Below are 135,577 nucleotides of genomic sequence, written 5' to 3' on the forward strand. Positions count from 1 at the left end.
AGAAAGTGATCTTCATGGCTGAGATTACTCCATCTTTTTAGACTATCAACAGTCATCTTCTTTTTAATATAAATAAAAAAATATCTTTTCTTCTGTAGAATTTTTTTCTTTCTTTCTTCTACTGTGGTATTATTTTAATAAAATTATTACTATTGTTCCTGATTCCTACATTTGTTAGAAGACCTATCTAATTATGGGGGATACAAAAATAATCCTTAAGGATAGTGCAATTTTGCATAACTAAGGTTTTTTTTCTTATTTTTCAGGTCAGCTTCAACAGTTTGAATATGTCCTCTGATCGTTGGAAGCTCAACGGTACGAGCCGGAAAAGCAAAAAATTCGAAATGTCTTCACTTCGCCAGAACTCTCCCCTCCAGTCACCATTGCAGATGTTGCTGCCCCCCCTTGAAAGCCCTCAAGTCACCGGCCATTTTAAGACCAAAACCGCCACTATTGGAAGCCGAAAATGCCAGGAATACGTCGGAGAGCGGGTGACTTTTTTGCCATTCTTCGCCGCTCCTCGCCACCCGCAGCTGCTGCCGCCACTGCCGTTGCACTCGCCAGCGCCTCCTCTGCCTCAACTTGTCGCCACCACGCTCGGACGGGCCTCCTTCGCCGTCTGCCATTTAAGCTGACAAAGCTTCTTCTTCCCCGATCTCTTCTTTTCCTCCTTTTCTTTATTGCCATTTGGTCCCTCGACTTTTGCTTAATAACCATTTAGTTCCTTATTTTTTTTAATTACTAATTATTACCCCTGCAAAATTTCTATTTAACCCTCCGGCTTTTCTTCAGTATTTCAATTAAGCCTCTAACTACTTAATTGGGCCAAATTAAAATTATTAAAAATAGAGAGTTACTTAATTACCCTTGCTTTTAATGGTGAAATTACTAAAATGCCCTTACCAATATATTTAATTATAAAAATACCAACTATGAAAATTCTCATTTAAATCCCATATTAAAAAAAAAACTTTTAGCCCTTATTTAACAACTAATTATCAAATTAATCATAACATTAATTAACTTAAATAATCAATTTGTTAACTCGACATCGAGTATGCTCGCAGTTCGCTTATACCCATTATACAAACGAATTTTGAGGAGTAGAGTGGAACCTGGATGATTTCTATCCTTCAATACCACTAAGATTAAGCTTTGTCACCTTTTTGAGCTAGAGATGGATGCTTTCACTCAATGGGCAAGGAGCTTTGCCCTTCCCAATCACCTCAATATCTATAATCGGCATTCGATCGACGACCCACCTATCCATGACGGTAATTCTTTCCCCGGGGGTTTTTCTATTGATGAAGTGATCGCCCAACCATTTTCTGTGGTTTCTTTTAGAAAGAGAGAAATGTGCAATAGCTGTCTATTCTCGCCTATTGATAGATAACAGGTTGCTTCCAAGCTCAAACCATTTGAAACTTAATTGCTAAATGCTAAAATTTATCCCACTTCCAACACCCATTCTCATAAAAAGAATAAGCCATGCATATTGACAAGTTCTCTTGAGGAATTGATTACCTTCCTTTAAAGAGATAGAGTCTCCTTTCCATATGGATGGAGTCTCGCTCAGTAAAGAGAGTTGTAGATTCGTCGGAAGAGTCATAATACTAAGAAACGAGGTCCAAGAATGAAGAAGGGGTAGAATTATTGAATGAATACGAGCGAGGAAACAACCATAAATGAATATTAAAGCATATTTTTGGCAATAAAAGAAGTAAAGTAAAAGTCTCTTGTTATATACGCAAATAGAGGCTCCCAAATCACATTGCGGCATCTCCTTCTAGACTCTTATGGAATAGAAAGATTTTGTTGTCCTTATTATCTCGAACTGGGAGAGTATCATTGAGGAAGAGCCTCCTAGATTAAAGGTAATAAGCAAAAAACCTTAGAAGAATTTCACTTTTTAAATTCCCTATTCCAACTCAAGCACGAAATCAATGTTGAGTCAACAATCATCGAGGAGAGAAATTTTGCCATGTTTCCTGAGAGAGGCTGCTTTCTCTCAGGCCATCAGTCAGTCTTCTACTTCTAGTCGACTGCTCTACATTTTCCTAAAGAACATTCATTAATTTCTTTCTTTCCCATCGACCACGACGACTGAAACGACGCGAAAAAACCCGTTGGAAGCTTCACCACATTTGAAGAGTTGGCACCCTTTCAATTGGTCTACGGTGTCATTGTAGAGAATCCCTGTCCTGTTTTTCACATGGTTATTTTTTTTCCAATCTGATCCAACACCATTTGCTAATTAAAATTTTATCATTCCCCAATAAATTCTTTTATAAAAATATTATTTACAATTTATTTTATAACTTTCAAATATAACACTTAATTCATATGCTCATACTGAGAAAAATTTGAGTGTGACCTATATATATATATGAAAACATAATTTATCCTCTAAGAAATTCACTTAATTTATTGAAAATCAAACTAATTAGATATAGTCAAATAAATCCCTTTATTTTTATCTAATATTGAAATTCTATTTTAAATCATCCCAATTCAATTAAATAAAATAAAAATATTATTTTTTTATTATTAAAAGAAAATTTCAGGTATATTACAATTCTTGTAAGTATTTTTAAATAAAATAAAAAAAGACACTATAACAAATTAAAATACGTTTTATTATTGACTTTTTACAAATATATATTTTATATTAAACAACTAATTTCACAATTAATAATACTATATGAATATATATAATGAAATATGTATTCGTTATCAATTTTATTAAATTGTTATACATAATCGTTATACATTTGTGTAACATAAATAGTTTAAATTTTAATTAGATCCGGCATAATTAGGATTGATGAATTTGAATCTATGGATATAAAATCAAGAATCCACATATCAATAGAAATATTTTTAAAATAAAAAAAATACTAAAAAATCCACAGTTTGATAGGAATAATTTTGAAATTAGACAATATTAAAGGTGATTTTATTTTTCCTAAAATATTAAAATTTAAACTATTTTATCCTCTAGATTGGAAATTACAACTTTTAAAAGTAAAACTGAAGAATGAGAGATTTGTTAGAATTCATAAACTTCGACTCCATTTTAGCCTGCCAATTATAGGTGTAGCTAAAAGATATAAATTCTATATTTCATAATTCAAAATGATGCTAAATTATTGTAAAGTCATCTGAAAGTTTTAACAAATTGTCTCAAAAAATTGAAACAATTTGAGAATAAAGATTTTTAATATGTAGTTTAAACCCGGTTTTAGTATTTTTAAATTTCAAAAACTTGATTTAGTTTTGAAAATTTATCAATTCCATATTGTTCCAAAGTCATACTAAAGCTATTTTATAAATTTTAGTATTCTGTTCTCTTAAAATATTTTCAATAGTGTTTTTTATTTTAAAAAAATATAATTTTTATAATAATAGTATTTTCAAGAATGTTTTATAATAATAGTATTTTCAAAAATATTTTAATATAAAAGGAAAAATATTTTTTTAAGTGCAATGAACTTTTCATATTTTATTCTTTATTTTATTTTTATTTCTATAAGTCTTAATTTTTTTTTAAATTTATCAATAAAAAAAATTATAAATATTAATTAATTAAGCGCATGAAAGATTATAGTGTATTTTATTAAATATAAAGTAGAAAGTAAATTTTGGCTCTCTATCTATAGAGAGTCACTATTTTATATTTTATATTTAAAGAATAAAAAGTATATGAAAGTATTATTTTATAATATTATTTTTTAAAATAATAAATTTGACACGTATAAATATTATTAGAGATAATCTTATACTATTATCTTTTTCTTTTGCGAAATACATTTTTGAGGCTCTCAACTTTTCAATTTCATTCTGTTGAGCCTTTTAATTTTAATTATATTTCATTGGTTTTTTTCTAATTTTTTTTTAATTTTTAAATTTTTATTTATATTTTTATTTTTATTAAGTATCTAATAGTCTGGATAGAAATAAATATAAAAATTCAATAGAGCAAATAAAAATTTAATAATATATATATATAAAATATATAAAAAATGCTTAATAAAATTAAAAATAAAAATCTAAAAGCTGAATAAGACAAATTCAAAATTTAAAAGCTCATTGGATTATGCCTTTTCTATTTCTATATATGCATAAACGTTAAGCTGAGCCCGGCCCGGATTTGAATAGGTCCGGCCTATTCTGCACGTTTAAAACAGGCTCCGGAAAAAGTAACAGGTGAGCGAGTTTCCAGATTGAAGTAGATGACTCGGTTGTTACTGCCGCTACGCCTCTCTCTCTATAGGCCTAAGGTGCGCTGCCATCTCTCTCTCGCTCGCTTTATATTAGACTAACTATTAACTTTCTCTTCATAACAAAATATTTCAGGCGCCGTTGGCTTCTCGATTTCAGACCCTGTTAACACCAAATGGACAGTAATTTTCTGATTTACCATATTCGTTTTCTTGCCTTTTGATTCAGTTATCTCTATGTTTTCCAATAAGCTTCTTTTTCTTTCTGGTACTTCCTGTTAATTTGTGTCTGTGTATGTGTTTTTGTGCTGTTGCATGTTTATATTGAGATTCACTGAATCCAATTCTGTGTTTATACTTGGCTTAGGCTGTTGCTAATACTATCAATATGTCGGATTTCACCGCAAATAATCCATTTAGATTTTAAATACTTTAATATTTTAATCAGGGAACTACATGATACAAAAAAAAATTTTAGAAGCTGAATAAAATCTAGTATGATTCTCGCCTAGTACGATTGAAAATTGAGCATTTGCACTTTACATACAGCTCCAGTACCCGACCAATACTTGGGGATCGTTTGGGATTGTCATCAAATAGGAACACCTTTTATGGATTTAGAAATTTTTGCACTGGCGGAGGTGCGTCACGGCCTTTCACTAACTTATTCTAAGAATTAAGTGTGAACCTGTAGACTCTGTATAAATTACAAAATTTGTTCTTAGCTTTCTGGATTAACCCCATGTGGTTATCGTATTGGCAAGACAATTCATTTCAAGATTGTTCTTAGTCAGGGATAACTAGTGGATTGGATAATAAGCTCTCGATGTACGACCAACACAAAAATAAGAAAGCAATTCAGGCAGTAACTAGTCCATTTTTTTATTAAATGTTAGCTGGTTATTCTTGTTGTCTGATTCAATTTTCTTACCATTTTAGATTTAGCTGCTAAGAAGTGTGTACCATGCAATATGGAGGATTTGCGACCCATGACAGAAAAAAGTGCTACTGGATTGATGTCAAAGGTTTACATTCTGTACATATGTATACATATCTATTTTCACTTGATTTTGCATAACATATTAATTTTATTAGGTTGAAGGATGGGATTTGGTGAAGGAAGATGGTGTACTGAAGCTGAACCTATCATTGAAAGTAAGGAGTTTCACCAAAGGGTTGGAATTATTCCAGATTGTAGGGAACCTTGCTGAAAAAGAAGGTATAATCCCTTTGTTTATGGTTCATTTTATCATCAGACTGTAGAGGCAGTATTGTTTCTTTATAGAAGGAAAGTTTTGTTCCTTTATAGATGAGTGAGAAAATTGTGGTCAATGCAGGTCATCATCCAGATCTTCATCTCGTTGGATGGAATAATGTAAAAATTGAGATATGGACTCATGCAGTTGGTAAGAGTTTCATGCTAATCCAATTGTTGTTCTAAAGTAATTTTTTTTTTTGTTGGAGGTGGTCAATGCAATTTGTTTTATTAGCGCGGTTTATACCTTTCCTTCTAAGCTTGAAAGGCAAGGCAAGTCTTCAGGTCTTCTTTTATTCGGATCATAACGGTAGGAATATTGAAAGGCAAGGCAAGGCTTCAGGTTTTCTTTTATTCGGGTCATAACGGTAGGAATATCGATGTCTAGGACCGAAAGTTGTATTGAAGGCAGTCCCCTTCCTCTCATTATTTAAATAATGAGACCTAGCATTCGCACCTGGCCTGGTGGCTTGAATGTGATACAAACCCTTGGGATAGTCGCAGCAACAAAGTTATAATTGCATTACTTCTACATGCCCTGTTCTTTTTACTTTAATCTTTTCTTTTGTTTGCTGTGTTGAGAACAGAATCACTAGCATGCTCTTTACTTGCACAGGTGGACTAACGGAAAATGACTTCATACTTGCTGCTAAGATCAATGGGCTTAATCTGCATCAGCTACTGAGAAAGAAGGTTGGCACTTGAAAAATCAATATAAATTTTGCAAGGTCCTGGAAAAACAATGATGGTTCCATCTGTGGAATGATGGATTATCTTCGATCTTTTCTTTTCTACTTCAGCATAGAGATTTTTAGTTTATTTACTTCAGTAAATAGGCCTGGATGCCTGTATGGATGTTTTTTTTTTTTTAAACTACTTTTGCTAATTTTCAGTATGAGTTCCTTGCATAAAGAGTGGCATAGCTGTTCACAAGTTTAGGGTGGTTACTAGTTGCAACATGATCTGATCTTTAAAACTGAAACCACATAACTTAGTTAGAATCTATCTTCCAAAGCTAAGGAATGAATGATCATAAGATCAATTATATATCGAGTTCTGCAGAGTGTTGGTATCATTTTCATATGTTATGTATGTCAATCTCAAAACTTCTCAAATGGCGGCAGTAGCAGCCTTCGATTCTTCCTTGGGCTCTCATATCCATTTGCTGATTACTTTATGGCCGGCAGACAAGGTTACTTTGTCTCCCAATGTGCAAGCTTATAACAAAGCAGCACTTACTTTGTCCGCCACCTCACGTATTAAGATATTCACTTCTTAGGCCAAGGCGTTGCAGTGGGCGGACTAGTTATAATTGTTTATGCAGCCCCTCTTCATCATAAATATAATTATCTTCTATCACAGGACAGTAACCGCAGAGGCTTGACCAAAACAGAATCTGATCGCACACTGCCCATACCCATATATGATATTTGAATCATATATTGAAAAAGGCGACCCGGTTTCAGGTCCCCTCACTTTCCAGCATGCAAAGATTCGCGCTTTTTTTAGCTCATGTCCGCATGCACAACGTCGAAAAGACTGCCTTTTTGGGTGATTTTACTTTCATTGATTTCTAAGCCAAACAGGAAAAGGCATATCCTTGTTCTGCTGATTTATTTCTAAAATAGCTTTATCAAATAACACAAGTGTGAATACAAAAAACAATTAAAATCAATCAACTTAATCAGTTCTATTAATTCGCTTGCCAATTTTGCACCCTCGCCGCGGCTATGATTATTTCCCCCCATCCCAATTCCACAATCTTTACAACAACGACACCTGCCGCTTTATATACTTTCCCAGCAATGAGTAGGTTGCTTCATTGCTAAGTTTAAGGACCGCATCTTTCTATCTGAGGGGCATCTAGTTCTGAACTGGGTACTCTGCAGTGTTGCTCGGCCAAGCTAGAGATGTCAGATATGTGCCTGTTAAAAGCAGGAAAAAAAAAAAAAAAGAATTTGATCTGCCTGCTTAAATAGGGAGTCACCAAAGCAAAATCCACTCAGAAAAAATGGCTAAACTGTTCAAACTTCAATGTTCCCACTACTGAGCTTTATTAACACCACTGCCAAGCTAAAGTACTAGAGTAGATAAACTAGACACATTAACAAGCAACCAAACACATCTTTGTTGTTTGGATCAGTTTGCAACTAGCTCTGAACAACCTGAAATCAGTGCACTTTAACGAAATCCAAATCAAACAGAGAAAACTAGCCAGCTTTCTATTTCAATTATCATATCTTGCAGGGAAATTTAATTTCAAAAAGAGATAACATGAATCGCAAGACACACAGACATGCGGATGCAACTCTCCTTGATCACAGCACATTGTGCTAATTTTATATTAGCAACACTCCCTAGAGCATAGATAATGGGATTTCACTATTTCAAGAAATCAGGGTTTTAATTTTCTTCAAGTAGAAGGAAAGAGAAAGTGAAATGAACAAAAAAGAAAAACAATATATACTTTCATTTATTACAAATTAAGGTTCACAAACCCGCAATTTGGCAACAAACTACTGAAATCAATATGATGAATTGTATAAGAAGTTTGTCATTACGAATGTCAGCATATCCGAATGTAAATAGGTTTTAATTAAGATCAGTCATTAAAGATGTTAAAGAATAAAGAGAGTATGGTATCAGGGTGGATGGAAAATCAAGGGTTTGGTGAAGTGTGATAAGTACCTAAAATGCTACAACTTTGATTGTAATAGTCAATTAGATAAGATTTCAAAAGAATTCCTAAGTCAGTGTTTCAGATTTAAATCTGTATAACATGTGCTTGACCTTGGTTTTTAAGACATGTCAATGCTCTTTACTTAAGGATGCACAGGTTCAAGATATTCCTTAGCCAAATTCGAAGGAAAACTTCCATTCACTTCCAATTGGAATAGCATAATAAATGAACTAGGTGAAGAAAGACTTCCATTCAGAAATGGAAACTGGAAGTATAGACAACACTTTCAACTAATATTGCCATGACACTAGCATCATCACAATAATTTCCAGCTCAGATCATAAACGCATTAGCCAAGCATAAAGGTCATCAAATTGCAACACAAAGACTAAGCTCACATACGTTTAAGAAAAATTCAAGTTACCTTAAGTCCAACAGATGAATTCTCATCTTGATACAGGTTTCTGCAGAAGAGCAGTCAAATAAACCTCTCCATTCTTGATCCCACTAGAATCAGTCTTATTCCCAACTGCCCATTTCACCTTCTTATAACCCAATTTACCAATCAAAGGACCATAAATCTTATCAAGATCCGCTCTTTTACTGAAAAAATGATCCAACCACAAATACCCACCACCTCTCAACACTCTATCCACATCAAACAACAAAAACTCCATCATTTTCAGAGGTATCCACCTATTCACAGCACGTCCACACCTAACCAGATCCACAACCCCATCAAACATGGGCAACCTTTGCTGCAATGGCACATGAAGTGGCACTAAACCTCTCATTGCGACAACTTCATTATTAGGGACATTAAAATTCATAGTAGTAGTAACGACGGTTACATTATACATCTTCATTCTTGCTGCAAAAGTACCAGTACCACCACCGATATCAACACCAAGTCTGATAACAGAACTAGCTGATTTAGCAACTTGTAAAAGTTGTGGAATTGGGAGATCTAATTCAGTTTTATAAGTCATAAATTTAGAGATCTCAGTATTAATATCAAAACCAAGATTGGAATTTTCTTTAACAAGACAAGAAAAAGATCTGCAAGAAGGGTACTTTTCCCACAGTACATTAGAATCGAGAAATGAAGAAGGAAAAGGGTTGTGCGGTAAAGAAGAAGGAGGTTTTGATGGGGTTTTAGAGAAGCATCTCCGGCGAGGAAGAGGGTGGCAGCCACGGAGGATTAAAGATTCAGCGAGATTATCAGAATCAAGAGGACAAAGAGAGAAAGGAGTGTAAGTCATGTATTTATGTAAAAGGTCAGGGTGGTTATGACAAGAAGATGCTATAGGTGAGAGTTTTGAATAAAGGAGGAGATCTGGAGGGATTGTGGTGGCGGTTGTGGGATCGGAGGTGGTGGGTGGTTGGTGGCGCGTGAGGTGGTTGATGGTGGCGCGTATGGTTTGTAATTGGTGAAGTAGATGATCAGGGACTTGTAATAGAGGAGGCTGTGGAGGTTTTGGAGATTGAAGAGTAGGAGAAGTGAGGTGGTAAAGAGAGAGAATGTTAGTAGCTACCATGGCTAAGAGAAGAAGGAGGTTTAGACCCATGGTGAAACCCATTCGCTGATAATTCCTTTTTCTTGGTTCTTGGGTTATAGAGCAGCGTTAGGATTGTTAGATTCTTGGTTTTGGAGCCTTTCTTTCTTTCTGCTTTTTCCTAAGCTCAGTGTTTAGTGTTGACTACAGAGTAGAAGAGACTAGCTTGTGATTAGTGACATGGTCTTTTCTCATTAGTAGTATTATTTTTTTCTGAGTTCTGATTTGTTGTATGTGTTTACAAGTTTTGAGATTTATACTGCAGCCTTTATAGCCGTTGAATTCAGGATCATGTGGCTCACTCAAGGATATCCAGACAAATTTGAGACTCCATGTCCTGTGTTTACACAAGACTAGATTTTGTTGGGATCCGTTTGCCATTGATGCTGGTATTTATGGGTAACCACTATTAACCTATTGTGCCAGTACATCCCTCATATTTGAAAAATATGTTAAATTCCCCTGCTAAGTTTGCTTCCATCATACAGGAGCACCCTTCTTGTAAATTTTTATATCGTTTGAGGTAAGTCAAAAGTTCTTTTTTAGAAAATTTATATCCTTAACTTTAATATGTAAATAATATAAAGAGTACCTCATTTCTTGTGATGCCTTTTTGCTGACAATTAAAAGGTTTTATTATGAATTTCGTGGAATTATTCATGGAAATGGAAATGAATTCATATAATCACGCATTGCTTAAATAAAGTGGCACAATTCATAAAAATGGAGCAATAATTATTGAATTGCTTTAGCAATTTTCCAGCACTAGAAAAGAGAAAAAGGAAGAAAGAAAGGCAAAACGTTCACATAGTGATGGATAGCCGGTAACAAGCATGACTAGAGTTAACCATCACTTGGTTTTTAACAAAATGACCTTATCCCAAAGCTACGATTATGAATCAATTGCAATCCATAAATTAAGCTTTATTCTGTTTTGGAAGACCGAAAAGTGAAGGAAAATGGGGAGAAAATATATAGACATATATATGAAGCGAATGTTCTTTTCTCAAGACGAGGCCTAAAAAGATTACAACAATATAGAATTTATTCTGGTGCCCATATACAGAGGCTATTCCTATAAAGAGAGTTTCCACTTGAGAAAAATAAAAAATATTTCACTACAAAATGGAGTGCTGAAATGATGACAATGTGTTTTATTGGATAAGGACATAATCCACATCATCTGTAAGCCCGTCTCCAGAAGTTGGAGTCAAGTTTGTACGATGCACATTTTTACGAACCTGGGCATGAGTCTCTGCTTCATGCTGAAACATCTTCACTAGCTCTTGCAACTCCAACTTTCTCACTTCAACCCTCTTTTCAGTGATGGGCTGCTTCAATCCAAGGTAAAGCAACCCAACTGCAATTAGTACCACACCAATGAATAAGAGGATAGCTGTAAACACACCAAACGCGTATGGTGTATTCTCTGCTCCAGGGATCCCATCCACATTGATTCCAAACAGCCCGGTGATGATAGAAAGAACAAGGCCACAGCCTCCAAAAACAGCCAGATTATGAGTTACACGAAGGCTTCTATCCTGAAATCGTAAAAGAGAGATATTAATCTAAGAAAGGCATTTCTAATGATAGACTTAGTACTTGGAGGATACTCTGTTACATCCCTTTCTTGTCTTTACAAACCTGTAACCATGCTCGAACAGTGCTTTGCATTACATCTTGAATGGTAAACAAGCGACCGCGAACTGCTTCTTGCTCCTCCATCATTTCTCTTGTACTCTTCCTTATTTCCTCCAACAAAATTCTTGCTGCATTTCCTCTCAAATGATGAAGCAGCTCAAAAACTATCTCCTCTCTTGCATGGAGTGACCATTTCACCCTAATAACCTGCAATGCAATAACCCAGGTTTTGATGTTCCTGTGAAATATACACCCATAATATGCCAGCTTAAGAAAAATATTTCATCAAGATTTCTGGTTACCGACCCTTGCATGCCAAGTAACAAAATTTAAAATTAGCATATCCCACGTGAACGTGTAGGCAACTTCTACATCAATTAGCTCTAAATGGCTGCATGTCATCAGATCAAGCGGATGCAGTCACAGTAGTGATCATCGGAAATAATCAATTATTAAAGAATAAAATATGCACAAGTCATATTCAAACAGATGTGAGAGATCAAGCCTAATAAAACCAGAAGTCATAGCATATCAAGTGAGCACTTCATTTATGAGAGATTATATTCTTTCCCCAACCAATAAAAGCCTTCGCAATAAAAAAGTAACAAACAGGTTACTCGGCATACAGTTCAACTGAAATGGAATAACAAAGCAAGGGTTCAAATTGATCCAGTGTCAACTCAAAAAGTAAGAGTAAGCAGGCAACTAGCCATCATGAACTTAAACTGATGGCAATCCTTCTATACAAAAGCAGAATTCAATAATAATGAGATGGAAAAATATACCTGTCTTGATAACCTTCTGATTTCTTGGTTTAGAATAACACTAAAAAGATTCATATCTTCATGGTTTCTCCTGTTTCAATGATTTATTCGTAACCAACACTATATGAACTGAAAGTAATTTATTTGCTTTGAGATATGTCATGTGTCTATTAAAGAAACCTGTTCATAAATTTCAGCTCGATCTCATCTGCTGCCCCAAATATGGACTTGCGAAATAACCTAAGATAAATATAAATAAATAAAGCAACAGCATAAGTAAGAGGAGGGTGGGGGTTGGGGTGTCCGGTTAACTTACAGAGACATGGGATAATGCATAGAACAAAATTGTGATGATATGTTGGATGACATGGATACTTGAAGCATAGAATTAATTTTTGAATGCAACAAATTCTTCCTAGTACATTGCACCAACGAAACATTAAGATACATTGAATTTAAACATAATAACTAACAAGTATGTCTATTGGAAATCAAAGACAATAAAACAGAATGAAATTACATACAGCTGTGCTATCAATTACTCGGTTATTTTGCTGTATTAAGTGTATAACAAGCACTTGCTAATGATTGGTCATCCTTTCAAACACATCTTGAATGCTCTAAAAATGGTGCTTGAAGCAGCACATTAATGCATTTGTTACAAGGATGTGGTAAGAGATGATTGTTAACTGTTAGTCACCATCAGAAACAGTAAGGAAGTTCCAAATCTTCCTTTACAATTATATAATAAAAGGAAGGTTATATTCTATAAACATTGAAAGAGACATGAGAATCGGAAAAAGGAAGGCACAGAACATTGTAGAGATGTGTATTAAATTGCAGCCAGTACATCTGTCACAATGCAGTGCCCAAAAACAGAGAAAAAGAATACTGCATGCATTTGTGCCAATCGAATCTAGATATCATATAAAACAAACCAGGAATATGCAACTGAGTTGAATTACAAACTTCTATGGCTTCCATTACCTATCATCCCAACGAGTTAGGCGGCAAGCTAGTAAAGCTATGACTTCATGCACTGTTCTTGGTGTATTATAACCTCCACCAGAAAGAAGCTCCTGTTGGAAGCAGAGAACCAAAAGGAAGGAATATATGATCAAATGAAAATTGATTCATAACTACTTCAGATCTTCGGCAGTGAAAAGAACTATGTAGCACAACCAACCAGAACTTCAGTGATGCCCAAAACATTTACTCTTGACACATTCCCTTTGATGTGCAGTGAAGTAATTAGAAAATTTTGTGCTTGCCAAGAGCGCAGCACAATGGGAATGTCATCCTCTTCAACAAAAGGATCACCAGCTGATTGTCCCAAGAGTTCGAACAACAGCCCTCCAGCAACCCTTACCGGGACCTTGATAGAAACAGAAAGTGTAAACAATATTACAAATTTTTGGGCGGACACTTCAGCATCAATTGGACTGACGACATGTGTGAATTAAATTTCAAACTCAGGATGGATGCTCAAGTATATAAATTCACCCTAGGCCATACACATGTCCCAATTCAATCTTTTCGTGACCATAAATGAAAATGATTAATCAAATAGCGCATCTACATAACTAAAACAGCAAACACCAACAATTTTACACTATAAAAGTGGTTTCCAGCCTTTTGATTCAATCTAGATGTTAACATAGAATAACATAATAAATAAACTAGAGAAAAAACTAAGATGCAGTAAAGGGAGAAACGATTTTGTTGAAGAAACAAAGAGTTCTAAAGCACTAAGAACGCATAGAGTGAAGGTGTAGCGAGAGGGAGAATGAGAAGGCTTACTTATCCCAGAAATTTAATGTAAAGTGCCAACATCACAGTCAAAAGAATTAAAAATAAATAAAATTTCAATGAGGTTATCAGGATACAGAATTATTCAAGTCCCTAACTCGGCCCACAAAAGTTTTGACTTGAGAGCAATACAAGAAGTATCCTCTTGGCTAAGGACCAGAAATCCGTCTAAGATAATTTAAGCTTAACATTAAAGTAGCCCTCCAATGAGATAAGTTCAAATACACAGTCAACCTACCTCATACAAAAGGTGTTTCATCCGCTCGCTTATTAATCGACTTTCATCTCTCAAAGCTACACTGATGGCAGGATGTAACCACTGGGCATTGTTGAGCCAGGATTGGACAGAGGGGTGATTTGCAGAGACGTGGCACCACCATATGGGCCCAGCTGGCCGCTCCCAGTAAGGAGCTGCTAATTCTGCAACAGTAAGATCGTCTTCTTCATCCATCAAGTCTAGCAACTGTGTTGTCCAGCTAAAATCAGTTTGCACCGTTTGGACAAGGTCTGAAATTCTAGCCCACCCGATGGGTACCCAATGACTATCATCAAATCTTTCTATGGCACGATATTGTCCTGATTGATCAATCCGGCTGTCGCCTGAAGAAACATTCTGATTGCCTCTAAATTCAGAAAGGGATGAGGGCTCCAATAATTTGTTCCTATCATGTCTTGGAGACTCACTTAGTCCGGTGGCTTGCACTTGATACTTTGTCTGCTCGCCATCTAATTGTTTGCTCGGGGTCTTTGAAACAGATTTCGAGTTGATGGATCTCCTACTACCACGGACTCGAACAAATTCAAAGGCACAAATAAGCCCATCTGTCCAAAGTTCATTCCCAGATATAACATCTCTACTATTGTGATTTTTATGGGTTTCTGGCTTCTTTGTTTTATTGTTTTGCAAAAAGGAATTATCTTCACCCATTTTACTCCTGCTGTGTTCCATTTATGCCATTGTAAGCTTCCTGAAATAGTTGAAATTCATAAGCACACTGCATATAACTAAAACTCTTCAAAGATGTTCGAGTCCCATTTGGTCCAACGGGGGGGAAGCTAACTTCATCATCACATCAGAGGATAGAAAGAAGGATAAATTACATCATGAACATATTATATAAGAGCTTTTTGATATCATTCTGAACTATTTTATCCTTAAAAATTATCCAAATTGAACAACAAAGACGAGAACTTTGAATCCTTATAAACCCAAAACATGAACTCAGTTCAGAAATGAACCAAATATATCGTGAAGGAAATTATGAAACTAACCGTTGCCGTAGCTCACTGCTTTGCTTTAAACGATGAATAATTATACTCAATTTTACTCGTATAAATTATCAAGCGTGGAAGCTTCATAGTTAAAACGAGAAATTACCAGAGAAAATAAATGCGGAAAGGGAGCGAATCACAAAGCATTCGGTTCTGTATAATTAATAGAATTACGCACAAAATGCAGAATCTTATTATCATACAGTTGATAGAGAGAGAAAGGAAAAAGAAAAAAAGAAAAGCAAATGGCGTGTAAAGTATTGTGACTAAACACAACGCGTTATTTGATTGTGTACTTACACAGAGTAGTAAACACAGTGAGTGAGTGAGTGAGTGAGCGAGCGAGCGAGTTAACAGTAAAAAAAGATCGGGGAGGAGGAGTGTGCAGTGCAAGAAGGGAAGGTGTATCGGCTGGGCTGGGCTAGCTACAGCTCCAGGATGGCCACCAAAACAAAACACGTGGTGGATGATTTCATTTAAGATTACAACGACCGAAAGCATGTCGTTTTGTTTCGAAGTACCGCTCTTGCAGCAGGAACAATGAAATTAACACTTTTTTTTTTAAATCAGTATACACATTGAAGTGAATATCACTTCTATAAGCAATTCGATACTGGATTCAAAACAGAAAAAGAAAAGTTTCAAAAAGAATAATCGCTTTTTAAGACATTAGTAAAAACAGTGGAGTGCAATATACAATCAATGTAACTCAACTCGTGATGATTCTTCAGCTCAAAGCTGTTTTATGGAATAAAGAGACAAACCACATCAAGCACAAGAGAAAGACCAACAGCAGTTCAGCTTGTTTGTACACAGTTGAATCAGAGTGAACGAGAAAGGGCAAATTTCACTATATTGAGAAACAAGAAAGAAGAAGAAAAAAAGTAGTCAACTAGCTCAAATTAGCACACTTTGTTCCTAAGTTAAACAGATGATATGAGATGATAAAATATCTAAAGTACAACCTCATGGCACAGGGCAGTAGCCATTCATGGGGGGGTCTCTTCAGACCCAACCCACCCACTAAATCATTACATAAAATTATTCAATCACAGGAATGCCTATGATTGGCCGCTTTTCCAAACTCACTACATATACCCTGAAAAACCAGGAGGTGATTGAGATCTAGTAGCTGTTTTGCCATAACTGTTGAGTCTGCTTTGAGGGTTGACCCTGAGAACCACCAAGGGATCCCTCCCTTGAGTTTTGCTGCTGGAGTTCCAGTGATATCCCTGTTTGAGAATGATAATAATTTGGGTAACCAAGTGCCCCGAAATGCTGTTGTGACAGTTGTTGACCTTGTCGATATCCAGCAGGCTGCTGATTCTGTCCCTGGAAGCTGTAATATGTGCTAGCAGGGACAGCAGACATTGTTCGCGAACCAGGCCCATGAACCCACATGGCAGAATTATCATTCTGTCGATAAAACCAAGAGAAAAGGTTATACTCCCTATGGTCTTCATATAAGCAAAGTACTAGAGAATATTTCACTAGCACTGGAAAACAACAGAGAGCCAGAATTCGGGAGTTCAAAATTGAATCATTAAATCTATACTTTTCTTGGAGATATTTCATCATTACTTCACAATTGTTCAATGATTTAAATTTTAAATTTCCATAAACAACGCAGACTAGCAATTTCATGGTCATGAGAAGTTTTTTCAACTCTCAGTCAGAATACTACCTGTTGAAGTGAGATCAAGTGATTGCCATCCTTGTATTGAGAACTTAAACCATCATCGTATCCAATGGTTGTGCCTCCTGCAGGAACGCTTGTTGAACTCCCAAATCCATATGCAGAAGCAACAGCAGCAGACTGAGGCAAGCTGGTTACGGAAACACTGTTCTTATACTGTGGGAGCACTGCTGCCAGAGATTGATGATATGTGCTATTGCCAGCAAAGGTCTGTTGAAAAGCTGATGGCATATATGTATAGCTCTGCGGCAAGAAAGGATAGCCAATCATGTTGGCAAAAGGTCCCAATGGAAGGGTAGGTTGTGAGTAAGGATGCACAGCAAGGTGTTGTTGAAGAGCAGGTCCTGTGGCAACACTGCCACCAGGAAGTGTCTGTGGAGTTGGCTGCGGTGTAGAAATACTAGGTGCTCTCAGGGCCTGGAACATGCGGAATACAAATCAGTAAAAAAGGGCACAGCAATTGAATCATAACAACCAGGGTATCTGAATTGTGTTATTTTTATCTTGTCCATATATTGTCTTATAAAAGCTCAAGTAATAAAGTCAAAGGATCCATAAATAAATGCAATCTGTTCCAATAATGTGATCTGATGTCCTATTGCTTCACTTAATACATTTTGCTTATTTATTCACTTTGTTTCATACAATTAAAGCAAGTAGTTTGCTAGTGACATGAGAGAGAACTACAGAGATTCCTCGATATTGACATGTTTCAAAAACAAAAAGATGCGGGGCTGCAACGTTTACAAATTGAAATGCAAATGGACATGCTGTAATTAATAAGAAAAGAACTTGTGCATGCACATGTACAGTCATGCAGTAGAAAACTAGGCAAGTGAAATGACCAAATCCAATCTAAGATTCTTTGTCCATAAGCAGCAAAGACCAAAAACTGCAGAACCATTAACAAGTGTGCTTATGACACAAGGTAAAACATTAATGATTTATGGGATGTAAATCGGAGAGCTTAAATTAAAAAGAGCCGTAATTTAGGCCAGAAGATAAATAGGATTGACTTCTTATGTAAATTGAAGTAAGACATTGCAGATGTGGGAAAGCAGATAATTGCTCTAAAAGAATCCGAGTCAAGTAACCTTATGAATTAACCTTACTGTGATTCTGATTTGGCAATGGTGCTTGCGTTCTATAAAAAATAATTTACTCATTTATTGAAGAAGTAAAGATGAACACATTGACTTCCTCTCAATTGCCCATTTAAATGTCTCAGGAATAAAAAACTTCAAAAATTATTACAATGGCAGCATTTACCTCTGGCATAGAAATGCTTGGTCCACTGATGGAAGAAGCTGTATTGCTGTATTTGGTAGGCATTGATTGTGTCACAGGAAAGGGAGAATATGGAAGGTCAGGCTCCCTCCCTTGTTGAACAGTTGAAGTCAGCAAAGTGCTTGGCAATGAATTTGTATATGCCTGCTGTAATGGCAACATATTAAGAGGAGAGATTTAATTGAATCATTATTGTAGTTCTGTCTCCTAGTTCTATACAAACACCCTATGCATGTGCAAGTTAATAGATCATAAAACCTCAGTATAGTAACAATAAGAACTTCAAATTATGTACTCTTCCGTATCCATCTTTTGATTCCAACAAGGTCTTCTCAAAGAAATGGGACACCTTTTTCTTCTTTTATTTTAGGGACAGAAAATCTCTTTACATCAATTGCCAAGATACATTACTCTCATGCATAACATAAGAAGTTACAAATTTCTTGGAATAAAACTCATTTAACAAAATGAAATGATCATGTAGAACTCATTTATCTTTGTTTTTTATACTTAAAAAAAAAACAGAAGGAAAGAAAAACCCAATTCAGCTCTCACAATATAAAAATACGCTAAGCCAAACTTTAATCACATAGAATAATACTCAGCAACATTAAATTTATCAATCAAGTAATGTTTTCAGCTTATATTACCATAACATTTGAGAAAGGAGTCATATTCTGCATCTGAGAGCTTGTCTGTGGGTTACTAAATGCAGCGTTCAACTGTTGAGAGTTCTCAAAAGTATATCCAGATGCAGATGAAGGAAATGCATATTGATTCCCCTGTGCAGCTTCAGGGGTTTCCTCCTTCAATACTTCTGGCTGTGGACCTGCAGGCGAATCATAATTACCAGGACTCACACCAGCTCTATGTATTAAATTGTCATCCGCAGCATTTCTAAGATGCTCATCCCCATAATATTCAGTATTTCTGCAAGAAAACATTTTGAACGTTAATTGTAGCAAAGAATTAGGCAAGATTATTTACAGACTGTCATTAAGGAAACATAAACTTAGAACAAGACCTAGCATCTGAGTGCACAGCTGATGAGGCATCCACCACTTCAGATGTCTCTTCCAGGTTATTTTTCAGGGGTCTTGATGCAAATGCCCCAGGAAAAGCAGAACCAATGCCAGATCCAAAACTACCAAAGCTCAAGTGTGAGCAGTCTTGCGCATGAACTTGCAAGTGATTTGGAATAATTACAGAAGGATTATCCTCGTCAGGTGATGCTGCTTGATCCTCACCCTGTAAACTTAGATGCTGTAAGTTAGCAGCCACTGATGAAGCACCATCTTCAGCTGAAATAGAATAAAGGACAGGAAAAGACAGTATTTTCAGTATCTCCTTAACAAAAATGATAAGCCATATGGGTAAACAATTAAAATGTATAATCAAGTGAAAGTTAAAATGATACGAGGGAAAATAATTAAAGTAAACTCAATAGTTCATTCAATAAATCATGGCAGAAAAAAAGTGGTAACAGTTTTTGCAGAAGCCAAAGATACTAAAAACGTGGAGCAATCTCTCATCAATCTCCCTAGACTAAAACAATATACTTCATATTGCATTTGGAAGTTTACTAGGTTGAAGAAGTTTGAGCACCAATGGGCAAAATTAGAAACCATGAAAAAATAATAATTTGTCTCCACCGTATCACATCTTATTTGAATCAAGCTGAAGGATGGAAAGAAGCTACTATAAGATAAAACTTCCCAGAGCAGTCTTGCTGCCTCTCATCGAAGATTATGAAAATCATAATATAGTTCATGACCAACTAGATATTTGTACAGACTAAAGAAATTATCCAAGTTGAATCATTCATTTAACATTTAAAAAAACCATACAGCCTTTATGATTGAAATTAAATTGCAAAACCCATGAGAAAAATAATGTCCTGTAAAAAAAGTAAAGTGAAGATGGAAAACAGAGACCAAAGAAAACTAAATGCATCAAACTTACCTTCATGCTCAAAGGCATGTCTGTGAGTCTGATAGGAACCCATATTCCCATATAAATTACTTTCAAACATAGAGGAGCCTACAGCATCATCTTCCTTTATAGTTCTACTAGATACAGAAGCGGGTCCAACATGGTTTACATTAAAAGTTTCAATGTGGTCATCTTCGGTTGACTGAGTATCATCTAACTCAGACTGCATATGCTGGTTAACTCTATCCAAGGGTAAGTTAGATGGATCAGTACACAGCTCAGAATCTGAAGGTGCCTCTAAAACAGGAGGCATACTAACAGCTGATGGTTCAATAGATGGCCATTCATCATTGGCATGAACAAGCTGGCTTGCAGTAACTTCTGGCTCTGCGTTTACTTCTGATACCTTGGCAGAATAATTTTCTGACAAATGCAAATCATGGTTCAATGCTGTCAAAGGAGGTGCTGCAGGATGGCGATGATTAACACTGTGGTGAGGTGGCATTGCCTTATTATGTGGCCTACCCATCTTCACAATGTCAGCCATGGATACTTGACCTGGGACCCCCACCCAGGGAGATTGAAATCCAGCAGTAGGCTGTGATGAAAGAGAAACTCCATCACTTGCACCTACAGTCAACAATTTATTTTCTGCAGCCACAAGATCGCTGCAAGAAATGCGTAAATACATGAGAAACAATAATTCCCACAATCACATATAGATCAACATTGTTCGACATACTGCTAATATACCAGTAAATCATCCAAAGATGGGATAAGAACTGTATGAAAATACACATCCCAATTAATTTAACAGGCTTCTACATTACCAGAACAAGTTCAAAACCTATTCTCTATTGATGGAACAAAGTAGAACAACTGAGCATATAATCACTTGCACACGGTAATGTAATAGAAAGAAGTCTCTATTGCGGGAAAATCCAAGTGAAGAACTTTTACCATGACAATAAAAAGCATATCTAAATTAACAGCTTCAAGATATTACCTATTTCCTATTCTCCTTCCTACTGCTGGTCCCAAGGGTCAGAATAATAAAGCCTAACCACTAAGCAAATAACAGACTGTTAATTTCCTTGTTTAGGACTTCTTCACAGCACGGGAAAACTTGTATGCCTTACATTCACTTTCATGGATTACTAAACACTCTTCAAATCGTCCAAAAGATGAAACTATATTTACAATGCCAGAATGATAGAAAACTAAATTCACAACCCATGTTTCCTAGAAAGATACTAAAAGATCTGGCCCCACCTAACCAAAAGATGCAGACTGGTAATTGGTACACTTTCCAAAGCCCAACCATAGGGGAGTAAATTTCAGGAAGGCATTCTGTCATAGCACCAGGCTACCAATAGCATGTTTAAGAGAATCAAACTGAAGTGGGGCCTTAAATATTAACAATTGTATTGCATGCATGATCAAAGATAAATATGATCCATTATGACAGTACAAATAAATGTATACACATTATATGATTCTATTTCTGAAACAATACAAATACTGAGAATTAGTACCATATCAACAGGAGATTTATCGCTATAAAAGCTATAAGAAAAAATAACCTGTTCAAAATGGGTCGCCGATTAATATTAGTTCCTGCCATACTGGGTGCAGAAGAAGAACCAGCAGAAGCATTCGTTCCATTTTCCTTCTTGTATGCAGGTTTACCATGTGAAACACCAGGATCTGCAGAAATGCAGAAAAGAAATATTGGGAAAGAAACAAGGGCATGATGTGTAGTTATGTTCATCAAGGTTCAAATGATTTGATGATTAAATCAAAAGTAAACACTAAAATCTAGTCCAGAATTGGTTTGCAGCATGCTCATACCATTAGAGCTGAATTGGCTAGAACCACCACGTCCATAACGATCTGCACCAACTCTGCCAGCACGATGTGTGGCATTATTGGCAACACGGGACCTTGGTTCTGTTGTATCCTTAGTCTGAAGCAATAGCAGAAAAATAAGAAAAAAGTAGCAAGAAAAGCCTCAACTACCACTGAGACAATTAAGAGATATGTTAGAAATGATTTAACAAGCTAGCTTTCCTATATAAATAGCTTGACAGAACATAAACCAGTTTCAAAGCAGCATCTAAGTTATAACAGGTCATAAGCAATGTGAAATCAATTTACCAAGTCTAACTAAAGAGATCCAACCAATAGAAAAGCATATTGTTTTATAGATAGACTCACCTCTTTTTTCTTTTCTCTTTTGCTCTTAACCTCGTGGAAAGGATCTATAAGAAAATAAGTAAAATATTTCAGTTGAAACAAGACTGGTATGGAGGCAATAGATGCATTAGAACTTACAGGAGAAGTACTTGAACTTGTATCAAACAAAATATAGACAACATGTTTTTGAGCTTTACAACATAAAGTAACAAGAATAACAGAGACGATCGCACAGAACTAAACCGCTAATGCAATCATAAAACAACTGAAGCTCAAAAGAACAGTTGAAGCGAAAAAAGAAAACTGTCAGCAATGAAAGATATAAAAAAGATGTTATTGCAGCTAACAAATGTTTATTGACAAAAGGAATATATCTTTTTCTTCTACATTTCAAAAATAGGAATGGCAGCAATTGAGTGGCCATCTCCAAAGCCACCACCAGACACCAAGGAGCATCATTTAAATTTCTATAGTAGGGTATATTCAGAAGGCTGGAGAATGAGAAGTTCACATAAGTATCAATAACAACAAAAGTTGGGCAGTGTCCTAATTTCTTCAACCAACAGTTCATACAGTTTACCTCCAGCATTATTATGGACTTGATAGCTGAAAACTTACTTAACTATTTTCTATTGCTGTTCATATAAACATATATTTGATTGCATGATAGACAGCTAGGTTGTGCCCATCCCACTTTTAGGGTATTCATGGGCACTTAAATGACAACAGAGTAAATGGATAGCCAAAGTTAAAACAACTGAAGGTAAGAAAAAGCAAACTGTATTATGAGTTTTTTATTGGAAAAGTTGAAACTTTGAATATGTTATTCAGAAAAAGAAAAATATTTATCGGTCCTGTTTAGCACAAACAACAAATTCACTTGACACTCGCTGCATAAAAACGTGAAGTCCAAACTATTATCAACGTATTTAGAGAGAGACATACAGGCACAAAGAAAACACAACTAAATTCAACTTTCTCAGTTTATCACTGGACTGACAAAAACACGCGATTAAATTGAAAAATCAACCATGAAACGTTATCTCTAACAAACAAACAAAAAGCACACGGAGAGAGAAGAAACAACTTTCAAATTTGAAAACAGAAATTTAAAATCAAAACCCTAGACAATAAAACAAGCTCCACTTCACTAAACATATTATCCCTCTCGAGCCAGAAAAAACTCAATCTCAAAAATCTGTTTGGCGCAACAAAAGACAAATCCTTTCACCAAAAAAAGGTTCGAAAAAGAAAACTGCTTTCTTTTTTAATTTTCGCAGAAGCCAAAAAGAAAAAATATATACAGATACATAGGAAAGAACTTAAAACTGTTTATTTTACGGAAAGAAGAAAAAAAAGAAACCTTGAGAGAGGAGGCGATTGACGGCCTCGTTAGGGTCCATATTACAGTCTTTAAGCATAGCGTAGATCTCAGGTTCAGGACAGTTCACAATCTCTTTCAAGCTCTGAACCATCTTCCTCGACCCTGCCGGAATACCTGAAATTCCACTATTACCCTTCCCATTATTAATGGCTGCTTTGCCACTCATTCTCTCTCCCTCTCTCTGTTCCTCAGATCTGAGAATAAACGACGCCGTTTACTTGTCACTGTTTCTCTCTATCGCTATCTCTCTCTCTCTCTCTCTCTCTCTCTCTCTCTCTATTATAAAAGCCGCGACGGAGGTTAAGAAGACGAAGAAGAAGAAGATATGTAAATGAGCTCTCTGCTTTTTAGCACCGAAAAGAAAAGAAAAAACCCTCTTTCTCCTCTTTCTCTTCCTTTTATTTTTTGTTATTATTTTTTTTTCTCTCTGGTTTTTATGGATTTTTTTATGAGTTTTTTAAAGGGAAAAAGCAACAGGATTAAGTGAGGCATGAGGATTACTTTTAAATTTTCTTAGTTTCCTTTTTTGTCAACACAATTACCTATATTTTTAAATTACTCAAATCACAATAGTGACTCATTCAGATTTTTTAGCAAGTGTTCTTTTATACATAATATTATATTTTAATAAACTAACAAATCAATTCTCAAATATCTACAATATTATCATAAAATAAATAAATTATAAATTATAATATACGAATGCATAAATTTATAATAATATAAATTATAATTGTGATATTTATTTTGTGCACTTATAGAAATTAAAATGAGAGGTGTAAGCGATTATTTAATTAAATTATTATAGATAAAAATTATAAGTATTTTTTAATAAATGATGATTTATAAAATATTTTAGATGATATTATATTTTATATAAAAATATAAATAAAATAAATATAACTTTATTATTAAAAATATTTTATTGCTTTTTTATGCATATATCATATCTATTTTATTTTCATATTTATAAATTATTTCTAAAATATATCTTATTTGACTACTATAGCTAATAGTTAATGACTAATAATATTTAATAAAATTTTATTAGCGGTTATTGTTAGTATATTAAATGATTATTAAAAGTATTAATTTGTTATTAAATATATTTTATTTATAATATTATATTTAATAATATAAATTAATAAAAATAATCTAAAATAACTAAAAATAGTATAGTCAAAATTTTAGTTTAATTGTATTTATTATTAAAAAATCTATATCTAAATTTTATTAATAGAAATTTATAATTTTAAATACTATAATTATAATTATTATAATTATCTAGATATTAAAAATAATCTTTAAATAATAATTATTTATTATAAATTTAATTATATGAAATAAATCTAAATAAATATTATTAAAATAATAAAAATAATATTGTCTAAATAAATAATCAAATAATTTGAATAAATAATAATAATAATAACACTTGCCAACTTAACTTGAAGATGAATTCATATATTAACTTGAGTTGGATTATAAGTTAGATTTCTATGCTGATATTTATAAAAAACAAAAAAAAAAAAACAAAATTAACGGAAAAAGAAAGAAAGATAGTCGGGGTTCCATATTCTCCACCTTTGTTTTTGGAAATGGAGGGTGGATGGGATGACCATACCTGCTTGTATTAAAGAATACACACTTCCATTAGGAATTTAGGTGGGCTTCTCTTAGTGGACCACTCCAGGCCCAGTCACCAGGGCGATATCGGCCCATCTCATGCGCAAAATGGTATGATTTAGGTTTAGGTACATGTTTCTTTTTTTTCTTTTTTCTTTTTTTGTGAATATTTTTATATGCAAATGGATAACGTCCTTAACAGATGGAATTGGATATCAGACCAGGGAGGGATCGGGATCTTTTCATTGGCAAATTTTTTGATGATAAAAGCCTTAACCCTAATAAAGCAAAATAAAGATAGAATATTTGATGACAGAGAAAAGGAGAATTGTAATTAGGTCAAATCCATTAATCATCTATCAGCACAAAACATCAAAAGATTTCATGTGGACCATTCCTAGGTAAGGTTTTCATGCTATTAGGTATATATCACTCATCTACAGTTTAAATGAAAACATAAATTACAAATAATAATAAAAAGATCATAAAACTGATTTTAAATAAGAATATATGGAACTCAAAGACTATCAATCCTAACTTACGAGCTTCAAATTCTTTAAATGTAAAAAGTTGGCATAAATTTATTTTACATTATGAGTTAAAATGAAGGGCAGCAAATACACTCTTGTCTCTTGATGATCAGATTACTGTGAGATGTTCTGATTCATTTATAGGGATAACGCACTTTCAGTAGCAAAAACCAACCTCCAGAGACTTAAAACCAACCAACCAACCAACCAGCCAAAAACAGAAAAAATCAAAGATGAATGTCTTACTCTGCAACTCCTCAGCTACACTCCCATTATCACAATCTTCATTATCTTCTCCCAAAGCACCACCCACAAAGTTCTCTTTTTCCCTCAACTTAAACAACCATACTACTACTTGGGCAAGAAAAACCTTCCTCGGTGCATTAACTGGAGTGCTTTCTTTCAATCTCTTACTCTCTTCTCCATTTTCACTTGCATCACAGTCACCCTATCCGCAACTCCAGTTACCTTCTCCTCCTAATAATTCTTCAATAGAGCAATGCCAAGAACAAGAACAAGTGGAACAAAATCAGGAAAGTGTCACTAATGAGGGAATTGTAGAGGAAGCTTGGCAGATTGTTAATGATAGCTTTCTTGATGCTGGTCGCCATCGCTGGACTCCTCAATCTTGGCAGGTAAACAATCCATTTGTTGAAACATTTATGATCTTTATTTGACTATCTTTGCAGTCTCAGATTATATTATGTGAAGTTTAAATCTTTCTGGTTACAGCAAAAAAAGGAAGATATCTTAAGCACTTCTATTCAGAGTAGATCAAAGGCACATGATTTAATTAAGAGGATGCTTGCTAGTTTGGGCGACCCTTATACACGTTTTCTTTCACCTGCTGAGGTAATATTTGTCATTGTCATTTTCCTGTTACTGTTACTGTTACTAGGTATTCTTTGTCTAGGGATTGAAATGGTTGAATTTTATGTATTTCAATGCCAAAAATTGTTGGCTAGATAAGGAGAATACCCATCAGAAGAAGTTATTAATATGAATACATAAGTTTAGAGTTTGGAGGGCAATATAAAAGTGTAATGCTTAGTTGTAGCATACTTCATAATTTAAATCCTGTCGAAACACTGGGGGCTTATGTGAATTTGAGTGCCGAACTTTTCACCTGGAAAGTTATATCTATTCCATGATCATAAATTAAAGCAGGTGAAGCTTTGGTCAACTACAATTTCTGATTGCACTGTTTCTCTATTTTTTGTTATAAATAAGTTATTCTGAAGATGTGAAACTTTCTGTTGCAAGATGCATTTATTTGTGACATCATGTGGACTTGGCTCTTATTGGTTACATATGCACATGGACTTACTTATGAAATTGTCAGTTTTCTTATTGCATGACATCTGTCACCCTTTGTCATATTAAAGTTCTCGAAGATGGCAAGGTATGACATGAGTGGTATTGGAATAAACCTTAGGGAAGTTCCAGAAGAGAATGGAGAGGTGAAACTGAAGGTACTGGGATTATTACTGGATGGGCCTGCCTATACTGCTGGTGTAAAACAGGTAGCTATGGAGCCAAAACTGTGGATGCAACATGCCAATGCCTATTTTTGGTTGATGCTTCTCTTCTTTTTATAATTTTGTAATTCTCATTGGTTGCTGGAGTTGGTTACATTATCATCTTTGATTTTAGTTTAAGTGATGAGCACTCTCTTCCTTAGTTTGTGGATTTGTTATAATTATTTCAAAAAAGGTTTTGTTTTTCAATGTTTGCTTTTATACTGATCATATTTTTCCTATTTGAGTGAATAATCTATAAGATTCATGAGGCAAAATACTATTTACTATTTACCATCCGGCTATTAGTAGGTCGCTATCTGGCATATATTGGTGCACTATTTGTGGGTGCATATATCAATTAAATTAGAGAAAAAGAACTTACTTTACACTTAATTTAAAAAGTTCATAATTCTACCCTCTCCTCTCGTACATTTTACATAGAGGTTGGGCAAACTATGCTAGCAATCATGCATATGACATTTCGTTTTCTTTCGAACATTCAATAACTTGTTTACCATCAAGTTCTACTGCACTGTTCTCTTAAAAAGCACTGCCAAGTGGCCTGCAATTATGTTTGTTGTGAATTTAAATTGTAAGATCTCATTAGTTATTCACGTGACTTTATCTACTACTTTCTTGGCTCTATTAGTCCATGTGGGTAGAAAAATTTTCCATCTGGTTGACATAATTGTGTTTCTCTTCATAAGAAGAGGTACATGGAGCAAGCTTCCTTATTCTTTCTAGTTATTTAACTAGGGGGATGAAATCTTAGCTGTTAATGGAGAGGATGTCAGAGGGAAATCAGCATTTGAAGTATCATCATCGCTACAAGGCCCAAATGAAACATTTGTGACTATTAAGGTTTATCAGTTTGGCACTACAGCTTTTTGGTATTTTATTGTTTTCTTGATTGTTGAGAATACAAGTGACCAATTACAGGTGAAGCATGGCAATTGTGGGCCTATTCAATCTTTAGAAGTTCAGCGACAACTTGTTGCTCGGACACCAGTCTTTTATCGCTTGGAGCAAGTAGACAAAGGGACCACTTCTGTTGGGTATATGCGCCTGAAAGAGTTCAATGCTTTGGCTAGAAAAGATTTGGTAATTGGTAAATGTTTATCTATTTGGCTAAGTGATACTAGTTGTATTGCATTAACTTGATGGGTGCACTTCTCTTTGTTTCTGTCTCGTGACTACTCTGGAGTTTTAAATTAAGTCCATTACAGAAACAGAATGCATGGGAAAAAGATTTGTGAAATTCTGAAAATATACACTAAATCATTTAGCACCATGGTAATCAATTTTGACAAAAAGACGGTTTTACAATCTACCATTAGTCTTCTATTGAATTTTACACAGTAGACTGAGCAAATTTGGTAGCAAAATTTAGTTATTGTTTTCTTTGTTCGTCATGCTACTCTGCATCTCAAGGACAGAAATGAACAAGTTGTTGAGAACAGCTATTATAAAGCTTATAAAATATAAACAGGAAATGAGGTGTTAAAGTCTATTTTGATGCAACACATGACTTTGTGAAACACATCAGTTCTGAGAAATTGAAGCTGAAATGGCCAAATAATCCAGAGGCTCTAAAATTAACTTTTCCTTTTACATTTATTTTCTTCATCCTATTTGATAGTTATACTTCTTTGGATAGCTTGCATGAATTTCAGTTTGTGGAGCATAAAACCTTATTTGGTATTTCCCAGTTGGGTATGCTCAAGGTTATGTAGTTGTGTCCCTATTTAATATAATCAAGTAAATTATGACTGTTTCAGCAATGAAGCGGCTGAAAGACATGGGTGCCTCATATTTTATTCTGGATCTTAGAGATAATCTCGGTGGACTAGTACAGGTTTTTCCATTCACTTTACCTTCTGCACTAAACTTTAGCTGAATATATGGCTTTGATATAATAACTTTGAAAGAGATGAAGCATGCATTTTGAAAATGGAAGTCCTCGCCGTTTAGCCATAGGATGAGATGTGCTGGATGCATATGCTCTTGAATTCTTGTATTTGTGAATGCATAAATATATGCGCCACTTGAACTCCTAGACATAGGCACCTAAGCAAGCATGTTCAACGTAGAATGCTGTATCTTAGTAAATAACACCTTATAAGTAATATATGTTTATCATAATAATAGCACGCTATATACCGTGAGTTAATTGTAGAAGAGATGATCAATCTGCACAATAAGTTATGTTATTTCTCTAAATTGAATCCAATTTTGTCAGCTTGATTCAATCATTTTTCTAATTCCAGGCTGGGATTGAAATCTCAAAGCTCTTTCTAAATGAAGGGGAGAAGGTATGTTGGTTCATGAAAATTTTAACTTTCCTAGTTAGCTTTCTTGCTTGCACATGGGACTCCTACAATTGTTTTCTTCTGTATTTTTTGGAACTTTTTCTTTGACATCCAAATTTCTTAAAGTACTTTGTTATCTTTTCAAATAAAATCTTAGGCAATTCATTAGTAACTTGTGTTGGATGGCATCTAGCATTATATTTGATGGTATTAGTCCCTCATGAATGGTTACATCATTTGTTGATTTACCTTAATGGAACAGGTGATTTATACTGTTGGAAGGGATCCCCAGTACCAAAACACAATAGTTGCTGATACTGCACCTTTGGTTACGGCTCCTGTTATTGTATGTTCTCTTATGTCTAAGACATCAACAACATTGCATGCATTTGTTATCATCAAAAAATCAAATAAGGCTTGTCTCCATCAAAATTTATGAATATCTTCTTCCAGCAGCATGTTTTATTTATTATTTGTTTGTTCATATTTATTTTTTTGGGCCAAGCAACAATATATGAATCAGTGGGCATGGAAATGAGCTGCCAGCATTAAAAATGAAGTTCAACTTAAGTAAGCTGAAGTGCAGTGTGCGTGTCTAACATGAAAAAAGACTCAATTAGTCTTATTCCATTCATTTGGTTTTAGATTTTGGGTAGGAACAAAAGAGTCAGCCAGTCAGAAGTTAAGCTTGTTGCAGATGACATCTTGAAGTATGAATGGTCCTGGCAGAAAAGGGCTTGAATTACCAAATATAATTGATGGTTTGACTCAGCTTCTTTTATCTGCTGACCAAGCTGAAACTCAAGCTTAAACTTTAAATTTCTATGAATTTCTTTCTGAAACACATGATTTAGGTAGATCCATAACATAGAATCGGTAACTGATAATACCACGTGGCACATTGGAAAGTAATTGTGGGTTTAATGTGCTTATAATAGTCTAAATGAGTTACTACTAACACCTAAGGGTTACTTTTGGCCATGTGAGCAGGCTCATACCCGCCTCTAGTTGTTGGGTCTACAGAGGCTTCAAGATCTTTTTTCCTATAAGTTGATTAAAAGAGGAGTATAGAACTAGAATGGCAATTTGTGAATCTAAAACATGGCTTTCTCAAACAATTATTCCATCTGGTGGGACTGAGTGAATAATGAGAAGGGAATAATTATGTATAACTGGTTAGTGTTCTTAAGCTTTTTGACACCAAAAATACAGTTCCTGTCATCATAAATGAGAGAATTTTTTGATTATATCTATCTCTTAAGCATGTTTGTGACTGTGGTCAAATCATTTCCTCATGTAGGTTTTGGTGAATAACAATACTGCTAGTGCAAGTGAAATTGTGAGTTTCTTGAACCAAAATATATGTGATATTTAGCTGTTGCAGTTAGTACTGTATTTGATATTGATACTTCTATTTCAGGTAGCCTCTGCACTTCATGATAACTGTAGAGCAGTCCTTGTGGGGGAGAGAACTTTTGGCAAGGTTAGCTTATTTTGCCAGTGATTTATGCTATTTATGGTGCTGCCACATTCTCTTTAATTTATGCAGGTAATGCATTTCTTATGATATATATACCAAATCCATCTAGAACGTCCTTTTTCACTTTGTTTAAGTTATAGTGGTGCAATACTTCACTGGTGGTCCTGAGGAAATCTCAAAAGCTGACTGATCACATATTGGCGAAAAATAGGATTCATCCCCTTGGAACATAAGCTTATTTTACAGTGTTTCACATATATCTGACTGAAGTTCACTCTAAATATATTTTTATCTGTATGAATAGTGAATTATCAAATGCAACCCAACTACTGAATTTGGATAATTATGAGACCTTGAAGTTCTGAGGAAGAGCAGTTTTTGCCGGATGTTTTAACAGTTCTGATGCTATTGAAAAAATATTTCAGGGCTTAATTCAATCAGTTTTTGAGCTTCATGATGGATCTGGAGTGGTGGTCACTGTTGGAAAGTATGTCACGCCAAATCACATGGACATAAATGGCAATGGAATAGAACCTGATTATCGAAATTTTCCAGGTTAAAACTCATCGCCATATTTTTCATCCTCTATTTCTTTTGAAAGTCAAATGGCAGGAGCCATTGATAGTTGAAGAACCCTCTCTCTATGCAGCTTGGAGCGATGTTACACGGCATCTATCGCAATGCAACATGAATCGACGAGGATAAACCTAAAGTTTGCATTGCGTTTCGTTCTTGAGAAGTTATTCATATTGGAGTGAAGCCGTGATATAATCAGCAGCCCTGTGGTGGTTGTGCTCATCAAGCTTCAACATAAATATTGCTGACACAAAGCATCTAATTTTTGTGAACTAAAAAGCATATGTTGACCAAAGGGGTCTATTTCTGCATACCTTCCAACAGAGTTCACATGCCTTACAAGATTGGATTAGTTTTATAGTCTTGAAATTTGAGTTCTCTTGGTTGTATCTTTGTTTCAAGAGAAATGTATCAAAAGAAGCTTAAAAGGAATCTTGTAGAAGGTTATAGCAGATGAATCAGCTCTATCTTCTAACATGATGGTCAAGACTATTGTAAATCTTTGTTGAAAAGAAGGTCAGATAAATTTGATATAAAAAGAATTTCAAACTCTAAGAACTTCGTGAAACCTTAGCATTTAAAAGGCGTTCATTTTGAACTTAGTGAAGTGTTACTTGTATTTTCTGACGGTGCTATCCTGCAAAATATTTAATTTCTCGGAAGTCTTTAACAAATGGGCATCTCCAACCATAAGCAAAGATGTAATGTTCCTTCCAGCCCAGTTGCTGATGAGGCCACTTGTTAGGTTATATTTATGACAGCCATACTTTAATTGCGGTAAGAACATAATGCTTTGCTTGCTTTATAATACTGTCGAATACATTATATATGCCAAGATATCTGCAGGCAGGTAGCCTTCAGAAGTTCAGATCACAGAAGCTTCATTATTAAGGAAAAAAAGAGTTCATTGTTTAGAAAGAAGAGGCACACTGGATCAGGATGTTGTGTAGATAATAAGAATATAATACAAAGCTTCAATTACAGACTCCAATTTAGAATCTCCATACTCAGATTGTTAAAAATGGAAGATACAAATATGTAGAATAGTGATTCTAGTTTTAATTGGTTCCTAAATTGGGAAATTGAGCAAAACCTACTAGTACTAATGAGATAAAAAAAGAAAGAAAGAAAGTGAGGGCTTCATAATAGATGAGGTATATGCCTACATATATAACTAAAATAAAAGATAGATTCGATGTTCAAATATTTAGTAATCTTTTTGCCAAGTTTATGCTAAATTAGGCAATATCCTGAACTTTACGTTTTCTCTTATACAAGGAATTCTGTGATTTCTCCTTGGGCAACTTGCATCTGAAGTTCTAAATCTAAAACACTACGCCAATCACTAACAGACCCAGTTGCTTGATAAGCATTTATTTTATTTTATTTTCATCAACTACAATTACTGAGGCGTATCGAACATGAAAAATCTATCTAGCCCACCTTTAACTTTTTCTGATTCAGTCCCATAAATCCCATAAACAGTAGAAAGGTAAGCCCAAAGGAGACAAAGAAAATGCCATAACATCAACTTCAGTTATTTAACTATCAATATAGCATCAAAGGTGCAACTGCATATGTATGTATATATTATATATATATAGCATCAGAGACATCAGATTTGCATCCCCAACATGACAATCTTTTTGCCTTTTCTTTTGTTTTCCATCTCATTCGACCTTTGTTGCCCTCCTCCTTTGCACCTTGTCTTGCTTGCAAAATTTAGCTACCTAAATGCCTCCTTTCTCAAGTTTTCTGATATTCCTAGCCTTCTCTCTTTCCGTCTCTCTACGATCCAAGAAAGCTTTGATTCTTCAAGTTTTATTTTATATAAACATATATAAAGAATGATACTTAAACTCTTCTTCTTTATATTAACACCATTGGTTCTTCTCTTGCCTTCTCCATCATTGTTCTTGACATTCAAGAAACTTCAAAACTGCATTTCACAGAGCAGCTCTGAGACATGGGTTCTGAATCGGTTGTTCAGTTTTCTGCTTTCTTCCTCTTCTTCTATCTTTTCTTCAGTTCAGGTGATTTGCATTCTTTGAAGGGTTTCAGTTTTCAGTACATTTTTACATCATTTTATCTTGCATTGGAATATAAAATGAATGATTTTACTTTCATGTCTATGATCAAGTAGTTACATTGATATTAATAGTCGATCCTTTTCCTTTCTAGAAATAAAATACAGACTTCATTATAGTTATTCCACTTTAAACTTATTTATGTAATCCTATTTTTCTTTTTTTCTTAAAACATTTTAAGTTCTACATTCTACTTCGAGTTTCCGAAAAATCAGTAGTAGTTCATGTCTTTCATGAAAATGGATTATTTCATTTTTCAATCAAATGTCTGAACTTTTAATTTCATTTTTATTTTGATAAATGTCTGAACCTTTAATTTCATTTCAATCAAATCCTGATTGGATGCGAATTCGACCCTCACCCTCTTTTAGTTTCATTTTTGATATCGAGTTTTAGATAAGTTTTAAAAGATACCATACCTCAATGATTTGAATTTTAGGAAACTGGGATAGAAGTGATAGAGAAAATGTACCCTCCCACTCCCTCCCTTCTATGTTACTCCAATACATGTAAACAACTACCGGAAAAAGAATTGCAATAGCTAAATCATGGTGAAAAAAGAAAAAGATTTTCGATGAGTCCAATGTAATATTTATGTTGTTTTTTGTTTTAATATAATATTTATGGTGAACAAAGAAAAAATATTTTCGATGAGTCCAATATAATAAGATACCCTTTAGTATCTTATGGAGCTGTTTGTGAAAATCCTCAAGTCATCAATTCGAACTAGGCAGCTTTTTTATCTTGTGATATAAAAGAAAAGGAAAAGCTTATCTTGCCTTTTTTGTTTTTCAAATTTCTTCAGGTTCAATTGTTGCAGAAACACTTCCTTTGGAAGCAATCCAGGATGACAGAATAGCAGACAACCAAGAAAACCAGATACCTTTCTCATCTCCAGTTTCCACCACCCAACTAGACACAGTTCCTACAGTTAACCCAACAACCACACCTATTGTAAATCCAATAGATTCCCCTCCAGCACCAGTTGCAATTGATTCGCCTCCAGCACCAGTTGCAATTGATTCGCCTCCAGCACCAGCTGCAGTCACTACAACACCGCCGATGCCACCATCCACCACAACTCCAAGCTCATCAGGAGGTCAATGGTGTATTGCAAGCCCAACAGCTTCAGAAACTGCTTTACAGGTAGCTCTTGACTATGCTTGTGGCTATGGCGGGGCAGACTGTGCAGCAATTCAATCAGGTGGAAGTTGTTATAACCCAAATACCGTCCGCGACCATGCTTCGTACGCCTTCAATAGTTATTACCAGAAGAATCCAATTCCTACCAGTTGTGTTTTTGGCGGAACAGCACAACTTACCAGCACTGACCCAAGTAAGCAGTAATATTCTTGTTGATATATAATCAGTGAATTCATCTTTGAGATTTAAGAGCATATTTCCAGGATCCTAAAACCATGGGACATCTATTGTCAATAATCTAGATTCATCGCTTGAGTCTTTCCATAAGATAATTTCTGAAGCAAAAAGAAAATCCACGAGTCTACCAAAGATACTCCCTCCCCAATTAAAGTTTTTCTATTCTATTCAATTCCTTGTGATGAAATTTTCTGAATCTTAAAAGGCTTTCTCTGTGAGATTTCCTGACATAAACATTTGCACATTACAGGTAATGGAAACTGTCACTTTGCAGCATCCTCATCAACACCCAGGTAATATTTCATGTTTGTGTGTAATACAATTCCTCTTTGCCAAAAATGATGCCAATAGAGAATTAATTCTTGCTTTTGCCAATGCAGCATAAGTTCACCAGTCAACCCAACACCAACACCAACCATTCCAACTCCTACAATCACCACTCCAACTACGATGACTCCACCAATGACAACCACACCTGGTGGACCAACAATTTTTGGCGTGGCAGAACCCACAGGCCTGCCCAGCTCAGCCACCTCCATTTCATGCAGTTTACTTCTCCTCTATTCGATGACAGCTATTGTTGGATCACTTCTTGCTGCAAATCATCTCTAGGCATATGGAATTAAGTTTACAGCTCTTTTAAACGAGATGGAAGTTGCCTTGCTTTCATACCAAATTTTCAATTTTTAAGCAGGCAGGGAGATTCAACACCCACATATTCTCTCAAAGCCTCATTGTCACCGTACAATCTATCTGCTATACTGCTGCTATGTCAGCATATTAGTCGATTAAGAAGTCCAAAGAAAAGGGTATAGAACGTCTTAGGTTCTTGTACTTGTAGGAAAGTTAGATTAGTTACTCTTTCTTGAGTTTTATTAGCATAATAAAATATTAGATAAGCTTCTATGCTTTAGAGCTACTCAAACAGATAAGAAGAATGTACCCATTATTAGCTAGCAAGTGAATTTAATTTTATGAATGGGAAGAGCAAGAGCAACAACTACTTTCATAAAATAGTGCATTATCAGAGCTAAACACTGCTAACCTAACAAGCAATAGAGGAGACTAAGCAATTGATCAATTGGAACTGGAGTAGACTTCAATAAGCACAGCCACACAGAATTGATATTGGTCTTTCACCTCATACACTCATACTAAGAATTGACGTTACATAGAGCTATAGCACAAATGCAAACATATGATAAGCTTTTCCATGCCTAGAAGGAACATGAAGCACGTTTTGAGATAGAGGAATTTGTTTGGGCCTTCAAAATTCAAAAAATAAGATACAAATGCATATCAAACTCAAAGTTAAATATGGTATAATTGTGGGGGATGATGGTATTTCAACCCGATCCTTTGATACAAGCTCAAGTTGTAGACTTTTTATTACTTGTTTCAGAGAAATCTATCTCTATGTAACATGAGATGAAAATAAAGAACCAAAAGGAATTTACAGTAGATATACTGATCATAAAAGGCACAAGAATGTATGTTAAATTCAGAATAAGAACAAGCATGAGATAACAGTAACGCAAATGATGGCCAAGGTTGCAACAATTGAACCTTGCTCAAATGCTTTTTGCAAGTTGCCTGCCCTTGTAAAATGCTGGAAAGCCAAATAGCCTGCAATCGCCAAACCAATAGTAGCACCTTCTTGTGTTCCCCTGCCAATTCAAAATTGAGCAAATTTAATATAAGACAGCAAAATAAAATAAAGTAAAATAATATAAAATAAAATAACACTTACCTGAGGTTCGTTACTTGATAAGGTGCCACAAGTACCAGAAGTAGTGCCAGAAATGGCAACTCAAGTTCACCTAAGAATAAGAAATAGCAAAAATTGGAAATCAATTGGATCTCCTGATGTCACAGTTAATAATGAAAAGTAACTAGCAATAGAATTTACCAGGGATGAAGAAGAAGAGACGGACGAGAAGTGCCAAGAATGCTGTCCAAATACCATATTCACCCCTGCAAAAACCATACTCAGATAAGCCACCAACCACGCATGAACTAATTATAAATTAAGAAAAGAACTTAATTCATCCAAGAAATGACAGTTGATGGAGCTTGTAGAGCCAATAATGGAACAACAAAAGACTTCTGAATTGCAGTTCCCTTAGCAACCATCAAAATTCTGCAACGTAAACAAGATTATTTGAAAAATAATTGTGTCTTGGTGCAAGATTCATAGATAAAGAGAAAGAGAGAGAGAGAGTCATACGCAGAGGAAATGGTAGAGATCCACTGTAGATTACTCGTAGAGAGAGGTCCAGCATAACAAAGCGCACCAAATCTTCTCACTTTCTTTTGCAATGTCATCCTGTCGTTATTTCCTTTATTGATACAAAATCTGTAACAAGCAAAAAATAATTAAAAATGAAGGGCGCTCGTAACATATTCTAATTTTTAATAAAAGAAAACAAAGATAATAATAAATTTAGATTCTAATCGACTGCTAACGACCTAAGCGGATTAAAGGTGATCGAGGAGCGAGGTAAAATAGAAGACAGCTTGCACTGAACGTGAGACGGAGTTGGTACGCAGAAATACTGCTTCTGGAAGCTGTTTCGGGGAGTGATTGCTGATGATATGCATAAACACGCCATGTTTTTGCTCATTTTCTTGATTTGTCTCTTTAAAATGGCCCGTCTCCGTTTGCGGGCCAAACAGAGCAAGAAGACACAGAGAAAGCTGAAAGCAGGAACAATAGAGTGATGACGATACGGTGACGCTGTGATGGATATTTGGCAATTTATAAAAAGTATGGTACTACTTTATTATTGCTGTTGTTTGAAGTAATAGCTTGGTGCCACGTGGGCGGTTCGCGATTCCATATAACGGATCTGAAGAGCTATACCGAAAGCTTTACCGCAGTTTCTAAATTAATTGCCAACAGTCTCCTTTACTCATTCTTGGATCTTCCAATCCAACCACGAAATGGGCCTCCACTCAACCTCGGAAGGCGGTGATGAAGGGGAATCGCCTTCTTCCTATCCCTAGCCTAGCCTAGTGTGTATCAATTAAATTGGGCACAAAATGTATGGACACCCCAGCAATAACTATAACTATGGCCTAAGTAAGTCTCGCCACTTACAAAGAAAAGAAAACAATGATCTCACCCATCGCCACTACAAGCTTGAAGCTGCATTAACGACTCCTCATCCAATATTAGTCCACCCATAACAAGGTTTGTGCCTTTGTGTTGTGCTTAAAGTCCAAGAATGATCGTGCCTTCATTGCTTGGATGATGATTTAGATTCACAAAACTTGCTCTTATATAAATATGAATTATGTCTCTATATGTTGTCAAGTACAAAAAAAGGAAGAATATCAAGAATATAGTTACAAATCAACATCAGTTTATTCTGTTTCTTGATGAGCAAATTTAAGCTGCAAATGTTTTCCTACTTGAATCATTCACAAAACCAAAAGTAAAGCAAGGCATAATAAATAATAATAATAATAATAATAACATGGTGCAAAATAGCTATACCATGATTTAATTAAGAGTTCCAGAAAACAGAAAAGCGTGACCAAAATAACATAACCAACTCGCAGAACACCTTAATTATAATTAAAACAACGCACGCTAGGCCAAACCAACCATAACCCAATATTTAATATTATATTTTTCATTCAAATCCAAACGATCTGCACTCAAGGAACCAAAGGGTACTGCTCGCGAACGACCGTATTAGGCACCACATTCGACGGAGATGGCGGTGGCGGAGAGGAATTACCATCCTCTTTAATGCAATATCCTTCAAGTATGTCACCCTCTTCTGTAGTAAACCCTAGTGTATCAATCAAATTAGGCCAGCATTGTTCACTGATGGTACGTATAGCTTGGCAACAACCGTGACCTAAATGTGTTTCGCCATTGAGAAAGAAAAGGATTATCTCAGTAGTGCAAGCTTCAAGTTGGATCAGAGAGTCCCAACAGTTTGACGATTCTTCATCTAATTTCAGTCGAGCCGCGAGGTTTGAGCCTGAGGCCATGGCCTCGTTGTTTAAACTAGCTGCTAAGAAAGCAATGAAAACAACAAGCTTAAGACTGCAAGCCATTTTTGAGAGGAAAATATAAAGAAAGAGAGATAGATATTTGAGAGATGGTGTGAAACCATATAGGGTTTTTATAGGGAAGCTGGTATTTATGTTGTTTTTGAACGTTATGTGCATGGAGAGGTGCTTGCCATGATCAATAAGTCACAGGGGATACGGACAGGCACTGATAACTTTTCAACTGTAGCTTTTAGCATATCATTAGCTTCAACAAAACAGATCTTTGTTATTGTAACTGGCCATAATTAACTCCGATAAACTGATAATATGTATGATTAAATGAGCTAATTATTTTAGTTAAGTGCTCTCCCTCTTCTTTCTTTCTTCTCTTTACTGACATTTTTTCTGAAGCTATTTATCAAAATTACAGTAATAAAAAGTAAGGTATGACATTCTTAGTATATTTATTTAATAAATAAAATCTAAAAGAAATTCATTAAATAGTATTATGAATAATATAGATTCCCAAGTTATATTAGAAACCAATTACATCTTAATAAAAATAAATACGAGTGACTACTACAAACGCCACCCAATTACAAAAATCTTAATACATTCCATAATGTTATCACCTTTTTTTAGTACAACGCTAAAAAAACAAAAACTACTACTGCTAATAATAATAATAATTGAAGCAAAAAAATTAATAATAATAATGCATGTGTTTTTGTATAATCCATTAAAAACTAAATTCTCTTAAATATTATATGCAATAACAATATGTATAATTCTCCTTATTAAGGATTAAAAGATTTAAAATTAAATATGTATATAATTAAAAGTTATTTCAAAAGGTATATGTAGAAAACTATACGTATATTTAAGAAAATTTGTATTTTGTATTGAGTAAATATGAATTAATTATCATTTGTATAGCTGGATTAATTAAGATGACTATATGCTATAATGTACTTAGGAATTAGTGGTACTGGGGGCTAATTTAATTTTAATATCTGATTTTCTAAAATTATATTTAACTATTAATTTATTTTAATAAAATATTAATATTGCCTTTTTATTTAACTAGCATTTAATATTATAATGTGTCTAATATTATAATTTTATTTGATTAATATTTAATATCACGAAAAATGATTATATAAGTGATATTAATATAACTTGACAAAATAAATAGCTAGAGTAGCTAATTCCTATTATTTAATATGTAGTTTTTAAAAAAATTATTTCTTATATGCGTTGTCTCGGCTATCTTTCAGTTTAGAATTCAAACATTGGTTAATTATTTAAATTAAAAAATAATTATCATCGTTTTCTTCAGATTTTTTTTTTTTTTAATAATAATTGGGATGCTTTACAATCTCCTGAAAGTATTAGAAGTTACGGGCTAAACTTGGAGCAAAAAGGCCTATTAAATGGGCCAGGCCAGAAAGTTTAGTCCAATAGTTGAAGCGCTCTTTCTGTCAGTCACTCTTGCATAAAATCGATTCGAAACAGCTCTAAATTATAATCACAAAAGAAGCTGAAACTTTGATTAAGTAATGAGGGAGCAAATTTCAAATACTGGAGATTCTACCGGTAAAAATATATATATGAATATAATATCTCGCTTTCTACTCTTAGTTTATGTGTTAAGCTAAAGGTTGCGTTTTTTCTTCTTTTTTTTCGATCGTTGCTGATAATTTACTTAATTTGTGAGTAAAATAAATTGAATAATCTGAGAATTAATTATTATAAGTAAAAGAAAGAAAAAGGAGGTCTATATGCGATAACTAATCAGTTTTTGTTTGTTTGCTGCACCAGTTGTTGTTATTAACAAGGCTAAACTAAATGAAATTATTGCAAATGGCTCATTAGAGTTTGATGAATGGACTTCACTTATATCAGAGGTTGAAAAAAGTTATCCTGTAAGTAAGTTCAATTAAATAGCAAACATTTTGTTTCTCTTTCTGGCTCCAGTTTTACTAATTTGTATGTTATATCTGTTCAAAATCTCTTCTTTTGGTTGTTTCCAGTTTGGTTCTATGATTCTTATATTAATACTGTTGAATGAAGTTCAAACCTTGATAGAACACTGGAATTGGATAAATGTTGAAGTTTGGACAGTAAATTCATGTACAATCTAGTAAAAATTGCAGTAAATGTATGAGCAACATTTATATTTTAATGTGCAAGATTTGATGGGTACAAATATGGGTCTGCTTGATTTTGCAGGACAGCATAGAGGATATACGCTTAGTGTATGACTCGTTCTTGTCCGAGTTTCCTCTGTGTTATGGTTATTGGAGGAAGTATGTTAATCACAACATTCGTTTGTCCACCATTGATAAGGTGGTTCAAGTCTTTGAACGAGCTGTGTTATCGGCAACATATTCTGTTGATTTGTGGGTTGACTACTGCGATTTCGGGACACTTTCTTTTGAGGATCCGTCTGACGTTCGGAGGTAACTTCTAATCAACTTAGAGTCTGTATTGATTACCAAGGAGACCTGTTTTGGCACTTCTGTGTCTCTTTTGAATAATCCGTTTTCCAAATCATGATTTTATAAATTTGGTAACTGACAAAACCCATGCTTCCTTATTATTATTAGTCCTGCTTTAGAAATGCATGTGCAAGATTTGAAGATGATATACTCGGTTGCTTCTTGAAACTCGAATACCTTGACATTCCATAAAAAATGACCGAGTTCACATATCAGCCATCATGTCTTGACGCCTTTGTTCGCTTTACAGGCTGCATCTGCCTCAATTATGAGACTATAGCAGTCCTATCTGATTGTTAGTGGCAGCACTGTTGCAATCATTTTATACACTCACCCTTCTATAATTTGGAGACTGTAAAATGGAATTGTTACCAGCCTCATAATGTAAAATTGCTTGCTTAAAATTTCCATTGAACTTAAATTCTGCAAATGACTTTGTATCCTGAAACACAGTTATTGAAATACTCACTCTGTCCTGTCTCATCATATATTTATATTAAGCTAATAGGATGCTTCAATTATAACCACGTCCAATCTGTGTACTATATCCCTGATGTTTTAAACTTTTTAATCTTTTTGCTCAATGAAGGAGGAATGTTTAAGTTAATTAATAGTCTTTTCTAACCTTATCTAACAGATTATTCAAAAGAGCCTTATCTTTTGTGGGAAAGGATTACTTATGCCATGCCTTGTGGGATAAATACATTGAGTTTGAGTTCTCTCTGAAACATTGGAGTTCTCTTGCTCATATTTACATCCAAACACTAAGGTTTCCGACCAAAAAGTTGCATCACTATTATGATAGGTATGTCTTTTTCGTATGAGTTTCATTTGAAGTATTTTGAAAGCTTTGTTTTCTAATATCTACCTTAAAGAAAAAGAAGAAAAAGAAGTGAAGTCTGTTTGAGGGTTACTGTTTACTGCTGTAGTTACATTTCATTTGTCATATCTGCTTAATTCTGTAAATTTCTTTATTCCACATTTTTACAAGTTTCTCTTCTATTTTCTTGCCTCATTGGGTATATGGTATTATTCAGATGTATGACACGCTGGTCTTTGATTTCAATTTCAGTTTTAAGAAGTTGGTGGAAGTTTGGGAGACAGAAATGGAATCTTGTAGCAATTGTAGTTTGACAGAGTTAGTGGAGCTTATGCCTGATACTGAAGCTTCTATACATTATAACCATGATGACATCATTTGCATTATTAAAAAGCTTCTGGATCCATCCATTGGCTCAGCAAGGTCTAAAGTGCTGCAAAATTATAAAGCTATCGGAGAATTGTTCTTTCAAGAAGCTTCTAAGTTGAATGAAAAGATAAGTTACTTTGAGACTCGTATTAAGAGGCCCTATTTCCATGTCAAGCCACTCAATGCAAGTCAGTTGGAAAATTGGAACTGCTATCTGAACTTTGCTGAGTTGCATGGAGATTTTGACTGGGTATGGTTTATACCTTTCTGATGCTTATTCAGATTGTACCCATTGATCTATTGCATCTGAAATTCCTTAATTATCAAATGTAGGCTGTCAAACTTTATGAAAGATGCTTAATTCCTTGTGCTAATTATCCTGAGTTTTGGATGCGTTATGTGGAGTTCATGGAAAGTAAGGGAGGAAGAGAGATTGCGAACCTCGCATTGGATCGAGCAACCCAAATCTTTCTAAAGGTGTATATCTTCTTAACTAGAAGTCTGTCCTTTCATCATGAAGACACCAAAATTATCAATTGCATCTCTTATGGTGTTGTTCATCCTTTTCTTTTTTCTTTCTGTAAAGTGAATAATGATTGCAGTGGAAATCTTTGAATTAACAATTCCGTTTAGCTTCTCTGACAAATAACTAGTAATGCAAAGAAATAAACTCTCACTTATTTATTTAATAATATATGTTGTTGAAGTGATTGAAGAATACTGCATTTTCAGTAATCCAAGGGGGAATTGGCCCAAAAGTTGGATATGGGTCAAGACGCAATTGGGCGCCGGCGGCTGACTCAAGTGTCCCCCACCCACAATTCCTAGTCTCTTTTATTTAGTTCAATTTTGAGTCAGAAGTTCAAGCACGTGATATTGTGCATAATATAACTAAATCTTGCCCTAAAATTGATTTGACTTTTTCATTATTCTACAAATTGCAAAGAGTTTTGGTGACTTGGTAAAAGTTAGGATCTTGATGATGGATCTCAAACTCTATTAATTAGGAAACTAAGTAGGTTCATTGAAAGGTGTTAAAACCTTTTTAAATTAATGTGGAACCCATAACAGCTTAAGGATTGTACTGCTTGTAAACCGTCCAGTCCTTTTTGTAAATAAAGGGAAGTTTACTTAAACATCTACAATCACATGTTTAACGTTGTTAATGGTGAGTCCATTTCCACTTTCGTCATGGATTATTGCCTTGATTTGGCCTGTGGTTTGTATGATTATGCACATAGCTCTGGATAAGCTTGATTGGTTGTTATTTCAGCACAACTATGAGATCCTGAAACTATTGGATGATTCTACAGGATGCTTTGACTCAATTGCTTTATACTTGACTAAAGATGTTTATGGCTCACTTATATATTTGTTGCAGAGGGTGTCAGTGATTCATCTGTTCAATGCCAGGTTTAAGGAGCACATAGGAGATGTGTCTAATGCACATGCTTCCTTTCTTCGATGCAGTAAAGAATCAGATCTGGACTTTGTTGAGAATGTCGTAATTAGATCTAACATGGAAAAACGTCTAGTATGTAACTCATTGATCAATTCTTCTGTTATTATGAAAACAAAAGAATCCAACTGCTTATGCTGTCCAGATCAGTAATGACTATATATTTTTCTTTCATGAACAGGGAAATTTCATAGCGGCTTCTACTATATACAAAGAAGCAATAGAAATGGCTGCAAAGATGGAAAAATGGCATATACTTTCTATTCTGTATGTTCACTTTTCTCGACTTAAATACATGGTAGGTTTTTCTTGCTAGTCCAATTTTATGTATTTGACTACTTTTATCACTTAATATCTATCCATTTCTAGATTTTGATCATTATTTTCCCATGTCAAATACATCTTTTGATCATATGTTGCTTTTGCAATATTATAAATTACTTCTCTCTGCTTCCCAAAATTATTCATCTTCTTTCATGAAAAAGATAAATTACATTTGAATTCCTTGGATGTTATATATCTGTGATTCCTTGAGTGATTTTGGGCTGCTGACGCATGTAAGTTGTTTTTAAGTTGGTTAGATGTGACTTTTTGCAAAAAATTGAAATTTCATCTATGGTGTTTGTTACTTGACCATTTCTTTCTTGCTCAGTTAATATTTCCACTCTTACAGTTCTTCTGGTTTGTAGACTACTGATAGTGAAGATACTGCCAGAGACATCTTGATAGATGGAATCAAGCATGTGCCTCACTGCAAATTACTTATAGAGGTATATCTGCCTTTCTATATCACCATTTTCAGGTCTAGAAAGAAGAATGCTAATTTTCTGCTATTTCTCAAGTTGGGGTTTTGGTACTTTTAGATAAATTGTTTTTGGATTATAGCTTTGTGCAAATTTCCAACTGTTATAGGACAGTTTCCAGAAACTTGAAATGGTCGCTTTTTTGTTATTTGTACAGGAGTTAATAAAATTTGCAACAACTCATGGAGGGTCAAGGCATATGAATGTGATAGATACCATTGTTGCGAATGCAATATCTCCAGGGACAAGTGTATCTCAAGGTTTGAGTGCAAAAGATGGAGAGGACATATCAAGACTATACCTAGAGGTTAACTTTAACCTCTAACTTTATTTTTCTTTTCCCATTCTCTCAGTCTGGGATAAAGTGGGATGCAAATTTACATTTCAAATTGGTTTTGGTGATTTGTCATATCATACGAGTTTTTGTCTTTCCAAATCATGTACTTTAAAATGTCTTTTCGTAAGATCCTTTTGACTGCTAATGTAACTTTTATTCATAATTAGTATAAAGTAATATGAAGAATGATTTTACAGGAGATGTTTAAATTTTTTCTTCTGTATATTTTATGCATGAGTCAATAATGATAATTATAGGATTGATTTGCATCTGAGGCCACAAATTACTTGAACTGGTTAGCTTAATTTCTGAACCATTTTATTATTACGCGCACAATGTGGCTATTGCTCTTTCTATATAAAATCTCTAGTAACAAATGTGCATTGACAACAGTTTGTTGACCTTTGTGGAACTGTGAATGATGTGAGAAAGGCATGGCATCGGCATGTTAAATTGTTTCCATCTACTGCAAGGACTGCTTTGTTTCATCCAGCTATGGGAACTACACAATGGAAAATAGATATGGAAGAAGAAGAAACCCTCGTGAATCTGCCTCATCAGCTTTCTGGAGATTCTAGTTCTCACTGCCTGATTCAGTCATCACTGGAAGAAAAGAAACTATCCTCCCCACAAATAAATGATACTCAGGTTGCTCATCCTGCCACTGACCAAAAATTACCATTATTAACAAATCATGATATGTTACCTAACCGGGCAGCAGTCCAAGAATCACCATTGTCAGAAAATCACCGGGAGCATTCTGACCAGGAGAATGTTGATGTGCTTCAATCAGGAGAATCTGACAACATTATACACGAGGTTGTTTGTCCGGTGCCTCTCAAAGTTTCAGAGCCATCTGGAGATGTTATCAAACCAAAATGTCAAGGTGCTAATCGAACTGAAAATATGCCAGCTTCATTGGAATTCTCTAAAGAACATGATGTTGAGAAAGAGTTCGGCCAGGAGTCTGAACAGGATTTGAAGCCACCTTCACTGGAGAGACTATCCTTAGATCCCCAGGATTCCAAATCTCCCAGCCCAATCAGCCCCGTTTCTGATGATTATGGAGCTCCTAGAAATACCAGTTTGTCAGATGAAGGTTTGCAGAAAAGTGAATTAGCTCAGAGACATAGCACGTCAAATGAAACTATGCTAGAGACTAGCCAGAATGTTAAACTTGATCCTAGTATATCCAGCATAGTGAGCATTCCAGCAACGGTCTCTGCTGAAGCTAATCATGGGTATGCGAGTCCTTCATCTTCAGCAAGTAATCAGAATGTGATGGCACAAGCATTTCCACAGCCACAGAATCTAGCCAATATTGGTAGAAACTGGCATCAAAAGAGTAATTCTGACAGATTTCGTAGAGACTCCAAATTCAGGTTTCGTGGGCATTCACATAAAAGGCTGTATAAACAGCGGCAGACTTCTCCTCAACGTACATACCAACGAACTGAAAATGGCTCTCAAATGCCCATGAATCAAGATTACCAATCTCAATGTCAGTCTTCACAGAATCCACAAGTTAAGCAAGGTGGTCAAGTTCAAAGTCAGTATCCAGCTTCTACTGTTCATACTAATCTAACAGTATCTCAAGGTTGGTCAATGCATAATCTGCAACAGCAGAATCTCCCCCCTGCATGTCAATCCCAACCAGCTGTACAACCTGTCTTGTATCCTCAACCACAGATGTCTCAAAATCCTATACAAAACAATGAGCAACAAGGGGTCTTGCAAAATAACCAATCACATAATCAGATGTGGCAACATTATTATTACCAGCAACAGCAACAGCAGATTCTATGGCAACAGCAGCAGCTTCTGCAACATCAACAACCACAACAGCAACAACAGCTTTTGCAACAACAATATCAGCACCAGTTGCTGCAAATGCAATATCTTCAACAACAGCAAGGACCACAATTGCAACAGCAGCAATTACCCTATCAACAGCAGCAGCTGCAACAGCTTCAGCAACAACAAGAAGGACAACTGCAACAGCAACCGCAACAACTACTACAGCAGCAATCGTATCAGCAACAGCATCTAGTTAACATACAGCAACAGCAACAGCTGGGACTGCAACAGCCACAGCATCAACAGTTGCAATTGCAACTGCAGCAACAACACTATCAACAACTACAAACACCATCAATGCAACAGCGCCAACATGAACAAGAACAAGGACAGCCCAAGCATCAAATGAACATTTCACAGGTTCAGGTTTGCAAACAAGTTTTTAAATTTAACCTTGCGGCTGTCATAGATACTAGCATAGTAATAGTAATAAGATAAACTACATGGAGGGAGTGGGCCTAAGCAATAACATGAATATGTTTTTCTTCAGAATAACTTTTTTAGGTGTTTTAACTGTGCACTTGAGAAGATCCCCTAGATATGGAGTTTTCTTTTTGCACTAGTCACCACTGTATTGTTTATTCAGAGAGCCAATGGCATGTTATGAGTAATAGTTTGGAGATTATGTTTTCATCGTGTTCTACTAGTTACTAGTGTCACTAAGAATAAAGGCCCTGAGAATATTAATTTGAGAATGGTTCAAAACTTTGTGGCTAGGTGAGTTTTGGTATGTCATTTTATGAGAGTAAATTCGTGTCATGTAATTCAGGAAAGGTAAACCAGGTTTCATATTGCTGGTCACTCGGTTCATATAACATGCAATTTTATCTCTACATTGAATCGAACAGAACCAAAAATAACATGTTTTGAATTTGATTTATTTCCATTTTCTTTAGAGTTTATCCAAGAATTTTCAGATTTCCATTCAAATTCTTTGATGCATCTCTTATGCGATACTTGCAGGACTGAGTTGCACTTCCGCGATACTGGTGAATCCGGAATTATTGAATCGTCTGCATCTCCATTCTTCAAATCTCTCCAAAACTTGATTTTGACACATACTCAACCCCGTGCTAGAAGGTACCTTTGCTAATACAGAAGAGAGGATCCATTAATTAATATCTAATTTGATCAAAAGATAGGCAATGCTAGTAGTTTGTTATATCATTACTTAAAGACCTGGAGAGCTATAATTATACTGTGGATGTTAGAAGAGTGCTAGATCTGGGAGTATAAATTTCTTAACTTGTTATATACTCATTGTATAAATTTCTTGCACAATCAATGTTATAAATTTTTATGGCTGTGTTAGCAAGGAAATATTGACAGGCGTCCAGGAGGAAGTTGCATCAATCACCTTTAATCTTCTTTTTTGTTTCCAATTGAAAAGTCTGATTAACCAATATGTAAACGTGTATACCTGCTTGAGAAACTTAATTGTCGCTATTTTACAACTTTCAACTTCCGTGTATTATTGATGGGTTTGAAGTACAGGCAATAAAACTCCCTTGGTGCATCACTTATTCAGCCCGCCGAAATTCGTTTGGTTAAAATCTATTAAAAAATTTATTTTATTTGAAAGAAAAGAAATAAAAAAAGAAGAAGATATTTTAGTATTATAAAATATATTAATTTACTAATACAAAATTTATTTGTAAATTTTTTCTCTTTGAAATTTGTTTAACTGTAATTAATTTTATAAATTTATCATGTAAAATTTTAAATTAGTTTTTATTTCAGTCAAAATATAAAAACCTTAAATTTCATAGTTTTCAAATGAATTCTCTTTTATAAATTACAATGAAAGAATGTAATCTATTTTTTCTTCCCTATTTTTCTCCAATTACTGAATTGCATGGAATATAAGATGACTTCATGACATTTTCCTTTATATCTTGTCAGGAGAGGCTGGTTGCTCTCTACTAATGCTCACTGGTCAGATAGTAAATGTCAGACAGGCTCTAGTGGAAAACATATTTTCTGCTAAAATCGATTTGTTTCATTGTTGAAGTTCTTATTATTTTCAGTTGGAGATTCGGTTAATCACAAAATCGAGATTGAATTGGAGTTGTGTATTACTCTATTTAGTCTAAGGATACAAGAACATTGCAAATAATCTTGCTTTTCTTTTGTTGCACATTTCATTCAATAGGAAACTGAAGATGAAACATAATGGTGATTTAATCTCTTTCCAATGATATTTCAAGATAATATCTCAAGAGAGAGCTGATGAAACTAACATGAATTTACTTTAAGCTGCAAAAGATTTTTCTCAATTTTCGATCCTTGAATTAATAAAGGCAGTTAAAAAATAGCATATATCATTCTGATCCAATTAATATGACAACTGAATCACAAAAATATAGTTAAAATAAGGCCAGAGACCACACGACCAAGACCAAAGATCTATGTGTCAACTTTATGAAGATGATAAAACTGATTCTCATTCATTAAAGAATACAGCAGCAAAGCATATATATATATATGCTAGCAACTCTCATGGAATCTCCTTGTGCAAATCGATCTCTTAGATCTTTCCAAACTTCGGAAGCTACATCGAACCGCAGTAATTATACTTAGGATCAGTTCTTGGAGGAACAGTGATAGTGCCATCGATAAATTGCAATTTGTTTTTAGAGAGCAAGGCCATCCTCGTAGCTCTAGACCAGGTGTGGTAGTTAGAATCCGTAAGAACTGGAGTAACAAGAACCAAAGAGGGATTTTCTCCTGGATGAAGATAATATGGACTTGAAGGTAACTCGTCAACCCTGACATTTGCAAAATTTACAGCAGCCATTGTTGAAAGAAAAAACAGTAAAGTGAGAGGACAAATAGCAATTGTTCAATTAGAAGGGATACAAAATAGAGCTAGATCTGTAATCGTTGAAGAAAAAGAAGCAAGATGATGTAACCAGAAATGAGAAATGATCAAAATTGAGTTATGGTTTTTATGTGCTTGTTTCCCGAGTAAAACACAGGAAAAGAAAATAGAAGAAAATCTTGCTCTGCTACCATGTCAACTTTATGAAGATGATAAAACTGATTCTCATCCATTAAAGAATACAGCAGCAAAGCATATATATATACAAAGTAATAGAGTTGACCATTGTCTAAGCTGACAAACTAGCTACTAAGTAACTAACTACTCCAATCAAAGATTGCCACGTATACAATTAATAATAGAATAAATAGCAGCAACCAGCCAAGGAACTAGGGGCTGCTCCGAAACAATCTTAAATGCTACGAGGACGGTGGCCGCCGGGCGGAATATTCAGCATGTTTAATGCAGTATCCTTGGCGTATCTCACTCTTCTGTACAGAAAACCCTAGTGTGTCAATCAAATTCAGCCAGCACTGATTTGACAGTAACCATGACCCAAGTGTGCTGTAGTGCAAGCTTGAAGTTGTTTTGAAGAGTCCCCCCATACCCTGACGACTCTTCATCTGTCAACCGAGCCATGAGGTTTAAGCGTGAGGCCAATGGGGTTGTCATTCAAGATAGCAGCTGTCAAGAAGGCAATGAGAAGAAAAAGCTTTAAGATTGCAAGCCACTTTGGGAGGAGAGAGGTCTGAGACGGGTGAAGAGATTGATAAAGCTCTAGGGTTATGTATAGGAAATGTTAGCATTTAAGATACTGTTTGGACGTTGCATGCATCAAGAACTAATAGGCTCAAGGTGAGAATAAGAATGCGGAGATGCAGAGGCGATAATATTTTTCAGAAAAGAAAAGAGAAATTTCATCACTATTGGTACTTCCTTGCTGTGCCCATAAGCTTTATTAATCCCTCGCAGTTTCGCCCATTGAGCTTTTTTAGAGTTAATTTCATTTTGATTGGACGAAAGTTTAAATAATAAAGAAGCCCAACAGCAGCCAGACAAATTGAGCAACTCAGGAATTGAATATTGTCAAATGAATCTTCATAGAGACTGCACACTTTTTGCTTATAAGATGTTTTTTCCTTAGATACCGAATCAATCGAAGAATTGGAAGTCATTCTACAATTAGCGGCTTCGTTATAAGGAAGACAACAGCAACCTCACTCGTCTGAGAGTGCGGAGTTTATAATCCATCGAGAATGGCCAATTCGAAAAGCTCAATCTTCTATTTTAACCCAGCTGCAACTGAGAACTCCCAGAAAAGGAATGTTCATGAATTTCAGCTTCATACTATCTCACTTGATTACCGAAATTGCCCATCTCATCTTAAAAGAAATTGGCATCCAAAGATGAGATTTTTTTTATAAAAAAAAAATGCTAATAGCAGTTCAAACAGAACAGATCAATAAGGTACTATCATTGTAAACATAAATGGCTACCAAAGAAAATTCTGTTGCTTAATCGTGGTTGAAATTGATAACTCGTATAAAAGCTTGGCTCTTTTTAGGTCATTAGATCTAATGAGCAGACAACAAATATTCACAAGCTAAACAACAGAATTTATCTCTACTACTTAATGCAATACAGACAAGTAGTTCTTCGGAATGTGTCTGCCTCATTAAACAAACTAATTTAGCAATAAGAGCATATATAAAAAGTTCAAATAGATACAGAAACTAAAGGCTTCGTCAAATTTAAACATTTTCCAGAAACACGCAATCGTATGAATAGGATAAACTTAAAAATATGATGGACTGACTTTACAAGAAATCCAGTATTCTACAGTCCACTAATTAGTGAAATACCAGGAGAAACTAGCAGCTATACAGTAACTCGGTGCTTTTACATATTGTCAGTCAAGACCAAGAAGGCAACAAGGCATTACATTGGATACAAAAGCGTAACGAAACGATAAATATTTATCATCTCCAAATGAGTATATACAACCAATATCTTACCAACATTCTCTTAAAAATTCAAGGCCAAAAAGTACCGTCAGCACTATCTATGCTCTTAACAAATTGCTATATCTACAACAAAAGGATGGTAACAACTGAACTTGACGTACCTATATTTTGGCATTAGCAGATACTATAGAATGTCCCTCACCTGACCTGCAGATAAGGCATGCAGAATTTTAAAAGAGAATTTGTAATATTCAGCACATCTCATCGCACATATTAATTGGTATTTTGTTAAGCAGATAGCACCTCAGAGTCCCCTTCCCACTTCCATCTTACAATGCAGGCATCCATACTTCCTCAAGGTCTGCTAAAGGTATTGAACCTAAAGTAGCCAAGCTCACTCAGATGTCCTCCTACATCATTAGCCTAATAAAATACCTTATAATTGTGAAGTCACCAGCCAATCTTATAGTCTTGGAATACCTTAAAGTTCACAACAATGTCCATATCATATAGCAAGAAGAAATCATCATGTAGCACAGGCATTCACATTATTGCCAATTGAATCGCAAAGTCAGAATCACTAATGCACATTAACCGTGTAACAAATTTGATGGGTAACCCTTACTTTCCAAATTTTAATGCATCCAGGTAACAGTGTAGTGGATGGTATTGTTTTTCTTTTTCATTTTTTCTTTATATCAAAAAATTCTCAGGTCAAGATTAGCTTTCCTAGTTACGGCAACATTCCATGCAAGGAGACAAAATAGAAATAAACAATAAAAAATGCATAACATGTTGAGCATTACAATGTATTACATAAGTACATGTGCCTGAGAGGAAACAAGTGCAATAACTTAAAACTTTATTTAGTTGAGAGCAATCAGCTTTCCTGGGATCACCCTCCATTAGCAACTACCTCCTCCAACAATGAAACTAACCCATAAGTGCATGTGCGAAAGAGGAGACAAGTGCAATAAGTTAAAACTTTGTTTAGTTGAGAGCAATCAGCTTTCCTGGGATCACCCTCCTTTGGCAAGTACCTCCTCCAACAGTAAAATTAAAAAGGCAGCAATACATAAGCAACCCATATGAATATCAACTCATATAGGAAAGAGGATTGGTAATTTGGAATAATTATCAAGTTTTAATTGGGTGCATGAAAGATATACAACTGCAAAAGTGGGAGGAGCAGCCAGACATAAGTCAAGATGACAGACCATGAAGGACATGGAAATTTCAAGAATAGCATACTACAGTAAATTTGACTAATAAAAGATGCAAACGTTTAAAACTAAATCTCCACATAAGAATCAATAACATAATCTGTGGACAATCAAAACTTACCAAAAAAAAAAAAAACAAAGAAGAACAGTGTGTATTATGCTAAATAAACAGTCAATTCAATCACCTTGTATCTTCGATATAACAAAAAATTAATTAGTCTTGAACACCAAAGAAACCCTAATATCATAGCCAAAAGACTTGATCCCTGTAGAGAACACTAAAGACTTCATAATGCAGCATCAACAAACACATTCTTCTAGAAATTAAAGAATCTCTAATCCCTATCTTATAATTCAGTTTGTTATTTCAGTTTTTGTGCCATCTCCATCTGATAAGGTAAATTTAAGAATCTCAATGGTGCTCTGCTTGAGAATTTGTACCTCTAGATAATTTCTACCATAAACTCTCCTGTCAATTCACCAAATATTTTTCAACTGATAAAACTTTGTATAGCACATTTCTTTACCGCTACTTATTTTCCTTTGCTAAATTTAACAGGATAGCTTCTCAATAAAATCTGACTCTGAAATTCTAACTTAGAATATCCTCCATACAGTGAGAAGATGAGAACTCTTCTTCAAGATATTCAAATTAGCAGGTCATGCAGCCAAGTTATTCACTAAATTATGCAATAATTTTTAAAAATGATCTAATTGCAGAAACAGTATCAGAGGAGAAAGATGCCACATACAACTCAGCGCTACAAGCAACATCATGTTTAAGTACAGATATGACAACCAATTGCTAAGAAAAGGAGAAAAAAAGACCTAAATCAACATGCACAAAATGTAGGACACAATCACTCTGATGATTCCAGTTATTGAGTCGCCACAGGTCTCTCTCTCATGCATGCACAAGGGTATGCACCCGTGCAGACGCAATTGCACAGGTGCTTCCATGCATTAATACTATTATTATCCTCATATATTACATAAATATGCCACAAAAGATATTTAAACCTAATAATTCAGCTAATATCACATATTTATAGGAATTCATGTGGTCTCCCAATTAACTGTATGCTTCAAATATTAGTTCTACCAAACACTATGTCCAAAATTTAAACATCTGCACTTAAAGTATTCCATCCATGATTGAGAGTTCAGATCAGTGCTTAGAAGACTACTGTAATAATTAAACTAGAGTGTTTAGATTTAGTTCTAATAAGAAAAAAATATTATTCTCATTTCCTCAAGCTAGTTTCTAGAAATTTTCCAAAGATATTTCACTCCTTATTAGCCACCATAGATCCTTACTTAAAGGCATAGTGATTACATGATAGGTGTAGGGTCCGGTTTTCTATTTGTGATTGATGAAGCATCAATGAATATTGCAAGCGTAAAAAGATAACTAGAGGCAGAGGGGATTGTTCTGACGTTTCAACCCAACGATTGATTTCTTCGATAATATACATGTACTTCAACTGCTTGCATAAGAAAAAGGGAAAGAGACAATAAAGAAGCAAAAAATAATATAATTGCAAGGTGACCCACTACTAGTAAGAGTTTGCAAAACTATATTTCACAGCAATTCATATACACCCTCATAGAATTCATTGCAACATCAACTGTACAAAAAATGAAACAGGCATACTCTAAATCTACCTTTCAGAAAAATTAGAAAGAGCTCCCCACGAAGTTGTCAGCTGAAAGGAGAAGAAAAAGGACAAACACCAAGAGCTGACTCAACAATAAGACAAACACTAGTTTATTGTATAGTTAATCATCTCAAAAGCTCAACGAGAAAATAATGGACCATCTAAATTAGAGACAAATTTCGCTTAAAAAAAAATGGAGGGACAAGGAGCTATATTCAAGCTAGTAAGGTAAGAGAGGCTCTTATTCCTTGTTACCGAATCTCTTTGCAATGATAGGACGGACATCATCAGCATCAACCAGGGTCTCTAAGAAGGGAAGTAACGAGATTAGTGCACAATCTGATGGATCACTAAACCAACTCTTAATAGGAATCCCATTATTTACTTGCAAGCTGAAAACCTGAAATCATCAAAAGAAAACAACGTTTACAAATCAGGGTTGAACTGAACAAAGATGTTTTTCTACTTCTGTAGTCCCATAATATTATTTTCTCTTAGTTAGGGATAGGAGGTGCAACTAATAGGGATTTCACAAGTTGATTTAAGCAAACAAGGAAGATCTCATTTAGTTTTCTTTTCCTTTAGGAGGTTAGCTCTTCTGCTTCCATCCCAATTTTGAGAATAAGAGCTATGAGAACTAATATTTTCATTATTTCGAATCATAGCACAACCCCAAGAATTTTTTTCCCAATGACAGATCACACCATCTACTATTAGGCCCTAGCTCAGATCCAGAAATACGTTTAGATGAAAATAAAACCAAGTAAACAATCACTCATATCTCAAACAAAAGAGAAGTCAAAACAAATAAACAGCAGTGAGGAAAGAAGAGGAAGCAAACCACTGGGCAGGGTGAAAAATACCTGTGGAGAATTATCAATAATGGCAACTTTTGCAAGATCGACACCTAAAACTGTCAAATCTTTTGTGTAACTTCCATCAGTGAAAATGCAGGACTCGCGGTAAACACGGCGAGATATAAGCTTTTTCTCTGGATCCAATATGTCCAATAGCTGTGCTGCATAGATGCTCTGGCTAGCTGTAAAGATAACAACTTCAAACAACTCTGCAACTCTCTCCAAGAATGTGTGCAGATGAGGCCTCCGTTTTACGTATACAGTGTGCTCTTTCAGGTTAAAAAACACAGTAAAGGTGAAGTCCGCATCATCACAATGTTCCAATGTAGAGTGTACTAAAGTTTCTGCATATTCAAAATATACCTTGTTTAGATATTCATATAATACTTGCATATGAGAATCCAGTGCAAAGAATCTTTTTTTCTTTTTTAATTAAAAGGTAAGCAACCGATGCAAGCCAGATACAAATTCAGAAACTGCCTACAGTTGGATAAACTAGAACATATTAAAAAAGAAAAAGAGACATTGTGAGAGAGATCAGGTTACAAATTTTCCTTCTTCACACAAACATATACCAAATCAACCCAGTATCTCATGAATGATTGAGCCTGTCATAATCCAGGAAATTCCAACAACTGAAAGTTTTTAATGCTAAACAAGATTGCAAGGCCAATGAAAAGAAAACGAAACACAAGTTTCTGCTATAAAATTCAGACCCAGGAAAAGTCTCAAAGTCCTGATTAAACATATGATAAAAATTTGAGAATTTCCCTGAGCATTCAAAATAATTCTCTAAATGAGCCGACTTAAAAAATCCCAACTCATGAAATTTAAAATAAATTCCACATTTTAACACAACATTAATAAAAATTTATCAGTAACTTCATTCCTTTTTATGAGAATGTCATTTTACCAGTTCACAAAACTTAAACAATATATATAATCTAAACTTATAGGTTTTTCTCTTCTATTCTCACCACAAAAAGTCATAGCTTCATAGTGCTACATTTTGTAAAGTACTTGTTGATTGGTAGTTTCTTACATTTTCTGCAAACTATAGTATGCTATCCTGCAAGCTTCAGATGATTTCCTTATAAGCCTAAAGTATCAGGAAGTACAGTGAATCTGCATAATGTCAAATAGATTTAAGATCTTAATCTTTCCAATCCATCAACTATCCACTAGATTCACTCCAATGATGATTATTATATTACTATAAACAATAAATGGGTCATTTAAAAGTAAACAAACAAGATACCGAATCAAACAAAAAACTAAAGTAATCCAGCAGCACAAAACAAAGGCCGAGGCACAAACAAACCTATTCTTACCATCCAAATCAAGTACTAAGGTTACAGACTTCTTCATCAAAGATTCTTTTGGAGGCACAGAAGGATGATAATTTGACTCCACATCAGATAGTTCAGGTAAATTTTTGATGAAGAACTGAGGATCAAATTCTTCTGCTTGATCTGGGTCAGTGTTAAGATCAGATTCATGGTTGCACGACCTTATTTGATTAATTGCAAGGTACAAGCTAGTATTATCAGGCTCTATCATGCCTTCTTCACATGATTTCATGTCATTGGAATTGTTCATTTCCGCAGTGTCCTCAAGAAAAGGTAGCATCATGCATTCCTCAGCTACGTCAAACAACATACTTGACTCGGCACATTTATAATCAGGAAAAGGATTGTTCTCAATTATATCATCATTGACTACATTCCCATCAAAGGGTAAGCCAGCAACAATCATGTCAGAAATAAAGAAATCTGAAATGTTGCATGTTTGATAATCACATGAGCTTCTGTTATCGTCACTGTCATCAGCTCCTGGCACATTAGCATCATTGTTGCTGCCTGCCAAGAGGCAGAAGAAGCATAAAAATTAAGAATATACCACTGACAAAGGCACAAATGTTAGTACAAGAGAAACTATTGAGGCTTGAAGGTTTTTCATTTTTTATTAAATTAAAATTTGTTCCTTAAGGAACTAATTATTAGCATCTCTCAAACCTAAAATACCTTTCTCTCGTCTCTCTCTTGAGTAGTTAGATACTATGTGTTCAACCACTAAACAAGTCACACCTGTATCAGCACCGATATTTGGTAAGCTGTGAATTCCAACAGGCTCCAAAGCAGGGGAAAAAATTGTCTCCAATTTTGATGTGCAGGTAACAGTTGATTCCTGTAATGAATGAACTATCTTTAGTGAACCATGACACAGCAGGTGAAAAATCCATGCCAACTCAGTACAGGCAAATTATTGACCAAATATTCTACTTGACATTATGTGTGAAATGACAAATACTTTTCGTGCTTATCCAATTATTAATGTCCACAAATTGCAGAATGAGAATTTAAGCAGACCTAAAATGGAAAGAAACAAACAAGATCAGCAATATTTTAGTTGCATAAAAACCTTACCAATCTCTCCATAGCGCCAGAATCTACAAAAACCAATGACTGCTTCTGAAACTGAGAATTTCCTTCAATTGGAAATTCTATCTGATCAATAGCCTCATCACCTTCAATATCTGGGGTGTAAATTTCCATACTTGTTGGAACTAACCATAAATATCAGCCATCACAGTGAATTAATAAACAGCCATCACAATAGTAAATTTGCAATGTTAAATACAAATGTAAACAACAAAACAGCTTACAGCGAATGCAAAATATAATTGTGATAATGGTACGACAGCACATGACATTTTGTGGTAAGAAATAATATATAATAAAGAAAACTTAAAAAATATAAATATAAGTTTTATACATGAATCTTTTGGCAAGTTATAATGCTTTTCTTCAAAATTTAAACAGTCTTGGGAACAAAAATAATAATTGTATTGTGAGGACAGCAAGGAAAAATTAAATGAATATTTCAAAGCATTCTCTGGGTGCAGTTTCTTACCATAGCCAACCTCGCAATTCTGGAAGCACCCGTCAAATTCTGTTATATCTCGAGATACTGTGACATGAGGACCTGATTTTTTAGATATCATGCTAGACTTTTGGCAGACACTCAGACAACCTTTTTCTCTTAAAGTACCCATGCTTAGTTTGGTCTTCATTTTTAATGATGGCATTTGATCTGTTCTTATGATATGTACCACAATCTCGACTTGGAAACATCAGTGGGAAAGCAAAACCCCTCTACACAATCAAGCACCAGCCGAGACTGTTGTCATAAGAAAACAAAGGCAAAAAATCAGAATACGTGTAGACGTGAAGCGTCTCTGACATAAAAGCAATAAAATAGTTAAAAGAAGAAAAGTAACGTAATCTCAGTTTTCAGTATGTGTATTTGCCTCGGTGTCGTAAATACAGATGGACAGCAATAAAAGTCCTGGAAAGCTTTCCTAACCATTACTAGAGTATTTTACTAACAAGCAAAGCAACAAGCAGATCAATATATTGCATTGATTACTCTTGGCAGATAAAAAGATTACACAAAATCAAGTCCAACAACGCTAAAGAAACTGCAACGTGCAAGAGCAATGTATAAAGGTCAACAATCAGACTTCTCAAATACCACTCATTTAAGTTTATTCCTGCTGAGGGATGGGTAGCTTGAACAAGTTATATCAGACCAACACAATTTTCAAAAGGTTCAAAAATTCATCAATAGAATGAAATAAAAAGATCGTGTTGGGAATTTTGATGTCAAAATGACACAGACTGATTAACTGGAGAAATATTATGAGAAAAATTGGAATTCCTAAAATCAAAGAAATCTCCAACAAGATGTAATGATCTATATCTTTGAAAATTATTTACATGCTATACATAACCTCAAATTCTATCCATGTTAGAATTGCATTAACTAACTTCTTTTTCACATTTCTCAGGAAACAATTCATAAAAAATGACAGTAGTAGATAAAGTTTCTTGGCTGAACTTAAAGTAAATACAACTAAAATCAGAACAATTACTTCTCTTTTATTCGACCACCAAATAGCTTGCAAAGCTTTTCTTTATGGCCTTGCAATAATGGTAAAAAACTAAATACCAAATAGTAAATAGGATATCTTATAGTATGCTTGATTGGTTTCTAGGCCAAATATAGAAACTAAATTCTCTTTTCTGCACGAGTATAAATCAAAAGAATAACACTTGATTCAATTGTTCGGACAGACTAACACCTATCAGAACTTGGACAAGATGGATCAGAATTAAGGCCAAGAAGAGAAAACTTTTACCTCTTAGGCTGTAAGCAACAAGTTCAAAAAAAAAAATATAAATTACAAGGGGAGAGAGAAGGATAACTCTCTACTTCAGTAAAAGGTCTCAAAGCATAAAACCCATATCAGAAACAACCATAACTCTTGAAGTTCAAGACTTCAAAATGAAAGTCAACCAAGTGTTGAATCCATATAAATTATACCAAAACCCATTAAACACAACCCAAATTCAAATAAAATGAACCTAAAAAAAAAAGACATACCAACAAAACCTAAAATTAAAACCCACTAAGAATCACAGAACTCCTAAACATACCAAGAGTCAACAAAAAAAAAAATGAAGTTCAACTATCACCAATCATTACCGTTAAACTATTAAAAAAAAAAAGATCAACTAGCTACGAACAGTACTTAGAAGATAAAGGACAAAATTCACCTCATAATAAAGTTTATAACTATGTAAAAAAAAAAAAAATGAATTTCATTGTCAATTTTTGTAAAAAAGAAAATGTTTTGTAAGTTTTTACCTGTGAAGCTAAAGAAGGAAAAAAAGTACAGCAGCAAAGAGAGTTTTCTCTCTTAGAAGTTGTGTATTTAATTTTATTTTTAATTTTCTCTCTCTTAAGCTGTCTTATAATAGAAACCCAAAAGAAAAAGACTTTGGTTTGTTTTTGTTTTCTCTCTCTTAACTTCCACGAACGGTCAAGACACAGGCGATGTCGGCTTTCTAACTGAGAGATTAACGACTCAGATTAAATGATATGGACCATTAGATTTACGCCACGTGGATGTGGAACCAGCTCAGCCTGACGCGTTGACACGTGCTTGATCGTAGAAAGAGCCTTGCTTTGAGAAACTACGTAGTTTTTATTTTATACTCTCCTTCTATGGCGCGTGTGCTGTACTACTTTTACCTTTTTTTTAACAGGGTGCTAGTTTTACTTGTATTTTTGGATTTTGGGGCTAATTAGGAATATTAAATTAATATATTAATTATGTAGATGAATTTTGACCCATAACAAATTTTTATCTTTTAGTATTATATTGATAGATAATTTATATATTTATAAATATTAAATTATTAACTGTTAAATTATTTTCTAACTAAATAATAATTTAATTACTTACACATTTCAACTAATGTTATTATCTTGATTATAATTATATATATATATTAGTTTTTGAGACCTAAATTTTTTTTAACATGTATACATAATTATTGACATATATAATTTTTATTTTAATATGTATGCTAACTTTTAATACAAGAAATTTATATTTATATATAATTCTATAATTTTTGGTTAATTTATAAATTTATAAGTCACATTTCTAATTAAACACTAACTCTAATTCTAAAATATAATATTATATTTTAATATTATATTAACTAATAAATAATTTTATAATTAAATAATTATACTAATGTTATCATAAAAATAGTACATTAATTATATTTTTATATTATATTAGCTAATAAATTAATTTTATAATTAAATAATAATTTTATTTTCTAAAAAATAACATCTCAAATTATATTCTTAATATTAAATTAATAAATTAATTAATTAAAACTAATTAATATATAACTTTTATATTATTATATTAATAAAATTTTAAAAACTTAAAAATATTTAAAAATAATTAATTTACTATTATTTCTTAAAATTTTATAAATTCATATTATATATTAAAATTTTTATTAAATTATACCTACCAATCAGATTTTATAATCAAATTATTATTATGCAACGTCTGAGTAAATTACTAATGATATATAATTATGAGATATATAATTTTTTGATAGATATATATTTACATATAAATTTTTATTTTGACATTAATTTTAATTAAAAAGTGATATTAATTTTAAAAATAATATTTTAATTATAATATTAATATATATTAATTAATAAGTAATAAATTAATTTTTGAATTAATTAGAAATTATAATTTTAAATAATTGTAACTAAATTAAATTCTAGTAAAATATTTTAAATTCTAAATAGATTTCACATTTGTAAGCAATCAAATTTTATAAAATTAAAATCTATTGTCAAACTTCAACATTTTATTTTCTTTTTTCTTTTTTTCTAATATTTTTTATTTTTATAAATTTTTTTGTCATAACTTATTTCAAATACATATTCATTTCATTTAAAGTGATTTTATAGTTATTATTTAATTCATCAAAATTTATTTACAAATAAATAATATTTTCAATAATTTTTAGATAAATATTGTGCTAATATTTATCTTTTAATGCCTGTGATTGATAGTAGCTTTTAAATTTTAAAAAGTCATCCAATAGAAAAACTTCTTTTACACATGTTTTTTCTCTAAAATAAAGAAAATGAAGCTAAGGTTATATTTATCTATTAAAAGAAAATTTATTATGAAATTATCTTGGATAATCGTTGTAATGGATTATAAGTGTATCTTATCATATAAATCTATAAAAATTAATTTTATTTTAAATTTTATATTTTTAAAAATAATTAAATACTAGATTAATTAATTATATAATATTTACTTATTGATCAACCAAATTTATTATTTTTATTCATCAAATTTATTATTTTTTTTATAATTTAATCAGTGATACTTTACAGCTATAAGATTCACCTATGTAATTTTAATTTATATAAATAACTAAAAATTATACATTAATTCATTGATAATCTAATTAATAGAAGAATGTAAATAATCAATTAATTGTCTAAAATAATATCAATTGATTATCTAAAAATTAAAAAATACATTTATAATGATAGAATACTACAATAGTACTCTAGCAAAATTCTATTTTGAAGTATAATTTTTTATATAAATCACTTTAACTATCTAATATTTATTTTACAATTTTTTTAATTTTATAAAGTAACTCAGCGATTTTAAGCTTATATCTGTGAGTTAATTAAATTTATTAAATTTTTAATTTCGTTCTTTGTAAATTTAATAAATTAATATTTTTAGTATTTGATAATTTATAATTATTAAATATATTGACTGAGAAATAAGAAAAATATTTAGATTCATTCTACCATATCATGGTAAATTTAACGTGATAAATTAGGTCTATCTACTAACTTTCAAATTATTAATTCAAATTGTATAATATAACAAGAATGAAGTTCATAGAACAAAACAAGCTCCCTAAGGTTCAGTAGAATAAGCAATATAATACAGTCTATATTTTCTAGAAAAAAAATATACATTTTTAACTTTTAATGTTTGGTGCGCTGAGCAAATAAACCATTAAATACATTTATACATTTGATCTTTATAAAAATTATAATTTAGGCCCTCGCTAAACATAAAATATAACATCTGATAATTTTGAAGTGACGTGGCAATTCTTTTTTGACTTCTAAAAAGAAGTGGGATCCATATTATGCCACATCACCATCTTCTTCTTCCTCCACTGTTTACACAAATCCTATCACCACCACTAGCCAAGAAATCAGCATTAATATGCCAAGAAATCAGCATTAAAAATGCAATGACTTATTTTAAATTTGAACGAGTGCCCATCAAACAGAACTTCTAAAATATCCTGCTATTTTGAGAGCCAACTTCTTTTCAATTTCATCAGGCCCTCTCAAAATCCTACTGCTTGCCAACCCAGATTGGGAGCACTGGATGTGTATCACAGGAGGAGAACTGGTGGGACATCGACAAGAAACGACGTCGGGGATGATACATAACCAAATGGAACACACAATCGAAATAGCAATCAAGGCTTTAATATCAGCCACTTTCTATGTGTAGCCTCCTTCGCTGAGAAGAGCACATATCTACATAAGAATTTCCATGACGTCGACATTACTAAATAATTAAAAAATTGTGAAACAAGCCAATTTCATTGGCGAATCTGGTACTAAATAATATGCCATGTGACAAACAATGTCTTTTCTCATTTATCAATTTCTTAAAACAAGAAAAAAGCAAGTCATTAGAGTCAAAATTTTAATCTTTTTTACTAGACAACATATAAATGTAATCTTTCTCATTGATATCTGCATCAAAACACAAAAATGGATAAGCCATCTCAAGTTCTAAAAGTTGTCACCTTAGTTTATTTTCATTGAACAATTTATATGAAAATGACTAGGCTATTGATTGAAAAAGAAGAAGAAGTTAAATTAAGCACTAAACCTGTACAGATTATGGTGCAGGATTGAGTAGCATATCACTAGTTTTGGGCCTAACCAAATTTTTTTCTTTTCACTTGCTTGTCGCATGGTAAAGCTCTATGTAACCAAGAGCATGTTTATCCAAAATCTGTCTTGCTTCATCACCATTTTGCATAATGAGTTACACCACTCCTCACCATCATAGCTCAAAAATTGATGGAACTAGAATAAAATAAAAGTGCCATAGTGGCTCTCCTCGTTATAATGATCCCATAAATTTGGGTTAATTTCATTTGGTATATACCATAAAATTTTTTTAGATAAAAAGTTACTGTAAGTATGTCAATGTCGAAGATAAAAAGAAGGATAAAACGTCATAATTAGTTGGAGAATGAGGAACTAACCCGTGACTCAACTTTGATTGCTACTATTTATCTGCGAGAACGAAAGGAAAAAATAAAAATAAAAATAAAAAGAAAAAAAGAAAAAGAGAGAGGAGTAAGGGAAAGGAAATAAAGAAAAAGAGAAGGGAAGCTGATGTGCCACCTCAACTAAGTTTAACGAATGTTAATTTTGTTTGATAATAAGAGGCTTAAATTACAGATTTTTAATAGATTAAATGCTTACTTGTGCCCAAAATCAGTTTGAAGGCTAATCCCCTCTTCACACTAAACATTAAGGGCAAAAATGCACCTTATCTCTCTTTTTATATGAATATTTCCAAGAATGGGCTTTTGGCAAGAAGCAACTCCCTGAGTTTGACTTAAATTAATAATGTTGGCAAAGCTGACAAAAATTTATATGTTACTGATGGAAGATGTGAGAAGGTCGAAATTGACAAAAATGCCTTATGCTTTTTAATTTTAGTTCTATAGGATGTACCCAAGCCATGCCATACTTGATTCACTCCTAATTGTCCCCATAATTGCGACAATTATCATTTTCGCATGCACATCTCAGTAACTTTTTATTTCATTTCCTTAATTACTATAAAAATAAAATAATATCCAGGCACATAATTTAATTTTGAATTTTTAAATTTTTTTAAAATAAATTATAAAGATTATTTTTAATTAATTTAATCTTCTATAAGAATTATGCATAAAATAAAATGAAAAAGAAAAAACTTGACATGCTATGTTTTATTGAAGTGTTACTGTGTTATTCATGGGGCACTTGTGTACTTGTAATTTTTTTAAAAGCTGTTGGCCGCCTAATGAGAGCCAACTATTGAGATGTTGCTTTTCTTGGAAAATAGCCTACATAGTATATGCTCTAATTTGGGTAAAATATATATGCTCAACGATTCAAGGTCGGTCCAAATCTATCTTTAGTTACATCATAAATAAATGAAAAAGACCGGTGAAATTATATTATATTCGAATCACATAAATATAAAAATACTCATAAAATATAAAATTTGAACTTCAATACAAATTTTGTGGGATAATTAAACTGAAAACATTTATCAGAAAAAATAAAAGAACTATTAGCAAGCCTGGTAATCCTGGGCTTTACAACCAAAATCGATATGAACATTTTTTTTTTTTGATTCTTTTCATAGTTTATCAAATCAGTATTTTTATTTCATTTTAATATGTTATCTTATTAAATTAATCTTTATCTCCTAATTTCACTAATATTTATATATTAAATAGGCCTAATAACATTAAAAATCTAAAACAGTTGTCTTCATTATTAAATTTGATCTATTTTTAAAATTTTCACTTAAAATTTAGCTAATTAATTGTAATAATAATCAAATTAAACTTTCAATTAAAATTAGATACTACACTTTTAACTCTAAATATTAATTTTTTATTTTATTAATGTCATTTACCTATTAAAAAATAGCATTAAATCACTATAAAAGTGAGAAAAGAAATGACTCCACCCTTCATTTTTCTTATTTATTTATAATTTTCACTTATTATTCATTTTTCTGTTCATTTGTAACCTGATTTTGGTAACTCACGTGTGATATGTAAATATATGTGACATGTTATTTACTACATCGCTATATTTTAACCGAAAACTCAATTTATTACCTAAGTTTTATTTATATAAATAGATTTATTAGCAATTTAGGATCCATTATTTTGTTAATACTTTTATAAATTTAGGTGCGGATCCTAAGTCAGATTTGGGACGAATAATGATTAATATGAATAAAGATTAAATTTCTAAACCGGGGAATCAAATAAATTTGGGTTTACGTGGCCATTCCTACATTGGATGCGGGTGGAATCAAAGTCTCAGCTAACATATTCCAAATTTGATATTGATTTGAGAAAAAGTTCTGAGAAAATAAGATTAAAAAAAGAATTGAAAACTATTTTATGTGGACCAAAACAACCACATAAAGTTGAATGAAAAGTGAAAGCAATATAAATGGGTCCACAGCATTGGAATATAAGAAAAAGTTTATAATCATTTATTTGGTAATCAGGATTATTAACAAATGAATAATTATTGATTAGTAAAAACATGGCTTCATTTTCTTGCCCTTAAAAGGCTTCCAAAAGACACCCAGTTATCTAGTGGGCTGATACTTTAGGGACAAATGGTTCTGACACTCGAGGAGTGTAACTAAACAATCATAAACTTATGGTATAAACATAAGGTATGCAAAAACAATACTGACCCACAAATCCACAACTTATGGATTATTGTGGGACATTTTTGTTTTTGCATGTCCATTATGCCTTCATTTTCCTATTTAATTCAAAAGTTATGCCTTATTCAAGTTGCAGAATATCATGAATGTTGCCTTTTCAATATATGGTTTCAGTTAAAGGGTGCTGTTTTTTCTTTTTCTTTTTAATATTCCACTGTAAATATTTATCCTTAATGTCACTTACAATTAGTACGTATAAGAAACAATAAAATCAGAAAGCTTGAGGAATGATAAACGGAAAGAAGAAAAGCATTTGCATTGTAATAAGCCAATCCTGTAATTGTGCGCAAGTTAATTTGATTCCGCATTAACTTCAATATACCAATATAAATAGAGACAATACACAACATTTTGCACTGTTAAAACAAATGATGAAAAATAAAGATTTTTCCTTTTAATTTTTCTTTGAACAACTTGTATTGATTTTCTTTGCTTTAATCTTTTGTAGCCCAAGAAGATTACAAAGTGGGGGATTTAATATTTACTCGCGGAGATTTTGCATGGACACCATGAAAACACAGAAGAGAGAGAAAGATAACAAAAGTAAGCAAAAAAAAAAAAAAAAAAAGAATTTGCAACTAAAGTAAATCACAACTACAAGTTTAAAGTAGAGGAAGATAAAGACCTACACAAAAATAAAGAAAAGGACTTGTGCAAAGCTAGTAGTATCATCATCATCATCAGAGCCAAGAAACAAGCTTTAGCAAGTACACTGATGATAAAGATCCAGCTACTAGTTAATCTTCTCCACCACTATCAATATCTATATCCACATGAGTTTCTAAAGATATCTAACTTGATTTCTAGTATAATATGGGGTTTCAAAACGCAAGAGAAAGAGGCACAACAACACTATCATCATCAGCTGCAAGCAGTATGAAACCTTTTGCTACTAACAGTGAAAATACAGCCACCATTGCTCAATACAATGCAGATGCTGGGCTTTTAGCTGAGTTTGAGCAATCAGGTGTATCTGGTAAGTCTTTTAATTACTCAAGATCAGTGCTTTCTGCTCCACATAATGTTCCTGAAGAGCAAATTACTGCTTATTTATCTAGAATCCAAAGGGGTGGGCTTATTCAGCCATTTGGTTGTATGGTTGCAATCGAAGAACCCACTTTTAGAATCATTAGTTATAGTGAAAATTGCTTTCACTTATTGGGTCTGAGTGCAAGTTCTGTACTCGAGTCCAATCAGGTAAAGGGTTTGATCGGAATTGATGTAAGAGCCCTTTTTACCCCCCAATCAGGGGCTTCATTGTCTAAAGCTGCTGCTTCTAGGGAGATTTCAATGTTAAACCCAATTTGGGTTTATTCTAGAACCTCCCAAAAGCCATTTTATGCTATTTTGCACAGGATTGATGTGGGAATTGTAATTGATTTGGAGCCTGCACGATCTGGCGATCCTGTTCTCTCACTTGCTGGTGCTGTACAGTCACAGAAACTTGCTGTTCGTGCGATTTCTAGACTGCAGTCACTTCCTGGTGGTGATATTGGTATGTTGTGTGATACAGTTGTGGAGGATGTTCAAAAACTCACTGGGTATGATAGGGTTATGGTGTACAAATTTCACGATGATGATCATGGTGAAGTACTGTCAGAAATTAGGAGGTCTGATTTGGAACCTTACTTGGGGTTGCACTATCCTGCCACAGATATCCCCCAAGCAGCACGTTTCTTGTTCAAACAGAATCGTGTGAGGATGATTTGTGATTGCCATGCCAATCCTGTTAGGGTCATTCAAAGTGAAGAGTTGAAGCATCCTCTTTGTTTGGTCAATTCGACCCTTAGGTCACCCCATGGTTGCCATACACAGTACATGGCCAATATGGGGTCTATTGCTTCACTGGTGATGGCTGTTGTGATAAATGGTAATGATTCAACCAAGCTTTGGGGGCTTGTTGTGTGCCACCACACTTCCCCACGCTATGTCCCTTTTCCACTTCGATATGCCTGCGAGTTCCTCATGCAGGCTTTTGGGCTACAGCTTTATATGGAGCTTCAGTTGGCAGCAAAGTTGGTGGAGAAGAAGATTCTCCAAACCCAAACCTTACTTTGTGATATGCTTCTCCGAGATGCCCCTTTCGGTATTGTGACCCAATCCCCTAGTATTATGGATCTTGTGAAGTGTGATGGAGCTGCATTATACTATAGAGGGAAATGTTGGTTGCTGGGCATAACTCCAACCGAATCACAGGTAAAAGATATTGCAGATTGGTTGCTGAACAATCATGGAGATTCTACTGGGTTGACTACTGATAGCTTAGCAGATGCTGGTTATCCTGGTGCTCTATTACTTGGTGATGCTGTTTGTGGTATGGCTACTGCTAGAATCACTTCAAGAGATTTTTTGTTCTGGTTCAGGTCTCACACTGCCAAGGAAATCAAATGGGGAGGAGCAAAGCATCATCCAGAAGATAAAGATGATGGTCAAAGAATGCATCCAAGATCGTCATTTAACGCTTTCCTGGAGGTGGTAAAGAGCAGAAGTATGCCTTGGGAGGTTTCAGAAATTAATGCTATTCACTCTTTACAGCTAATAATGAGAGACTCATTTCAGGATATGGAGGACAGTGCTTCAAAGGCAATGGTTAATGCTCAGCAAACTGACACTGATGTGCAGGGGATTGATGAACTAAGTTCAGTGGCATGTGAAATGGTTAGATTAATTGAGACAGCTACAGCACCAATTTTTGGGGTTGATTCAGCAGGTTCTGTTAATGGATGGAATGCTAAAATTGCAGAGTTGACTGGTTTACAAGCTAGTGAAGCAATGGGAAAGTCACTGGTTCGTGAAGTTGTTCACAAGGATTCATATGAATTTGTTGAAAGTCTTTTATGCAGGGCTTTGCAAGGTACTTCTTTTCTTGCTTTATTGTCAAAGGGATGTCTTTGATGATAAAAATGTGATATCTGGCTCTACTACACTGGTATTTTATGTCAGCTTCAGTTTATCCATATACACACAGTTTTCTGGTGTTGTGAAATATTAATCATGCTGTCTTTTTAATGTTTTCAAATAACATGCATCTTGGTTCATTATGTTCTGCCTGTAACTATTGTGTCTTTAAGCAAAACTAAACTGTTAGCAGTACATTAATGGTTCTGCCAAAGTTGGCAGCCAAATACAATAGCACAGGACTTGTTGTATAAGGTGTCATATTAAATTGGATAGCTCAAGAATTTGCATCATGAACTCCAAGGTAGCTGGGGGGGGGGGTTGGGGTTGGTGGAAAGTGGAAACTTGTACCATTTTTCCATCTTGTCAGGGTTATCGCTATAGATTTCAGTTATGTACTATAATTTCTTCATACCCTGTTTACATTATTCTAACTAACATTTGGGGAAATATATGGGTAACTTCAGTCTAGGTTCTTGCTTATCATTTCTTTTCATGTTTTCCTTAAAGTTCACTCATCATAGCATTGTTTCTGCTTCTTTGTTTTTCGCACTTCATCTTAAGTTTCTCCCAAATAGAATGGCTATAAATTAATGGTTAAATCTTATCCAGGTGAGGAGGACAAAAATGTTGAGTTGAAACTAAGAAAATTCGGGCTTCATCAACAAAACTCAGCTGTATTTGTTGTGGCCAATGCCTGCACAAGTAGGGACTACGCAAACAATGTTATAGGGGTCTGCTTTGTGGGTCAAGACGTCACATCTGAGAAAATTGTCATGGATAAATTTCTCCGACTACAAGGAGATTACAAGGTTATCATAGAAAGTCTTAATCCTCTTATTCCACCAATATTTGCTTCTGATGAAAATGCCTGCTGTTGTGAATGGAATGCTGCTATGGAAAGGCTGACGGGTAGAACAAGACAGGAGGTCATAGGTAAAATGCTTCCTGGGGAGATTTTTGGAGGTTTGTGTCGGCTAAAAGATCAAGATACTCTAACTAAGTTTATGATTCTATTGTATCGAGGACTTAGTGATCAAGATACCGATAAGTTTCCATTTGGCTTTTTCAATAGACAAGGGAAATTTGTCGAGGTGTTCTTAACAGCAAACAAAAGGACGGATGCAGATGGGAAAACTATTGGCTGTTTCTGCTTCTTGCAGGTTATTGGGCCTGACCTGCAACAGACCTTAGATGAACATAAGCAAGAGGACCAAGAGAGCCTTCTAAAACTTAAACAGCTGGCTTACATACGAGAAGAAATGAAAAGTCCTTTAAGTGGTATCCGGTTTACCCACAAACTCCTTGAGGATACAGCAACATCAGAACATCAGAAGCAGTTCCTTGAAACAAGTGATGCCTGTGAAAAACAGATCATGACCATAATAGAGGATATTGATTTAGCAAAGCTAGAGGAAGGGTAAGTCTTCTATATTCATATCTACCTTTAAGTATTCATGATTTAATGTCTCTGTTTTCTTCTTAATACAGTTTATTTCACCATAGATGTATCAGACATTCAATTTTCACATACAAATATTCATTACATTTGACATTATGTCTCTTCGCCTCTTGCTATTTTCATTGCTTAGTCAATTATCATTTCATTACTTGATTGAGATTCTGTTTCTAGCCTGGAAAACTCTTGTTCACCAGAGGCATCTGTTATTTTATCAAACAATCTAACCTATTTTGAGATACTCACAGTCCGACCTCCTGATTGTTGCAGCAAGATCGAGCTCAAGGTGGAAGAATTTTTTTTGGTAAACGTTTTAGATGCCATTGTTAGCCAAATTATGCTCTTGCTAAGGGAAAGGAGTATACAGCTCTTTCATGAGATTCCAGAGGAAATTAAAACAGTTTCTGTATATGGTGATCAAATTAGGCTTCAACTGGTTCTGTCAGACTTCTTGCTCAGTGTGGTTCGTCATGCACCTTCTCCAGATGGTTGGGTAGAAATTAAGGTTTCATCTGGCCTGAAGCTGATGCAGGATAGCCATGAGTTTCTCCGTGTACAGATCAGGTACTAAATCATTGCAAAACTTTTCAGCAATTTTGCTTTGCATTTATCTTTGTATCTTAGTCATTTTTATTTGGGTAATTGTTGACCATGTTGGAAGCTATTCTTTAGTGGATCTATGATGTTCAAAAAATGTTAGGAAGTCGATATTTCAGTATATGAGATACTTGTCCCAGATAAATATTATGGAAGAGGTTTTGCTGTTAGAATGCTATCTTGACTTCTTGTCTCTTCAGCAATATTTTTCATGTGCTAGTGATCCATCTCTGCTTTCAATTTATATCACTTATCAGAGAAAAGTAAAAAAGCAGACTTGCGAGTTCTTGCAGACTAAATTCATCCTCTCTTATGCTTGTAGAATGACACACCCTGGTCAAGGCCTTCCTTCTGCCCTCACTGAAGATATGTTTGAGGAGGGCAATTGCTGGACCACACAAGAAGGTCTGGCGCTAAAGCTGTCTCGGAAACTACTCCATCAGATGAATGGCCATGTCCACTATACTAGAGAGCATAATAAATGTTTCTTTCTCATCGACCTTGAATTGAAGTTGAAGAACAGACAAAAGGGGGGACAAGCAGATACAAGTAGAATGACCTATCTTTCTGCTTGATTGCTTGTATTTAGGATAACAAGATTTCATGGTGAACTCAAGTTTTACTGTAGTTCTAGTTGCTTCACTCGATGCATACTCATGCGTTACCATTTCAACACCCAATTGTATATTTCTCAATTCCTAAGGATGGCATTGAGTAGCGTACATGTATTTGTATATTTACCATCTTTTCTGAATAAACGTATGCCATCAAGGTTGGGCTTGGGGCTCATCCGATGTAAAAGCTCAGTTTGTAATGTATAATGTATATACCATTACCGTTCATCATGCCAGTCTGAGATATGAATTCCTTTTCCTTTTAACAATCAGATAATAATATAATCAGATCAGAGATCAAATATCTAAATCATTAGTTGCTCTGCCACGGGCATTCTAAAGTCTATAGAGCTGCCTGAAGATTTCAAGTCACATGTAGAAAGCTCAAAAGCACCAATTACATACAAGCATTGCAAACAGCAGACTAAAGAAGCCAAGTTTTCCCGTATAGCACATTTCAGATATAGATTACCTTCTATTTAAAGCACAAATTCTGAGATTAACCCAAAAGAAGTTTTATCTCATCACCTATACAATTCTGTAGAAACCCCCATTTTACACCTTCGACCCTCAAAATCTGACAACCCCCCAAATACATTATCTTTATACCCTAATACACATCACATCATATTTGCAGATGTTATATGACATTCATATCCCATAAAATTAAAAAAGCAAAAAACCTGATGACAAAACCTGCACAAGCTGTGGTGTTATGTGAACTCAACAGCAAGAGACCTCAATTCCGCCCATAGACTTCATGATTGTTCTCCTCCCTCAACACTGATAAACAGAAATAAATGCTCTTGCTGCTTTCAGAGCTGCCACTGAATACTATACAAAATCTGCAAAAGCATTTTCTTTCCTGATCAATCTCGTCCTAGATTTATACACTTGAATATATACGCAGGGGTTAGCACCCGCAGCCACCACAATTTAGGCTGTGGGCAATCTCCTTCAAACATAATGTTAGCTATTCTCTGGCCTCTCTCCAGTGCCATCCTTTGCAGGGCTTCCTGGGAAATCGCCCGAGAATAATCCATCTGGTTGACGGAACTGGATGTTCAAACTGCTGGAAGGAAAATGTTCCCGGAAAATCTGCATAGAAACACACTTCATAATATCAACAAAAGCTACAGTGCATATAACTAGACCATATTTTGTACAAGCATAGAGATTATCAATTAATATTCCTTGATTACAACTCCAAAAGAAGGCTCATACAAGAAATTTGCAGGATGCCATAAGAAAATTCTGAACACTTCCAACTACAGTATTAATCATGTTACCTGATCACCTTCTTCCTGACCCTCTGAGTGGAAGAGTATTGGGCGGCAGCGCTTATCTTCATTCATTAAGCTTGAATTCTGGAAGTGGGTCACAAGGGCTGCCTTTCCCTGGATTCGAGCATATGCCAAAGAAGCAACTTTCTCGCTGTTAAACTTCTCCCACTTCTTACCATTAAATGCCTGAACGAAGTTAAAAGCAGACCATCAGATTGCAATATAAGTAGATACTTAAAACAAGAATGAACAATCAAATGCTAAAGCAAGTAAGGAAAATATGACCTCGTAAAATGGAATGATGTGAGAAGGAGATAGCATATTGATGAAGGCATAACCCACGTTGCATTTATTCTGCATGGATAGAAAGAATTTCTATCAGTTGCTATTATATATAGAGAGAGAGAAAATAAAATCAGACACATCTTCTCAAAGGTCTAGTAAAATTACCTTAAAATCAATTGGTAAATAGAGAAAGTCATAAGTGCCCTTGTGATTTTCATCAATGGCAGCTAGCAACATATTTGAGGTGTACCTAAGGGATGACAATGGAACAGCCATAAATAAGACTAGTCTCTTAACAGTATAATCAAGGGAAATTCACAAATACAGAGGTTCTAAATAGAGGTCTTACTTATTTGGGATATTTTTTATCATTAAGGTAGTCCGGGTATCTTCCCCACTTATAATCTTATCCAAGTCTAGCTGAAATTGTTTCCTGCTATCTGCTTGATTTCCATTACTCTCAACCCGTCTACTCCGCCCACGATCAGTAAAACCCTCTATGGCGGTGGGTGCCACTCCTGGGTATGGGGCATTGCCTAAAAATACAGGACTTAGCCTCGGAGAGGACATCATTCTGTAACTTGAAGAACCATTTTCAGAGATGTTTCTTGGAATGGCAACGCCATTCATGGGAGCACGGACACCCAAATTCATCATGAAACTTCCACCATTTTGGCCTAAACCCATGCCCCCAAATGCAACAGGACTCATGAATGTAGTTTCTGGGGACTCTGGGAGAAATCCAAAGCGCCTCTCTAAAGGAACTCCAGATGGAGCAGAACCAACATGATGATGATTCTGGGATGAACCAAGGAAAGAACCATGAGGGCCTGTGTATGAAAAACCATGGCTCTTCCCATTGGATGAAAGTGGATGGCCCATTGATTGTTTTGGCCAGGCAGAAGAAGTGGGGTGTTCTTGGTATGCATTTGAGCTTCCCCAAAGAAACTGTGGCCCTGACAAAGTTTCCATAGCAGATCCATTAGAAGTTGATGGATGGCCAAAGGACGACATACTTCCATGATATTTGTTCAACTTTGACTCTGGTAATGAATGTGACTGTTGCAATGCACCTCCATGAGCTGAATTCAAATTTGTATATGTATGCTCCACAAGGCTACCCCTTCCTAGGTCTTTGCCAATTGGCACTACTTTTGCAGAGTTTGATCCTTGAGGGTGAAGAATTGAAGCCAACCCAGGTAAATAGTTGCCAGCTGTTGGGCTCAAAGTCCTGAAAACTGGGGATTTGCTGATACCTTGCAGCGGACTGTGCTCAATGGGACTACTGTACTGTGCCCAGTTACCTGTCACAACTCAAGATATTACCTTCACTTCAGCTAAAGTGAAATCCAGACAGTCTGGATACTGTAAGTAATGAGTGAGTTGTAAAGCATCTGAAACGCTTACCTAGTGAAGAGTTGGTCACAGGTGAACCCACTGGATGCCGGAAACTCCAAGATTCATCTTGCTCGAGCTCTTGATTCAGTTGCAACATCAAGCTGAAAGGTGGAAGCATAAAATCAATAGTTTTTACTTGCATAAACAGCCACAACAATAGCTAAAATAGAGTTAAATAAAAAAGAACAAAAATCACTCAATTGAAGGATGGGGAAAAAAAGAAGAAGAGAAGTACCTAAAACGATGACAGCCTAATTATATTGAACATATAAATTACGATTTTAATTCCCGTACTAGGGCACTTGCAAAATGGGAATAAGCAAAAAATATAAAAAAAGTAGATTACTTGAGCTATTATATGTCCATAGAAGCAAATTTTACCAATATGATTGCACATATGAAGTTCATAATCTAAACATAATTAAAATAGACCAATACAACTTTTTTTTTGTTTAAATTGATAATTACAGATAAAACCATGCAAAAGTGCAATTATGAGATACTCACTTTCGCCTAGCTCCCCCAGGACGGCTAGGTTCAAGTTTTATTTTTTTACCAGCTATATCACTTCTATTTAATGACTTAAGTGCAGATTCTGCAGATCTGACATCATAAAATTCAATGAACTTATGGTGCCTCTTGTGTGGAGTTTCCCTTATCTGCTTTTGCAAAGAAATACCAATTTGCACAAAGGTTAGCCAAATATTACAAAATGAAAGCACAATTCAGAAACAATACAATAAAAGGATCAAAACAGAAACTTATCACCTCTTTGACCTCGCCATAAGCCCCAAATATCTGTCGTAGGTCTTCATTTGAAACTGATGGATCCAGATTAAAAACTACCAGAGTTCCTTGATTGATATCCTTGTCTGAAGGATTATCCTGGTGTATTCAGGAAAAATGCAAAAAGAGAAAAGGTCTAAAAGGATGGTAATAACAGTTGAAACAGGGGTTATCAGTAGCTAAGAATCTAGATTAAACCTTTGGAATGGAGAAGTGAATATCAAGTTTCCTTCGTCGCAGTGGCTTGTTTTGCAATGCCCGCAATGCAGTTCGAGCCGCACGAATATCATAATATGATATCATCACAAAACCCCTGTGTTTACAAGCAGTGTAGAGAGTTCTAATGTCGCCAAATTGCTACAAGACAGACAGATAGAAAGAATAAAAGAGCACATATTTTAGAAGAAATCATGAAGATGCTAAAAAATTCTTATTACAGTTTCAAGCCTCAAATGCAAGTTAAGTAGTCAAGAACTCTAAATACATTTAATATCGTATTATGTCTAAAACCTTCTGAACACTAAAGCATTTATGTCGACCATCCTTTCCCATTACTATTACTCTTAGAAGATATTGTTTACTCAGAAAACTTGAGATGTTTCTTATTAGACAAGTCAGAGCCATCTAGTTACATAAAAAGTCATTTAATTTCCTGTGATGCGCTGCATCTGTGTGTACAGCCTGTTTGTTATAGGATAAAAAAGCATTGTAGCAAATACAGCATTACTGCAACCATATATTTTTGCATGTAAAAAGGTCAAATAACTTTTACAGCAGATGCAGATGTTAATAACAGCTGAACACTCGAACTTATTGATGCCAAGTTGCTATTGTAACTCATGCAGATACTTCCTTCTCTATGTTCGTTTTGGATCAACAGTCAATCTCCAAATGCCAAGAAAACATATGGCATCAATTTTCACTTTCAAACAATTTCATATGCAAGTTTCAGCAGATTGCTTACCTCTCATAAAATTTATCAGTTTCAAACTTTATATATGAATCCATAGACCAGTAACTAAACAGGCAATGATCCGAGTCTCAGCAAACCAGACACAGGTGCTATGCCATTATCAATACTACAAATACATAAATAAAAGCAGAACCGCCTGCAAATTGGAATTACCTCAAAGAGTTGTCTCAATTCTATGTCCTCGACATTACTATTAATATTTCGAACAAATAATGTTCTTGAAGGATGCTCGCCTAATGGGTGCTCTCCAGCAACAGTACTCGCACCATTTGGAAGTCCGTAATGAGGCATCCCATTCCCAGTGATGCCATCAGACAAACTTACCTTTGAGATGCCCATGCTTAGGCTCTCTTGTGGATCACTTTCAAGTTCCATGCCACCTCCACTGCCAAAAAGATCATAATCTTCCAAGTCCTCAAGTGAATTGGGCAGTCTAGTTAGGTCAAAATCTTCCATTATACCGGCTAAAAGATCATTCTCATCATCAGGAAGTAAACTTCCAATTGCATGAGGTTCAACATCTTCAAGTACATCACCACCCTCCACATGTCCAAGTTTATCCAAACTAGATGTGGCATCATCGACAAATTGGCAAACACATTCTGTATCATTTAAATTTACTGCAAGTTGGTACAAAAAGGTATAAATTCTCACATTATCACACAGGCAGATTAGATCCTTGAGGAACAGTAAGTAAGCACATACACTTTTCATGTGGAAGAACAGGCAATGAGCTAGAGAAAAGGATCGTATCACTTTGAGCAGGACAGGTGTTGGATCCAGCTAAAATCCCCAATGCACCACTTCCTACTTCCTTGGGCATATTCACCAGAGAATTCTTAGCAGGAACTAACCAGACATAATTCACAATTTTTTTAAGAATTAGAAAGAGATTTAATTTTACAACAGATGAACATGACAAGGGTCAAGAAAGTTCAACAAATTACCAGGGGTTGAATTATTTAAAGACTGCTTCATCACATCACCTTTCTGCCGTCAGAAAAAACAACAGAATAGATAAAACCATCAATCCAGTTATAATGACACCAACTAAACCTAAAGGAGAAAATAAAAATTAATAAATAAAAAAATATGGTGTTCAACAAATAACATAGATCTTAAAGGAAAACATTCAGAACCTAAAAAATCACAAGCATATATAACCTTCATGTGCTTAAACACTTTATAGACGTAACCTTAAATGTATAGTAGGAAACTCCTGAGGCAAGCTTTTTATAGCCATTAGTGTGAATGAATTCAATTTTCCAGCGCTAGACCACAAGCTATATAAACTAAAAAGAACTGCTACCACATAAATTCCTGAAGCAATGTAGGAATCCCTATGACCAATCCTAAAATCTTGTAACCAGAGTCCTTTGGGCAGCAATTGGAGGAAAGGAATAAGAATAATAATTGCACATAGCAATAAAACACCAACACAAAAACTCTCCTTTTCATGTATGATTAATGACCAGATCATTAAAAATTCTTGAGACTGCAGAAGGTCGAGATACAACCAGAAGGCAACTTTTTCTTTTTTTTTTTTTTTAAGGAAGAGAAAACATTTTGCTATGCAGAAGTCCTGAGAGTCAAGAGCATCAACTTGAACAAACGAAAAAAGGCATGAACTAAAATCAGCTTAGACACAGAGGAAACTAATTCCAAAAATAATAATAATAAAACGGTAGAGCCCAATAATTCAAGAAATGAGAACAGGAAATAACAAGACTAGAAGAGTATTATCAAGTTGCTAATTCCCTTCCCTCAAGAGAAAAAACAGAAATAGTTAGGTAGGTAGGTAGGTTAGTAAGGAGAGAAAAGGGGAATCTCTCAAGTTCAGATTACTATTTACCACAGCAAAAGAATCAAGAAAAAACCCCTACTTAGCCTAAAAAGGATCAAATCACTATTCAAATTCAAGAAAATCAATAACCCAGCAATATGAACAACAAAGCAACAGACTCTACTCTTAAAAGAGATTGCCAATTTGATCAAACTCACATAACAGTTCACAATTTGAGATAGAGACATCACCATAATGATGTTAAAAAACCAACCTTTGGTCCAAATTTAGCTCTTCACGATACAAAAGAATCGTATTAAGCAGTTCCTTGTTACTACTCTGACTGCAACATAAAAGAAAAGAAGAAAAAGGTGATGATTGGACAAGGGAGAGAGAGCACAAAAGAGCAGAGAATGATTAAGAGAGAGAGAAAAGAAAACAAAAAAAAACTCTTGTGAATGTGGGGGAGTGGTTTAACTGTATTTAAATCTCTTTTGGTGTCCGTGATGATGGAGTTATTATAAGAAATAAAATAAAGTTGCAGATTAAATTGATAAAAACAAAATAATTACTAATTAGATTTTATAAATAAAAGAAATAACTGGCAATATTGTTTTCCAGATGAAAAATCTAACATTTTCGGATAAATCTTGATCAAAATCTGACCTTGAAATTTATGGAGAATTTCTAAACTGCCATCACTGATGTTTGTGTGGGCCAATGGTTTTAGGATTATCTTGATGAGATATACTACTGAATTCCTAGGCATAGAATAGAATAGTGCCATGTGGTAAAAGAAGGAAAAGATGGGTCAAACTCAGTAGCCTTGTATATGGACATATGATATGGTGATTATAATTTTATAATGGTGTGTTTTTGAGAATGAATTAGATAAAGATAGGTGTTGTTGAATTAGTTAAGGATAAAGATGGATAATGATTTGCCACATCAGCTTTTGATGATCTGTGAGAAATCTTTTTGCCCAGTATCTTGACCTAAAGGTCCTCCTCTTTGTTTGATTTATCAAGTGTGATCAAAGGGTAATTTAGTTATATGAATTCTGCAGTTTGGCTTACCATATTCATGGAACATAATCTCAGACAAAAAAAAAGAAGAAAAGTTTCCCGTTTGTTGAGAATGTATCCTTTGCCGTTTCATGCAATCAAATGCCTCTCTTAGTTTGCTTTTAAAAAGAATTACTAATTGTTAAGAGTAAGATTTAAAGAATTACAAGCAGAGTTGCATGAACTGGACCTCCGGGTTTCTTTCATATATATGGCGCCTCCAATTTACTAATCTTGTGCTTCAGAGTATGAATACTTTTGGTGTCAGATTTTTATGCTTCTGATCAGGGTGTCATTGCTGCAATTGATAAGATTTGCAGGCAGTTTTTGTGGAAAGGTGCAAGTAAGCTTGGGTTGGGAGGAAGACAGTAAGAGCAAATCAGCTGGGAATTGGGGAAGATTCTGCATTTTGGGATGAACCGTGGGTTCATAAAATTGCATTTACCGACAGGTTCTTTAACAAAAGATTGCGATGTCCTGAGAAAGCTAAAGTAAGAATTTATGAGAAAACAAAACTTTGGCATTCCTGGTGCGATAGAAGATGTCACTGATACTTATCAAGCAAAATTTCCAGATGAGGGATTCTGTTCAATAGACAATTAGATGGAGACGCTATTGCAGGCAGGGTCTTTCAATAACTTGTACCTGAGAAGATTTAAAAGGTCCTGAAACTACTGTGAGTTGGGGAAGTCACCATATCACTTGACACAGTTTTATATTTGAACAAAACCTTTAATTTAGGCCCCTCATTTGTTTGAATTTTAACAGGTCAAATGTCCATTTATTTTTTTGATGACCTGGATAATAATCGATTCCCATCTATACTGACTTTCTGAATTAGGAATCCCTGAATTGATAACCAGACTAACAAAGCTTGACGTTGCTATTCTGAAGCTTATGAAATTAAAATTCATTTGGAAGCATCGCAGTACTTTTGGAGAATAAGAGAAGGAAGTCTATATATATTACAGGATTAGTGGTGACGGCGAAGGATTTGACCACGGTGAAAACGGGTTCAGGCTTGGCTAAAATTGCAAAATCTTTTTACTAGTGACGACCACGTTGGTGGTTATATTGTCATCGGACCAGAAAAGAGTTCAGGGCAGCGGTGATGGCGGTTATTAAAACAGAACTACTTTTTCTATGTTGGTGTGCTCCACTTACGAAGTTATTAAAATATTAATAGCAATTGAATAAAATATCCAATGATTTACCCCGATTGCACACTGAAATGAAATCCAAACGTGTCCATGCCAATCTGCATTGCTTTACTAGATTTTCTTTGGCATGGACATACCTGAAATTGGTTTTGATTTGTTTTTGGAGCAGAACCAATCTCAGGTATGTCCTTAAAACTGACCTTGAAATTGTCGCACATTATTGATTCATTATACTCTTTAATATTCTCAATACCCACAAGTACGTAAATAGTTGCTCTCGTAAAAATGAGAGCTTCCAATTCAATATGTACTAATTACAATCCCACTGCATTTGCAAGCTAATCGTCAACCATGTTTCTTGGGGATAAATTCAACTGATATAATAATTCATCAGAGACTAGTTTTAAAAGTACGGTGAAATACACATTTGATTTCCCTAAGATACATTATATACATTGTATTAATCTGTTATTTCTATTACACAAATTTTATCAAGAGGACAACCATTTAAGGCACTGTATATTGAACTATAAAATTGGTAGGAGTTGGGAGATGATGGGATAATATCAGTCCACTCTTTGTCAACCAACTCCACATATGAATTTGGCTTCGAGATCGTATGGAATTGGAGTTTATCCATCTCTTCTGTCAACCTCTTCATCGAACTATTAGAGAAAATCATGTCATAACTTTCTTCTGAACCTTCAGTATCTTCAAAAATTTGCAACCCAATCTCAGCCTTGCACGAGTTAACATATCCAAGAAGTAGTGCATTTCCAAGGACATTATTTTGGCCAACACTACATACCTGAAAGCAACAAGTTCAAAATTATTATCACAATCACAGGGTAATGCTGCATTTATCTACACATACAAGGATCGCAAACACAATACTCATAGAGTGTTCAAATGCTAGATAACATCTAAATATCAGACTCAGCCTAGCTATGGTCTTCCCATGTAAGAGAAGCAAAATGGGAATGACCATCTTTCGTGTCTAGCCGTAACAGCTTCAAATACTTTGCAAGTCTAACAGTTTTTGGCATCTATATATGCATTGTGTGATCTTTCAATATGTCCTATCACCAAAGAAAAAACGTTACCTATGTGCTTTAGCATCTCATTCCTCATGACCATTCAAAACATTAATAATGCAGTTGTTACAGAATGGGAAACATGCCCCGCAATGGTCATCCTCCAAACAAAATCATAAAGAAATATCTAACCTCAATGTACTTCACATCCATTTTATTCAGAATCTCCGGAATGCCATGTGTTGAAAGCAAGCTAATAACACCCCCAGATCCAACTGGCACTTGCAGTATTTCCCATGGTGACTTCATCAAAATTTTGCACCTGCTCGGTTCTTCATAAGAACTATTAACAACTGGAAGCTTCTCCTCTTCCAAAAACCACACCTGGGAGCAGAGAAACATTTCAAAAGCAACTTACACAAGTAGAAACGAACAGGAAATTGAAAACTAGAGATAATTCTCTACTTTCAGCTCAAACCTAGCAAAAGACACATTATTACAAACATGCAAGTGGCTAGGACACAAAGTTTTGTCTGCAAGGACAGAAATCTGTGCTTCTCTTAGGATATCAACTTCTCAGGTGCACATATCAATTACGTTAGATTTGAACCATGAACCAAGTTCATGGATTTAAAACTTCGGTACATGTAGTCATTTGCCTAGGTTGAACTCTAAAGCATAATTCCCATGCTCCAATTCTTTCAGGACATGGCAGACTAACTGATTCTAACTCATAAGGCTATTAATACAATTTTCTTGCCATAATATGACTGCTAAAGCATTCTACTGCAATAGTATACTATATCCTCATAAATCGGGAAAGAAAATACAGCATAAATACACATTTGAATACTACTGCTAGTAAGTAATCAAACACAGAAAATCTATACATGTATGAAAGAGAGAGAGAGAGTCTCCAAGGGATAACTCAACATGTATGCTCACCTTGTCAGTATCAAACCCAAAGTAATCATTATCTGAGAACAGCTTTTTCAAAGACCGGATTTCTTGCATTGGGCAAACCAAAACCAAAGGCACAAATGCACGGTCTTCCATCTGCAACGAATGCATGTTTGTTAGACCATGTTTTAAAATCACCAAAGACAGCTAATCACATAATGCCAAGTATGAAAATCCTTTTATCATTACCATAAAATATGTCATGCTAAAGCATTTAAATAATTAAATGTAGCATTTATAATTAAGACGACTAACATTTATTCCCAATTTAGTTGGAGTCAAATGTAGTAAACATTTAAGTCAACAGAAAATTTATCATAAGCTCACATCAGGGTAAATGAGGAGAGCTTTATCAATGAGAGTTTAAGAATAAGTAGCACCTTCAAAAAACTCTGATCATCTGAAAGTGATTTCTGAAGCAAGGAAAAGGCCAAATCCTCACTGTTTTTAGTGTCAACGACATCAGGGCTATGGCTTGTTCCATTCTTGTCAACCTCATTCACCACTAAAACAATACCTACTTTGCCTGTAGACAAAAGATTCAGCCCTTTGTCTTGCATATCGAAATATGCGGTCAAACTCTCTTCAGTTGCACAAGGAGTGAGGCACTTCTTTGATAGCTTCAAAGACCTTTGTATTAGCTTCGTTCTTGTGGCACTGATTAACTCAGTTATGCCCCATCTGAGTCAAGCAGATCAAAACTATAGGTTACTACATCTGATCCCAAATACCAAGTCTAGAGAGAAGCTGCAAATTGCTTCCACTGAAGTTTATGTTTAATGAACTAGCCTAGTGTCTTGTCACAGTCCAATAACATATTGTTGGAATTAACAGCACATATGGACATAAACTGAAAGACTATAAAACCAGTCAGTTGTAAAAGAAGGTGTTCATACTCTTTTCAGATCAAACTTCTAAAAAGCATTGTATGTGCAATACATACACTAATCAGGGGGTGATCAAAGAAAAGCAGAGTAAAACTTTTCTACTCAACATCAAGAGCACGTTAGTCGGTTTAGTGCTTTAAATTCAATAGGCCCCAAAATGGCTTCAGATGAATATATCAAATAGCTGCACTCACATATTCTCCAATTCCTCTGCAAACCAAAATGTCAAGAAAAAATGTATCCATGTTTAGTGTTAAAAAAAATAAACCTCTGGAAGGATATCCCTATATTTTGTAGTGCCTGCTGAAGCAATTTAGAATTTACACCAACAATCTGATCTGCCAGTGAACTCCTTTGGGGCTTTTCCCCATATCTTAATCCATCAAACACATGTTTTTGCTCCATCTCACACAATTTCTTTTTTGCTGCTATAAGGCGTCTTTGAAACTTTTTCCTTTCTTTCCATTCCTGCAGTAAATCAAAAGATGACTTAGCTACATACAATTACCAACCAATGTATCACATGCTTCAACGTTTACTAGGATACACAAAAGGGAGTCTGCCAAACCAAAGGATTATGCATTCACTTAGCCACAATAGTCTGCTTTTGAAAAGGAAAGTTAGTAAACAAAGGCCAAACTAAAAGGATCATGCATCAATAATAACCCTATAATATCCAAAAAGTACCACAACTACCAAACTGATATGAGCCTTATACATATTTATGACCAAACTCTCCCATCATATCCATTTTCCAACTCCAATCCCATCTTAATACCAAAATCATTTCATTAATTTAATTATACAAAAAATACATAGGAAAATGACAGTCACTTCTTATAAGTTCAATCCTAACAACAGGATACCTGCAGGAAAAAGAATAAGTTTAAGAAGTAATTAACATATTTATTAAGACACAAAAAGGAAGCAAGATCCAACTTTACAGATATCCCGAGAGCATATGATACATAATGACACATCAAAAAGCTGAAGAATAAACTAAAACAACATACTGAAGGCTTTACTAGAAAACATAAAAGTTATAATAGAAACACAAAGATACTATTGGTTTCAAACAAGTTGCTTTCTCTAAAACTGAGAGACTATGGAAATTGCCAAATATAACATTAAAAATGAATCACACAGTATACAAGAAAACGTAGAGCAGACTGTAATGAGTCATTAAGTTTATCCTCTATGACTTGTTGGGAAAGGGAGGAATTTGAGGTGGAGAGGAAAATGGCAGGAGAATGTGGGTTCCATTAGAAACAAACTTGTGGGCCCCATTAATCATTTTCTTTCTTTCCCCATTGTCCTCCCTTCCAAACAAAGGCTTAGTTAATGCATCAAGTAGAGTATAAAGGAGTATGCCTCACAAGCTGGCGTCTTTCTTTCTTGGACCTCTCATCAGATCGTATGTTTAACTTAAGAAGTCCTTTTGGGGGTGTAATCCACATTTCTCTTTTGGTCATATCCACATCTGGAACAATTGCTTCAACAAATGGTACCCACACCAGGGGACTGGATACCCCTGTTTCTGCTGTCATTAACTTCTCAGTCCCCTCAGGCACACCCTCAGTTGGGCAGAGCATGACCTGTAAAAGGTCACCCGCTCCACTATCAAAAACATTAACAACAGTTCCCACACATTGGCCAGTTTCCTGGAAGAAAAAGTATAATTGATTGAAGTCAGCACTCAGGAATTACATAAATTGATGGAATTATTAATATAAATGAAAAAAGTTAACATGGATATTTAAGCAGTGGCCACATTTTCTTAAAAACAGAATATAAACCACAGGGGGAAAAAAGGAAACTAATTGCTGAACATGAAAATGACATTTCGAGCAAGTAGATTGCAGGAGAAGGACAGCATATAAAGGCAATGGATCTTTAAGTGCCGCAGTCTTTTACAAGTTGTTTGCTTTATGAACAAGAAAAAAGGAGAGAGAGAGAAATCATAGATAATAAATAAAAGGAACTTTCAGAAATTTAACAGCCCTAGAGCATAAAAGATTTCCTTAGCAGAATGAGAGATATGGTTCCATGAAATGTTCAAACCTTAAGAATCACTCTCATGCCAACAAGATCGCGAGTGTAAAAGTCTCCTTCTTCTAACTCCGGCCTATCATCTTCTCTCACAAGAAGAGTCGACCCAACAAGTTGCCTAGCCTGAAACATACAAAATTTCACTTTTATGAACACACATTGAATCATATAAATACAGTGAAATTCATAATCTATTTCAAGGTGATTTCCTTAAGAAAACCTACCAAAAGTGTCAATTTTCCATAAAATTGATGCAAAAATCAAGTAAAATTTGCTAGGACAGCCTAAGTTTTTCTGGTAGGGATCATTTTTGAGTTAGGCCGAGCAAGTTAGGATCAATATTCCCAAGACACATCATCAACGTAGCACTCCCAGAACTACCCAATAACATGGCAAACTTTAAGTAGAGGAAAGAAAAAGTTCTCCGAACATTTTACAACATATATCATAGTAACAACCAAAATCCTAACTAGTTTGGAAAAAGAAATTCAGAACTCATTTGAATATCACTAGCAATTGTTTCTCCATAGATACCCTTAAAGTATTTTCTTTAGCGTAAACTGCAATTCTGTGGCTTCCACTCACAATCAGATTATAGAACAAGATTTAATAAGTAATGGTCAGCATATTGGAATTCATTCTTCAACAGATTTTATTCTTCAGTTTGAATTCAATTACCAATTATGATTCATGATCTTATGATTTGATATAATACAAGCATGTTTTTAAGGTTCCAAAACATTCATATAAGGAGAAAAGGATTTGTTCAAGCCACATGCCAAGAGATTACACAGGAAACGAGATACCTACAACAAGAAGTCAACAACAGTGGCAGCGGGATATATTACCAACAGATGGCTCACTAGATAACTAAAGAAATTATAAATACTCTATGGTCTTCTCAACAATGCCATCTCTACACATTATGCATATTCAATATAGCTAATCAATATAGAGAAAACAAGAAAGAAGAGCAAAGACATAAGCCAATAAAACATTAAGACATAACAGTCATCTTCCTCAGCTCACCTGCTCCACTGTGTCAATTCCATCAAACCTAAGTATCCAACTCTTTTGTCCATGGTATCCTCTTCCTTCAATCAACTCAACTTCTTGAATCATATCTTTCCCAGAAATCTGCTGCCTTAACCATCTTCTCCCAGGCTAAAAAAAGAAACAAAAATTAAACTGGAACAATGACACGGAACTGCAAAATAACCATGACCATATGTAAAATATCATTATTTCTTTTTGCAACTTTGAAATCATCTTAGGCTTAAAACACACATACACCACCAAATTACAACCATTATGCATAATTACACAAGACAAATTACTTTGTTTAGTAAGTTTTGAAGCCATGTACCACCTGGGAAAATCTCAATTCAGGAAAATCAGTACTGGGTTTCACACAAATTTCTCCTTGAAGCCCATGAACACTAGATAAGTATCCAACTTCAACAAATTCTAATTCATTCTTTGCAGTTTCAATAACAATCTCTTGAGTAGCTGCAAAAAGCAGCAAACAAAATCAATTATGCAAATCCAATAACAAAAATTAACAGTTATAAGAAAGATATTAAGCAACGTGCAATCAACATAATAAAAGAAACAAAGTTTTCTATATGTATATGTATGCATGAATAAAGAGAGAGAAAGAGAGAGTGCCAGTGCAGTGAAGAGTATTGGAAGGTAATCTTGAAGGTAAAACTGTTGGAGAAAGTCTGCTTCGAAATGGCGGGAGAAGTGAATTATGAGAAGATGGGATTGTTGAATAGAAGAGAAGTGAAGTATAAGAAGAAGAAGTAGCTCCTTGCAGCAGCAGCATCATCGTTATACTCTTGCAGAGAAGCTCAAGTTTTGTATTAATATTAAGAAGCACTAAAGTGTACAAACTTTTGCAGCGCAGTGTACAAGTACTACGAGCTGATTCAGTTTAGATTTTTTTATCTTCAGAAAAGGGTCAAATATGACCCCTATTTTTTATTTTTTTTTAACTTGAAAATATGACCCTATTGTACACCCTTTTGTGACATTAGCTCCTCGTATACCCTCCGCTAGACTGTAATTGAACCAAACCGAGCCAAATATCAATAATTTCAGGCTTGATTTGTTTAATTCTGACAGAAGCTCGAGCTTTTATAATGGAACTCAAGCTCGACTTGTTTGAAAATAATTAGGCTCGAAAATAACTAGAGCTTGGTTCGTTACTAGCTCGGTTCGGCGAATAGCTCGAGCTTGGTTTGAAATTTGATTCATTAAGTGGTTGCATAATAAGAAAAGTTCGAGTTCGAGCTCGTTAAATATAATTCGAGCTCGAGCTCAAGCTCATACTCGTTAAACATTTTTTAACAATTAAGTTATTCAATTGCAACATCTAAAAATATAATAAAAAATAATGAAAGTATCAAATTTAGCAAAACAAATAAAAAAATTAAATTTACAATAAAAATAATCAAAATCAGCTTTTAAAAATATAGCAAAACATGCAAAAAAAAAAACTTATTACTAAAACCTCATAAAGATTGAAAGTAAAAACCATCGGTGCATAAAAATTGCAAGAAAACCATACTAAACATATCACAAATTTGTATTAACTTAAAAAATATATAAACCAGCCCCGCTATTTCATTTTCTAATAGCACTCACCTTTTAATGAATAATATTTATAAAATTTAAAATAAGTTTTAAAATATAAAATAGTTGAAATGTGATATAATAAAGTAGCTAAAAATTTTTTATAATAATATATTAACTTATATAAATTACAGTCTTGATTTATTTTAGCTTAATTTTTAATTTAATTTCCATTTAAAAATATAAACATAAATTCAATCTAAAGTTTTAATTAAATTAAGATTTTCTCAAAGAAATCGTATGATCCAACACCGACACTCCACTCTATTGACTCAAAAATTCGAGTTAGACGAATATGAGATATCTAATAAGCGAAGTGTATGAAATTGAAAAAAAAAAAACTTTATGTTAAGGTTAAGATATATAAGGTTTCGCAATACCACTGACTATATTCATTTAGATGCAATGTTTAATTTTTTATTTTCTACATTAATGTCTGGTTAGTCATGACCTATTATATACTAATTAATATTTTAATAATAAATAATTTTTATTAAATTAGTATAATTAAAGGATGCATTTAGGATATTTTTATTGTCATAAAAATGTAATTAAATTTTATAATACACAATAATTCATAAATAAAATAAAAATTATATTAATGAGTCAACTTTATTTTATCTAATTTGAAAAACACTCATTTTATTTAATTGTTATAGAATGTATATGTTATTATTTACAATAAACGAAAAGGATTGTTGCTGACACGAAAGCTGTCCGCCTGCAACCCAAGAAGTTGGCAAAGCCAACACAACATTAGTTAGAGTCGTCCCCTTCATTCTATGCTGACCTAGGCCGGGGGCTGGCTTATTTATTGTTTTTGTTGTAATTCTTACTAATAATAATAAATATATTTAAATATTATAGTTATATTATTATTATTATTATTATTTTGAATTCGAGTTCGAGCCGATAAATGAGCTTGCTCACAAGCCTACTTGTTGAACTTATAAACGAGCATGTTTATGAACTTTACAAATGAAAAGGACTATGAACGTGTTGGCAAGCTTTATAAATGAATTGAGCTCGAGTTCGAGCTCACGAGCCTGGTCGCGAGCCAATAAATGAGCAAGTTCGCAAGCTAACGAACCAAACTCTGTCAAGCTCGAGCTTCACTCGATAAAATTATCGAGTTCGAACTCAGCTCGTTTAAATTAACGAACGATCTCGAACGAGCTTTTTATCGATCCGAGCTCCGAATAGCTCGCGAGACGTTTGGTCCATTTACAGTCTTATGGATATGACTTAGTAATTAGTACAACTCTCTTTTTAATCATTTAGATAAATATAACCTACTAACTAATCCTTTTTTTTATCGGATAAACTATTGTTAAAAGCAAAATATATAATCAAAATTTTAAAACATTTAGTTTTATCTTATTAAATTTTCATATTTCTAAGTACTTTTAATTAAAATAAAATAAAAATCTAAAATCCAAAAAATTTATCACCGAATCCTAATGAAAATTTCAGAAATTTATTTATAGTGTTAATAAATTTTGGGTATTCTTCATATATAACTGGGGGAATTAAAAATAAATTTATTTTAAAATTTTAAAATAACTAAATATAATTATACAAAGTGTAAATTTAAAATATAGTTAGTAATTACTTTTTATTTTTGGCGTTATATTCTTAACTGATAAACGATGGGATAGGATATCAGGGCCCTTAAAAGCGTACCTGAGCTAGTGTTAGCGTACTAATAATTGAGCTAGCCCAGTAGTAGAAGTCCAACAAGCCCAATATTGCTAATCTTAATCAGAACCATTCATTCTTGACCGCGGATCTGAATTTTTTTTCCAGAACTGATAACATAACAAACCCTAAAAGACATGTCACCAAATACCATCTCGCGTATATAAAGGTGGAGCTAGATCTCATATTCTAGGCCTCCGCGGCGTAGCAGCGAAACCCTAACTTTCAGTGAGTTCTCACCTCTTGCTGTAGGGTTTGTCAATTCTTAATTTACGTAACTTGGAACTGACAAAACATATTGTTGTTAATTTTTTGTAGGAGGTAAGTAAAAAATGGCGGTGCCGTTGCTCTCTAAGAAGATCGTGAAGAAGAGAGTCAAGAAGTTTAAGAGGCCACAGAGTGACCGCAAGATCTCTGTCAAGGTATATATATAGCTCTTAGCTTCTAAAGATTACGACTTATTTCTTGTTTTTTTGAAGAGTTCAATTTGATAAAAGTTTCATTTATTAAAAAAAGGGCAATATTTGAACGTTGTTCTTATTCTTTTTTATGAAAATATGAATATGCATGTACTTTTAGACGAGGGAAATGATGATAAGTACTGTCGCCCCAGTCTTACTTGCATATAAATAGATGCAAGTTGGTGATTGACTTTTATTATCTGATTCCTATTATCTCTATCTTTATCTTGTTTTGCTTTGTTTTCTTTTTGAAAGAAAAAAATCTGAATTGGTTCAATGAAATGTATGTAGCCTGTATGATGATAAGCGATTGACGTCAATAACATTGTATTTATGTCATATGTATGTCATCTATATGTTATGTGTTATGTATATTTGGGTGTGTTGATTGTACTAGACTTACAAGGGTAATGATGATTCTGTTTGACACCCAGTCTTACTTCCTTGTTGAAGCTGGTGATAAATATTGACCTTTTATCTGATCCCTTTTAGCTTAACAAAGTATTTGGGTTTCTTCATGGTTTTTATTTTGCCTATTAAGTTAGAGATTTGTATTGTCTGAGTTGTTTCACTTTATTTGTGGGGATATGAAGATGCCATTTGACACCCAGTCTTACTTCCTTATGGAAGCTGGTGAGATTGTTTTATCTGATCCCAAACAACAAATGATGATCTTTTTTTTTAAAAAATACTGTCTTCTTTTTGTTTGTTATTATATGTTTTTTTGGCTTGGAGATGTTTATTTATAAAATCATAAGTTGAGTGTACATTGGGATATATGCAACGAGGTGTGATGATACTTACCCAGCATTTCTGCTATTGGATGATGAATATATATACATGCACTACCATCTGATCTCTGTTGCATATATTCTTAAAAGCTTTTTTCAATTGAATTTTTTTGTTACTTCTTTAGATAGCTGTAGTTGATTTTAAATTTTCTTTCTGCAATCAGTGATGCTAATTATGAATTAGTGCTGATTAACTGTGATGATCATACAAAAAATCACCATCTTTCGGCTGAGATTGCATATTTTGAAAAATCTTGGTCATGGTGTCTTTTAATTATTTGTTGAGTTCTGTTAGTAATTTGCCCATGGTATCTAATGTCCTGTCTTTGTATAGCTGGACATTTCGTTTTTAAGGGCAGAAACAAATTGTAAACAGGTCTTGCGACACAGTTAGCTGTTCTTCTATGGGCTTTCTGTTACATTTTCCCTGCTTACATCTCCTACTTGTATCATTTCCGTCCTTATTGATTTTCTCCTCCTTGTATTATTATAAAATCTTTTGAAGACAATTGAGTTTTGGGAATTGCTCATAATCTCTGCTCTAAATTCTAGATACTAATTTACATCCATAAGATTGCCATATTTAGTTATTTGTGACTGATTACTTTTGGGCAACTACATTAACAACAGGAAAACTGGCGTAGACCAAAGGGTATTGATTCTAGAGTTCGTAGAAAGTTCAAGGGATGTACTCTGATGCCCAATATTGGCTATGGCTCTGACAAAAAGACTCGCCATTATCTTCCAAATGGCTTCAAGAAATTTGTGGTCCACAATGTCCAAGAACTTGAACTCTTGATGATGCATAACAGGTAAACTATGGACTGTTTACATTGGATTAAAATTGTTTTGAGATCCGTTGTTTTCTTAACCCTCACAAGTGCATATGTTCGTTGTCATGCTCTGCAGGACTTACTGTGCTGAAATTGCACATGATGTCTCCACAAAGAAGAGAAAAGAAATTGTGGAGCGAGCTGCCCAGCTTGATGTTGTTGTAACCAACAAGCTTGCTAGGTTGCGCAGCCAGGAAGATGAATGAGCTGAGCCTAGAAATTTTGGTTGTGTAGGAGTGAGAATGGTCTAGTTTGCTTGTCAGTTTTGGATGTTTTCTTCTTATAATCAATGTAAACTTGGGTGATTTATATCATAATATGGAATATTCTTGTTATTCATATTAAAGTGTTTAGTGCTAGCATCTTATTGTTTTTAATGTTAAAAGAAATTTTGTGCACTTGCCTGCTACCAGTACAAATGTATATTTTGCAAAAACAGCTGAACTTGACATGCTAGGATTGCTGTCTTAGTATTTTCGTGATTTACGTTCTGTTAATTCTTCCTTATTTCTAAGCATCAAGAACCTACTTATTCCTTCCACTGCCTTTTAGACTAATGCCTTTCTTTGGTTTTCCATGACCTACTTCCCGATCAGATGTTTTCGGTGTTTTGAATTCTTGGTGGGGAAGTCCTGATAACTTAAAAGGCACAATTAGAACAGTGTTAGATTAAAGATTATTAAGTTTATTCCGTCTATTCATAGACTAAGCTGAAGTTCATTTTCTGCTTAACTATCTTGTTGATTGTTTTACGAACTTTTCATGGGCATCAAACTGTCAAGAAAAATAATATAAGCATGCCAGCAATTTTTAACTTGGCGATTCCCCGGTTTTTTATTTTGCAACTTAGTTATTCTGAATTGAGAAATATAAACACATAAAGTTCATTTTACAAGAAAAACTTGCAACTCTTATCCTTTGTTCTTCTTATGGTATGCAGTCGATTTGGATGATCCAGTTAATGACAATAAGAAGTACAAACTGGTCAACTTTTTTCATTCCTAGCTACATCTATGGAAATGGTTGAAATTTTCTTTCATTTTTCATTTTTAGTTGCCTACATTATCAGACCATGGAAAACTAGCACCGGAAGAAGCTGAAAAGAGTCGGACATAGGGTAAGAGGCTTTTTCCATGGTTGTTAGGCAAGGAAAGGCAACAGTTAAGTAACATAATAAGTTACTGATCGGTGGTTAATTATAAATGTTAAATGCACAGAACAAAACTATACACAAGGTCTTCTCAGGCATTTGACAAGAGGCAATAAAACCCAAGATGCTGGTTGAAATATGAACTCAATCTATAGTTAATTATTGATTAACCTACGCCAGAAGTCATTGCAACAACCGCTGTGCTACCAATAATCTCCACATGAACAAATACCATTAGTGAAGTGGTGGAAGCGACTAGAATCTCTGACAACAATCTCCCGATCTGTAATGTTTGTTATAAGCTTAATTACAGAGTGGCAATCTCCACATACTCTGAGATTCTTCATCACCGTTATTGTACTTCCCTCCACAGTACTAACCAGAGCAAATCCAATCGCGAGCCTTTCACTATGATAAGATAACATCTCTTCCTTTTGCTCATCCTCAACATCATGCAGAGCTAGTCTCCGATCAGGAACATAACCAAATTCCTTCAATTTTCCTCCCAACCAGTCCAACTTCTCATATATTTTCTCACTAAGCACATGAGACCTATCTCCAGAAAGAAATTCATGTTTCCTTCCTTTTAGAACTACCCAACTACACCCGGCTTGTTTTACTATTCCCCCTTGCTTCATCTTCACTCTTATTCTGGAAACGTCACTCCATCTACCTGCAGAAGCATATAGATTAGACAACAGAACATAGGCGGCACTACATTGTGGTTCTAGATTAAAGATATTTCCTGCAGCTCTTTCAGCAACCTCTAAACTAGAATGCATCCTACAAGCACCGAGGAGTGCTAACCATATCATAGAATTCGCTTCCATAGGCATATTTTCTATTAACTCCTCTGCTTCTTCCAACTTCCCACATCTACCTAAGATATCCACCATACAAGCATAATGTTGAAGCTTCAGCTTAATGGGTTTGTACCTATGAATATACTGGAAAAATCGTCTTCCCTTCTGTAACATCCCAGAATGGCTGCAAGCAGAAAGCAAACCAGTCAATGTGATCTCATCTGGGTCTACACATGCACGTATCATTTGGTTAAAAAAAATCAGAGCCCAGATGCCATGTCCATGCTGTGAGCTTCCAACAATAATTGAGTTCCATGAGACATCATTCTTCTCTTTAATCTTTTTAAATACAGCTACAGCATCATTTACGTTACCACATTCATTATACATGACTACGAGAGAATTACCAACAAAGACATCAGTTTCCAAACCTAGTTTAGCGGTTACTGTGTGAATCTCCTTACCCCTGTCAAGGGCCTCTAATCCACGACATGAATTAAAAGCACTAATGAATGTAGATTGATTCGGAAAAACACCCATCTTTATCATATCACTGAAAACCCTCAATGCATCTTCATGCTTACTGTTTAATTCACATCCTGTCAAAAGTGCTGTCCATATAACCACATTTTTAGACAATGTCTCATTGAAAACCTGGTGAGCATTCTTGACTTGTTTGCAGTTTGAATAAAATGTTATCAATGAGGCTGATATAAATTCATCACTTTTATATCCTAACTTACTAACACGACCATGAACTTGCACACCCATATTGAAGTCCATTGCATTTGCACAAGCCGTCAACACACAAGCATATGTGGTTGAAGTAGGCTTAACACCTGAATCCATCATCTTCCCAAAAAGAATCAAAGCCTCTTCACTTTTCCCATTCTGGTCAAGCCCACCAATCATTGAAGTCCAGGAAATAACATTTCTACAAGGCATCTTTTCAAACAAGTTCAAACCATCTGCAACTCTCCTATTCCCACAATACCCAAAAATCATCGCATTCCACGCAGCGACATCCCTTACTGGCATATCCCAAAAAAATCTTTCAGCAATCTCAACTCTCCCAAACTTCAAATACCCATTAACCATCGTAGTCCAAGAAACAACATTTCTTTCAGGCATTTCATCAAATAATCTTCTAGCCATACCCAAATCTCCACAATCTAAGCAGCCTTTTATCATCGAATTCCAAGAAATTATATCTCGAACAGTCATTCTATCAAACAACATTAATGCATCATTTAATCTACCACTTCTTGCATAACCATTAATCATTAAAGTGCATAGATACGCTTCTGGAGATGAGATTTTAGCAAAGAGAAAACGGGCTTGGTCTAACTTTTGGTTCTTTAGGAGATCAGATAGCAAGTCTCTGTAAGAGGGAGCAATTGTACAGGTACAATAACTAACACCCACCAAGGATTTAGAGAACCTTGTGAAAAGAATGGGAACCACATGGTTCCAAATTGAAAAGTGGAAAATCTTGGGTTGAGATTTGAAAATCCGAAACATGGCGCGAGAGTGGGGCACGGTCTTACAGTTACAGTAACGTTCAATAACCAACCAAGCATGTGTTGGATTTCGGTTTGAGAGGATTAAAACGCACAGCTTCGGCCTGAATGATGATTAGAACAGGATCAAACCATTTAGAAAACTATGATAAATTAAAACCATAAACTGATTCAAAAATCGTATATAAACAAATAAATTTATGATTCATCCTCTAAACGAACCATAAAATCAGCAATATCAGACTCTTGTTCAGGTTTATCCATTCCCCACAATATTAAAGAATCTTCGCATTCCCATGCTGGAACATTTCTCATCTCCGACTAGGTTCCAACAGAAATAACGTTCCGCTCAGATAGTTCTTGTATAAGTTGATAAACATTTTATATTCAAATAAAAAAAAATCAATTAAATGCTTAGACAGATGGAAAATGGGGATTTATGTACTCAACTCTGTTTTATATTTTGAAGAGAGATCGTTTCTACTTCTCAGATTGGAACCCACAAGTTATTATTAGCAAAAACTTGATGATTCTTTCTGTGTGGTACATAAATTTTATTGGAATAAAATCTTTACTTTCTAAACATATTTAATATATCAGATATTTACACTTTAATAATAATTATAAATAGTAAAAATATAAAATTAGAAATTAATTTGAGAAGTGTAAGAATGGAAATATAGTCTGGATTTGAAGTCTCTTCATTTGGTATCCATCAATATTCGTAGTAATGTGCAGCAAGTAACTCATTTTCATTGTGAGTAAACATCAAAGTTTTAGTTAAATTCTTGAATTGCTTTCTATACATCAAATTTGAGTGTGTTATCTTTGATTTGCTTTTCTTATAAAGAATGGAAGAAAAAGAAAAAGAAGAAAGAAGAAAGAATGGAAGGGGTCCACGTAAGTTGACACCTCATCAATATCATTCCAACTGGCAAAGAATATGACTTTTCCTCCCAAGAACAACTAAAATGAAAAAAAAAAAAATAATAAAGAAAAGAGAGTACCTAAGCAATGCAAAACGTTGTGGATAATTAAATAAAAAGATGTGAACCGAGTAAGAATCTTGGGTTCTTGAGCCTTGCCTTGAGCATGAAGCATGAGCTTTACAACCCCACAGAACAATTTTGCGCCAACACAATTAACAAGTAAAGCACCTAAAGTCCTTGTTGCCATGCCATTTATAAACCCTTATCCCTGCCACAATACACAAGCACCTGAAATAGCCTTTTCTTTTTTCCTGCATTACACTTTTGGAGTCCTGGAAAAAAACCTCTGACTCTTTCCTATTCCCACAGCTTTTGTTTCATAATCTATAACACCTACCACCAAGACACGAATGGCCAATTCCCAGATGAAACCTGTTGCCTCTCTACTTTTGGTCTTGAATTTCTGCATGTACGCAATAGTTTTGGGCATTGGCAGTTGGGCTATGAATAGAGCTATTGATCATGGCTTCGTCATTGGTAATTAGCTCCATTCTTTCAAGCCTCACACTCTCTTTAATTTGATGGTATTATAAAGCAATTCTTGTATATTCCGAGGAGATTTTTTCCATAATTTGAATCCGTCGAGGCACACCAGATTGCATCAAGACCTGTGAAAATTGTCAAAACTTTGAATATGTATTTGTTCGTAAGTATCTTAATGTTGCACGTATTAATTTGCAGGACCCGGGTTTGACCTTCCGGCGCATTTCTCACCCATATACTTCCCAATGGGGAATGCTGCTACTGGATTCTTTGTGACATTTGCTTTGATCGCTGGAGTTGTTGGTGCTGCATCAGCATTAGCTGGTCTTAATCACATTCGTTCCTGGAATGCCGATAGTTTGCCAGCTGCAGCATCAGTTGCCACTATTGCTTGGTCTCTCACTCTTCTTGCAATGGGGTAAGCAATTTCTGAAGATAGAAAACTCAAATATTATTTAACATAATCTAGAGTCAAAAAGATATGAAGCCAAGGTTTAATCTTCCTTACACTAACTAGTATCCTCATCTGTGTAGCTTTGGCTGCAAAGAGATTGAACTGCACAACAGGAATGCCCGTCTGGTAGGAACACATGCAATTTTTTCAAGTTACATACGTGCATGATCAGAAAAATGAACTTCATTTTTTTTTTTCCCCTTTCTGCAGAGAACCATGGAAGCATTCCTCATCATCCTTGCAGCTACACAACTTCTATACATAGCAGCCATTCATACTGCTGCAACCATCAGGAGATCTACTTGAAACTCTAGCACATGATAATACGTGTGGTGTGTCTCCAAATTTTTTCATTTTTAAGTTAATTTGTTTTTTCCATTTCGGAAACAGAAGATGTATTATGGCGTGATTTGTTTGATTTCACTGGATTTGTATTAATCATTCAATAAAAAAAAAAAATGGTGTGCCAGAACATAATTCCAATGTGTGTATTAAACATCCAAACTCCAACTTCCCTGGAATTCTCTTTCAGGCTTTACATACAAGGTTAAAGACATTTTTAAGGACAGTCATCTTCAAGCAAACCATTGGAAGAAGATACCATCTATCCATACACACAAATCGAAAAGATACACCTTTCATGTGTTGAAATTCAACACCAGTTATTAGGCTGAAGCAAAAGAATTATACAATCAGAGGTTAACATCTCTGCATCAACCAGGAGTACTATCCCAAAATTAGATATACATTCCAATGGCGATTAACATATCAATCCACCGTGGGTTGGTTGAGACGTGAAAGCCCCTGGTGGCCATCCAGTTGAGTTGGATACCTTATGGTATCCACTGGTTATAAACTTAAAAAAGAAAAGAAAACATAGAAACATTTATTCATGCCTTGACAGACTGCAAAGTTGATATTATAACAGAAAGATGGAAAAAGCACAATCATCATCCACCTATCACAAATTCAAACAATGAAGCCAAGATCATTCAGTAATTAGGAAAAGAAAAAAATTGATCTCCAACTAGAACTTTTAAGTCTATGCCTTCATCTGAACTAATGCAAAATGAAATACATACAACGCAGTCTATTAACAGACAGAAAATTAAACAGAAGAAAATGCAGCGGAAGCATGATAAACTGAGCTGCCTACCAATGTGGACACTCACTATTTGCATAACTGTATATAATTGTTTGTCTATCTAGGTTTTTTGTCCTTTATTCTTTGGGAAAATTTTCTGACAAGATTCTACGCGCAGCTATTACAAACTTCTCTAAACCAAACCCTTCACAAGTTCTGGAAAGCTTCTCAGTCCACTGGAGCACCGTCATGCTCTGTTTCTGCATGAAAAGGAAATTGATAAGAGATGTTATATATAATTCAATTTGAATAGTTTATTTCAGCCTTTGAAAAAACTGATTTCCATTTTAGTATTTGGATGAAAGGAAGTTGAGGAAAATGAACTCACAGGATATAATCCATCAACCAATTATTGTGAAAGAACACTACATCCCAAGAGAATTAAAAATCTAAAGCTTAGAGTTTAATATGCCCAAAGCTTTATGCAAATAATGAAAACTCAAATAATTATTAGCATTAACTCATAGGATCTAAATAATTTTAAGAAAATTAAGCAATTGTTTCTATAAATCCCAGGAAAATAAATTCTGAAGATGGTCAGCAGTAAAGAGTCTAAAAAACTTTCATGGCATGAGCACCTCCCCATCAATTTTTAGGGCAAATTAGCAATTTGCATGGACCAAGCATGTATCAGGAATACAAAGTGACAGATTATTCTTGATATCATTTTTCTTTTTATGAAGACTGATCAGGCAGCCTATCCAACACATTCATGATACAACAAGGGTTGATTTGAAGGAAGTGCAACGAATGATAGCCACTGGTAGCAACAAAGAAGAACAGCCGCATAAAAGCATGGCTACCATAACATGTTCTGTATTATGTATATCTAAACAATTACGACACTAGGTAAGAAATGACAAGAAAAATCATGAACCTTTAACAGGATATAAAGTAGTTAATAAAACATAAAACATCTGCAAAATTCATAATGGAAAAAAATGTTTGTCGACATCCACTATTGAAATTATCACATCCTTAAAGGCTGATCTTTGATGCAAATGATATAACTTTACAGAATAATTCTAACCTGAAATTATCTGTTGGAGCCTATAAAAACATCAAATAAACCGCAGCAACTCATCCAAGAGGTTCTCTGTGTTACTCGTTGAGCTGGAGGTACAAGAGGCTGCATTCCAGTGCAGTAAGGCAAAGCATTCACTTGTCAATTTAAATGATATAACTTAAAGAAATTGGAAAATAACGATAAATTAAGCTCATACAGCAAGAGATAGACTAGGAGCTATACCTGATTTTCAGCATATTCAGAAGTCTCATAATCTCTGACTTTAATTGCATCATTACAAGCTTCAGAAACATGAGCACCAAATGATGTCAGTGATTTACCCACATTTCCAATTACAGCACCACCCAAAGTCTCAGAATCTTTGGTTCTTTCTGCACAAATAGTAGTTTCAGTATGAGCATCTGATATCTTACCCTCATTTCCATTTACATCAGAAATAATCAGAGTCGTTGAAGCCCCAACATTCTCATCCACTATGGGAAAAGCTTTATTCTCATTCTTCTCTGGTACCAAACCAGCAATGACATCATTGGATTTAGGCAGCAATTTGTCCTCACTTTCCTTCAACCCTGGTTCAATCACATCCAGAATCTCTGGGTTCTCAACTTCAGCACCTTCCATCGTGTGTTTTGCCACCTCCGACATGAGCACCTGCGGTGCAGCCAAATCATTAGTAGGATCAGTTTCCACAGTGGAATTTCCATTAGCTTCCTCAAGTGATTGTTCAATATTAGAGTCTCGCGTCACCTCTTCAGGAAATACCTTCTCCACATTATTGCATGAAGCTGCATCTAAAGCTGAATTACAGTCTTCTTCCTTCCATTTCTTCTCAAAAGTGCGAGACTCATCATCAGAACTACTACTGCTAGAGCTCTTGTCATCTCCATCATGTGATTCCTTTGCAGACTCGACATGCTCCACACCAACATCTTTGCTCTCAATATCCAGCTCGGAGTTCAGTTCCCTCTCAATTTTAACAACACTGTCATCCTCTACTCCAACATTTTGGCTTCCTTGAGCATCACTAGTTACTCCCTCAACAGGCTTGTAGTCTGAGACAAATGTTGAGTGGTCTCTCTTCTCAGACTCTTCATTATCCTCGTTAAATGGATGCTCCTGGTTATGGTGGTCCTGTGATGCAGGGGAACCAACCTCACCGCCATCGCTATCTCTCTCATCCTGGCTTTTAGGATCATTATTTCCTAATACCATTTGATCAACACGCAAAAATGTCACTCAAATAATTGTCAAAATAAAATAGAATTAATAGAAGTATAGAAAAGAAATTAAGAAACACCCAGCACATGTATCCACAACAACATACAAACAAAATAACCAAGAATTCCCGAAAACGCCAAAACCCTCAAGAGTGCTAATCAAAACTAAGCTATAAAAGGAGAATCAGATAAAAAATGCCAATCCCATTGAAGAATCGAAGTAAAAAAAAAAAAAAAAAAAAAAGCACATAAAAGGAAAAGCAACAAACAACAATCCAACTGATAAAAAGCATAAACAAAATAATATACGGGAAAAATTACCCATTTGATAAATTATCAAAACAAAACCCAACTGCAAGAATCTCAATTGAACATTCACAGAGAGAACAATACTCACTAACAAATAAATACTCCTTACCTCAGATTCACCCCAAAAGAAAAGTGGGGACAGACATTAAAGAGATGAATGAAAGAAGTGTAAAAGTGACAGATTGGCAAGCAATAGATTGCTGTGATGGGTTGTTATTGTACCCAAAAAGCAAAGGGAGGAAAAGAAAAACCTTTAAACAAAAACTTACTATTGATGGTTGAAGAAGAGTTGGTGTTAGTGTTGTTGTTGGTCTGTTGTTCTTTCTTTTTCTTGGCTGCTTTTCTTCTCTTTGCACCTGATGGCATGATTGATTGATCTCTCCTCTCTCTTTCTTGTGGGTCTTCAAGGGAAAAAAAATAAAAATTAGAGACCCAGATCCTGTTTCTTAAAAATACTACAAGTACAGGTAGGAGAAGAGAGGAGGTGGAGCAGCCAGTTAAATGGCGTTTAGATTCTCTTTCTTCTTTCTATTCCTCTCTATGGCTACTGGATTTATTCTTGTTCGCTATGTGTGTGTGCTTTGTTTGTGTAATTCAGCTTTGTTTTTTAGTGCGTATAAAAAGAGATATAATGATAATATGTGTGGAAACAAGGGTTTATTTATTTCAATTTTTATGGCAAGTGTCATTTTGTGAGTGAGTGTTGTCTGCGGCCATTGCGGGTATTTTGTTTAAATTTCAAAAAAATTGAGTATTAAAGATTTAATTTAATTGCCTTCTTTTTTTAAAAAAAAAAAAAAAAAGTTTGGGTATTCTCATGAGAAAGATAGGCGGATAGGGTGGGGTATTATATTTTGCATCTATTGAGTTGGAAATTTGGCTTTCAATTTTTGATAGGGAAGGTGGGGCGGGTGGTCTAGAATTTGCCAAGTTAAATCAGCTATATATATTACTGAATTTTGAATATCAAAAATCAAGGTTTCAAATTTTTACATTAACTCTTTATGTATATATTTTTCTTTTATGAATTTATATCAAATTTTGATAGTTGGAAAATGGACCCACATGAACATGATTTCAACTTTGTAATATCAGATTTTTAGCTTTTATAAAAATATATAATTTTAAAAAATTAAAGGGTATGATGACTTTTAATTATCTCATACACAAATTAATGAATTTTATTTATTTTTTAAATATTTTATATGATACAAAGTGAAGTCAAACCACCTATAAAATTTAATAAATTAAAATTTTTAAATCGTCTAAAACTCACATTTTTTAATTATATGATCTAAACCGTCTATGAATGAATTAGTTAATAATTCATTTGAAATAGATAATTTTAAATTAATTTATATTTTTAATTAAATCTAGGAGCAAAAAGTGTTTTGTTTTGAATCGTTTTAATGTTGGTGTGAATAATTTACTTTTAATGCTATCATAAATATAAAACACAATCATAAATAAATTAGTATATATACAAAATTACTAATTTATTTGAATATAAAACTAAACAAAAACCAATTTATATTGTGAAAAAAAAAAAGCAATTTATTCTTAATCTTCATGTATATAAATAAGTCAGATTTTCATTAAAACAAGTTCTTTTTTTTTTTTTCTAATTTTGTTTGTTCGTTGTGATTGGATTTATGAACTCTCTATATATCTTAATAAAATGATTTCTGTAGGTTAGTTGAGATGTGTTTATAAAATTCTTTGAATTAATAAAAATATATATGACGGGGCAAGGTGTCACGTGCTTTTTCCACGTGCCTTGATCATCTTGTTCTAAATTAAGTGATAATAAAAGGTGGTTTTGGATTGGGATCTGAATTTGAATCATCGAGAGCAATGTTTGATTTCTGAAAGGTAAAATGGGTTTTACTAAGGATAACATTAGGGTTCATTGGTGTCCGTAAGGTAGATTGTTTTTGTACTTTTATTTAACGTTGTTGTATTATTACATGTGGATTATTAAAACCAAGGATATTATTATCTTGTAAATTAAATTCTTAATCAATAATTATATGATAATTATAATAAAAAATAAATACCTAAAAATCTTAAAATCTATTTAAATAAAAAAGTATAATTGCGATTTATATTTTACTTTTATTTTCTTTTAGTTTTAAATTATAAATTTTATGGTGTTTCATTTATTTGTTACTGATCCTTTGAAAAGCTACAGAAAGTAGGCAATGGAAGATTAATGTCGGCAACTTGTGTGTGAAACGTTGAAACCAAAGTGAATATGGTCAAATAGAACATCAATTGATTAGTACATCTTACTCCCGGTTCATATCATCATAACCCATTTTGATATTTACAGTTTAGAAAGCCACTCTTATGCAATGTATGCTTCTAAGGACTAATTTGACAAAAATCTCTAAATCATCATCTAAACATTTGTTTCCTCACTACATAGCAATGTTTTTGACTGTATGTCAGACCGGTCTAATAAAAATAATAATTATAATAAATTATTAAATTTTAATAATAGTTAATAAACTTCAAATACTAAAGATCTAAGTAATTAAATAACAAATTTAAGTAGCATCATAATATTTTTCTTGGTTATTAAGCCTATGAGTAAAATAATATAAATCAAAATATATAATTTATAAGAAAATATACATACAATTTTTTTAAAAAAATTATTACCAGTTGAATCGGTTTTTTCTAATTTAGCCAATTCAAGTAGATTCAGCCATGTTTAATTATAATTTTAATTATTATAGATAAAATTAATCTATATTCTGATTAAACTAACCAGTTCGATCTGGTTTTAAAAATAATGATATATATTATAGTGCATTTTCTTTCTCATTAGCTTTCCTTATAATTGAGATGCAAAAGACCAAAATGAATTGGGAATGTTTCCACCAACAATTAGATTAGAAAAAGCTTTGGTAAAAAAAAAAATGTTACTCTTGGGTTTATCCCAAAAGTGTATCATTGATGTGTATGTATTTTAAAATAGCAAGGATTTGTATTTTTTTGTCATTTTCTTTTCATGATTAAAATCTTTCCTTTTCTTTTTTTGGTAATACATTGTTCCAAAGCTTACTCAATTTTCCAACAAGTTTAATTAAATTTGAATTTCTTAAATTTAGATTCGAATCTAGACCAATCTTATATTTAAGCATAAAACTTTAATTTGTAATTAAGAATATACAATTTCATTATAAGCATAAAAGCTTATTCGATGGGCTTTAAAAAAATAATGCTCTCAAATTTGTTTCAAAACTAATAAAATATTTTCATATTTAGACTTAAATATTTTTAAAATATTTTTTATTTTATGGTTTATATATTTTTTATACTTTTTATATAACTTTTATTATAAAGTTTATAAAATTAAAATTAAACTAGTTATTTACTTGCACATTTCACAACTGTTATTATTATTTTAATTATAGATAACAATATAAAATGAATGTATAAAAAAATTAACAAAATTTATAATAATTTATATTTATCATATTTTGAAAAATATTTATAATATAAATTATTCTAAAACGTCTCTTTAATATAATTTTTTTTTAATATTTTAAGATCTTATTAATGCAAGAATTATATGAATTAATTTAAATAATATTATTGTTTAAGCTCATCATATAAAATGGATATTATAAATCTAATTAACGTATTTTTATTAGGATTACAAATCACTCTATATTTAAAAAAATTAATTTATTAATTAATAAAAAATAAAAAATATAAAACATTATTTTTAAGATTCAATTCATGTTTAACTAGGAAAATAATTTTTCAATTGATATATTAATTATATAAAAGTATAAAAATTATACATCAAAATAATATTTATGCATCAGAAATAAATACACACACACACACACACACATATATATATATATATATATATATATATATATATATATATAATTCTTGACATCTTAATTAATTAATTATACATAGTTAATATTTTCTCAAAAATGTTATGTATCATTAATATTACTATATAGTTTATTTTCAATTTCTCAAAATTAAAAAATTATTTTATAAATAAAAAATAAAAATAATTAAAATACTATTAGTGATTAATAATAATAAAAATTATACATCAATAATATTCAAAATAAATACGTATAGTAAAAGATCTTTATGTATAAAAAATAAATATATAATATTAAAATAATTTTATACCTCAAAATTTATACATTGATAATCGTATTAAGTTGTATGAATTTGGGCCGACCTATGAAATTAGCCCAATCATAAGAAACCTTGTTATGGTCCAGAAGGCAGAGCAAGTCTTTCTAAAAAGAAAATAAAAATAAAAGCAAATTAAAGATTAAATGAAAAGAAAAAAAAAACAGCTGTTTCTAACGACAAAGTCCAATGACGGATACAGAGAAGAGAAGCAGGAAAGCAGCTTGAGCTATGAAAGGAGTAACCCTTCTATCTTTGCCCATTTCAGATCTAACTCTTCTCTGATCCAAATCCAAATCCAGAGCAAAATACCAGAGCCTCTCTGACCATACTGTAATATCTATAAGGGGATTGTTTATTTCACTGTAAAATTAACGATCAAAGAAAATGGATGCATTAAGGAAACAAGCCTTCAAGCTAAGAGAACAAGTTGCCAAGCAACAACAAGTAAATTCTTTGGCTTTTACCCTTTTTCTTTACTTCACTTCCTTGATGCCTTTGCTTCTGCTCGTTTGACTTTTCCTCTAAGTTCTGTTTGTTTCCTGAGAAATTTTTTGGGAATGCTTTAATTCTTGCTGTTTTGGTATTTATTCTTTTGGTAACTAAAGAGAGAAGTAATTGGATTGAGCTGAAGTATGTTGACTGGAATCAGAGTCCTAGCTTTTAGAGAAAATGAGCTGAAAGTAAAAGAGAAAGAGAGGGTAGTTAATTGTTATTCTGTAAGCTATGTAGCGATTATGATGGTTTTAGATTGAATCAAGATGTTAAAAGTGAGATAATCTTCTTTAGAACTGCCGGTATGTGTAACTTACTCTACATAGTAATAGATTCATTAGAAGCTTAAATATATTAAGTTCTAATGATTAAGAATGTTGTGAGAGTATCCAGCGAATTACTGAAGATCATATGGTGCAACTCTTTTTTTGGTCAAGCTGACATTGTAATGTAATTTACTATTAAATTTATTTGATTTATAGAATTTTGGGTTTCAGGCTGTTATAAAACAGTTCAGTGGGACTGGTTATGAAAGCTCAGATGTAATGGTTATTGATGAGGTCGAGATGCAGAGACATCAACAATTGGAGAAACTCTATAGGTCAACTCGTGCTGGGAAGGTGAGGATTTTTTTTTCCACTTCAAGATTAAAGATTGATGCTAGAGTTATCTTCTCTTGTTGTCTTTCACTATAAACAGCATCTATTACTGTGTCAATATGAAATCTAACATGCTAAAATTAGACACATTAATGTCTAGCTCTCCATTTAGTGAAAGGAGTTTCAGACTTCAGTGTCATAATAAGCATTACTTTTGGGGATATTGAGATCACTTCTTTGAGTCTTCCGCTATTACTCGTGTCGAGGCCTGATTTGCAGGAAAGCTCAGATTGACATATAGCACACAAGGAAATATAATGTGTATTAGCATTCTAATTTTTGTGGTTCAAGGAAGTACTTTTCATCTCTTTGTAAAATTCAAAGTACCATTGCTTGGTCGTCCTATTACAGACTTTTGTAATTGCAAAACTGATTTCATTTACCCACTTGGCGAAGGTATTTTCTTACTTTGTTTGCAATACGATATGCGAGGATTGAGGTGGAAGATATGACACTTAATATGTAGGTTGCGTCACATTGCTGTTTTTGATTGCATTAGTTTCAAGAAAAAACAGGATATCAAGAGAATGAGACATTTTTTTTTCTTTTTTTTTTTTACCATTAAAAGAATGATTAAATATTTTGCAGAATGTAACTTTTCCTGTTGCCCTTAGTTCACTTACCCCAATAAATTCCTCTCTTGGTTATATAGGATCATGAATATGCTTCTATTATTTCCCTTTCTTGCAAATTTCTTATGCTTTACTGCTTTTTAATTGGCTATAATACTCTTTGTTCCAGGATTTTCAGAAAGATATTGTTAAAGCAGCAGAAACATTTACAGCTATTGGGTACAAACATATTGAAGCAGGTGGAAATCAGTTAATATGCTATCTGAACTTAGTCAATTATCATAAGGGAACATAAAATAGGACAGAATGAGTTTGATGTGAGCTTCATTTGTATTTATATTCCTAGTTCTATATTATTGCCAAATTGTAGTTATTTGACCTAAGTATTCATTCTTATCAAAATATACAAGTTTTGTGACAGGAACCAAATTGTCTGAGGATTGCTGCAGATATGGAACTGAGAATGCCAACGATAACATACTGTCTAAGGGTGCAGGTATATATGGCGAGGCCCGTAAACATGTAGAGAAGGAGCAAGAAGACTTGATTCGATTGTTATCTTCACAGGTTGACTTCTTAACATTCCACGTCATAGAATAGTTTTTTGTGTTGTTTAAGGGACAACATGGTAGTTGAATTAAATATCGTTTTTCCAATCATCTGTGAACACATTTATTCAACTCATCTCAACTAATTCTCAGTATCAAACTGATTTTGGCGTAGTGCTGTTGGTTGCTTTTATTTTTCAGCTTTCACCAGCTTGGCCTGGTGTCAATTTGGGTCTATCTCTCCTATTCTCTCTCCCACTCACTTTCCCATACTAGTGTCACTTTCTATACAAGAGCATCTACAGGTCTATATTGCACATGCTCAAACCATCTCTGAACCTCCTCAACAACCATCTCTGAACCTCCTCAACCTTCCAAATGGGAAGCTGACTTCACTATTGAATTCTTGGTTGATTAGGGTCCCTGTGAAGGAGTGAACCAATGCTGAGGGGTGATTTCATTGAATAGTGTTTATTGATTTAACAGTTTCAGGGGACAGTCGATTAAATTTAAGGACTATAAGATGTTAATTAATAGATGGCAAAATAACCAAAATATGAAGAAATGAGAAGTTTAATTGAGAATATCCCCATGATGAGATATATATACTTGTGAGCATCACCACTTCTCTTGTAGTGATAGCTATTTGCTTCACATTTTATTTTGGCAAATGTATCTCCACTTCTGCATTCATTTTTTGATCGGTAGTTGGTACATTTTCTTACCACTGGTTTTACAATCACCATATCAACCTTTAACACCTTACACTCTTTTTTCTATACCTTCTTGATGCCGTGGTTAATTTTAGACGCTTCTCATCCTATCAATTTCTTTTTTTGTTTGAATGGTTGTGTATGTACATTCAACCAGTTGTAGGACTTTTTGTAAAGTGACCTTATCATTCTAACAATTGTGCTATGTATTTATAGAGGCGTTGCATCTCTACTCATTCTGATGCATATCTAGACAATCTGAATTATGTTCAAACTAACAACAGCAGGGTTGACTGTTTACTAAAAACAAGGCATTTAATATGAATTATGAGATGTGGATCTCTCAATGTCATCTATATGAAGTGAGGTAGTAATTTCATTGGGTTAAAGTCAGGAGTGTGAGAAATAAAATCATGAGATCCCTTTTGGAAGAGAATGCTGGGGTACTCAGTGTTTTGGAGTGTGTTATGAGTTCACAGGGCTCAAAACTGGGTGTAGAAAACATAGTACTGACCCAATTTGCCTCATCCTCAAACCTAGATAATAACTTTGAAACTCCTTTTTTAAATTTGAATTCTTCTTTTGCTAGAACCTTTTGTTTTCCGTGTGAATACATTTTGTTACATGCATTAATGCTTGTTAAAACTTAACAGAACCTACTGTCATTACAATTACTGGTGAATTCTGATTGATGAGTCATGTGTTTTCTAATTCTTCTCTTCCAGGTTTTAGATCCCCTGCGAACAATGATCAATGGTGCTCCTCTGGAAGATGCTCGCCATCTTGCTCAACGTTACAGTCGGATGAGACAGGAAGCAGAGACACAGGTAATTAGAGAAATGGCATCCCATTTATTAGTAACATACTATTTCGAGTTATACTGATGCTCCTAACTTTTCTTTAGGCCCCTTAGTTTCAGTATTTGCCTGGAAAAATTCATAACTTGTATTGGTTATTGAGAGCAAACAGGCAGCAGAGGTTTCTAGAAGACAAGTGCGAGTAAAAGAAACTCCAATTCCTGAAAATGTTGCAAAGTTGCATGCAGCAGAAGCAAAGATGCAAGAACTGAAAGCAAACATGGCTGTTCTTGGTAAAGAAGCTGCCGCTGCTTTGGCTGCTGTTGAAGCTCAGCAGCAAAGATTGAGTTTCCAGAGGCTTGTTGCTATGGTAAGCATGCTACTAAATGTTTTTGATCTTATCATCTGTTTTGAAGCTTTTTATTTGGACTATGAATTCATTTAAGCTTATGTTTTGAAGGTTGAAGCAGAAAAGAATTACCATTTGAGAATTGCTGCTATTTTCAGTGAGGTTGAAGCTGAGGTTAGTTCGAGACCTCTGTTCTTAGTGAGATACTTTTATCTAAATGGAGAATATATAAGCTTATGCCCTGGCCTGGAATTTGTTAGATGGTCTCCGAGAAACAACGGAAAGAGTCTGCTCCTCCGGTGATTCCATCTCCTGTGATTCCATCAGAAAATGGCTCAGAAAAGATGTACTTCTTGGCTGAAGTAAGTTAGTGATACCCTACTTTCAAATTTGAGAGGTGACATGCCAGAATCTCTTTCACAGCTTCGCTATCAAAATTATATGTAGCTTACAAATGGTTCTAGATCTACCCTGGTCAAATAACATGTAGGAGATGAGGGGTGACATGCTGAATTCAAAGAACATATAGGGGATGAGGGATGACGTGTTGGATTTTTATCTGAAATGCTTTATGGCAAGCTGTTCATCTTGGAAAAGTACCTTTGAGTAGCAAATAATGGTCTTATTGGAACTTTATTGACCATCTTATCTACTTTGCAACTTTCATGGTACAGATGCATACCAGATTGGTCGGATCTTTATCTAATTTCATCTTTTGTAATGGGATGAACGATGGGTGCTACCTTTAGGGGCCCAATATCATTTAGATCTTGGAGTATTATCTTTTGCACTCTTTGGGTAATGAGTGAGATTCTTCAATTCATCTTTAATGCTTTCCTAAAGACTTGCACTTAACTGTATTATAACCTTTTAGACCATATTTTGTGAACCTAGCATTTTTTTCCATTGTCATTGTCAAAATATAAAAATAGGGTCTTCCTTTTGTTGAAGGGAGTTTTATTCATCTAAAGAATAGATCAAGTCAGTTATCCTTGATCTTCTGTAATGGAAGAGCAGGAAGCTAGTTTGCCAGGTGGTACTTTGTTGGTATACTGAAAGTACGTCAGTTGGTACTTCGAAATATGATTAGTTGTCTCTTTGTCTGCAAGAGTCCTAATCTTGAATTATTTGGAGGTCCAATCATTAAGCAATATAAACTCACAGCTTTATGAAATGAAGCACGAAAACAGGAGGCAGAAGCTATTATTTTAAAGTGGGATTTTGTGGATAGTATCAAATGATTCCCCATTATTAACTCCGTACTTTACATTGAACAAGGATTTGGAACTTAATTTAGTCACTGTAATTACCATTCGTCAGCAAACACACTGCATCTTTGTACACTTGATACATGAACCATTCAAGTCAGCTTTACCTCTTGCAGGTGACACATCCTTTCATTGCAGAAACAGAGAAGGAGCTGAGCTTGGCTGTTGGCGACTATGTTGTTGTGCGAAAGGTCTTTTTCTTTCATTTGAGATGTATTACAACTGAATTTAGACAGCATTCTTTTAAACAATATGTAAATCTAGGTTATGCATTGGTAAGTGCTATCTGGTCGTGTTCACAGTTGAAAAACTGGTCAATGAGTTGGTGCTATATGATTTTCAACGAGTTAGGCCTCCCTTTCAATGATTGTCTGGTCTTAGCTCATTCATGAGATATCCATGACATGTCGATACACTTTCACTAGGCTGGATAATTTGTTCTGCAGCCCGGTATCTGGAACCAATGGAAGTATTGCTTGATATTACCGGACAAGCATGAGATCCATTCGAATTTTTATGAAACTGTTTGGTGTAAACTGTGGCAAATGTTCATGTGAAACTTCCAACAGTTTCTTTTTATTTCTTCCTCCAGACCTTACATCCAGTGGTTCTTTTCCTCCCCCTTTCTCTTTTTTTTGCATTGCGTCACCTCTGTTCTCAAATGCTTTCTTCATTTCTATCCCTTTCTGCAAACTCCGTGGTGCTAACAGAAAATATCTCATGAGGAACTAGTAAAATTCTTTGAGATTGTGTCTGGCATCAACAGATGTACACATTTTCATGTTATCTTACTGCATGAATACTTATTTATCACCTATAGATAATAGTTATAAGAGGGATGTGTTCCTTTTGTAAATAATAGAGACCTTCTTGTGCAAAGTAATATAGAATAATACAAAGGATCAAGTGTTTCTGAAACTTCATGTGTAATTCCAGGTCAGCCCAAATGGATGGTCGGAAGGAGAATGTAAAGGCCGAGCAGGCTGGTTCCCTTCTGCATATGTGGAGAAGCGCCAGAGGATTCCCACAAGTGATGCAACTACTCAAGTTTACTAGTCTTACTCTAAAGTGCTCAGCTGCCCGAAAGCTTTGTTCCTTCAAATTTGGAAAGGTTTCACAACTGCACATCACTGTGGAGTTTGAGTGGGGAAAAGAAAACATAAAGAACGAAACATGTTATCAATTTTTCTTTTTAACACTTTCCATTGTATATTATTTTATTGGATCTTGGGAGAAAGTAATATGTGCAAAATGACATTTTTGTTTGTTCGGAATCGGAAAGAATGTGCTCATCAAATGAAGTTTAGATGAATCTTTCGCCCGTATTATGTTAGCTGAGTTTAGATGACTCGCATCCTTATGTTAACATGACAATTATTTTGTTAAATGGGGGGGATTGATTTCGGTTCATGTTAAGATTTCTAAAGGAGCATTTCATAAACAAAGTGAAATTCTAGATCCCAAAAACAGAAGTACAACAGCAAAATTATTCTCTTTGTACTCAAAACTGCTTCACTTTTTTTTTTTCCAACTTTCTGATCTCTCTGCGTGATTGGATGTATGCAAATTACAGTGACGTGGTAGATTAATAAATAGCTGTTCTTAATTCAAGAACTTTCTGTATGCTTTCAACTTTTCTCTGTGAGCAGCCAAAAGGAATCAGAAAACTTCCTTTCTTCTTAAGTTGCACTCATGTGAAGTGAAACCAAGGAAGCGTAAGTGCCATTATCAATCTTCATGAGTGCATCATGTCTTCCTTTCTCAGCAATCACTCCATTCTTCACTACAGCAATGATATCAGCACATTTTATGGTAGTAAGACGGTGGGCAACAATTACAGTGGTTCTGTTAATCATTACTTTATCTAATGCTTCTTGCACTACACGCTCTGACTCTGCATCCAATGCACTCGTCGCCTCATCAAGCAAGAGGATTCTTGGATTCTTTAGTATTGCTCTGGCGATGGCTATTCTCTGCTTTTGTCCACCCGATAGTTGCACTCCTCGTTCACCTACAGAAGTTTCATATCCCTGTGGTAATGAACTGATGAAGTTGTGTGCATTAGCTGCTTTTGTTGCTGCTATTATCTCGTCCTCAGTAACATCTCCTTGCTTGCCATAAGCAATATTGTCACGGATGGTTTCATTGAAGAGTATTGGTTCTTGCCCCACTAATCCCATTTGTTGTCTCAACCAGCTTAGTTTGAACTTCTTGATTTCGACACCGTCTAAATAAACTTTGCCAGAATCAGGATCATAAAATCTCTCTACGAGACTAATTACTGTTGACTTCCCACTGCCACTCTCCCCTACCAAAGCAACTGTCTGGAGATAGAGATTCAAGTTGAGTTCGTAATTCATGTGAGGCTCAGTTTTGTACTTTAGAAGAAATCTGAACATGATATAAAGACATTATGATTTAAAGTAATGATAAGTACCTTCCCAGAGGGGATACTGAGGGTTAAGTCTCTGAAAATTTGAACATGTGGTCTCATTGGGTATTTGAAACTGACATGTTCGAGTTCGATATCACCCTTTACATTTGCAAGTGTAGTGCCTTCATCACTGCTCGAGTCTATTTTGGGTTTTCTATCAAGAATGGCAAATATTGAAGCTGTTGAATCCTTGGCTTTGCTTTTGTCTGGAGCCAGGCCACTGGATTGGGAAACCCCAACTGCTGCAATTGTCAATGCGAAAAAGACCTACAGAAAACTTGGAGGTTGAAATTTATTTTCAATGAGTTGGAAAAACGGTAGCCATTTCCATATCTTACCTTGAAAACTTCTGGAAATGTTGCTTTCCCATGTTTCACAAGAAGAGCTCCTATGTAAAAACAGAAAGCATTTGTGCAGTAGAGAACAAAGAATGAGAAACCAAAACCAGCACCACTAACAAGTCCAAGCTGAACACCTTGTTTGACAGGACCATCACATTTCTGTTGGTACAAATCCATCACCTTCTTCTCTGCACAAAATGATGCAATAGTTCTGATGCTGCCAACTGCATCATTTGCGACCTGACTTGCTTCTTCATACATTACCTAGAAATTCGTGATAATATTAGTGAACTGAAAACAAAGTTCTGTTTTGAGCTAAAAGTTTTCATCTTTATATTGGGGGTATGTAAATTCACTGCGCATGACTAACCTTTGCATCTGCGCTGAACCCCTTTGCAAACCTTGCCTGAATAAATCCTTGGAACAGAAGTAAGGGTGAGACTGCAACAATTACAAGGGCCAGAATCCAGTTGGCTGTGAATGCTATAATTAGTGCTGCTACGATTGTTGCTATATTTTGAAAAATTAAGGCCAAAGCATCACCAACAAGACTTCTAACAGTTGAAGCATCAGTTGATAATCTTGCCCCAACTGCACCACTGGATAAATAAAAAGGTAAAAACTGTTGGATCAAATCATTTTTCTTATGGAAAATAATTTTGCATAAAGGAAAAATTTGAAGAATTTTTTTCTTTAAATATTTCTTGCACACACACACACACCTTGAGTTTGCAGGATCATCAAACCAACTGATTTCTTGGTGCACTACCCTTTCAAATGTCATAGTACGAATTCTTTCAATCAATCTACCTCCTGCAATTCCAAAGAAGTAGTTCTGCACTGGTAGAACTAGGAAATTAATGAAACCAATGCCTATATACACCAATGCCCAGAACTCGGAATCTTTTTTCAGCTGTGGTGGAGGCTCGTAAAACACTTTGATGGCTGTTGATAGTAAAAGGCCAAATATTGGGAAAACAGTACCATGTATAGCTGCAGCAATAGCTCCAAGGATCAGAATTGGCAACTCAGGTTTGTTCAGATATGCAAGCCGTCTCATTGGAACTTCTTTATGCTTGTCCTTTCCTTTACTGCTCTCATCATGCTCTTCCGTCTCAATGAAATTGATATCAACAGGCATCCCTAAACCTATGTTACTAACTGTGAAAGACTGCCGATGCTGCGATGAAGCACGTTCCATAGATAGTTGCAAAGAATTTCTCAGGCTTCCTGACCTTAAAATAGGCTTATCCATTCCTGAATCATCATCTTCATTCATGTGTTGAGAGCTTTCAGATTCCTTAGCTCCCGCTTGGAGGTGAACTAGTTGGGAGTATGCTCCTTCAGGATACTGTATCAGCTCCTCGTGGGTTCCTGAAAGAAAATTGTTCGAAGATAGTAAATAAAATTTATGGAATTGAAAAGAAAATGGCAAAAATTTTATTACCTTTCTCCACAATTTTGCCCAAATGCACCACAGCAATAATGTCAGCGTTCCTGATAGTAGTTAAACGATGTGCAACAACCACAGTTGTCCTGCTGCTCATAACATTCTCTAGTGCGTTTTGGACAATGCGTTCAGATTCAGCATCTAGTGCACTTGTTGCTTCATCAAGAAGAAGAATTTTTGGATTCTTCAATATGGCCCTTGCAATGGCAATTCTTTGCTTTTGACCTCCTGACAACTGAGTACCATGCTCACCTACCATTGTGTCAAGTCCCTATGCATTCATCCAAAGGAGAAATATACAAAATTGCGCATTCTTTAGTTAGTATGAATGCCAAGATGCAGTGAAGTATTAATTTTAGCAAACAAATTTTGAATAAGATTATACATGGGATGAAGATTGATATACCTCAGGCATTTTATCAATGAACTTGGCAGCATTAGCAAGCTCAATTGCTGTTCTAATCTCCTGATCAGTTGCATTTTCTTTTCCATATGCAATGTTCTGTTTTATGCTAGTTGCAAACAAAATAGGTTCTTGACTAACTAGTCCAATCTTCTCTCTTATCCTACTGAGCTTCAACTTCTTCAAATTAACACCATCTATAAGCACTTCACCTGAATCAGGATCATAAAATCGTTCAATAAGGCTAACAACAGTTGACTTCCCGCTTCCACTTTGCCCGACTAAAGCTGCAGTTTTTCCACTTGGAATTTGCAGTGAAAATCCTGCAAAGATCTTAACATCGGGCCTGGCAGGGTATCTGAAATGCACATCTTTGAGTTCAATATCACCCTTGATATCTTCCAATACCATCCCGTCAGTGTCGTAAGCATCAATTTTTGGAACTCGATTGATGGTCTCAAACATCTTATAGGCTGCAGCTTGACCTGCTGCAAATGCATTCAAGGATGGAGAAGTCTGACCCAATGACCTATTCCAAGCGAACACGAACAATTACTAAGTTAAGCTATAAAATTAATTGTAACATAACGTTTTATTAGCTAGAAAAGCTGATCATGCTTCAGGTACTTACATTCCACCTGTCATGATGGACATAATAACAGTGATGACTTGCCCACCATTATAACCTTTGTGTATGATCAATTTGGATCCGTACCATATGGCAAGTGCATAAGTGGCAAAGACGACAAGCAGCATTGATCCAATTCCTACACCTGAGGCCAGCCCCTGTTGCACAGTAGATTGATATGCTATCTTTAACTTTTCATTATACTTTTGTATAGCATGCTTCTCCCCTGTGAAGGATGCAACCTTGCAGAACACAGAATAGGTTCAGCGAAACAGGCGTCTCTGAAGAAATCCGTATGATGTAAATATATCAATTTATTTCTAGGCCTTACTGTTCTGATAGCTCCAACTGTTTGTTCAACTACATTTCCTGCTTTTGCATAAGCAACTTGCCCACGACTTGACATTTTTGACATGACAATTGCCATGAATCCACCAACAATTACAAGAAGAGGAATACAACTTAGTAGAACAAATGAAAGTAGCCATCCTCTTGCAAAAGCAATTATAAAGCCTCCCAAAAATGTCGATGCTAATTGTATAAATTTCCCAGCCTGTGAAAACGCATTCGACCCCAACTATATCATACATTTGATAATTAAATGAAAACTTTTTAAGGCCCTCGCAGTAGATCATGACTTGATCCGTGAAATTAATGGTTATTGATCAAGTGATTACGTACCTTCTCACCCATGGCATCTTGAATGAGAACAGTGTCGCCTGACATTCTTCCAATGACCTCACCGGTTGTTGTTTCAGTGTCAAAGAATCCGATGTCTTGTCTTAAAATTGTTTTCAAGTACAAACCTCGGATGCGAGCAGACTGTCTTTCTCCAGTCACCATCCAGCATGCAACCTCTGCAACAATTTGACAGTACAACAAGGCAGTTAGGAAGTCCATGCAACCTTCGGCCTTATAAACATTTACGCCAAGTAATAATATCATAATCTGAAAGTGAACCGCCATTTTTTTAAGTAAACGACCTTATTTTTGAATATGTAATTAAATGGGGTAAAATGACCCGATGTTCTAAATCTTCAATTGTTTTTTTTATATTCTTTCTATTATTTTTGTTACTTGCCACGGTACCAATGAAGATTTTGACAGATAATTGATAATGTGGCTCCAAATTTACAAAAAAATCATCTCCCATTTTACACATATTTTGCTGACTCCTTTATTAAATCATAGTCAGCAAATTACTTATGTCCCGCTCTCAAATAAATAAACTTCAATTAGAAAAAATCTCCGATTTCGAACAACAAAAGGTCACTAGAGAAGGTCATGAAAGCCACATACAAGGATGCACTGGAGAAGGGAACTAAAGAATTAGACAGCATAAACGACGAAAAGAAGGAAGGAGGAACAAAGAAGAGCATCAGAAAGAAAAAGAATAGAGCAACGATAGAGATAGAAATCAAGGAAGCTATCACAGAAGGAAAGATGAAGAAGAACATAGAAAGGAAAGAAGAGAGACTGTTAAGAAGGAAATCAGAAAATCTAAGCCTGCCAAGGAGGCAACTAAGGAAGGAACAAAGAAGAAGATAGAAAATCTAGAAAAGAGTGCAAAAGAGGAGACTGAAAGATCCATTATCAATGAAGTAAATAGGGAAGGAGGGGATAAAAATGCTAATAAAATAGAGAAAAAACTTAGCAACGAGGATCAGATTCTGGAGCTGTTTGAGTCTGCTTGGCTTGCCAGCCTAAGAAATAAGGAAACACATCTCAATGGTGATCGGTGAAGGAAACTTGCTATGACATTATTTTATGATGTAAAGGAAACAACATGCTGCTCTGACATTCTTCAAGAATCTGTTTTAGTAGAGGAATATTTGTAGAAGTGCAATTTTTCAATGTAAAATACTATTATATTAGTAGGTTGGCTTAAATGATTGTAAATTATAATTTTATCATATGAGTTGTATCATGTGCATATATATATATATATATATATATATATATATATATAAAGTAATTTATTAAGTATTTGAGTTGTAATTTTTTTATTATTTGTATAATGATAAAAATTAATTAAAAACATGAAAAATTGAGAATTTTTTTTCAATTTAGATTATTTATGTGAGGGTGGGAGATAAGTGATTTGTTGACTAGGATTAAATAAAAGAGTCAGGCAAAATATATGTCAAGTAAGAGATAGTTTTTTATAAATCTAACAGTTGTATCATCAATTAACCGTCGAAATCCTAATTTACCGATGGAAGTAACAAAAATAATAGGAGAGGTACTAAAAAAATAAATTGAAGGTTTAGTATCAAATAGAAATAAGAGGTAAATGTTTGATATGGGCGGGACAATTTACCCTATCTAAATGCTAGCTAATTTCAATCATACAATTATGCAAAAAAAGAAAAAAAATCTGCCTCACGTAGTAAGGAAGCTATGCCTGAACCAATAGCCAAGTACACCAACTTCAGAGATAACTGCAGATTGCATAAGGTAAATTGTGTTAGCTTTATTTATTTTTCAACAAGAAGGAGATTATAATGTATTTTAATTCTGTAGCACAATAGAAATATTTATAGCAAATATGTAATGAAATGAATGGACAATGAAAGAGTTGTTTTATCCTCTTAAACCAATCAAGTTGAACAATGAAAAAATTCCCTCGAAGAGTTTATCAAATTTCATATATAGTTGTTTTCTTTTTCTATTATTATTTTTTTTTAAAATGATGTCCTTATTATAGTTATTATTACTATTTACCCAATGAAAAAGGACCAAGTTCCATATGTCAACTCCAACCAAATCGCCCAGAAATAGTATATAACAAAAAGAAAAAAAAAAAAAAGAAATCCGAAGAACTTCAAGCATATTTGGCTTGACTTTTTCTCATTGTTTTGACGTAAAGCATAAAAGATTTTCTGGGTTTACTTTGAAACAAGGAAAGGTTTATCCCAGCACAGCAAACATGAAAGCTGAACTCAACCAAATGTTCAAATAAAAATAGAAATCCACTTCAAAAAAAAAAAAAAAAAAAAAAAAAAGAAAAAGGAAAAAGAAAAAAGGAAAAGAGAAATCTTGCAATGAGTTCATGATGTTTTTTGACCCTCGTGCCAAGATCAAGACTCAACCCTTTGTTGATGCCATGCATTAACATTAATTCTTCCAATACAAACAAGGAACAAACGGGTAATTGAAGTAAATGAACCGACTCACCTTTGACACTTCATGCACGACATTAGAAGGGTCAGTTGTGCCGAAGGAGTTGATAAGCTGACCAAAAAGAAGAGTCATAAGAGGCTGAGCAAGCCCATTACCAATGGCAGAAACTGTGCCTACAATCATCAAAACCATATCAAGTCTGTCTGCAAAAGCAAACAGCTTGTATATTGGCACCTTCTGATTCCCTGCATTCATCTCCTGTTTTTCTTTAACAACTCTTTTTTATTGCCTCCAATCAGCTATACTATTGGTTTCTTCGGTTCTTGAAAAACACAAAAGAAAGAAAAGAAACTGAGAATCAAGTTAAATAAAATAATTATAATACCAAAAAGGAAAAGAAAGCACCAGAGACATACGGGAGAGAAGGGAATTACAAGGATGAGAATGCATAAGAAGTGTTTATGTATGTATCTAAATTATATGAGAAATACGTGTTGTTATATAAGTTTGTTTGTGCTGTCTGAATGTGTTTGTGTCTATTTTTAGATATTCTTTGCTTTCAAGTTCTAGAATGCCTACAGACTATATAGGTTGGCCACGAATGGCCCTAGCTCTTTGGGACTCTTTCTATAACCGATCTTAATTATGTCAGTTCTTTTTCCTTCTTTTTTTAAACTTTAATGGGTTATATATGAATAATTAACATTATTAAGATCATTCTTTTTTTAAATTGCTTATACGAAAACCCATTTGGGGTTTGTCTTCTAGAAGCACAGTCACTTCTGTTAATTTGATGGTTACACAAAATGAAAGGTTTAGAATTTTGATTATGACAAAAGGTAAAACCAAAGAAACGAAATCTTTTTTAGAAAAAGAAAAGTTTTAACATTTGGATTCCTCATTGCTAGATCCATTACCTATAAATTCAAAATATATTCAGGGAAAAGAAATAACCATCAACAACCATTAATGGTGTTTCTCCTGCACAGTATATGTGGATTCCATGCTACCATTTTTCTCAATAATTAATACATATTTATGTTGGTGAATTTATATTAATAAATTAATTTAATATTTTAATTTTTAGTTTGACTTAATTGATATTTAAATTTTATTTTTTTAATATTTAATTATTTATAATTTTAATTTAACTTAATATAAATGTAAATTTATTTTTGGTAATATTTGAATGGAATCCATATATGGGATAGTTAGTTTATTATTATTTTTAAAGATATTATAAATAAATATTAAATATTAAAAAAAATATTAAATTATATCTATAAATTTAATTTTATAATTAAAATAATAATAACAATTATAAAACAACTAAATCGTTCTGTTAACTAAGGTAATTAACTCAGTAGCATATATAGCCCGCTTAACTTATTGACGTTAATAACAAATTAATTGCCATCAAATGCGCACACCCTTTTCAAAATATTACAAAAGAAAATTAATTAAAAATTATTTATTCATTAAATAATTTTTTAAATTTTTTTTAGATCAAATCTATATAAAAAAATTTAGCATGTAATTATTATTATATTAAATAATTTACACTGTATGATAGATGATAAATATTTAAATAATATAATAAAAAATTATATAAGCTAATGAAAATTTAAAAAATATCAGGTCATATTAATATAAAATTTCCGTACGTAGTCTTTTTGTTAATTATACAATGTTTCACTCTATCATATAATCTGCACCATGCAATGTACAGTGATAAAAATTGATAAATTAATTACAAATTACATGAATTATTAACATTTACAAAATCTAGTTTAAATTTATATAAATAGTTTTAGTATATAACTTTTATGCTAAGTATATGATGTTTTATTATACTAAATGATTTAGACTGCAATAATAAGATTTAAATTATTGTGTTAATTATAAGATTTTTTTATCAAATAATATCTATACCATATATAATGTGTAATGCTAAGAATTTTCACAATATAATAAAAAATTATGTAATTTGTTAAAATTTACAGAATTAGATTAAAATTACCTAAAAATATTTTGTTATGTAATTCTTATGTTTATATATAATATAAGCTACTAAACTCATTAAAAACTAAATAAATTAAATACATATAACTCTCATTTTTTGTAGCACTAATAGTTTAATAAAAACAGTTAAAAATTGAATATCAAAAGAAGAAAACCTATAATGGGACAGTGGAAGTCTCATATTACAATTGTTTAATTAATAAAGATTATTAACTTGAGCCATAGACTTAGAGGCTAATTCTTCTTAAAGAAATTAGAAAAAGCAGTTTAAATATCACATTTGCTAACTGATTTCTTTTTCGTTGATTCATTTTTCATTAACTTCTCAAAAATGCCCCACGCCACCATCATCGCCATCTTCCTCCTCATGACCACCACCACCGCAATAACTTCCTCCTGACTCATTCTCTCTCCTCTTTACCTTCCTCTCTTCCATCCAATGCTTCGACCACTTTCGTATCATCACTTCTGATTCTCCCTACCATCATCACCGTCTCTCTATGAAATATTCTCTCCACTTCGAGATCTCTCACGCGGGCCCTGCTCTCAGCTCATGCCTCTTTCAATCCCTCCAATTTGTGATCTTCGAAATCTCTTTTTTCCTGCAGTTTCCACTCCTTTCGATTCCTTTTTTTCCTGAGTTTTACCCTCTTGCCGCTATGCACGGCCGACCGTAGTCCCAAAAGGCTCTTCTTGTTGATCTCATGATTTTCTTGCATATTTTTATATATTTGTTGCAGCTGATACTTTTTCTTTGGTGATTTTCAATGGAGATTGAGAAGGCTGTTAAGAAGAAGAGAACAAGAAGACTCCAAAAGAATACTTATAGAGGAATAAGGCAAAGGCCATGGAGAAGATGGGCAGTTGAGATTTTTATCATCATAGAATTTTCTATAATGATAAACTTTAATTAAATTATAGAATTTTCTGTTAACTTGTTAAATCTTTTTATACACTATATATGATGTAAATTATATAATACATTCAAATGTGACGTAATATAACTAAAAAATTATATATAATTTTAATCTAAGTTACATAAATTTTGTGCAAATTACATTATTTCATTATATTACCAAAAAATTTCATCATTACATATTATATGATATTGAATTATTTAATAAAATAATTTATTTTCTACTTAACATAGAATTTACATACTAAAAAATTTATGTAAATTGGATTAATGTCTTGTAAACTTAAAGTAAATTATATAATTCTTTTAGTTAACTAGTCAAAATTTATATTATCGCACACTATACGTTTAAATTATTTATATATTAAAAACATTATATTTTAGAATAAAAGTTACATACTAATTTTTTTTTTATATAAATTTAAACTAGATTGAATTTAATATTTTTATTATATTATTAAATTTCTTACAATTGCACATCCTGCAGGATAAACTATTTAATATAATAAAAAAATACGTACTGAACTTTTTATGTAAATTTTCTAAATTTTCACATAATAAACACATAAAGATGTTAAAAAGAAAAATTAAATCACTATATACTTTGGTTTTAAATATTTTTTTAACCCTCTCAACTGTCACCATTATAGCAGCAAATTAAAGAAGCATAAGCTTTCCTTTTCTCTTTTCTCTTCCTTTATTATTATGTTTTACTGAATTGAAGTGCAACCAAGGAAGCATAAGCACCATTATTAATCTTTATAAGCACATCATGCTTTCCTTTCTCAGCAATCACACCATTCTTCACCACTGCAATAAGGTCAGCTCCTTTAATGGTGTTAAGGCGATGAGCAACAATAATAGTAGTCCTATTTTCCATTGCAGTGTCTAATGCATCCTGTACGATTCGCTCCGACTCGACGTCTAAAGCACTTGTCGCCTCATCAAGCAAAAGAATCCTTGGATTCTTCAGTATTGCCCTGGCAATGGCTATTCTTTGCTTTTGCCCGCCAGACATTTGCACTCCTCGTTCACCAACACAAGCGTCGTAGCCCTGGGGTAACGAGGAAATGAAATTATGTGCATTTGCTGCTTTTGCAGCTGCAATTATCTCTTCCTCAGTTACATCTCCTTGCTTGCCGTAAGCTATGTTTGCACGGATTGTTTCATTGAAGAGTACTGGTTCTTGGCTCACTAATCCCATTTGTTGTCTCAACCAGCTTAGTTTCAACTTCTTGATTTCCACATTATCTAAATATATATGACCAGAATCAGGATCGTAAAATCTTTCTATTAGGCTAATGATTGTTGACTTCCCGCTGCCGCTTTCGCCTACCAATGCAGCAGTCTGCAAAATAGATTAATATTCTGCTAGATAAACATCAAGAAGAGAAATGGAAACCACATCCATAAATCATAAGAAGACTAGTCTCTAAGTTTCAGGGTCATGGTTAATTAGTACCTTTCCTGATGGTATAGATAAGGACAAGTCCTTGAAAATTTGAACATTGGGCCTCATTGGGTATTTGAAGCTGACATTTTCGAACTCAATGTCACCATTTACATATGGAAGAATAATACCTTCGTCACTACTTGAGTCGATTTTGGACTTCCTATCAATGATAGTAAAAATTGAAGATGCCGAATTCTTGGCTTTGATGGCATCTGAACTCAAGCCACTAGATTGAGAAACCCCTAATGTTGCAATTGTCAATGCAAAGAAAACCTGACAAATATTTGTATTTGTAACAGGAAAATAATCTAATCTTTAATGAGATTAAGGGGGAGAAAATTAAATTTAGAAAAACTATTAGTACCTTGAAAACTTCTTCAAATGTTGCTTTCCCATGTTGCACCAGAATGGATCCCATGTAGAAGCAAAATGCATTTGTGCAATAGATTATAAAGAAAGATAAGCCAAAACCAGCTCCACTAACTAGTCCAAGTCGAACACCTTGTTTCCTTGGACCTTCACATTTCTTCTGATACAAATCCATGACCTTTTTCTCAGCACAAAATGATGCAACAGTTCTAATGCTCCCAACTGCATCATTTGCCACTTGACTTGCTTCTTCATACATCAGCTGTAACAATATTAATATCATTACTTGGCAACAGAACTTTTAAATCCCTTCAGATTAGAACAGAACATATTGAATTACACTAACCTTGGCATCTCCACTGAAGCCTTTCAAAAACTTCACCTGGATGTACCCTTGGAATATCATCAATGGTGACACAGCAAGAATTATAAATGCCAAAATCCAATTGGCTCTAAACGCTATTACCAACCCTGCGGCAACTGTTGCTATATTCTGGACAAGCAAGGCTAAGGTATCTCCAACAAGAGTCCTAACTGTAGTAGCATCGACGGATAACCTTGCACCAACTGCACCACTAAAAATGTAATAATGTTCATATATAATTTCTTTTATATAAATTTTCTAAGAATAATTTTATGTCAATATTTCACACCTTGAATTCACCGGATCATCAAACCAGCTGATTTCTTGGTGCACAACCTTTTCAAATGTCATACAACGAATTCTTTCAATCAATTTACCCCCTGCGATTCCAAAGAAGAAATTCTGTACTGGAAGAAGTATAAAATCGACCAAACCAATACCCACGTACACCAATGCCCAAGTCCTGGAATCTTTTCTTAGCTCATTTGGAGGTTTATATAACACATTAATAGCTGTTGAGAATAAAAGGCCAAATATTGGAAGTGTAATACCATGTAGGGCCGCAGCAGTAGTTCCTACTAATAAAACTGGCAGCTCAGGTTTGTTCAGGTAGGCAAGCTTTCTGATAGAAACTTCTTTAGGTTTCTTTAATCTTTCAGTTCTCTGCTCGTGCATTTCAATTTCATGAAAACTAATAGGATCAGGCATGCTAAGGCCCAATGCACTAACTGTAAAAGAATGTCTCCTTCGAGATGAACCTCTACTTATGGATTTTAAAGTGGACTGTTTTAGGCTTCCAGCCCTGGATATAGGTCGACTGGTATCCAAACTAATTTCTAAAATATCTGCAATCCTGACGCAAGAGTTTTCAGTTTTCTTAATTCCTTCTTGGAGACAGACTAGCTGGGAGTATGCCCCTTCCATATCCTTGATTAACTCCTCATGAGTACCTGGATTGCATAAATGACAAGATTAACTCGGTGAATAAATTTTATAAGTTGAAATGAGCAGCGATGCAAAGCTATTACCTTTCTCCACAATTTTTCCCATTTGCACCACTGCAATCATATCCGCATTCCTGATGGTTGATAAACGATGTGCAACGACAACGGTTGTCCTGTTGCACATAATTTTCTCCAGTGCTTCTTGGACAATGCTTTCAGACTCAGCATCTAGTGCACTTGTTGCTTCATCAAGAAGGAGAATCTTAGGATTTTTCAATATTGCTCTTGCAATTGCAATTCTTTGCTTCTGTCCACCTGACAACTGAGTCCCATGTTCTCCCACTTTTGTATCAAGGCCCTACAAGTACAGATGCATTAATCATAATATTGTTCCTGTTGCAAATCTGTACTAAAAATACCATGTAATCTACAAAAGAAAGTGGGTTTACCTTAGGCATTTTGCCAATGAATTTGGCAGCATTCGCAAGCTCAATTGCAGTTCTAATCTCTTGATCAGTTGCATTTTCTTTCCCATATGCTATGTTCTCTTTTATGCTTGCTGCAAACAAAATCGGTTCCTGACTAACTAGTCCAATCTTTCCCCTAATCCAATTGAGCTTCAACTTCTTCAAGTCAACTCCATCGATAAGCACTTGACCGGAATCTGGATCGTAAAATCTCTCAATGAGGCTTATAACAGTTGATTTCCCATTTCCACTTTGTCCTACCAAAGCAGCAGTAGTCCCGCAGGGAATTTTCAGTGAAAGTCCAGAGAAGATTTGAACATCGGGCCTGGCAGGGTATCTAAAATACACGTCTTTTAATTCAATTTCGCCATTGATGTGTTCCAATACCATCCCATTAGCGTCATAGAGATCGATTTTTGGTTTCCGCTTGATGGTCTCAAACATCTTATAGGCTGCAGCTTGCCCTACTGCAAATGTATGCAAGCATGGAGAAGCCTGGCCTAGTGACCTAAATCAAAACCCAAAAGAACAAGAACTCAAAAATTCAAACTAGTACATATTAAATGCTGGGAAAATAACATCTGAATTAGGAAATTGGTAGTATGGTAATAGCCAGTGGTCAAATGCTTGCCCCCTCAGGGGCTTAACTTTAAACTTTTCCTTTCTTTTTAGGCTTTTCTAATGAAAGAACAAAAATGATAATGGCCTCAACACTCACATTCCTCCAGTCATGATCGAGAACATAACATTGATGACTTGTCCACCATTATAACCTTTCTCTATAGTCAATTTGGCTCCATACCATAAGGCAAGTCCATAACTGCCAAAGATCACAAACATCATTAAACCAATTCCTAAGCCTGAGGCAAGTCCTTCTTGCACTGTAGCTTTATATGCAAGCTTTAACTTCTCATTGTACTTTTGAATCGAATGCTTCTCTCCTGAGAAGGAAGCAACCTTGCAAAAAGTTCAAAATAAAATTGGTTTATTAATAGATATTGTAGGAACAGAAAGAGAAATTAATTTTCACCAATCATTCATATTAATTTGTGCCTTACTGTTCTTATGGCTCCAACTGTTTGTTCTACAACATTACCAGCTTCCGCATAAGCAATTTGTCCACGACTTGCTATTTTTGTAGTAAGCAGTGCTAAGACCGCGCCAGTAAATACAAGACAAGGAATGCAGGAAAGAAGAACTAATGCAAGGAGCCATCCTTTGACAAAGGCAACAATAAAGCAACCCACAAATGTTGATATTAATTGTATAGACTTCCCTACCTGTCACGATATATTTGATCACAAATACCCTTTAAGAAAACAACAACAAAATGTTCTTGATAAGACATTACCAAAATGATTGATAAAGCAAAAATGTAAACTCCAGTTTTAGTGGTACTAGAGTCATCTCAGGAATTCAAACCGCCAGTTTGAATTTCATACATTGAATAAGGGTAACAAGGATCAACCTTTTCGCCCATAGCCTCTTGAATGAGAATAGTGTCACCAGACATTCTTCCAATGACCTCACCGGTTGATGTTTCAGCGTCGAAGAAGCCAATGTCCTGTCTTAATATGGTTTTCAAGTACAGACCTCGAATTCGAGCAGATTGTCTTTCTCCAGTTACCATCCAACACGAAACCTCTGCAGACCAGAACAAAAGTAGCAGCAGGTAATTAGTATCCTACAACTGAACTTGTATATAGTTCAACTAATACATCGGTCACGAATTTCTAAAAGAGTGTCCATTAGTTATGATTTATAACTCTTACAAGCTTCCTATAAATACTTGCACCAGTGAATAATGCTCAAATTATTCGGCGATTAAAATGAAAAAAAATTCATGGAGGAGTAGTCAGACCTGATAAGATGTAAGATTAATAGTTACCAAGTAATTGCAGGGAAGAAAGAGGTAACAAAGAATTTTCCCTTACGTACGTAGAAGTGCAACAGTGCTTGTAGCAATTGCCAAGTACACAAACTTTACTGCCAACTGAAAATCACAAAAAGGAAATCATTTTGAGTAAACTTATTTTCCATCAACAGAAACTTCAAAAGATATATATATTTTTATATCCAAAATCACCTCTGCAATTGATTATTAAGATCTTAGAGGTAATGACCGAGTATTAATTATTTTTTTTTTCCTTTTTCTAATTTCAGACTTGAGAATAAAAAAACCAACATATAATCAATGCATTGCGAGGGAATTGGCACCTTGCGATTGAGATTGGACCATTGTAACCTCTATTAATTAGAGCTAGAAAGTTGACTTTATGCGATATTACTGTTGAGTGTTGTATTATTGCCAATGTCAACGCTATTTAAGTTGCTCCATCATTCTACAAACCCGAATTAAGTAGAAATAAAAATTATAAAACCTCTCTTTGTTAATTTGACAATTATACTGCGCTGGTGTGCAGTATGGAAGGGGAAGTTTATTTTAAAGAAAATAAAATTATTTTCTGTGATAAACTAAAATTTTAATTAATAACGAATAAGAAGAAGAAGAAGATAGGAATGAGAATCATAAAAGTATATACATACAAAATATATTTTAAATTTTGTATGTATTTTTAAGTCTAGCACATAGTTTTATTTGAAATTCTAGAAAATAAGACTTGAAAAGGCTTTCAATCGTGATAAATATATATAAAAAAATAAATTAGAGACCGATAAGATAAAATGTTAGATTGTTAGATTTTATTTTAAATCATATTTAAGAAGAATATATCTTGTTAGATTATCTATTTTTTTATAATGAGATGAGTCAACAATTCTAGTACTGATTTTTTTATTACAAAATTGAACATATAATCATGGAAAAAAAAATAAAAAAATTACTTAATGGGTTGAATGACTTTGATCTTTCTTCTTTATATAGAATTATCAATTTCTCATTTATGAAAAGTAAATAACAGTTGAACTTAATGGATAATAAAATGAAAATAACTATAATAATGAAATTGGATGCCTTTCATCTTTATGTCATAAAAAAAGAAAAAAAGAAAAACAGAATGTCACAAGAGTAATAAGCCAGTGTGAATGCATAGTCGGGAACAGATTATAATATTTAGGAAAATTGAATACTGATTATAATAAAAAGGTGGGGCAAAATATGAAATTAATATAACAAGATAAATTAATGAGAAGCAAAAAACAATAAATGAAGAAGACACCTTGGAAACGTGGTGAACGATTTCTGAACTTTGTAAGGTGCCAAAATAGTTGATCAGCTGACCGAATATGAGAGTGACTGCAGGTTGGGAGAGGCCATTGGCAATGGCAGATAGAGAGCCTACAATCATCAAAACCACGTCTAGCCCATCTGCAAAAGCGAACAGCTTGTAGAATGCCACCTTCTGGTCATCTCCATTCGATATTTTTTGGCCTTGAACTTGGCTACTTGATGCTTCTCTCTCGTCTCTCATGGCTGCTTCTTCCCTTTTTTTATTTTATTTTATTTAATGGGTTCTTGAATTCTCTCCTTAAGTTAAATGTGGAAGTTTAAGCTAAACAAAATAAGAATAAAAACTGAAGAAGTCATTAATAAGATAATTATACTAAAGATTTACGCACATAAAGATGGATAAAGAAAGCAAGAAGAGAGAGTTATAGTTTATAAATGTATAATTATGACATGAATGAAAGAAACTTGCCTTGAGAATTCAAGTTGATTCTCTTAATATTGGTGTTAAAATTCTTGCACATTTTGCTAGCTCAAAACAAGCTAAACAATAAACATACATAGATAGGGCCTAAATACTTGCCTAACCTGATATTGAAATATTGACTTAATGTACAATTAAAGTGAGGTAAAGTCTTAATTTACCGTTAAATCAGTATTGATTTCACTGGCTACTTTTTATTATGTCTAATTTGCTACAAAATTGTGTAAAAAATAAAATAAAAAATGCTTTAGAAAAGGAAATTAAATATAATTATTTTTATATAATTAATCTTTTAAATTATTTTGTAAATATTTTCTTAATATCTCTAGTTTCATAATGAAATATTGAATTATTATTAACTGCATTTTAATATCGTCAGTAGTCCTTATGGGTGGGCAACCCTAGAATGTAGCCCATTAGACACCGGCCGGAGGAGATATTCTTCTTCCATTTAAGTCTAGAAATGCAGTTAAGAGTTGACCTTAGCCTTGTGCTTAAAGATTTCCAACCTCTTATATAATGACAAAAGACAAAAAGAAAAAAAGAAAAATTTAAGACCCTTAGATTTAGCTCTGTTTCTAGAATCACTACCAGCATCACAATAATACTTTTTATTTAAGAGACTATATTTTGTTTATTAAAAATATTTTTTTTTATTTATGTAAATTTTATTTGAGTTCAATGATTTTTTATGTTTATATTTATATTTACATTTTATTTATCTAATAATTATTAATTTTATTCTTTTTCTTTGAGAGGGAAAAATTATTTTTTTATAAAAATAAAATAATTAATGAACTTATAGAAAAATCTATAAGATATTAATTACAACAAAAATAAAAAGTGAAATTTAGCTCCTTAAATATAAGAAATTAAATCTATTTTTTATTATATAATTCTTTAAAATAAAGAATCTAACTTATATAAATATGCTTTTAAAAAATAATCTAATAAATGATAAAGTAGAAAGTACAGAAAAGAGGGAGGCAGATAATTTGTTGGAAGTTAGAATGAATTAAAATATAAAAAATTTAAAATTTAAAATTTAAAAATTTTAAAAATGCAAGACTAAGATTTTTGATATTTTCTTAAATTTATTTATTTTTCTTAGATTTTTTTCTTCTGGCCTCAAAGATTCCCGCAAATTTTGATGAGAAATTCTTAAAAATATTTCAAAACCAACAAAAAAATAACATTTTTAATGTGTAAACTCTTTTATTTTGAAATACCATTTTTCTAACTTTTTCTTTAAAATTAAGGAGTGTTATTATTTTTTTTTTCTAATTGCTGTTGATTGTAGAAAACTAAAAAAAATAAAAAATTAACTAAAACTGTAAATTACTAAAAAAAATTAAAAAATTATATTTTTAATATTTTAACATAACAAAAAAAAAAATCATAAATTTGATAAAAGAAAACATGAATGTTTCCGATATTTTTCCAAATTTAATTGAGGGCATATCTTCGGATAAATTGTATTGGGCCTGGATTTCTATTTTCGGTTTAATTACTAAAAGGCACCAAGCTAAGCATTATGCAATCCATCCCCACTCGGCTTTTAGTCCAGTAAGAGAATTCTACAAAGCTCGAGTGGAAACTCAGGTTCGAACTCCTATTTTGCTCTCTGTAAAATTTAATATATATATATATATATATATATATATATATACTATCAATCAATTATCTAATTGTTTTATTGAAAATTGAAATTCAAGCTTCTCAAATTTTGACCTATCTAAATTGGCCTGAATAAAACATAGTTAATCTAGCTAAATAATACTTACATTATAAATTAGGTCTAATTAGCTCGGTTTCTTTACATTTGCATTTACTATAATAGCTCTCGAGTTCCATTCACTGATATTAGCGGGAGTTATTACTTTTATATTTTATAATACTTTCTAAAAATAAGGATTAAAATGATATTTTGCAAGAGCCATGAGGACTTAAAAGAGATTTATAGTACTGACATGTCTTTCTATTTTATTCTTCTTTTACCTATTGGATGCACATTTGCTAGACTTTTGATCAATGAGGGCTAAGAATATATGAGTTATAAAGTTAAATTCTTTTGAAATAAGAAAAATACTATAAATGAATCAATATTAAACATGTAATAAATTATAAAAGTAATATTTACTATTTTTGAATGTTTAATGAAGACAATTGACTCATCCACTCTCAAATGGTCACACTGTTATGCAGACATGCATATGAAAATGTACACTGAGAAATTTTAAAAGTATGATTTTCATGCGTCCATATATATTTTTTTTGTTAAAGTACAAGGATGTAATTGTTCAAAAAGTTACAAGGACGTAGGCCTTTGCTTTCCCTTAGAAATAGAGGTACAATTCATGTACTTGGCATATAAAGTTTATTTGATTCGAATTTGATATTGTAGTTTAATAATAATAAAGTGAGACCATTAGGAGGTCAAAAAGTAGAGGTTAAGATATTTATTAGATTAAATAAAATATTAAAACTAATATTCAGATGTATAAATATATGCCTCGCGCTTAAAAATTGAAATAGAAAGGACATAGAAGTATGTTTCATGTTCATACACCTCTAATTGTCACCTTAAGGCAAAACAATCTTTATTCCTTGCTTCATTTTATAAAAACGAATAGAGAAACATAGAAGTTTGGCTGCTTTGATTTGATAAAAAAGAAGTATTGTCTTCTAAAGTGAATACAATCATGCTAGACATTGTTGACTAAAAACCCATGCTCAATGCATGAAGAACATCCATGATGACACAAGTTCTTCAATTGATTAGCTCCAAGAAGATCCTTGTTGTCACTAAATAGAACATCCATGAAAAACCTGGGTACATTTTGCAATTGCAATTTGCTGTTAAAAACACATGCAGACCTTAAATCTGTATTTCCCCGTTGCTTTCTGACAGTCAACATTTTCATTAACGCCATGCGAATACAGAGTAGCCGAAAGATGGAAGCATAAACATCATTATGAAAACAAACCAGTTTGGTTGTGGTTAAAAGAGGGATTCTTTTGTTAACAGATAAGCTTGCAGGAGAACAGTCAGTGAAGACTACGCGCTATTAATACTAGAAAATTTTCAAACAGACAACGAAAGACCTCGGATACGCAAACAAAAGCCCCCACCATACTTACCATACAAAGCATTTCCTTCCTCTTCTCTATCTGTCTCTCTTCCTCGTCTTTCGTGCTGTATAATTTTAACACTCTCTCTCTCTGCTTTCCTTAAATCAAAGCTCATTCTTAAGCGTAAAAGCACTCTCTTTTTTCCTTCTTCAGTTTATTTCCTTTTCTTTTGTACCCTTTGGAACTTTGTTTTATTTAGCTCTCTCTTTCTATTAGATAGAGAGCTAGGGTTTTTGTAGTAGTAAAGATGTGCTCTTCAATTCAGGAGCAGCTCCAAGGTCCTTCTGTTCATGCTCTTTCTCTTTTGCTATCGTTGCAGTTCCCTGAAAGCTGGTTGCTTCCCAACAGGTATCTTCTTTTTCATCTTCTTCTTTGGATTTTTGAGACATACATTAAAGATTGTTTTTTCTATAGCATTTTGTGGATGGGTTTTGTCTGGTCTTGTTTTGTGTTTGACCCACTTGGGTTTTTCCCTTTTTAATGAAATTTAAAAACTTTATGGGTTTTGTTTTTTGTAAAGATTGAAGCTTTTCATGTTTGTTTTTCAAATTTTGATCTTTTCTGTTGCTTGATTTGCATTTTGAAGTTGTGGTGGTTTGAGGTTTTTCAAGGCTCATAATGGGTATTTTGTTTTTGCTCTATATGTTTTTGACATTGTGCTTATACATTCTAGAACATGGTTCTTCACGTTATGTTTTTCCTTTGATACTACTGCTGTTATTGTTGGTAAATGGCATCCTACCCCCTTCTGTTTCAATAATTTTAGTTTAAAGTGAATTCTTTATTAAATTAAGGGAACAATGGAGGTGATTTTTCATACTCGTTGTGGTGCATTGAAAGGGAAGGAAAGGTTTTACGTGTTTATATTAGGAATTGGCCCTACCAATTGCCTAGTGATATTCCTGTGAGTTTTGAGGGTCTTAGAGATGCTTTGTCTATCTGTTTGCTTCTATGGCCTATTAACAGAGGAGCTACTCTAGAAGTCTGTCTAGAATCGAAAAATGAGGGTATGTATGGATGGTTGAGCTCTGGATGAGCAGCTTATGCATTGGAATTAGCAACCACCAACATCCAACTTGAGAATAGCCAAATTGAGGACCAATATCTCAGAAAGTAGCAAAAATCAGGGTCTGCAAATTAATACCTTAAGCTTTGGGGGAATTGCAGTTTGCAATATATCACTGCTCACTTGCAGCCCTGGGTACTGTGGATGGTGGGAATTACGCCATGGAGATTGTATTCTACACTTTCTTAACTGAGACTAAATATTTTCAGAGAATGATGTTGTTCAGTTTTAGGACATTAACTCCCTAAATAATTAAAATATAGATATTTTAGCATGGGTGAGTGGTATGTGTTCATTGCTTGCTGGAGGTTTTCCTGAAGATTCCTAAACAGAGATGCGCTTGCTTAAGACTTTACAACTTTTGCTGGGTATGTTAGTCTTCTTTGCCAAATTTTTGCAAAAGTGGATTTCTTGATAATAGCCATCTTTATCATCCTGGTTACCTAAGGTAATCAGTCCCTTCTGCATTGTCATTTGTTTTGACTGAGTAAATAAAGGCCTTTTAAGAAGAAAAGGGATTATACCATCAATTACTGAAAAATTGTACTGTTGTGTGTGGAGTGGGTATGCATAGTGATTACTGGGATGAGAGGGGCTCCATGGATGAGCAATATAGACAGGCTAAGTGGCAGAGACATTTCTCTTAATACATCTGACATGTCCTTTTACTATGTGGAATCATAATTTGTTAAATATTTTTTCCTAATTATTTGATGACAATGATCATGCAAAATTGGTATTTGAGTGCGCCTTCAGTTGAAACTGCATACTCTTTTCAAGAGAGACTTCTGGAGATGCTTACATATGTTGGCATCTACAGTTCTAAATGGCTGCTGGAGAGGTTTCACAGTATTTGGTTGCTAGTGATAAGTGCATTTGGTTGTATGTTTGGGGGCTTCTGATGATCCTTTTTTGCTATGAATTTTTGTTTTTTTTAGTTTTATGCTTGTTATGCTGTTTATGTGAAGGCCTGTGTTTAAACTTTTTCTTTCTCCCCTGTATTTGACAGGTTTAAACAGCACAATGATGCTGTTGAAGATCATCATCTGTTTGAACGTTGAATGTGAAATTTTACTAGCTTTAAGGTACTAATGAATTAAAGCATTGATATACTCAGATATTGGGAATGAAGCCATCGGTCCGTGTAGCATAGGGTACATGTATAATATTTGACAGTTATTGTAAATTTTTAGTGTGCTCCAAATTACTTTTAGCTGATAGGAACAATGTGCTAATTTTTTTTTATCTTCTGATTTTTCTTCGAATCATTATCTTTTAATACATTCAAAATTCTCCTCTTTCTCTATCTCTATCTCTCTCTATCTGTCCCCCACATGAGCTGAATGGATGTTGTCTTTGAAAGTCCGGTTCTAGCAGTATGATAGCTTAGGTTTGTTTCCAGAAAATCTAGCAGGTAGCTACATTTAGTTATTCCATGGCGGAATATATGTCCGGTTTATGGTCTTATATCTGTTTGTTGAATCAATGGCCAAGGCCAGTGACTAAGACTGCACTATGCGTTCTGTGTAATAGCATTGGCCTTTATCTGCCACCATTTTCTTTTCTCCATCTTCTACTGTTGTGTGAGTTGTAGCTTG

The 135,577-nt window shown here is 33.9% G+C and overlaps 20 protein-coding genes, 1 long non-coding RNA gene and 4 other non-coding genes across 64 annotated transcripts; 13 read left to right on the plus strand and 12 right to left on the minus strand.

Moving 5' to 3' along the window:
• Window positions 1-4,121: 4,121 nt before the first annotated feature.
• LOC8284017 (pterin-4-alpha-carbinolamine dehydratase 2, mitochondrial) lies at window positions 4,122-6,408 on the plus strand. Of its 2 annotated transcripts, none has more exons than XR_007215855.1 (7): window positions 4,122-4,280; window positions 4,357-4,403; window positions 4,770-4,861; window positions 5,160-5,245; window positions 5,316-5,439; window positions 5,558-5,748; window positions 6,092-6,160. XR_007215855.1 is itself a non-coding variant. In XM_015719518.3 (7 exons), exons 1-7 carry the CDS (start codon window positions 4,233-4,235, stop codon window positions 6,178-6,180), a joined length of 555 nt encoding a protein of 184 aa, XP_015575004.1. In that variant the 5' UTR covers window positions 4,124-4,232; the 3' UTR covers window positions 6,181-6,408. The 2 variants fall into 2 exon arrangements, 1 of the variants encoding a protein (XP_015575004.1); XM_015719518.3 differs by having other exon boundaries at window positions 4,124-4,280; window positions 5,558-5,626; window positions 6,092-6,408.
• A 648-nt stretch (window positions 6,409-7,056) lies between these two features.
• On the minus strand, window positions 7,057-9,956 carry LOC8284018 (probable methyltransferase At1g29790). Its single transcript, XM_002519694.4, has 2 exons — window positions 8,580-9,956; window positions 7,057-7,400 (listed from the first exon to the last, which is right to left on the minus strand). Exon 1 carries the CDS (start codon window positions 9,733-9,735, stop codon window positions 8,602-8,604), a length of 1,134 nt encoding a protein of 377 aa, XP_002519740.1. The 5' UTR covers window positions 9,736-9,956; the 3' UTR covers window positions 7,057-7,400; window positions 8,580-8,601.
• A 705-nt stretch (window positions 9,957-10,661) lies between these two features.
• LOC8284019 lies at window positions 10,662-15,652 on the minus strand. 4 transcript variants are annotated; one of them, XM_048374006.1, is made up of 9 exons: window positions 15,498-15,632; window positions 15,304-15,350; window positions 14,164-14,893; window positions 13,303-13,491; window positions 13,104-13,195; window positions 12,297-12,356; window positions 12,138-12,207; window positions 11,356-11,559; window positions 10,662-11,252 (listed from the first exon to the last, which is right to left on the minus strand). In XM_048374006.1, the coding sequence occupies exons 3-9, from the start codon at window positions 14,872-14,874 to the stop codon at window positions 10,866-10,868; spliced, it is 1,713 nt and encodes a 570-aa protein (XP_048229963.1). In that variant the 5' UTR covers window positions 14,875-14,893; window positions 15,304-15,350; window positions 15,498-15,632; the 3' UTR covers window positions 10,662-10,865. The 4 variants fall into 4 exon arrangements, with proteins under 4 accessions (XP_048229963.1, XP_015575012.1, XP_015575010.1 ...); XM_015719526.3 differs by lacking the exon at window positions 15,304-15,350 and having other exon boundaries at window positions 15,498-15,652; XM_015719524.3 differs by lacking the exon at window positions 15,498-15,632 and having other exon boundaries at window positions 15,304-15,455.
• A 372-nt stretch (window positions 15,653-16,024) lies between these two features.
• LOC8284020 lies at window positions 16,025-24,156 on the minus strand. 2 transcript variants are annotated; one of them, XM_015719507.3, is made up of 10 exons: window positions 23,672-24,156; window positions 22,330-22,373; window positions 21,964-22,078; window positions 21,696-21,819; window positions 20,143-20,780; window positions 19,205-19,481; window positions 18,831-19,110; window positions 18,163-18,324; window positions 16,882-17,310; window positions 16,025-16,613 (listed from the first exon to the last, which is right to left on the minus strand). In XM_015719507.3, the coding sequence occupies exons 1-10, from the start codon at window positions 23,856-23,858 to the stop codon at window positions 16,323-16,325; spliced, it is 2,547 nt and encodes an 848-aa protein (XP_015574993.2). In that variant the 5' UTR covers window positions 23,859-24,156; the 3' UTR covers window positions 16,025-16,322. The 2 variants fall into 2 exon arrangements, with proteins under 2 accessions (XP_015574993.2, XP_002519742.2); XM_002519696.4 differs by having other exon boundaries at window positions 18,163-18,327; window positions 23,672-24,155.
• A 1,708-nt stretch (window positions 24,157-25,864) lies between these two features.
• Window positions 25,865-32,288, plus strand: LOC8284021 (carboxyl-terminal-processing peptidase 1, chloroplastic). Of its 4 annotated transcripts, XM_015719455.3 has the most exons (12): window positions 25,875-26,483; window positions 26,581-26,700; window positions 27,234-27,371; window positions 28,125-28,229; window positions 28,308-28,476; window positions 29,147-29,223; window positions 29,636-29,680; window positions 29,940-30,023; window positions 30,978-31,016; window positions 31,098-31,160; window positions 31,583-31,712; window positions 31,807-32,288. In XM_015719455.3, exons 1-12 carry the CDS (start codon window positions 26,082-26,084, stop codon window positions 31,860-31,862), a joined length of 1,428 nt encoding a protein of 475 aa, XP_015574941.2. In that variant the 5' UTR covers window positions 25,875-26,081; the 3' UTR covers window positions 31,863-32,288. The 4 variants fall into 4 exon arrangements, with proteins under 4 accessions (XP_015574943.2, XP_015574940.2, XP_048230995.1 ...); XM_015719454.3 differs by having other exon boundaries at window positions 25,870-26,483; window positions 28,125-28,476; XM_048375038.1 differs by lacking the exon at window positions 28,125-28,229 and having other exon boundaries at window positions 25,872-26,483.
• Window positions 32,289-33,369: 1,081 nt separating this feature from the next.
• LOC8284022 (PLASMODESMATA CALLOSE-BINDING PROTEIN 4) lies at window positions 33,370-36,214 on the plus strand. The gene is made up of 4 exons (XM_015719541.3): window positions 33,370-33,766; window positions 34,626-35,156; window positions 35,451-35,493; window positions 35,581-36,214. The coding sequence occupies exons 1-4, from the start codon at window positions 33,700-33,702 to the stop codon at window positions 35,810-35,812; spliced, it is 873 nt and encodes a 290-aa protein (XP_015575027.1). The 5' UTR covers window positions 33,370-33,699; the 3' UTR covers window positions 35,813-36,214.
• Window positions 36,215-36,473: 259 nt separating this feature from the next.
• Window positions 36,474-37,997, minus strand: LOC8284023 (cold-regulated 413 inner membrane protein 1, chloroplastic). 2 transcript variants are annotated; one of them, XM_015719542.3, is made up of 6 exons: window positions 37,670-37,975; window positions 37,428-37,556; window positions 37,245-37,340; window positions 37,110-37,174; window positions 36,951-37,020; window positions 36,474-36,867 (listed from the first exon to the last, which is right to left on the minus strand). In XM_015719542.3, the coding sequence occupies exons 1-6, from the start codon at window positions 37,822-37,824 to the stop codon at window positions 36,702-36,704; spliced, it is 681 nt and encodes a 226-aa protein (XP_015575028.1). In that variant the 5' UTR covers window positions 37,825-37,975; the 3' UTR covers window positions 36,474-36,701. The 2 variants fall into 2 exon arrangements, with proteins under 2 accessions (XP_015575028.1, XP_048230965.1); XM_048375008.1 differs by lacking the exon at window positions 37,245-37,340 and having other exon boundaries at window positions 37,670-37,997.
• Window positions 37,998-38,698: 701 nt separating this feature from the next.
• On the minus strand, window positions 38,699-39,277 carry LOC8284024 (egg cell-secreted protein 1.1). Its single transcript, XM_002519700.2, has one exon. The coding sequence runs from the start codon at window positions 39,269-39,271 to the stop codon at window positions 38,864-38,866; it is 408 nt and encodes a 135-aa protein (XP_002519746.1). The 5' UTR covers window positions 39,272-39,277; the 3' UTR covers window positions 38,699-38,863.
• Window positions 39,278-40,682: 1,405 nt separating this feature from the next.
• LOC8276148 (pre-mRNA-processing factor 39-2) lies at window positions 40,683-48,669 on the plus strand. Of its 4 annotated transcripts, none has more exons than XM_048374583.1 (12): window positions 40,683-40,804; window positions 41,030-41,133; window positions 41,441-41,670; window positions 42,347-42,514; window positions 42,782-43,148; window positions 43,232-43,375; window positions 44,280-44,432; window positions 44,539-44,655; window positions 45,047-45,127; window positions 45,318-45,467; window positions 45,891-47,720; window positions 48,318-48,669. In XM_048374583.1, the coding sequence occupies exons 1-12, from the start codon at window positions 40,768-40,770 to the stop codon at window positions 48,321-48,323; spliced, it is 3,387 nt and encodes a 1,128-aa protein (XP_048230540.1). In that variant the 5' UTR covers window positions 40,683-40,767; the 3' UTR covers window positions 48,324-48,669. The 4 variants fall into 4 exon arrangements, with proteins under 4 accessions (XP_048230540.1, XP_048230541.1, XP_048230542.1 ...); XM_048374584.1 differs by having other exon boundaries at window positions 45,891-47,714; XM_048374585.1 differs by lacking the exon at window positions 42,347-42,514.
• Window positions 48,670-49,658: 989 nt separating this feature from the next.
• On the minus strand, window positions 49,659-60,745 carry LOC8284026. Of its 14 annotated transcripts, none has more exons than XR_007216152.1 (10): window positions 60,588-60,745; window positions 58,791-59,057; window positions 58,304-58,443; window positions 57,902-58,064; window positions 57,209-57,736; window positions 55,884-56,221; window positions 55,276-55,420; window positions 55,028-55,068; window positions 52,301-52,346; window positions 49,659-50,081 (listed from the first exon to the last, which is right to left on the minus strand). XR_007216152.1 is itself a non-coding variant. In XM_048375114.1 (9 exons), the coding sequence occupies exons 2-8, from the start codon at window positions 58,963-58,965 to the stop codon at window positions 52,324-52,326; spliced, it is 1,449 nt and encodes a 482-aa protein (XP_048231071.1). In that variant the 5' UTR covers window positions 58,966-59,057; window positions 60,588-60,745; the 3' UTR covers window positions 49,659-51,557; window positions 52,301-52,323. The 14 variants fall into 14 exon arrangements, 11 of the variants coding, with proteins under 11 accessions (XP_048231071.1, XP_048231069.1, XP_048231068.1 ...); XR_007216151.1 differs by having other exon boundaries at window positions 49,659-51,477; XM_048375114.1 differs by lacking the exon at window positions 55,028-55,068 and having other exon boundaries at window positions 49,659-51,557; window positions 57,965-58,064.
• A 6,500-nt stretch (window positions 60,746-67,245) lies between these two features.
• Window positions 67,246-72,677, plus strand: LOC8284027 (phytochrome E). Its single transcript, XM_002519703.4, has 4 exons — window positions 67,246-69,727; window positions 70,384-71,191; window positions 71,501-71,794; window positions 72,150-72,677. The coding sequence occupies exons 1-4, from the start codon at window positions 67,687-67,689 to the stop codon at window positions 72,400-72,402; spliced, it is 3,396 nt and encodes a 1,131-aa protein (XP_002519749.1). The 5' UTR covers window positions 67,246-67,686; the 3' UTR covers window positions 72,403-72,677.
• Window positions 72,678-72,866: 189 nt separating this feature from the next.
• LOC8284028 (protein MEI2-like 2) lies at window positions 72,867-79,423 on the minus strand. 4 transcript variants are annotated; one of them, XM_048374728.1, is made up of 13 exons: window positions 79,224-79,423; window positions 78,114-78,156; window positions 77,872-78,015; window positions 77,320-77,786; window positions 76,392-76,550; window positions 76,176-76,292; window positions 75,915-76,066; window positions 75,417-75,508; window positions 74,359-75,313; window positions 74,175-74,259; window positions 74,010-74,078; window positions 73,731-73,910; window positions 72,867-73,539 (listed from the first exon to the last, which is right to left on the minus strand). In XM_048374728.1, exons 2-13 carry the CDS (start codon window positions 78,142-78,144, stop codon window positions 73,411-73,413), a joined length of 2,580 nt encoding a protein of 859 aa, XP_048230685.1. In that variant the 5' UTR covers window positions 78,145-78,156; window positions 79,224-79,423; the 3' UTR covers window positions 72,867-73,410. The 4 variants fall into 4 exon arrangements, with proteins under 4 accessions (XP_048230685.1, XP_048230686.1, XP_048230688.1 ...); XM_048374729.1 differs by having other exon boundaries at window positions 78,114-78,222; window positions 79,224-79,413; XM_048374731.1 differs by having other exon boundaries at window positions 77,320-77,768; window positions 77,872-77,980; window positions 79,224-79,411.
• A 2,089-nt stretch (window positions 79,424-81,512) lies between these two features.
• On the minus strand, window positions 81,513-88,106 carry LOC8284029. 2 transcript variants are annotated; one of them, XM_048374703.1, is made up of 10 exons: window positions 87,772-88,106; window positions 87,470-87,612; window positions 87,133-87,267; window positions 86,116-86,226; window positions 85,431-85,715; window positions 84,323-84,522; window positions 83,548-83,848; window positions 83,153-83,263; window positions 82,400-82,591; window positions 81,513-81,981 (listed from the first exon to the last, which is right to left on the minus strand). In XM_048374703.1, the coding sequence occupies exons 1-10, from the start codon at window positions 87,932-87,934 to the stop codon at window positions 81,634-81,636; spliced, it is 1,989 nt and encodes a 662-aa protein (XP_048230660.1). In that variant the 5' UTR covers window positions 87,935-88,106; the 3' UTR covers window positions 81,513-81,633. The 2 variants fall into 2 exon arrangements, with proteins under 2 accessions (XP_048230660.1, XP_015574939.2); XM_015719453.3 differs by having other exon boundaries at window positions 87,473-87,612; window positions 87,772-88,103.
• A 2,400-nt stretch (window positions 88,107-90,506) lies between these two features.
• On the plus strand, window positions 90,507-92,862 carry LOC8284030 (60S ribosomal protein L32-1). The gene is made up of 4 exons (XM_002519706.4): window positions 90,507-90,666; window positions 90,757-90,860; window positions 92,321-92,502; window positions 92,600-92,862. Exons 2-4 carry the CDS (start codon window positions 90,771-90,773, stop codon window positions 92,727-92,729), a joined length of 402 nt encoding a protein of 133 aa, XP_002519752.1. The 5' UTR covers window positions 90,507-90,666; window positions 90,757-90,770; the 3' UTR covers window positions 92,730-92,862.
• LOC112534920 lies at window positions 91,023-91,106 on the plus strand. Its single transcript, XR_003079145.1, has one exon. It is a non-coding gene; the product is annotated as a small nucleolar RNA U31b (small nucleolar RNA).
• On the plus strand, window positions 91,306-91,384 carry LOC112534921. The gene has a single exon (XR_003079146.1). It is a non-coding gene; the product is annotated as a small nucleolar RNA U31b (small nucleolar RNA).
• LOC112534918 lies at window positions 91,683-91,761 on the plus strand. The gene has a single exon (XR_003079143.1). It is a non-coding gene; the product is annotated as a small nucleolar RNA Z195/SNORD33/SNORD32 family (small nucleolar RNA).
• Window positions 91,846-91,930, plus strand: LOC112534919. The gene has a single exon (XR_003079144.1). It is a non-coding gene; the product is annotated as a small nucleolar RNA Z196/R39/R59 family (small nucleolar RNA).
• An 827-nt stretch (window positions 92,863-93,689) lies between the features above and the next one.
• LOC8284031 (pentatricopeptide repeat-containing protein At5g46460, mitochondrial) lies at window positions 93,690-96,898 on the minus strand. The gene is made up of 2 exons (XM_048374702.1): window positions 96,219-96,898; window positions 93,690-96,100 (listed from the first exon to the last, which is right to left on the minus strand). Exon 2 carries the CDS (start codon window positions 95,995-95,997, stop codon window positions 93,877-93,879), a length of 2,121 nt encoding a protein of 706 aa, XP_048230659.1. The 5' UTR covers window positions 95,998-96,100; window positions 96,219-96,898; the 3' UTR covers window positions 93,690-93,876.
• Window positions 96,899-97,326: 428 nt separating this feature from the next.
• Window positions 97,327-98,399, plus strand: LOC8284032 (membrane protein PM19L). Its single transcript, XM_002519708.4, has 4 exons — window positions 97,327-97,462; window positions 97,667-97,886; window positions 98,003-98,048; window positions 98,133-98,399. The coding sequence occupies exons 1-4, from the start codon at window positions 97,336-97,338 to the stop codon at window positions 98,226-98,228; spliced, it is 489 nt and encodes a 162-aa protein (XP_002519754.1). The 5' UTR covers window positions 97,327-97,335; the 3' UTR covers window positions 98,229-98,399.
• Window positions 98,400-98,938: 539 nt separating this feature from the next.
• Window positions 98,939-102,234, minus strand: LOC8284033 (origin recognition complex subunit 1). Of its 4 annotated transcripts, none has more exons than XM_015719521.3 (5): window positions 101,889-102,234; window positions 100,841-101,295; window positions 100,316-100,744; window positions 100,097-100,195; window positions 98,939-99,266 (listed from the first exon to the last, which is right to left on the minus strand). In XM_015719521.3, the coding sequence occupies exons 1-4, from the start codon at window positions 101,983-101,985 to the stop codon at window positions 100,103-100,105; spliced, it is 1,074 nt and encodes a 357-aa protein (XP_015575007.2). In that variant the 5' UTR covers window positions 101,986-102,234; the 3' UTR covers window positions 98,939-99,266; window positions 100,097-100,102. The 4 variants fall into 4 exon arrangements, with proteins under 4 accessions (XP_015575007.2, XP_015575009.2, XP_015575008.2 ...); XM_015719523.3 differs by having other exon boundaries at window positions 100,316-100,374; window positions 100,507-101,295; XM_015719522.3 differs by having other exon boundaries at window positions 100,856-101,295; window positions 101,889-102,233.
• Window positions 102,235-105,908: 3,674 nt separating this feature from the next.
• Window positions 105,909-112,524, plus strand: LOC8284034 (SH3 domain-containing protein 3). 6 transcript variants are annotated; one of them, XM_048374304.1, is made up of 10 exons: window positions 105,909-106,242; window positions 106,773-106,910; window positions 107,691-107,770; window positions 107,932-108,088; window positions 109,508-109,609; window positions 109,752-109,949; window positions 110,040-110,102; window positions 110,189-110,290; window positions 111,313-111,387; window positions 112,133-112,524. In XM_048374304.1, the coding sequence occupies exons 1-10, from the start codon at window positions 106,183-106,185 to the stop codon at window positions 112,250-112,252; spliced, it is 1,095 nt and encodes a 364-aa protein (XP_048230261.1). In that variant the 5' UTR covers window positions 105,909-106,182; the 3' UTR covers window positions 112,253-112,524. The 6 variants fall into 6 exon arrangements, with proteins under 6 accessions (XP_048230261.1, XP_048230263.1, XP_015574994.2 ...); XM_048374306.1 differs by having other exon boundaries at window positions 105,915-106,242; window positions 107,943-108,088; XM_015719508.3 differs by having other exon boundaries at window positions 105,915-106,242; window positions 106,788-106,910.
• Window positions 112,525-112,663: 139 nt separating this feature from the next.
• On the minus strand, window positions 112,664-120,073 carry LOC8284035 (ABC transporter B family member 9). Its single transcript, XM_002519711.3, has 13 exons — window positions 119,992-120,073; window positions 119,630-119,897; window positions 118,839-118,893; window positions 117,134-117,309; window positions 116,784-117,005; window positions 116,456-116,694; window positions 115,828-116,353; window positions 115,419-115,692; window positions 114,694-115,345; window positions 114,342-114,570; window positions 113,969-114,235; window positions 113,634-113,897; window positions 112,664-113,520 (listed from the first exon to the last, which is right to left on the minus strand). Exons 2-13 carry the CDS (start codon window positions 119,828-119,830, stop codon window positions 112,876-112,878), a joined length of 3,750 nt encoding a protein of 1,249 aa, XP_002519757.2. The 5' UTR covers window positions 119,831-119,897; window positions 119,992-120,073; the 3' UTR covers window positions 112,664-112,875.
• Window positions 120,074-123,052: 2,979 nt separating this feature from the next.
• Window positions 123,053-129,734, minus strand: LOC8284037 (ABC transporter B family member 9). 3 transcript variants are annotated; one of them, XM_002519713.3, is made up of 12 exons: window positions 129,290-129,734; window positions 128,049-128,103; window positions 127,579-127,754; window positions 127,169-127,390; window positions 126,829-127,067; window positions 126,093-126,618; window positions 125,728-126,001; window positions 124,989-125,649; window positions 124,682-124,910; window positions 124,331-124,597; window positions 123,976-124,239; window positions 123,053-123,861 (listed from the first exon to the last, which is right to left on the minus strand). In XM_002519713.3, exons 1-12 carry the CDS (start codon window positions 129,539-129,541, stop codon window positions 123,217-123,219), a joined length of 3,810 nt encoding a protein of 1,269 aa, XP_002519759.2. In that variant the 5' UTR covers window positions 129,542-129,734; the 3' UTR covers window positions 123,053-123,216. The 3 variants fall into 3 exon arrangements, with proteins under 3 accessions (XP_002519759.2, XP_048229735.1, XP_048229736.1); XM_048373778.1 differs by having other exon boundaries at window positions 123,054-123,861; window positions 127,972-128,103; window positions 129,290-129,358; XM_048373779.1 differs by lacking the exon at window positions 123,053-123,861 and having other exon boundaries at window positions 124,046-124,208.
• Window positions 129,735-132,441: 2,707 nt separating this feature from the next.
• Window positions 132,442-135,285, plus strand: LOC8284038. The gene is made up of 2 exons (XR_001535264.3): window positions 132,442-133,261; window positions 134,989-135,285. It is a non-coding gene; the product is annotated as an uncharacterized LOC8284038 (long non-coding RNA).
• Window positions 135,286-135,577: the final 292 nt, after the last annotated feature.

Source organism: Ricinus communis, chromosome 5 (assembly GCF_019578655.1).
Source record: "Ricinus communis isolate WT05 ecotype wild-type chromosome 5, ASM1957865v1, whole genome shotgun sequence".
NCBI classification, from domain to species: Eukaryota; Viridiplantae; Streptophyta; class Magnoliopsida; order Malpighiales; family Euphorbiaceae; genus Ricinus; species Ricinus communis.

Excerpts from the sequence above, each read along its gene's own strand:
- LOC8284017 (XM_015719518.3), top strand. The coding sequence starts at position 4,233 with ATGACTCGGTTGTTACTGCCGCTACGCCTCTCTCTCTATAGGCCTAAG. Across the intron at positions 4,281-4,356 it reads TCTCTCTCTATAGGCCTAAG|GCGCCGTTGGCTTCTCGATT; the intron begins GTGCGCTGCCAT and ends AAAATATTTCAG. Across the intron at positions 5,440-5,557 it reads GAACCTTGCTGAAAAAGAAG|GTCATCATCCAGATCTTCAT; the intron begins GTATAATCCCTT and ends TGGTCAATGCAG.
- LOC8284031 (XM_048374702.1), bottom strand. The coding sequence starts at position 95,997 with ATGTTTCGGATTTTCAAATCTCAACCCAAGATTTTCCACTTTTCAATT.
- LOC8284028 (XM_048374728.1), bottom strand. The coding sequence starts at position 78,144 with ATGAAGCAGTCTTTAAATAATTCAACCCCTG. Across the intron at positions 75,509-75,914 it reads CCTGGGGGAGCTAGGCGAAA|CTTGATGTTGCAACTGAATC; the intron begins GTGAGTATCTCA and ends TCCACCTTTCAG. Across the intron at positions 75,314-75,416 it reads TGTGACCAACTCTTCACTAG|GTAACTGGGCACAGTACAGT; the intron begins GTAAGCGTTTCA and ends GAGTTGTGACAG.
- LOC8284019 (XM_015719526.3), bottom strand. The coding sequence starts at position 14,874 with ATGGAACACAGCAGGAGTAAAATGGGTGAAGATAATTCCTTTTTGCAA. Across the intron at positions 13,492-14,163 it reads TGAAACACCTTTTGTATGAG|GTCCCGGTAAGGGTTGCTGG; the intron begins GTAGGTTGACTG and ends GTTTCTATCAAG. Across the intron at positions 11,253-11,355 it reads CTGTTCGAGCATGGTTACAG|GATAGAAGCCTTCGTGTAAC; the intron begins GTTTGTAAAGAC and ends TTACGATTTCAG.
- LOC8284027 (XM_002519703.4), top strand. The coding sequence starts at position 67,687 with ATGGGGTTTCAAAACGCAAGAGAAAGAGGCACAACAACACTATCATCA. Across the intron at positions 69,728-70,383 it reads TTTATGCAGGGCTTTGCAAG|GTGAGGAGGACAAAAATGTT; the intron begins GTACTTCTTTTC and ends AATCTTATCCAG. Across the intron at positions 71,795-72,149 it reads TTTCTCCGTGTACAGATCAG|AATGACACACCCTGGTCAAG; the intron begins GTACTAAATCAT and ends TTATGCTTGTAG.
- LOC8284022 (XM_015719541.3), top strand. The coding sequence starts at position 33,700 with ATGGGTTCTGAATCGGTTGTTCAGTTTTCTGCTTTCTTCCTCTTCTTC. Across the intron at positions 33,767-34,625 it reads CTATCTTTTCTTCAGTTCAG|GTTCAATTGTTGCAGAAACA; the intron begins GTGATTTGCATT and ends AAATTTCTTCAG. Across the intron at positions 35,157-35,450 it reads ACTTACCAGCACTGACCCAA|GTAATGGAAACTGTCACTTT; the intron begins GTAAGCAGTAAT and ends TGCACATTACAG.
- LOC8284034 (XM_048374304.1), top strand. The coding sequence starts at position 106,183 with ATGGATGCATTAAGGAAACAAGCCTTCAAGCTAAGAGAACAAGTTGCC. Across the intron at positions 109,610-109,751 it reads GACAGGAAGCAGAGACACAG|GCAGCAGAGGTTTCTAGAAG; the intron begins GTAATTAGAGAA and ends GAGAGCAAACAG. Across the intron at positions 110,103-110,188 it reads TCAGTGAGGTTGAAGCTGAG|ATGGTCTCCGAGAAACAACG; the intron begins GTTAGTTCGAGA and ends GGAATTTGTTAG.
- LOC8284035 (XM_002519711.3), bottom strand. The coding sequence starts at position 119,830 with ATGAATGCAGGGAATCAGAAGGTGCCAATATACAAGCTGTTTGCTTTT. Across the intron at positions 118,894-119,629 it reads TCGTGCATGAAGTGTCAAAG|TTATCTCTGAAGTTGGTGTA; the intron begins GTGAGTCGGTTC and ends TGCAATCTGCAG. Across the intron at positions 116,354-116,455 it reads TCCATCATGACAGGTGGAAT|GTCATTGGGTCAGACTTCTC; the intron begins GTAAGTACCTGA and ends CGCTTGGAATAG.
- LOC8284026 (XM_048375108.1), bottom strand. The coding sequence starts at position 58,965 with ATGCCATCATTAAAAATGAAGACCAAACTAAGCATGGGTACTTTAAGA. Across the intron at positions 58,444-58,790 it reads GAATTGCGAGGTTGGCTATG|TTCCAACAAGTATGGAAATT; the intron begins GTAAGAAACTGC and ends ATTTATGGTTAG. Across the intron at positions 57,737-57,901 it reads AAGAGAGAGACGAGAGAAAG|GCAGCAACAATGATGCTAAT; the intron begins GTATTTTAGGTT and ends GCCTCTTGGCAG.
- LOC8284021 (XM_015719454.3), top strand. The coding sequence starts at position 26,082 with ATGAATGTCTTACTCTGCAACTCCTCAGCTACACTCCCATTATCACAA. Across the intron at positions 29,224-29,635 it reads ATCTCGGTGGACTAGTACAG|GCTGGGATTGAAATCTCAAA; the intron begins GTTTTTCCATTC and ends TTCTAATTCCAG. Across the intron at positions 29,681-29,939 it reads TTCTAAATGAAGGGGAGAAG|GTGATTTATACTGTTGGAAG; the intron begins GTATGTTGGTTC and ends TTAATGGAACAG.
- LOC8284037 (XM_002519713.3), bottom strand. The coding sequence starts at position 129,541 with ATGAGAGACGAGAGAGAAGCATCAAGTAGCCAAGTTCAAGGCCAAAAA. Across the intron at positions 127,755-128,048 it reads AAGCACTGTTGCACTTCTAC|AGGTTTCGTGTTGGATGGTA; the intron begins GTACGTAAGGGA and ends TCTGGTCTGCAG. Across the intron at positions 127,068-127,168 it reads CAGTTGGAGCCATAAGAACA|GTTGCTTCCTTCTCAGGAGA; the intron begins GTAAGGCACAAA and ends ACTTTTTGCAAG.
- LOC8284023 (XM_015719542.3), bottom strand. The coding sequence starts at position 37,824 with ATGAGCAAAAACATGGCGTGTTTATGCATATCATCAGCAATCACTCCC. Across the intron at positions 37,557-37,669 it reads ATCACCTTTAATCCGCTTAG|ATTTTGTATCAATAAAGGAA; the intron begins GTCGTTAGCAGT and ends TGCTTGTTACAG. Across the intron at positions 37,341-37,427 it reads ATCTCTACCATTTCCTCTGC|AATTTTGATGGTTGCTAAGG; the intron begins GTATGACTCTCT and ends TTTACGTTGCAG.
- LOC8284030 (XM_002519706.4), top strand. The coding sequence starts at position 90,771 with ATGGCGGTGCCGTTGCTCTCTAAGAAGATCGTGAAGAAGAGAGTCAAG. Across the intron at positions 90,861-92,320 it reads ACCGCAAGATCTCTGTCAAG|GAAAACTGGCGTAGACCAAA; the intron begins GTATATATATAG and ends CATTAACAACAG. Across the intron at positions 92,503-92,599 it reads CTCTTGATGATGCATAACAG|GACTTACTGTGCTGAAATTG; the intron begins GTAAACTATGGA and ends CATGCTCTGCAG.
- LOC8276148 (XM_048374583.1), top strand. The coding sequence starts at position 40,768 with ATGAGGGAGCAAATTTCAAATACTGGAGATTCTACCG. Across the intron at positions 42,515-42,781 it reads TTGCATCACTATTATGATAG|TTTTAAGAAGTTGGTGGAAG; the intron begins GTATGTCTTTTT and ends TTTCAATTTCAG. Across the intron at positions 43,376-44,279 it reads CAACCCAAATCTTTCTAAAG|AGGGTGTCAGTGATTCATCT; the intron begins GTGTATATCTTC and ends TATTTGTTGCAG.
- LOC8284029 (XM_048374703.1), bottom strand. The coding sequence starts at position 87,934 with ATGATGCTGCTGCTGCAAGGAGCTACTTCTTCTTCTTATACTTCACTT. Across the intron at positions 87,613-87,771 it reads CAATACTCTTCACTGCACTG|CTACTCAAGAGATTGTTATT; the intron begins GCACTCTCTCTT and ends TGCTTTTTGCAG. Across the intron at positions 86,227-87,132 it reads GAATTGACACAGTGGAGCAG|GCTAGGCAACTTGTTGGGTC; the intron begins GTGAGCTGAGGA and ends TGTATGTTTCAG.
- LOC8284024 (XM_002519700.2), bottom strand. The coding sequence starts at position 39,271 with ATGGCTTGCAGTCTTAAGCTTGTTGTTTTCATTGCTTTCTTAGCAGCT.
- LOC8284033 (XM_015719520.3), bottom strand. The coding sequence starts at position 101,985 with ATGCCATCAGGTGCAAAGAGAAGAAAAGCAGCCAAGAAAAAGAAAGAA. Across the intron at positions 101,296-101,888 it reads CTCTTCTTCAACCATCAATA|GAAATAATGATCCTAAAAGC; the intron begins GTAAGTTTTTGT and ends AAATGGTATTAG. Across the intron at positions 100,196-100,315 it reads CTGAATATGCTGAAAATCAG|CCTCTTGTACCTCCAGCTCA; the intron begins GTATAGCTCCTA and ends ACTGGAATGCAG.
- LOC8284032 (XM_002519708.4), top strand. The coding sequence starts at position 97,336 with ATGGCCAATTCCCAGATGAAACCTGTTGCCTCTCTACTTTTGGTCTTG. Across the intron at positions 97,463-97,666 it reads TGATCATGGCTTCGTCATTG|GACCCGGGTTTGACCTTCCG; the intron begins GTAATTAGCTCC and ends ATTAATTTGCAG. Across the intron at positions 97,887-98,002 it reads CTCACTCTTCTTGCAATGGG|CTTTGGCTGCAAAGAGATTG; the intron begins GTAAGCAATTTC and ends TCATCTGTGTAG.
- LOC8284020 (XM_002519696.4), bottom strand. The coding sequence starts at position 23,858 with ATGAGTGGCAAAGCAGCCATTAATAATGGGAAGGGTAATAGTGGAATT. Across the intron at positions 21,820-21,963 it reads TAGCCAATTCAGCTCTAATG|ATCCTGGTGTTTCACATGGT; the intron begins GTATGAGCATGC and ends GCATTTCTGCAG. Across the intron at positions 18,328-18,830 it reads CTCCTTTCTCAAATGTTATG|CAGGCATATACAAATTCATT; the intron begins GTAATATAAGCT and ends TTGCCATTACAG.
- LOC8284018 (XM_002519694.4), bottom strand. The coding sequence starts at position 9,735 with ATGGGTTTCACCATGGGTCTAAACCTCCTTCTTCTCTTAGCCATGGTA.